Consider the following 144,179-nt stretch of genomic DNA (forward strand, 5'->3'; position numbering starts at 1 on the left):
GTTTCACTTACTCAAACATCTTTTGAGGGCAGAAAGAAATGTGATTGGCACAGGCAAACATCCAATCAAAATGGAGACGAAGCAGTGCCCATGAACATTTCAAGCTGGATTGAAAGAGCAAGTGGCTTGTCGTCTTCCTACAGTACATGCTGGTGCAATCAATTCTCCAGGTAAAAGGCGCACGCGTACATGTCCGTCCATATGATGTAAAAGAAAACAGGAGTCATTGGACCAGACAACCTTCTTCAACTGAGACAAGATCCAGTTCTGATGTTCGTGTGCCCATTGTAGGCACTTTCGATGGTGGACAGAGGTCATCATGGACACTGACTGGTCTGCGGCTATGCAGCCCCATACACAGCAGATGTGTGTGGTGTTACATATTCCTCCCGTAACCCTCATTAAAATTGTCTGTGACTTGTGGCACAGTAGACCTTCTGTCAGATCAGATCAGACCAGACAGGCTATCCTTGGTTGCCCTCATGCATCGATGAACATTGTGCGTCCAACACCCCGTCACTGGTTTTTGGTTGGTCCTTCCTCAGGCCACTGTCGGTAGGTACTCACCCCTGCTGAGCATGCCACAAGCATTACTGATTCAGAGATCTATCCCAGTTGTCTGCCCATAACAATTTGGCTCTTGTCAATGTCGCTCAGGTTTTTACTCCTGCCCATTTTCTCCTGTATCCAACATGTTGACTACGAGAACTGATTGTTTGTTTACCATCTAATCTACCCAGACCTTGACATGTTCAACGTTATTTGCTTAATCTGTGTGTGGTCATAATGTTTTGGCTCATCAGTGTATATATGAGGTGACACATGTAATTCTCCCTAATTCTATATCTACCAATTTAGGATATTTCAGAGAACACACAAAATGAGACAAAAGTTTGTTGACTTTCATAAATTTGGCATTGGCTGTAGAACAATTGCTACAGACCTAAAGAAAATCTCCACTAGGTCAATGATGAAGACATTTTAGCTGTAAAGCCTGGACCCAATGGAGGATAGTATCTTTAATCCAATAATCTATGCATCAAAGATAAAGAATAGCATAAGTTGGTCGGATCTTGGGGTGATCAAGTAAGCACCTGGAGTTTGCTAAACATCACTGGAACTTAAATTGTCACATGATAAAAAATAGAAAATAACCTACTTCCCACTCTGTACTATGGCGCATATGTGATGATCTGCTGCAGTTTTGCTTCCAAAGACACAGGGAATGTTTTTAGGATACACAGCACCAGGAGATTTTAGACCAAAACCTCCCTCTACCAGAAGGGTAAACTGTGTTGTTGTTGGATCTTCCAGCAGAACAGTCATCCAAAGCATTTCTTCAGATCCACATAAAAATGTCTCATTGACCACAGACTCATGCTTTTGAAATGGCCTTCACAATTCCCTGAGCTGAACCTTAATGAAAACCTGTGGAGTGAGCTTTTTGATTATCTTTACCAAGGAGGGCAATCATTTTGAGGGCACTAAATGTGTAGCCTACTTTGGAAGTACATCCCTTAAAGGAATCCCTTTGCTCTTTCTGTGTTCAAGTTGTTAGCTTACTAGCTAGCATGACTAATATCAGCTAAACAGTGTTGTACTTGTTTTTATTAAAGCAAATAAATAGTAGCTCCTGAGTAGATTGTACTCAGGAGTAATTTAAACATTATAAAATTAAAGGAATATGCTTAAGAAAAAAAAAAAAGTCTGGTAGTAGGCCTATGTTCAGTGTGGAGAATAAGTGGCAACACATTTTATGTCATCACATTTGTTCCCACCAATAAACATGTCATTGACACAATAACCAATATAAGTTGATGGGTAATATGCTAACTTTGACAGCCCTTACAAAGAGACAACATAAATGTTAGCAATGACAGAATGTTCTCCAATCCTCCAGGTCCAGCCATATAACTCAACTAGTGGATGAACTATAGGACCAGTGTAGAACTGTGTCCACACCAAAGCACAATTGTACACTCAGATATTTCCCTGGTTACTGTCCCTTCGACTGTATATCTGCAGTGTTCAGAGAAGGGATTTGGCTCCTTTCATCATGACCCTAGTGCATGTGGACAGGAAAACCAGGGCCATCTGGTAAAAGAGTTGTTCTCATGAGAGTAAACTCCAAAGCCTGAGCCATTGAAATACAGTACAGTACAGTTTGGCCAACGGTCCACTATTTAGGCTCCAAGCGATAGTGAATCTAAAATTCAACATGGTTGGTCTTTGAACTGTGGTTGATGCCAGTTTATCTAAGGTCAGCAGACCAAAATATTTCAGTGTAGGCTAGTATAGTCATGTTTATTTTAACATATATTTTCCAGACACAAAAGTGTGCATACACACACACACACACACATACACACATACACACTTCAAAGAGAGCAGAAATTATAGCCTATGTTCTAACTGGGGCCTGGCATACGTGCACTTTCACTGGCCATTTTTCTCTGGAAACAAATAGACTCTGACTGAAATACAAAACAGGCAGACAAAGCAGATTCATAGAAACACATGGATAAGTTTTAAGGCACAAACCTGTTGCTTATTTTCTTGGTTTGGAATGAAATTTTGTGCAGGCGAGACCAGCGCTGTTTGTCAATCCTTTTACTAATTGGTATTTCACAATTATCTACACAATTATGGTTATGTTATGTATATTTTTGCTATTATTTTTGCTTTATATATTTCTTAGTGCGTACTGTGTAGATGTCCTTGCCATGTCACAAGAATTTCACTGTTTAGAATGACGCTATGTTATTCAGTTAATTTGACAAATTAAAGACTTTGACTTGAAGAGCAGAAAACAACACAATGAATGAAGTGTTTAATGCCTAATACAACATAAAATAATACTGTTTTATAGCAATGCAATCACTCAAATAAAATATTTTTACTAATATATAACAAAATATCTTATAATATTATAATGTATATTATTTCAAAATCATTGGCGTGTCTAAAGATTGTTAAGAATACAATAAAATGAAATTAAACTGCTTTGAGTTGACTTCTACTTTTTGTATCTTAATCTGAAATAACTGCATTGTTGCCTTCTATGTCACCGGGGTATAAAATGAAGGTAACACGTATTTAACATGCATTTGTCCATATAGGGAACGGCTAACAACTCACTAATGAAAAGAGACAAATGGTTCTTGTTCTTGATATATCAAACAATGTGTAGAAAAAAGCTACAACCAAAATATACCCCTGGAAGAGTGGTAAACATGCCTTGTATTGGACGCAAGTGCTTCTTTCCACACACACAGTGAAAAAGAGTTTAGGGAGACAATAAAGAACTCAAGGACCACAGTTGGAGAGTTACAGAACTTGGATGCATCTTGAGGTCACCGATTCTCCAAATCTACAATTAGACCAACCTCCATGTCCTTATCCTATTTGAAAGAAATGCCAGAACAAAGCTTTTATTAATAATAACCAATAAATATAAGCGCCTGAAGTTTGATAAAGTGCTATGGTCAGATTAAACAATATTTGAGCACTTTGGCCACACACACCAGCTTTGGGTTTGGGTCATAAGAAACTTTTGTATGCAGAAAAGAAGCTCATATCTACAGGTCCTGGGGCTGTTGTAAAACCCTTACAAATATATCATCACACAAGCTTGATTGAATTAGGCCACATCATGTGAAGTAGGTCACGTTTGTGCTAGCTACACCATTTTGCATTCACTGTGATTGGCAGAATCTTGTGAAAACCATTAAGGTAAATGATAAGCCATTAAGGTAAATTAATTACAATAATGCTTACTTGATAGCTGCCATTTTCTGCTCAGACACACTGTTTTGGCTGAATCCATCCAGAGTCCTCACTGAGTTATGTTTTCACATAGACAATCCCCATGACCAAATGGTTGGAGCTACAATATCTTACGTAACTCCATTTGAATCAGTAGAGTCACTCGAACATGTGGATGTGTTTACTTTTGTTGTAAGATGTCCACAAGCTCTGCTATCAACTAATAGCTAAGCTAATATTCAGTTGTCTCTGGAACAAGGATGTGGTTTTGCTCTTGGACACTCACTGGCTGATCTACAATGGTACAGGAAAGCAAAAGTAAAAAAAAAAAAGTTTGCCAAATAATACAATAAAAAAGTGAATACAAAAGTATCTCATCCACAAAGGCCAAGATAATTGTGTTAACCATCCCCAACCATTCCTTAATGCCAATTATGATAATATTTACCAGAAGGTTTAAGATATCAACTCTCACTAAGGCCTAAAATAAAGTTTAACCTTTATGGATACTCCCATCATACAAATATATATAAAATGTTATCTTAAAATGATTACACAATGTCCGCTAGATTTTAAGAAGTAAGAACAATTACAGAAAACTGTACAATGGTCTTGCCTATGCTAACTAACAAAAGACAAATTCCTTGTAATTATGAAATGCTTAATCTCTGTACTGACAGAAATAAATTCTGGCATGGTCACATGCCCTATTAAGTTTTGGGTCTATACGTGTTGAGAGAAGAGACATCGCAAAGAACTAGTCTCTTTTTTTCCCTTGCCCTTGATACTGCAAACCCATGTAGCATTGTGATTTGTTTGTTATTTCCCTCACCCAGTTGTATCAGTAACATACTGTATGTATGCATGGGTGCTCGCTTACACACACATTATTAACTTCAGGATTAAATGAACTAATGTTTTGATAGGGATATGACCCCAGTACCCCAGAACCCCAGTGACATGTACCCCAGAACAGGATTGTAATTGTTAACCCAGATTAACATTGCACTTCACAGCAATTCCACGTTATGTGGACAAGGTAGCAATCTGGGAGATTTCTGAGAAGTCATATTGCAACCTGTCTGCATTTGTTTCACAGTTTCTCCCCGCTATGCATACCCACTAACCACTCATTATCTCACTCTGGCTCTAAGCAAGGCAGTGGAAAGGTTTCAGCTCTTTAGGCATGGTAAAGTAATACACAATCCAAATAGGGCCATCATATTTCTAGGCATCTTCACAATATATTTCTTTCAGAAGGGAACTTCAAACAAAGCCATTCCTGAGATTCCAAGACTGTGAGCGTTATCTTCTGTTTGTACCACAGTCCTACAGAAGAGGCAGGGTGTAATGTGTGAGCATTGGAATAAAATCTTTCTCAGTGTACGCATTTTCCACAACAAGCTCTCACAGTTTGATATCCATCATTTGTCTATAAACCATTCTGTGTTTACCAAGTTTGGATGGTTGATTTTAAGCTACAAACAAATGATCGTTTCAACAACTTTCAAGTTCATTAGGATTTTCATAGAAATGTTCAAAAACTACTTTGAAGACACCCTTCCCTTAAAGGAGAAATTGGTAAAAGATTGCATTCTAATGTGTAAAAAAGCAAATGCCATAAAATGTGTTTTTATGACTCTAGATAGCCTTACCAAAATAACTTGATAACAGCTAGATGGGCAATAATACAAAGTGTGTTTCAAAATTCCCATTTTTATAGCCTATTCTGCCAGTTGGGTAACTAAACAAGTATGTTAGTATATGTTGGTGTATGTTGTATACGTTTTCTACCTCAGTGGTACGAGAAAGGGGCAGCTTCTTAGGTACTAGATAACAGCTAGCTAGCTGGGCATTCTAGCTAATGTTACAAAATATGTAAACTTTTTATAGCCTATCCTGCCCATAACCGAGTGAAGAAACTATAACCATGTGAAACCTTAATGGTGTAGATGTCCTAGGTAAATGTCGCCAGATAACAATGTATGGGTAGCTCATACAGTATGTTTAACTCAATAGAGAAATTCAAGCATTTTTCTGCTTTTGCACGGTTGAACTCATGCAAATGGATCCTTTATTTTCAAACATAACTTGATTACCGTGCTCTCAGAAAATAAAAGAATAATGTTCTAGACACATTTTATTGGACGTTGCAAGAACATTAATGTGTTCATCAATATTTTAGGTGAATTTAACTCTGGTTCCTGCGTTAGGTATAAATGTGAAGCTCCTTCCTCTTCCTCCACTGTCAGGTTGCGAGAGTGGCTCACACCAGTGGTCTTATTTGCAACACACTGGACCACCCTCCTCAAAAATGTTTGAATGGGTTGAGCCATCCAAAATATACAGTGGATATAAAAAGTCTACACACCCATGTTAAAATGACAGGTAAATGACATGCAAAAGAATGAGACAAAGATAAATCATGTCAGAACCTTTTTCGCTTTTAATCTGACCTATAATGTGTACAATTCAATTGAAAAACAAACTGAAATCTTCAAGGGAAAAATAAAAACCTTACAATAACCTAGTTGCATGAGTGTGCACACCCTCTTATAACTGAGGATGTGGCTGTGTTCAGAATTAACCAATCAAATTCAAACTCATTTTAAACAGAAGTCATTACACACCTGCCATCATTTAAAGTGACTCTGATTAATCTCAAATAAAGTTCAGCTGTTCCTGCCATTTTCTTAGTTGCATCTCAGAGCAAAAGCCATGGTCCGCAGAGAGCTTCCAAAGCATCAGAGGGATCTCATTGTTGAACGATATCAGTCAGGAGAAGGGTATCAATCAAGTACTGGCTGTGTGCCAGATGTGACAACAATCTCCAGTATTCTTCATATGAATGGGCTATGGGGTAGGGTGGCAAGAGGGAAGCCTTTTCTTACAAAGAAAAACATCCAAGTTTGCAAAAATAAACATCAAGTTCCCCAAAAGAACATGGGAAAATGTGTTATGGTCTGATGAAACCTTTTGGCCATAATTCCAAAAGGAATGTTTGGCGCAAAAACAACACTCCACATCACCCAAAGAGTACCATACCCACAGTGAAGCATGGTGGTGGCAGCATCATGCTTTGGGGCTGTTATTCTTCAGCTAGAACTGGGGCCTTGGTCAGGGTGGAGTTCCAAATACCAGGCAAGTTTGGCACAAAACCTTCAGGCACCCGTTAGAAAGCTGAAGATGAAGAGGAAGTTTACCTTTCAGCATGACAACGACCCAAAGCACACATCCAAATCCACAAAAGCATGGCTTCACCAGAAGACAATTAAAGTTTTGGAATGGCCCAGCCAGAGCCCAGACCTGAATCCAATTGAACATCTGTGGGGTGATCTGAAGAGGACTGTGCACAGGAGATGTCCTCGCAATCTGATAGATTTGGAGCGCTTTTGCAAAGAAGAGTGGGCAAATATTGCCATGTCAAGATGTGCCATGCTAATGGACTCCTACCTTAAAAGACTGAGTACTGTAATAAAATCAAAAGGTGCTTCAACAAAGTATTAGTTTAAGGGTGTGCACAGTGCAACCAGATTATTGTGAGTTTTTTATTTCAGATTTTTCCCCCCTCAAAGATTTCAGTTGGTTTTTCAATTGAATTGTTCACGTTATAGGTCACATTAAAGGTGGAAAATGTTCTGACATGATTTATCTTTGTCTCATTCTTTTACATCACAAGAACCTGGCATTTTATAAGGGTTGTGTAGACTTTTCATATCCACTGTATATACTGGATTAGTCCATCAGCAACACTTCAGGCTATCCGTGGAGGGAGTTAACTGCACATTCTTAAATAATGTTACATAATGTATGCAATCTTTAAAACAGAAGCCATTCTATTGTGGAGGTTTATGTCAGGCGTCAAGCATGTTCTGCTTTACACACCCTTTAGCCAGTAAATGGTCAGTTTGGGACAAAGAAATATATTTAAAGCTGATAAATAAGATCAATGGACAAATTGTCCGAGGCTACTTATCATACATGGAAAAATAGTATAATACATTTTTTTTTTTTGCTATGGAATGTTTTTCATATGGATACGTTCAAGGTGTCTTCATCAATAATGTCACTGCTAATGGTAGTGACAGGAAATAACTACAGGAAATAACCACAAAGACATTGCTGTAACAACTGACATTTTTGTGCCAAAAAGTGTACAATTCTTGACTGTCCAAGTCGATCTCCATAATTAAATCCAATTGCGCATCTTTCATCTGCTGAGGATGGGGTTTAAGGCAAGAGACCTCAAATTTTTTTTGGACATTATATTAATCTGTCCCAATATTTTTGGTGCCCTGAGAAAAGCATGAAACGTGTTGTCATTTCTAAATCGTAAAACTAAATAAGTTCAAATGAATGCAGATAATCGGTACTTAAACCTAATCGGTACTTTAATCATATTTTCTTTCGATTAAAAATCTAAATCTTTCCAGCTAATTTTGCAAACACAGATTAAGTCTAGTCCAGGACAACAAAAATAGTTCAATACTTGATTTTTTAAATCCTGGACTAGGCCTAATCTTTGTCCACAAAACCGGCCCATGGTGTTTGAAGTAAAAAGTAGAAAAAAATATTCACTGTATTTCCCATTATGGCTAAGTAAACAGGCAGCAGTGGATTACATTAAATTACTGAAAAACCTTAATGGCTACGTCCATGGTAGAAAATTGGCCACTAAAGGCCACCTATTGTAATTTATGGTAACACCAGTGTGATATGTTATAATTAGGAATTCAAACATTTGTATAATGTTCCTGACTATGCTCAACAGTGCAGTATAAGTTATATGAATTATATGTTTACCCCAGTATGAGTGTAATATGCCACCTCATGGTGAACCATTGGTACTTTTACAATCAACTACAACACAACTACCAAAGAACATGTATTGTCTGTACATGACCATCTCATTTTTAAATAAATGAGATGGTCATTTATTTAAATGACCATTTAAATAAATGGTCATTTAAATGACCATTGTGTATAAAACACGCTGTTTTATACACTCCTCAAAAATATTCAGGGAACACATAATCATCACAGTATAACACCAATTCAATTAAACTTCAGGGATATACATCTGTCAAGTTAAGGAGGATAAGTGATTGTGAATAAATGTCACCTGTTTTGGTGCAAATGAAAGTGACAGGTGCACTAGAGAGGCAAAAGTAAAACAACCCCCCATAAAAGAATGGTTTTGCAGCTGATGGCCACAGACAATTGGTTTCTCCTTATCCTTCCTGACTGATTCTTCTCTAGTTTAGCATTTTTGCTAATGTCCTTGAAACTACTGGTCGCATGAGGCAGTACCTGCAGCCTATTCAGGTTGCACAGATAGTCCAGCTCCTCCAGGATAACACATCCTTACTTGTTGTTGCAAGTCCATGCGTGTCGTTTGCTGCATCTCCCAGTACAGTCTTAAGAGCATGGAGAAGATGACAGGAGTCGGGCTGTTACACGAGGGGAGCTGGACAGGGCCATAGAAGGGCATCAACCCAGCAGCAGGACCGGTATTTGCTCCTTTGTGCAAGTAGGAACAGGATGAGCACTGCCAGAGCCCTACAAAATGACCTCCAGCGGGCTATTGGTGTGCAAGTTTCCGACCAAACTGTCAGAAAAAGACTCTGCCCGATGTCCTCTTGTGGAATCTGTGCTCACAGCCCAGCACTGTGAAGCCTGATTGACATTTGCCAGTGAACACTAGATTTCGCAGGCCCGCCATTGGCGCCCCGTTCTCTTCACAGATGAGAGCAGGTTCACACTGAACACATGTGACAGACATGAAAGAGTCTGGAGACGCTGTGGTGAACGTTATGCTACCTGCAACATCATCCAGCATGACTGGTTTGGTTGTGGGTCAGTGATGGTCTGGGGAGGCACATACTTGGAGGGTCGCAGAGACTTCCACGTGCTAGCCAACGATGATGAAACACTCTTGGTTTAAGAAAACAAAAATATACCTTCTTCAAAGGTGTTACGTCTCTGCTCTCCTTATTTTAAGCCATCCCACTTTTTTTGGTTTTTGTTAGTGACTGCATTACCATTCCATGACAGTACATTTTACAAAATATGAACATGTAGACATTGCTGACAGACCAATATAAGCAGGTACAAAAAATGACTAAACACAAAAGTAATTTGTGTGTTTATGCAATGGGTTTTACTATCCTGGTGGGAACCACAAGTCCCTGAGAGGATAGTAGAAGACTGAACTTTTGACAGTTCCCATCAAGAAAATGTTTATTTTTAGTTAAAGCATTATGTTTGGTGTAAAAGTTATAATTGGGATCAGGGGTTAGGATCTGAGGTTACATTTAAGAGTTAGGGCTAAGTTAAGTTAAGTAATAAAGGTTAGGCGGCTGAGGCTAAGTTTAGGTACCCCATAAGGATACTAAAACATATGTTTGTCATCATAGTTTTGCCATATAGTTTATTTTTACAGATTTTAAATTTAGTGGGAGTTACTTGAGGTGGAAGAGTATTCCATGATTTCATGGCCCTTGTAACAGGGAGAGACAGAGGGAACAAACACATACGATGTGTCTAGGGCCCCGGTGGGCATTTCCAAGTGTGAGGGGATGGAGAAATTACCAACAGGAAACAAACTCCTGTGATGGTGTGGCTATGTTATCTCTGGGGCGGCCTCCCTGTGGCGGTTTGGGAGGTCAACTCTGCAGCCAGTCCACCATTCTGTCTTTCTCCCTCCACGGCTCCTGTGTGACTTGGGCCTAGCTACGGTTAGGGTAGCAGGGTATGGAGCTGCCCTTCTTCTGCCTTCTGGTGACTCCTCTTCCTCCTCTCCAATTCCCTGATTTTCACCAAATGCAACCGGCTCTGCTTCTGTTCCGTCAATTCCCCCAGCCTGCTCCATGGAAGCCCCTTTAAGCCTCCCCAGACGAGGTTCCAATGGGATGCAGCTGTGTATGGGTGGAACCTGCCAACCTTGTTTCTTGGGCACGTTGGTGCAACGCTGATGTAGCAGATGGGGGCGCATAAACGTGTGTTTACTTGCTTCTGTTCCATGCCTGGGGACTGAAGAGACTCCTGCTGGCATTTTGCGTGCTTGGGTAAAGATGGGAGTCTGATTTGTATGCTATCTGACTGTAGAGACAATTCAGATTTAGAGTAACAATAATATTTATCATAAAACCAAGAAGTTATGAAGCCAGTGTTTGTTCCACATGTATTGGTAAACCAAAGTCATGCTGCTGTTCTGAGGCTGCTGCAGCTTTGGTAAGCCTTTCTTCATTGCGTTTGACTAGACTATTAGACACTAACAAAGATAGGCCAGAGCCTGAATAACTAGTAAAACTAGTAGTTGATCTTTTAGTCAAATGTGCAGAACATAACAGACAAATGTGCTTAAATATTTATTGTAAATACAAATTTTAGCCTTGATAATTGCCCATCCAATGTTAGTCCTTGGACTTTCGCCTCCGAGGGGTTTTGCTGAATCATCCCACCCTTCATGCACAACTCCAGTTGAGGTTTAGTTCTTATAGAATGTTTGAACCCCCCCCAACACACACACAGCTGGCAGAGGGAGGCCCACCCCACAGCCTGATCTTGTTAGCAGTGTGGCTGTGAGTGCAGCCACACCTCAGAAAGAATGAAAGAGAAGATGGGAAGAGCAAGCGCTCCGCTGTGGACCTCACTCCTCACACGTTATCCTGAGGCTCCGTGGAGGCTCTGGGGCTGGTTAACTGGCCTGCAGCTTGGGGCCTGATCGAGGCCCCATCCCCATCTGATCACGGTCACGACAGACGCATTCACACTTCCATGCACACATGTAGCCTAATACTCAATTACACACACAGTTCAGTACACATTTATATCCTATTATATCCATAGAAGTGATAGGGAAAATGTACATATATACACATATACAGACACATACAAACATACCCATACATATGCACATACATACATAACTTACACAAGCACAGTGGAGTGGAGTAGCATTCATATGTCTGGGGTCTGGGAGGGGGGCAGGGGAGGTTAGTGGGGAGGGGGGACTGAGATCACAGCTGGGAGAGTGGTGTGTGTGAACGTTGCCAAAGCTCAAGCACATGATTCCCCTCCACTTGTCAAATCACCATGTGTGCAATAATGTGATTACAGCCTGGTTACTATTATGATTTAAAACAACTTCAGTGTGTGTGTGTGTGTGTGTGTGTGTGTGCATTTGGGTGGTTGTGTGTCTGTATTTGTGTAGTTAAAGGGGCAGGAGGGGTTTGTGATGGTGCGGAAAAGGGGGGTAAGGGAGAGGTTTGGATTTCTGCCCCAGCCGCCCCCCTCCCACTTGCTCCCCCTGTACTCCGTGGGGAGAAGCTGGGTGGAGGTTTCGAGGTGACTGTCTGGGTCTTGTCATGAATTTACAGGTTGGGGGAACTCAGTCGCCCTCCACCCCAGCCTCAGCCCCCCAACCCAGACTTAACCCCAGCCCAAACCTCTGCCCCCCACACCCCACCCCAGCCCTCCCATTCAACATTACACAATCACTAGGCTGCGCACAAGAGGTTGTCATCACAGGTGCAGCCGAGATTCGCCAGGATAAAGCTTCAGCACAAGATGTTTTTTCCTCTTTTCTTTTTTTTTTCCAGTCAGGCAAGGCAGGAAGGCAAGACAGCAGGCAGGACATTCAGTGCTGAAGGGAACAGCAGGTTCACATCAGTCCCATAAAGCACAACGATGCCCAGTTTATTAAACAAGGATTCTGAAATTGTAAATCACGCCATGCCGACCAAAGACCCATTTAATACTCCTTTAATGCTCCTGGTCTCTGCCAGTCTGTCAATAAACAACCCTGCCTTTTTGCTTATCTGCTGTCGTATTTGTTCATCTTGCTGTTTTCTTTGCATGTCGCATGTCTGCTTCTTTGCATGTCTACCTGCACTATGGCACATTCCTAAACTGTGTAGGACAGCCAAAAGAACAGATTAGGCTGTATGTTAGTCAATTCGCCAAAGATCTCTTCACATGTGCCCATGATTACACAAGAAGGCATATAAACCACCATCCTACATAGCATGTACCTTTGCTTGCTCAGGCTGTACAACCTATGCAGCAGGTTAAGGTGGAGATGGAGCTGTAGCTGTTTTTCTCAGCTCGTTAGAGGCTGGATCCTGTCCAAACAATGCCAGTCGGGCATGAAGACTAGCGCTAACAATTTCCTCCTGGGCATCTGGAAGTAAAGAGCAAAGGCCTATCCCAGAATACCACCCATCGTGGGCCCAGCTAAGAGAAACAAATGCTGGCGGTCACAGAGGGGATTTCCGGTTGGATTCATCAAATGCCTCCCAGGGATTTCAACGTTTCCTGAATCCTGAGTGGAAGAGGCTGGGCCACTGTAAGCTGCTCAGGAGTGCTGTAATACCACTGTATGTTCCACCTTTCCACATTTCAGTCTGTCAGCTTAGTTCTGGGTTTCAGTGTACTCCACCCCTTTTATTGCTTTTGTTACCTCACATGAAGGTAACAAGAGTAGATTTCAGCAGACAGGACTGGAAAGATCAAGTCAATTAACGTAATAAACTAATCGGTCAAATCCTCCATTTGGCTTGAAAAAAACGTGCCTATTTTAATGTATTTCTACCACAGTTGCTTCCAATGTGTAAAGTGGAGACAAGGCTGTCTGTCACTGTAAGTCTAACTAACTCAGTGTCCTGGGGCAGGAGATAAGGCTGTGGTTTAAGGCCATTTGGCTCTGTTCCACATTTCTTGGTCCTAAGACTGGGACTGTGGTGTGAAACAGGTTGAGCAACAAGATTTAAGCCCTTAGACCCAGTTAGAGCCAATGACAGCAGTCTGGTTTGATGGCTAAGACCAGAGGAGACTGGTTGATGAAGTCTGTGCTCGTAAGAGAAATAGGTTGGTAACCGATTATTATAGGCCTGTACACAATTATTTCACCAAGTCCTTTGCAATGCGAATTTTATTTATTTTATGCGGATACAATGCAAACTCCTCATAGAAATAACTTACGGAACTCCCTACTGGCTTTTTAGAAAGTACATTTGTCAGGTCATGTTTCTAAGCTTCGAACTAATTGCTTTCAGGAGCTCCGTTGTTTTATTTTTGTTGCTAAAACGTATGTGAGCTTTTACAGACAGACCCGTGGTGTTGTTCAGAGCATGTCTCGTTTGCTGGGTGTGGCCCAGGCGGTTTTCATCCTCCTTGGTGTCTGTGCTATGTTTTCAGCAGGATGCTATATGTCCTGTGAGCACTCAAACCTCTCTGGTTTCTCTAAGTCAAAGCCGTTTATGTGCTCTGGGGTCTCTGTGAAGAGGCAGCTGTGCGGGAGTGTGTGTGTGTTAGTGTCAGAGTGTTTGTGTTTGAAGGTACATGCATGCGTTGTGTGTGTGTTGCGTGTGTATTGCTGGATCCCATATGACCCCTGGCCCTGGCGTCGCAGGACGGTGTGAATTAGCGAGGTCACCGCTTACCATGGCCTGGTGGGAGTTGAGGCATTTGTCTTGCTCATGATGAATAGCAAGCACCTGCACTGCTCACGAGAACCAGAGGAAGAAAGAGAGGGAGAAAGAGAGATCTACTGAGGGAGAGTAAAAGAGTACATCCAGTTTTAAATCTACAAGACCTCACCTGTTAAGAGATGAAGCAATAAAACATACATACTAGTCTGACTCTAGTGGTCCTGGCATCCAAACCTTCTGCTTTCCTGCAAGGTCCATTCGTCCTTTCCATCAACACCCCCTCCTCTCTCCTTCATCCAAAATGTTTGTCTTGCTAATGTGGGGGACCTCTGGGAGAATCATGCATAATACAAGGAGACCGCTCGCTTCGCCACTTGGGGGTCTTAATAATGGCTAACCGCTTGTTGGGTTGATGCCGAAGCCGAGCTGGGGTCTAGTGGGAGGGAACGGGAGGGGGGGTTGGTGTGTGGGGTAGAGAGAGTCTGAGATGTTGGGGGATTGTTTTACAAACAGAATTCCTTTAATTAATCATTATGTTTAAACAGCTGGCCTACTCAAGACAGGCTGTAATGGGATCCCTCCATGGAAGTACGGATTACAGACACAGATTTCAGCAGAAATATATTAACTGTCAAGCACTATAGTGCCCGGAGTGGTGGAGAAGAAGGGAGCGGAGACAGCCAAAGGGGTGTGCGGGGGGTGCTAACATTTATCCTCAAAAAGCTGGATAGGTCAGCCTAGGGATGAGTGAAGGGTGACACCTGCGGCTAGAGTGAGGTTGTGAGGGAGACCCCGAGCATGCACTAATGGGCACATCCGGACAAGTGGGCAAATGCACACCTTCGATAGCCAACAACATGCAGGAGAAGTGTGCACTTTGCAAATGTATTCCGGTTTCAACTGTAACAAAGTGTAACCAAGTAATTATTTGAAATTAATCAGTTCAGTGTCATTGACACTTAGAAGAAATGAGCCAAGTTGAATAAAACAGCAAGAGATGAACAGTTAAAACCATTAACTTGGAAGCAGATTCCTTGGAGCTAATTATTTGATGCAATGCAGTAGGACTGTCATCCCATGATCTGTTTGGTCAGTGTGCTGTGTATGGATGTACTCATGTTGCCATTGCATTTGGACCGTGCACACAGGAACTATAGTGGCGTCGTTAGGGATGGGCGTCCGGGGCTATAGCCCCAGATCTTTTATGAATAGCCCTCAAATTAACCAAAATAAACTATAAAAAAAAGCCTCTGATCTATGCATCTATAATTCCGATCACGCAATATGACAACATAGACCTTTGGCCGCTAGCATGTCCATCGAATTTTTCCTCATGTACATTCAAAACCCTGTACTTTCTGCCCTGGAGGTGGGTTGGGGGCTAAGCCCCGAATATGTTGTGGTCCTAGCAATGCCTCCGCCATCTGCTCACTGCTCAGACAGAGGGCCTACTCATGAAGGTCTCTACTGTTATAGGTCCAAACACACATTTTGTATGGAACATGCTATGCAATATTATTTAGACATTTTAAATGAGAGGAAGGCAGGCTTACTTCTACCTCTTGGAACACGAATGGTCGCAAAAAAACAAATAAGAGAGGCAAGGTTATAGCCCATTTGAGGTCTCTCAAATATTTTTTTCTTTAAAATTGCTATGTTTGACAACCTTTTAAATTTTAATAATGAGTTTCAATAAGTATGGGCCAATGAAAATAAGTATTATTTTTAAAGTAATATAACTTTAAAGTAATATAACCACATGAAAACTGTTTTGCAAAATGCAAGATCCCATACTTCTTTCTTTAATGCCAAGTGTGCTTTAAAACATAAACCTCTACTGGACATCCTATTTTCCAATGTAGGTAAATAGTTTTCAGTATTTGAAATTTAGGGTGAAACTCCACCATCTATTCTTGTTAACATATTCCATTACAAGGAATCTATTCTATGATACTACTGTCATCATTAATCAAAACCTGAATATTAATGCAGTTCGAAAAAATTTGTTATCTCACCAGATCATGGCTAGCTGGAAGGTTTCTGGTAAGCTTTCTGTATTTTTCTGTAATTAAACTAACTAGGCAAGTAATGCAAAATCCTCTAAATTAACGTTGTTATTGACACATAAGCCAACTGGGCTACAGGTTTTCTTAGGCAACTGACTTCAACATACTGTCATGAAACAGAGTTATTCCAAACTACAAATGTTTTTCTCCATTGTGTATGGACCGGAAAAGTAAGCCCGCAGTAGTAACTTAGGACAAATAACAAAACCTTTTTTTTGTGGTTACATTTGTTTTTGATAGTACCAAACACCTTTGCACAGTCTCCACGGTTTCTTATTTTCTATATTGAAACACAATTATGTGTTTTTCATCCTGCAACAGCCGCTCTCTTACCATAGTCAAATTACCTCGACCTAATTTTGTTTTCATTGATTGCATCTTTTTCTATTTTATTGCAATCATCTTCCAATAGAATTTCTTCAGTTTCTTAAATTTCTTCAGGTATAGTCTTCAAAATCTCAGTTGTCTTGAGAATACCCAGAATGTCTATGACCTTGTATCAATGGGGAACCTTGGATTTGACCCTGTTTCTCTCGACACGTTCACTACATTAATAATGAGTTCTAAACCAAAAATTGTCAACTAGACCCAATTCCAACAAAACTACTTAAGGAGCTACTTCCTGTGCTAGGTTTGACAGTTTTGAACGTAATTGATTGCTCCCTATCCTCCGGACGTGTACCAAACTCATTAAAAATAGCAGCAATAAAGCCTCTTCTGAAAAGATTAAATCTGGATCCAGATATATCACAGAATTATAGGCCAATATCAAACCTCCCGTTCCTCTCAAAAATCTTAGAAAAAGGTGTTTCCTAACAACTGAATGCCTTCCTGAAGACAAATAACATTTAATAAATGTTCCAGTCAGGTTTTAGACTCCATCATAGCACTGAGACACACTTGTAAAGGTAACAAATGACCTTCTAATTGCCTCAGACAAAGGTTGCTGCATCTGTTGCTTCTTGATCTTTGTGCTGCTTTTGACACTATTGATCACTCTTAGAGAGACTGGAAACCCATATTGGTCTACATAGACACATTCTAGCCTGGTTTAAATTGTATTTATCTGAAAAATATCAGTTCGTATTTGTGGATTGCACGGCTTCTGACAAATCAAATGTATGTTTGGGTGTTCCTCAAGGCTCGGTTTTTGGTCCATTATTGTTTTCACTATGCTGCCTCTGGGTGATGTAATCCGGAATCACAATGTCAATTTTCATTGTTATGCATGGAGAAGCCCCAAAATCAGCTACTTAGGAAGCAAGTGTTCCAGATATTAAGAAGTGGATGATGGAGGACTTGCTTTTAAACTCAAGAAAAACTGAAATGCTTGTTTTAGGTCCCATGAAACAAAGAGTTCTGTTAGCAGACCTTACAGTGAACCTCGATGGTTGTATGGTCATATCCCAAAAAACTGTGAGAAACCTTGGCGTTACCCTAATCCCTGACCTCTCCTTTGATAAACATATAAAATATATCTCAAGAGCTGATTTTTTCCATCTTTGGAACATTGCACAATTCTGAAACTTTTTATCAAAAACTGATGCAGAAAAATAAATCCATGCTTTTGTCACTTCTAGATTAGATTACTGCAATACTCTTCTCTCCGATTACCCTGATAAATCAAACTTCAATTAGGGCTGCTAGAATCCTGACTAGAAATACAAATGTGAACACATTACTCCGGTACTAGCCTCTTTACACTGGCTGCCTGTTATGGCTAGGGCTGATTTTAAGGTTGAATTCTTAACCTATAAAGCAATACAGGACTTGCTCCTCCTTACGTCGCTGAAATGATCCAGCCATACATACCTACATGTAACCTAATGTAATGTAACCTAATTTGACCTAGAATTTCTAAACAAACAGCTGGAGGCAGGGCTCTCACAGAACTCCACTACTCTGGAATGATCTGCCAATTAAGGTTAGAAATGCAGACTCAGTGCACTTTCAGGTGTCTACTAAAGAATCATCTCTACAGCATGGTCTATGATTAAGTGCAGTCTGGCCCAGGGGTGTGAAGGTGAATGGAAAGGCTTGATACTGTCCACCCTTGCGGTCTTGTCAGGTGGACTCTCATCACCACTGGGATGCCCTCTCTCCAATGCCATTCAGGGACAGAATCACTGGCTTGTTGTTGTTTCTCCGTTGCTCCCATTGTGCAACTGGGGTGAACTCTGCTGACACTCTGCCCTCATTTTAGGGTGGTTGCGGTTGGTTTGATGCTTGGCAATGTGGGTGGATTGACTTCCTGCCTGTTGGGCACTGTCTGGGTCTAGGTTTTATAGACTCTGGACACAGCCCAAATGCATGTATTAATTATTACAACTTGTACTTTTAAAATGTTCACCCAGCACAGCCAGAAGAAGCCTGATCAGCCCTTCCTCTCTAGGTTTCTTCCTAAATTTCAGCCTGTCTTAGGGTGTTATTCCTAGCCACGGTGCTTCAACATTGTTGTTGTTTGCTTTTTGGGGTTTCAGGCTGGGTGTTTTGTAAAAGTTGGGTTGCAATGGCACAGTTAACCTGCAAAGCAGTGCACCAATTGAGAGGCCCAAATGTAATCACACCGGGAACAAAAACAGCAGGCCTGTGGCATCGTAGGAAATCCTGGTTCTTTTCCCAAGCTGCTGCACAAAGCTGTTCTTCCTTACCCACCACCCACGCCTCCACCACCCACTACGGGTTAGGAAGACTTGATTCTTCACAGAAAGAAACAAAAGAACAAAACCATCTGTAATGACCTATGGACAGACATCACACTGGATTCATGGAAATAGTCTGTTCTTGCAATTCTTTGGAGGGGGGTTCAGTCTGTTTTTAAAATATTTGTGTGAAATAATGTGCAGATGTACGTTTGTGTGTGTGTGTGTTCTGTGACCCCGGTGGTCTGGTAAGAGTTCTATGTCCATACATCATCCTATTCAACACTCAGCTCACTCCTCTCCTTACTTTGAACTGAGCACAGTTCACTGAGCTAACTACTATAGCTGGGGATACACACATAAACCCCCACAATCATCCCAAACTATGAGAAACAGAAATATTATTGGGGCTTTCAGTGGAAAACTCAACAGATGTTCAAGGGAGGGTCTTTCTTTTTTGTACTTCCTACCTACCGTCCTTTAGTGAGTTTTCCTGTGCTCCACTGTATATTTGAGTCTTTTGTTTTACAGCTGAATATCTGATCACTTCAACAGCTTTACTCTTTTAGTGGCCTACATTGCCAAACAAGACTGTGGCTGAAATGAAAATCCGTAGAGTATCAAGAGAGTCTTAGTTTTGAAAATCATGCTGTTAATCTCTTTGGCTGGTGAGTACACTCCAACATTCTCAATGACTAATTATGTGTTTGAAAAATTCCATCAGCAGGCAAATGTTACCCTCACTCAATTACTTTAGCTCAGATCCTCCTAAAAGATAACAGTTTCACCACCAACATGCTGCACTGTTATGAGTGGAAAGCATGTTGGTGCTTTCCAAACTGTTCAAAAGTTTGGGGTCACATGAAAACATACATGAAACGAGTTTGAATAAGACATATAGCAAAATGAATAGGAAATATAGTCATTGACAAGGTTTAAATATTTTTTCTTTTCTTACATACTATATGGTCAACCTCCACAACAGCTCAATAGGGTTGAGATCCGGTGACTTTGTTGACCACTCCATTATAAACAGAATTCCAGCTTACTGCTTCTTCCCTAAATAGTTTTTTGGGACATTGTCATAGGATGAAATTGTCTTCCTTCATCAAGATCCCTTTTACCCTGTACAAATCTCCCGCTTTACCATATTGCCTCCACCATGTTTAAGAAATGGCATGAAACAAATGCACTTCGTTGTGATCTAAACACCTCAAACATAGATTTGTCTGTCCATGACACTTTTTTTCCAATCTTCCCCTGTCCAGTGTCTTTTCTTTTAATTCACCAGTCTGAGATATGACTCTCTCTTTGCAACTCTGTCTAGAAGGCCAGCACCCCGGAGTCACCTCTTCACTGTTGATCTTGAGACTGGGGTTTTTGCGGGTACTATTTAATGAAGCTGCCAGTTGAGGATCTGTGAAGCCTCTATTTCTCAAACTGGACACTCTAATGTTAATGTCTGCTCGCTCAGTTGTGCACCAGGGCCTCAAAAGACCCAGTTTTTGCGGTTATGTGAAAGGAGTATTACACAGTGTTGTAGGAGATCTTCAGTTTCTTGGCAATTTCTTCCATGGAAGAAATTGTCATTTCTCAGAACAATAGACTGACTGGTTTCAGAAGAACATTATTTGTTTCTGGCCATTTTGAGCCTGTAATCGGACCCACAATAGACTCTGTGCACCAGCGTAGTGACGAACTTCCGCTTTTGTCTAGAAGTCTGCATTGCAGTTTCCGGTTTACTTACTAATACTCATCCGCATTAGTAAACACTTAAACTCACAACAAGATGAGTGATGCTGGAAAAAAAAAGAAATATAATGTAAGTGACTCATTTAAGTTTCAAGGTACAAGTGGGGCATCATTATAATCAGGAGAATGTCTTCTTTTTAATAAAATATGGCTTGCGCCATTCAATGACTTCAAACGCTAGACTTGAAATAGTCAGAATAGGCGATTTTTTTATATACTTCCACGTAACGCAGGTTTAAGCGCAATTAATACCATATAGGACCAGATGTTTACTTCCTATGCCAGTTGTTATTTTTCAGTTTTGTTGTGAAATGAGGTTACAGTAGTAAAATAAAAGAGGAGACCTGTTTTGGTGCTTTTTTGAGGCTATGGAATTTTAAGCTTCATTCAGGTTAGAAGAGGCTGAACGAAGGTTTGTTTCAATTCACTTGCTATGGGGACGCGCTAGCGTTCCAGCTCAGCCAGCGTTCCAGCTCAGCCAGCGTTCTTTTGCCGTTTTTGAGGCTAGGGTGAATTTCTATGCGTTCCATTGTCCTGCCTAATACTACACTAAAAAGGAACCTGTCGCTAACTAGCTTAGCCGATAGCCGGCTGGCACACCACAGTAATACTACTTACCCTCGTAGTTGTGCAGATAACTCGATACATAGAGTTTGAATCCCTTGTTCCGCTTGCTTGTTGGAGCAGGAGACCAGGCATCAACAATTCGATGGACATCACTAATGCTTATTTTAGGCAGGTCTTAGAGACATCTACTAAAAACTGAAATTTTGGGTGACGCGGGTGATCGCCTTAAGTAAACCGGAAAATGATATGCCGACATCTGGCTAAGTCTGAAGTTCGTCCATACGCTTGTGCACAGAGCCTATTGCTGAACAAGGCCAGTTTTAGTCTAAACAAGGCCAGTTTTATTGCTTCTTTAATCAGCACAACAGCTGTTTCAGCTGTGCTAACCTAATTGTTAAAGGGTTTTGTAATCATCAATAAGCCTTTTAAAATAATAAATGGATTAGCAAAAACAACGTGCCATTGGAACACAGGAGTGATGGCTGCTGATAATGGGCCTCAGTACAATTATGTAGATATTCCATTGAAATCATTCATTTCAAGCTACAACAGTGATTTACAACATTAACACTACACTGTATATCTGTTTAATTTGCTATTATTTTATTCTATTATTTTTTTCCAACACAAGGACATTTCTAAATGATTCAAAACTAGTGTAGCTCTGACAAAGCCAGGAGGTGTGTTTTGGGTCATAATCTTGCTGAAGGATGAACCCCTGACCAACTAGATGTACACCAGTGGGTATTGCATGGCACTGCAAAATGCTGTAGTAGCCATTTTGGATCAGGGTACCACTCACTCTGTGGAAGTCGCTGACTCTGGATCCAGCAAAAGAGCCTCACACTATCACACTTCCTCCTCCATGTTTGACAGTTAGTGTCGCACTCTGAGGAACCATCCTTTCGCCTACTCCACAGCACACAAAAACCATGTGTGATGAACTGAAAATTCAATAAATTTTCATCTGGATTCATCGGCCCATAAGACCTTCTTCCAGTGCCTCATGGCTCAGCCAAGCCCCTTTTTCATATTTTGCCATCTTGGCAATGGCTTTCTTACTGCCACTTGACCACCCAAATCTGCAGCTCAAAGTCTTCCCTTCACAGTTGAAACTGGGACTTGCTTACTTCGTATTAAGCTGTGCTTGAATCTGTTGTCCTGTGAGCCATCTAACATGCCCAATCTGTTGACTCTCAGAAACTTCTTATTCGTCCAGTCAGAGCTTCCTCCAGTCTCCATGTGCATTTTGATGGTGTAGGAAACAGTATCTACTGACACCTTGGGTTTCTTTGCAATTTCTGGTAATGGAAGACCTACACTTTTAAGGGATATAATGGTCTGTCTGTCCTCCTTCGTTAGTTGCCTATTTCTTACCATTATGATAGCAATACACTACTTCCTGCAGTACGATACTGTCCAAATAATGCTTAAGAGATTGTAATAACACAGTCTGTTCCATCCTTGCTTTTATACAGACAGAGTAAGTAATCAGCATAAGTTGGGACACCTGTAGGTGGCCTTTTTAATCGTTCTGAAATGTACATTATTTTTAAATTAAACTTATTTTAACCTCTGTCAGTTTACCTCCAACCTTTATACCATTTCAGATTTCATGACTTGAACTGCTTAAACTTCAATAAAAATGGAGGTGTTCTACTTTTGACCGGTAGTGAATGTACAAAAATGTTTTTGACTAGCTCCACAGACAGCAATGAGAATTTATCTTCTTTGATTAGGGGGAACCTTCAGATTTTGTGGGGCCTTGTCCTCTGTCGGAGTCTGTCAAGGCAAACACACAAACAGACTTTTTGGTTTTGAGCTTAGCCCTCGTCATTAGTGTTGATAAGAGGTAGTTGTTGAGAGGTGAGGTAGGCCCTGCTGGCTGCCTCTACAAAGTTCCAGAATCTTCCAGCTTTCCCCTGGTGCGCATTCTCCCTGATCCAGAACATTGTTGCTTTTCCCCCAGAACGCTCTCCATGGTCCTGAACATCCACTTTCCTCCTGTGGGAGCAAGATGATGACAGGACGGGCGTGCCAATTTTTACATTGATGGCTATCAGCCCATGAGTAAAATACCAGCTTGATGTAATTCTGTATCATTGTGTAGCTTCGTTATAGGTTTCTAATCTCTCAGGTGCTCTGCTGCAAAACCACTGGGACAATAACAAAACAATTGCTTCAAAGGTCAACTAATAAAATAAGCACTACTTCATTTTTAATACTTGCTGAAATGTTATCCTCCATCAATATACTGATTTGCTTTCCCACACCTATAGGATGGCCACTAAATACAATACTGCACAACTGAAACTTTGCACGCACTACGAAAGTGTAATCTCTCATTGCACACATTTAGATTAGATTACATTCAACTTTATTGTCATTGAATAGTACAAATACAACAAAATGCAGTTAGCATCTAACCGTAAGTGCAAATAGAGGTGGGCAGGCCATTTACAAGTATTAAGTAAAGTGTATGTAACAAGTGGAATGTATACACTCACCTAAAGGATTATTAGGAACACCTGTTCAATTTCTCATTAATGCAATTATCTAGTCAACCAATCACATGGCAGTTGCTTCAATGCATTTAGGGGTGTGGTCCTAGTCAAGACAATCTCCTGAACTCCAAACTGAATGTCAGAATAGGAAATTTTGAGCGTGGCATGTTTTGAGCGTGCAATTTTGAGCGTGTCATGGTTGTTGGTGCCAGACGGGCTGAACTGAGTATTTCACAATCTGCTCAGTTACTGGGATTTTCACGCACAACCATTTCTAGGGTTTACAAAGAATGGTTTGAAAAGGTAAAAAAAATAAAGTAAGCGGCAGTACTGTGGGCGAAAATGCCTTGTTGATGCTAGAGGTCAGAGGAGAATGGGCCGACTGATTCAAGCTGATAGAAGAGCAACTTTGACTGAAATAACCACTCGTTACAACCTGAGGTATGCAGCAAAGCATTTGTGAAGCCACAACACGCACAACCTTGAGGCAGATGGGCTACAACAGCAGAAGACCCCAGCGGGTACCACTCATCTCCACTACAAATAGGAAAAAGAGGCTACAATTTGCACGAGCTCACCAAAATTGGACAGTTGAAGACTGGAAGAATGTTGCCTGGTCTGATGAGTCTCGATTTCTGTTGAGACATTCAGATGGTAGAGTCAGAATTTGGCGTAAACAGAATGAGAACATGGATCCATCATGCCTTGTTACCACTGTGCAAGCTGGTGGTGTAATGGTGTAGGGGATGTTTTCTTGGCACACTTTAGGCCCCTTAGTGCCAATTGGGCATCGTTTAAATGCCACAGCCTACCTGAGCATTGTTTCTGACCATGTCCATCCCTTTATGACCACCATGTACCCATCCTCTGATGGCTACTTCAAATAGGATAATGCACCATATGACAAAGCTCGAATCATTTCAAATTGGTTTCTTGAACATGACAATGAGTTCACTGTGCTGAAATGGCCCCCACAGTCACCAGATCTCAACCCAATAGTGCATCTTTGGGATGTGGTGGAACGGGAGCTTCGTGCCCTGGATATGCATCCCACAAATCTCCATCAACTGCAAGATGCTATCCTATCAATATGGGCCAACATTTCTAAAGAATGCTTTCAGCACCTTGTTGAATCAATGCCACGTAGAATTAAGGCAGTTCTGAAGGCGAAAGGGGGTCAAACACAGTATTAGTATGGTGTTCCTAATAATCCCTTAGGTGAGTGTAGATGTGGAATGAAGGCAAATACAGTGCAACATGGCAATTCTAGATGAGCAATGAAGGCAAACAGGGGAGGGCAGATAATTTACAAATTTACAAGTATTAATATATGTATACCGATCAGTCATAACATTATGACCACCTGCTTAATATCGTGTAGGTCCACCTTTTCTGCCAAAACAGCCCTGACCCGTCAAGGCATGGACTCCACTAGACCTCTGAAGGTGTGCTGTGGTATCTGGCACCAAGACGTTAGCAGCAGATCCTTTAAGTCCAGTAAGTTGCGAGGTGGGGCCTCTATGGATCAGACATACTTGTCCAGCACATCCCACAGATGCTTGTTTGGATTGAGATCAGGAGAATTTGGAGGCCATGTCCACACATTGATCTCGTTGTTGTGTTCCTCAAACTGTTCCTGAACCATTTTTGCTTTGTGGCAGGGCGCATTATCCTGATGAAAGAGGCCAACGCCATCAGGGAATAACGTTATGATCAAAGGGTGCACATGGTCTGCAACAATGCTCAGGTAGGTGATGCATGTTAAAGTAACATCCACATGAACGGCAGGACCCAAGGTGCCTCCGATGGCTTTCCTCCTTCCCATAGTACATCCTGGTGCCATGTGTTCTCCTGGTAAGCGACACACACACACCCGGCCATCCACTTGATGTAAAAGGAAACGTGATTCATCCAACGAGGCCACCTTCTTCCATTGCTCCGTGGTCCAGTTCTGATGCTTACATGCCCATTGTAGGCGCTTTCGGCAGTGGACGGGTCAGCATGGGCACCCTGACTGGTCTGGGTGCAGCCCCATATGCAACAAACTGCGACGCACTGTGTGTTCTGACACCTTTTTATCAGTACCAGCATTACATTTTTCAGCAATTTGAGCTACAGAAGTTCGTCTGTTGGATCGGACCACACAGGTCACCCACAGGTTCACTGCTTTTCCTTCCTTGGACCAATTTTGATAGGTACTGACCACTGCAGACCGGGAACACCCCACAAGGCTGCCGTTTTGGAGATGCTCTGACCCAGTCGTCTAGCCATCACAATTTGTCCTTTGTCCAAGTCGCTCAGATCCTTACGCTTTCCCATTTGTCCTGCTTCTAACACATGAACATTGAGGACAGAATGTTCACTTGTTGCTTAAAATATCCCACCCACTGACAGGAGCCTTGATAATGAGATTATCATTTTGATTCACGTGGGAATGAATAGTTGTGTAATGAGGCAAATGTAAGTACAAATGGCAATACAAAATGTGCAATGCAGACAAATTGAAGGTGCAAGGTGGCATATGCAACTGAAATGCAGGGAAAGCAGCACTGAGGTTCCCGATGTAGACAGGTAGTACAAGGGAGTAGTGCAATTCCCTGAGAGGCAGTATTAAGCGGTGGGTGGGTTGGTATGGTTAGTGATAGGATAGGTCACAGAGTTCATCAGGGTTACAGATGGAAAGAAGTTGTTCCTGAGCCAGCTGGTGCGTGAACGGAGAGACCTGTACCGCCTGCCTGATGGTAGAGGGCAAACAGTTTGTGGCATGGATGTGATTGTTCTCTGATGATGCTGCGTGCCCTGCTCAGATATCGCTTGCGCTGAAGGTCCACGATGGCTGGGAGCTGGGGGATGGATGTGCTGGGTGGTTTTCACCACCTATTGTAGGGCCTTCCGGTTGGCCATGGAGCATTCGCAGAGCCACACTGTGGCACATTTAGTCAAAATGCTCATTATTGTGCAGTGGTAGAAGTTCACAAGGATCTGGGAAGACAAGCATGCATTTTTCAGCCTCCTCCAAAAGTACAGGCGCTGCTGTACTTTTTTGACCAAGGTTGAGGTTTTGAGGGTCCAGGAGAGGTCCTTGGAGATGTGGACACCTAGGATTTTGAAATTGGTCACACGCTCCACCCCAGTGCCATCAATGAGAACTGGGGCGTGACTGCAGCCTTTAGACTTTCTGTAATCCACAATGAGCTCCTTGGTCTACTTTGTGTTGAGGGCCAGGCACCGGTAAATCGAGAGCTTTGTGTTCAGCACACCACACCGCCAGGCACTTGACCTCCTCCCAGAAAGCCGACTCATCATTATTAACATTAAAACTGTGTCCATGTCAGCTTACATAATCTTAACTTTTTAGAATTGGATGAAAAGACCTGGGGCTATTTAAAAGGACCTGAGGCTGATGCCCCGCAAGCCTCGGGATGCCACTGACTGACCAGTAAGTTGCTTTCTCCATGATATCACATATCTAGAAAAAGAGACATTGGACCAGATAAACAGTACATCTGCATCAAAGAATTTGCAGCATCAAATTACAGAGGAAAGCAATATGCTTAGAAAATGGGAAAATATACTTACTGAAATGGAAAAAGGCTGTTTGGCTGTAATACTTTGCAAAGATAAGCTAAGTATTAGCAAAGCTGTTAGCCAAAACTAACATAACATACAACTAGACTGGGCAGGAAAATTGTTTAAACTAATTGACAATCAAAGTCTTTTAAACTGGCACTTAGATGACGAAAGCGGAGGTAAAAAGCAGGACATGAAGAAAGCAGAAATATAAAGGAGCTAAAAAAAGGAAGAGGTTAAGAAAAATGTGGTGATGAAAAAGTTATTGTATAAAAAATGCATGTATAAGCATGTAAAAGAATACTGAGCGGACCCAGTTGACCTTGATTTCAGATCAAGATGACAAAAGGAAAGGATCTAAGACCTTGAAAGTGGGTTTATTATTGGATCTCTTCCATGATGACAATGCCCCCATCCACATGGCCCAAGAGGTCACTAATTGGTTTGATCAGTATGAGATCTACGTGAATCATATGTTATGGCCTTTGCAGTCACCAGACACCTTTGAGCAATTATGGGCCGACATGTTAGACAGCACTCTCCTCCAACATCAAAACACAAAATGACAGAATATCTTTCTTTTGGAAGAATGGTGTTCCATTCTTCAGTTCCATAGACTTGTAGAATCTATGCCAAGGCACACTGAAGCGGATCTGGCAGCTTGTGGTTGGCCAACCCTTTAGTAAAACACTTTATGTTGGCTTTTCCTTTCATTTGTCACCCATATAACATTGATAACAAGGTGTCTCATCAGTTTACAATTTCCTTATTATATGACATTGACAAAATTAACATACATTTTTCTTTTACTGTTTGCCTACATGTTTATTGGTACCCTTACAAATTCTGATTAACACAATCTAAAGAACTTCCCAATGATGTATGTTTTTCAAGTTCATCTAAGTCATTAGGAACTTTTACATAGTCATCCATTACTTGTGGATATATACAAGGGTATAAATATGAGGTGGAACACATGCTATACTCCCTTAGTCACCTATTAGTATAGGAGAGGTCCATCCATCCATCTTCTTCTGCTTATCCGGGGCCGGGTCGCGGGGGCAGCAGTCTAAGCAGAGATGCCCAGACTTCCCTCTCCCTAGACACTTCCTCTAGCTCTTCCGGGGGGACAACGAGGCGTTCCCAGGCCAGCCGGGAGACATAGTCCCTCCAGCGTGTCCTAGGTCTTCCTCCTGGTGGGACGGGCCCGGAATATCTTCCCGGGAAGGCGTTCAAGAGGCATCCGGAACAGATGCCCAAGCCACCTCAGCTGACCCCTCTCGATGTGGAGGAGCAGCGGCTCTACTCTGAGCTCCTCCCGGGTGACCGAGCTTCTCACCCTATCTCTAAGGGATCGCCCAGCCACCCTGCGGAGAAAGCTCATTTCGGCCTCCTGTATCCGGGATCTTGTCCTTTCGGTCATAACCCAAAGCTCATGACCATAGGTGAGAGTAGGAACGTAGATTGACCGGTAAATCGAGAGCTTCGCCTTGCGGCTCAGCTCTTTCTTCACCACGACAGACGATACATCGACCGCATTACTGCAGAAGCTGCACCGATCCATCTGTCAATCTCCCGTTCCATCCTTCCCTCACTCGTGAACAAGACCCCTAGATACTTAAACTCCTCCACTTGAGGCAAGAATTCTCCACCAACCTGAAGTGGGCAAGCCACCCTTTTCCGACTGAGGACCATGGATTCGGATTTGGAGGAACAAATTTTCATCCCGACCGCTTCACATTCGGCTGCAAACCGTCCCAGTGCATGCTGAAGGTCCTGGTTTGAAGGGGCCAACATGACAACATAATCTGCAAAGAGCAGAGACGAAACTGTGTGGTCCCCAAACCTGACACCCTCCGGCCCCTGGCTGCACCTAGAAATTCTGTCTATAAAAATTACAAACAGAACCGGCGACAAAGGGCAGCCCTGCCGGAGTCCAACATGCACAGGGAACAAGTCTGACTTACTGCCGGTACTGCGAACCAAGCTCCTGCTTCGGTCGTACAGGGACCTGACAGCCCTTAGCAAAGGACCCAGGACCCCATACTCCCGAAGCACCCTCCACAGGATGCTGCGAGGGACACAGTTGAATGCCTTCTCCAAATCCACAAAACACTTGTGGATTGGTTGGGCAAACTCCCATGAACCCTCCATCACCCTGTAGAGGGTATAGAGCTGGTCCAGTGTTCCACGGCCCGGATGAAAACCACACTGTTCCTCCTGAATCCGAGGTTCTACTATCGGCCGTATTCTCCTCTCCAGTACCCTGGCATAGACTTTACAAGGGAGGCTGAGAAGTGTGATCCCCCTGTAGTTGGAACACACCCTCCGGTCCCCCTTCTTAAAAAGAGGGACCACCACCCCGGTCTGCCATCCCAGAGGCACTGTCCCCGACCGCCACGCTACAGAGGCGTGTCAACCAAGACAGCGCCACAACATCCAAAGACTTGAGGTACTCAGGGCGGATCTCATCCACCCCCAGTGCCTTGCCACCTCTGAGTTTCTTGACTACCTCAGTGACCTCAGCCTGGGTGATGGACGAGTCGACCTCTGAGCCCTCAGCCTCTGCTTCCTCAATGGAAGACGTGACGACGGGATTGAGGAGATCCTTGAAGTACTCCTTCCACCGCCCGACGACATCCCCAGTTGAGGTCAACAGCTGCCCACCTCCACTGTAAACAGCGTTGGTGGGGCACTGTTTCCCTCTCCTGAGGCGCCAAACGGTTTGCCAGAATTTCTTCGAGGCCAGCCGATAGTCTTTCTCCATGGCCTGACCAAACTCCTCCCAGGCCCGAGTTTTTGTCGGTACCCGTCAGCTGCCTCAGGAGTCCCACAAGCCAACCATGCCTGATAGGACTCCTTCTTCAGCTTGACGGCATCCCTTACTTCCGGTTTGCCTTCTGTTTTGTGGTTCATTGTATGCTGTTTTGCTACAGTTCACGTTTGTGGCGCTTCTTTATTATTTTGTAATCAATTGAAATAATAAATGAGGTTTCCATGTATGCTCTGCTCCAAGCGTCGTGCCTTCCCTGAAATATGACAATGTAAGACGTTGAAATCAACTATAGCAGCTATGAACCTGCCGGAAGGAGGACCAGGGGTTGAAATTAAGGTTTTGGGCTGGTAGATGAAAACATTAGCAATTAATTGGATTGGAATGTCATTAAGATGACACCTACTTTCACAATTACAGCACCCCTCTTTCTAACACACACACTCACACACACACACCCACAAGTCTACCAGAGCCCAGATTGACATTTGACTGGGTAGGTATCATGCTAAATTAAGCAAAAGAAGAACTAATGTCTAATTTATTTAAAACGTCCCGGGAAATTTATTATGTAAATACATACTGTAGACAGTTGCAGCGATAATGTGCAGAAGTGGCTTTTTCTATGAATATTTATACAGCTGTGTGATCAGCTACTACAGTGTGCTGTAATGTAATTACATAAAATGTGTGCAAATTCATGGCATTGGATTTGACTACACACACGCAGTTGAGGGAAGCTGTGCTATTTTTCTTCTGGCAATTAGGAGCAGCACAACAGTTAAGCTTACAACGCTGGCCTGCATTCAATGTTCTTTCAGGTGAATGTTCTATCAGGTGAATCAGGTGAATTAAGCAGACACATCTTTTTCAAATACTGCATGTGCAAATCGAACATGGTCTGGGGGGAGATTAGAGTCATTCAATGATTTTGTGGTGTGCACTACAATGTTCTTTTGTGATTTCAAAAAGTTGTGTTCTTGTACACTCAATGGCTAACCACTTAAATGGTTGGTAAGATTGACAGATTTACCCTCCACTAGCACAATGTACCCACATTTGGCACATGTGAATTTCATTCCCAGAAGAAGACAGGTTTATTTTACTTGCACACACTGTGAGAAAGATGATTTGAGAATTAACAAATTCTCCTGGGATCACAGCTGGAGAATTGCAGAAGTTGGTTGAATCTTTGTGTCAACAAAACTCCAATTAGATGCCACCTTCATGCCAACAAGATGTTTGAAAGTGTTGCCAGAATAAATCCTCTACTGTAATTAAGACCCTAAACATCCGCGCCTGGAGTTTGCTAAACATCAGTGAAACTTTGATTAGAGCCGCGTTCTAGTCAGAAGAGACAAAAACCACATGCACTAGAATTTAGTTTGGTTTAAAAGAGGAATGGTCATGCAGAAAAAAAAAATATCCTCAGTGTGAATTATCGTGGTGGATATTTGATGTTCTGTGGCTGTTTTGTTTCCAAAGGCCCTGGGAATCTGGTTAGGAGACATGATATCATGGACTCTGTCACATACCAGGATATTTTAGACCGAATTTTGGCTGCCTTTACCAGGAGGTTAAACTGGGTCGTTATTGGATCTTCCAGCAGGACAATGAGCCGCAGCATTCCTCCAGATCCACACAAAAATGGCTCACTAACCACAGACTCAAGTTTCTGCAATCTTGGCATCGGAATGGTGCACAAAGTCCTAAATCCAGTGGTGCCAATAATCATGCTGCACATGTTTTTGAGAAAAATGTTTACTTCTTAAAAAATAACTTTTTTCTTTGAACAATTTTAGCTTTGACTTCTTGCATTTTTTAGTTTAAGATCTAGCTGATAAACAGCAATGACATTTTAGTGATTATGACTTCATGAAGCAACTCCTCAGAAGGCTAGGGACAGTTGAAGATCTGGAATAGTAGCTTTACATTTGTCTGAATGAACAATGATGCCCTCTGGTCCATATATATCGTAGACACATCAGGAAGCAATTTGGGAGTTTGTTTACTTGACTACAGTGCTGCTAAAGGCAGTTGATGCCTGAGTGTAGTGAGTTTTAGTGACAGTAAAATTGTAAACCACTTCTCAGACATTAGGACACTCAATGAGCGAAGCACAGCCCCAAAGCAATGGCAGTGGCTAAAGGCTTGTTGCATGGCTGGAAAACCAGTTATTATTCCGCTATAGTAGTCTATATGGTGAAAATAATTGCTAGGTGAATTGTCTATGGTTTTAAATCAGTAATATTGAAAGTCCTTAGCTAATGTTCTCTCCAGTCCACCCTCTCTTTCTTGTATAATCTCTGAAGAAAACTTATTCAAATGATTTGCAGAATTCCTTATTATTACTGGCCTAAAAAGATAAACAATCCAGGATATATTTTTTCGGACGGTATGCCTACAGTACTATTTCAATGTCCAAGTAATGACGGATTGTCATTTTTCTTTGCTTATTTGAGCTGGTCTAGTCCTAATATGGAGTACTAGAGTACAGACATAAAGATGGTCTTCTGTATCCCAACCCTACCTTATCAAAATACAAATAATTGGCTCAAACGCATTAAAAAGGAAAGAAAGGCAGGTGCATCTGTTCAGTTTCTGTTTTGCCAGTTATCGTCTCATCAACAGCCACTGAAAAAAAGGTATTTAATAAATATTGTTATCATTATTTTTGTGGACACATCATTTTTATAATATTTAATTGTTTCAACAGTTTGGCTGCCTTTTGTAAAGCTTTTTATACTTTCATGTTTTAGGGATAAGAGAGAAGCTCAACTAATACCACCTTATCTCCAGCTGTCTTCCTGACTCCAAGGGAGATGATGCTGGTGGAGAGGGTTAGGTAGGGCTAAGGGTCTCTAATTTGGTGCTAGCTAACTGGCACGGACAGTAATGAGTTAAGCCTCGGTACAGTACATGCCAGGTTTTAGGGATGGGCACAGTTAGATGAGTATTCAAGTATGTGTGTGTATTTATTTTTGGCCACAACATTGTTTAACATTCATATTTTTTTTTTATATGAAATAAATGGTCATGGACATGATTTTTCTTCATACTATTAAAAGTCCAATCTAGATTCTTTACAAACGACAATACATCTTAACATTAAAAAAACTTCTCTAGACAACTTTTCCAAAGTTTTTTGGCATGCACTCCACATGTTTTTTTGTTGTTTACGTTTGTTAATCAAAGCCGTACTGGTGTGGTGGCCCAATCAGTCAAAATGACACAATGTATACTGTATTCTGTTAGCAAGTGAATGAATGTGGCCTTATTCAAGGGAAGAAGGAATATATTTAGAGAATTAATTCTTACTTACGAACGTGATTAGGCAAGAAATATTACAGTATCTCACAAAAGTGAGTACACCCCTCAGATTATTGTAAATATTTGATTATATCTTTTCATGTGACAACACTGAAAAAATGACACTTTGCTACAAAGTAAAGTAGTGAGTGTACAGCTTGTATAACAGTGTAAATTTGCTGTCCCCTCAAAATTACACAACACACAGCCATTAATGTCAAAACCGCTGGCAACAAATGTGAGTACACCCCAAAGTGAAAATGTCCAAATTGGGCCCAAAGTGTCAATATTTTGTGTGGCCACCATTATTTTCCAGCACTGCCTTAAGCCTTTTGGGCATGGAGTTCACCAGAGCTTCACAGGTTACCACTGGAGTCCTTTTCCATTCCTCCATGACGACATCACGGAGCAGGTGCATGTTAGAGACCTTGTGCTCCTTCACCTTCCGTTTGAGGATGCCCCATAGATGCTCAATATGGTTTAGGTCTGGAGACATGCTTGGCCTGTCCATCACCTTTACCCTCAGCTTCTTTAGCAAGGCAGTGGTTGTCTTGGAGGTGTGTTTGGGGTCGTTATCATGTTGGAATACTGCCCTGCGACCCACTCTCTGAACCATGCTGTGCTTCAGTATGTCACAGTACATGTTGGCATTCATGGTTGACTCAATGAACTGTAGCTCCCCAGTGCCAGCAGCACTCATGCAGCCCCAGACCATGACACTCCCACCATCATGCTTGACAGTATGCAAGACACACTTGTCTTTCTACTCCTCACCTGGTTGCCGCCACACATGCTTGACACCATCTGAACCAAATAAGTTTATCTTGGTCTCATCAGACCACAGGACATGGTTCCAGTAATCCATGTCCTTAGTCTGCTTGTCTTCAGCAAACTGTTTGCAGGCTTTCTTGTGCATCATCTTTAGAAGAGGCTTCCTTCTGGGATGACAGCCATGTAGACCAATCTGATGCAGTGTGCGGTGTACGGTCTGAGTACTGACAGGCTGACCCCCCACCCCTTCAACTTCTGCAGCAATGCTGGCAGCACTCATACGTCTATTTCCCAAAGACAACATCTGGATATGACGCTGAGCATGTGCACTCAACTTCTTTGGTTGACCATGGCGAGGCCTGTTCAGAGTGGAACCTGTCCTGTTTACCTGTCGCTGTATGGTCTTGGCCACCGTGCTGCAGCTCAGTTTCAGGGTCTTGGCAATCTTCTTATATCCTAGGCCATCTTCATGTAGAGCAACAATTATTTTTTTCAGATCCTCAGAGAGTTCTTTGTCATGAGGTGCCATGTTGAACTTCCAGTTACCAGTATGAGGGAGTGTGAGAGCAATAACACCAAATATAACAATTTGGACATTCTACTCACTTTTGTTGCCAGTGGTTTAGACATTAATGGCTGTGTGTGGTGTAATTTTGAGGGGACAGCTGTACACTCACTACTTTACATTGCAGCAAAGTGTAATTTCTTCAGTATTGTCACATGAAAAGGTATAATCCAATATTTACAATAATCTGAGGGGTGTACTCACTTTTGTGAGATACTGTACGTAAATGTAGGCTGTGGAATCATATATTAAATTAATGTAGTTCTAAAGTATTTTCTCACATTTGTGCTTTATGCTTGTTTGTTCCTTTATTATATCTTTTTCCTAGTAAAAAACAGGCACATTGGTATTGCCTTTCTCTCCTCATCATCCCCCTCCTCGTTCTCCTCATCCTCCACCTCATCCTCCACCTCATCCTCCACCTCATTCTCCACTGAAGATGAGAGAGAAAAAACTAAACATGGACAAAAAAGAAAAAGAAGAGAATAAAGGGAAAGAAGGCAAATTAAGAACATAAGGGAACATTATGCCAATGAGGAAAATTAAAACCCCTTGAATGTAAGTACCCCATATCTGGGGTACCTCTGTTACATAATTCAATTCAGTCTTATATGAAAAGGATAGGCCTTATCTGGGTAACCAGGGTGTCTACTGAAAGCTGAGAGTCTTGCCTTTCAAGCGGTGCCTTACAGTCTTTGGTGTTTTTCACTAGTATAGAAATCTGCCATTTTGTTTTACACACAACCAACCTCTTACAGATTTAATTGGGGTTATTGTGGGTATACCTCTGAATCATTAAAATTGTAGAGCAAACTCCCAAACCACAGACATATTCATTCAATGTGTTGTAGTTTAAAGGTCTGTCATTAGGGTTCCAGGCAGCAAAGCTGCAGAAAACCTATTGTTTTTGTGCTGTTTTTTATTATTATTATTATCCATTTTAAATGCTTAGAACAATTGCTCTGTTTCATCAAAACTCACCAAAATGTGTTCACAGGTAGGTATGGTGGCTAATTGAAATACATAACTTGATGGGATGGATCTGCTGCATGGTTGCCTAGCAAAAGCCTGTTGAAACGTTTGAACACAGCCCACTATCCCCAATATCACCCAGAATGTTGAAACTTCTCATGAAGGTCCCTTTCCTCATGGGGAACAGTTTTGCCTCTGGGACCCATAAAGTTTGCCATTTTAGATTTTCCGCCACTTTTGAATTTTGCGGAAAACCTTTTTTAAATCTTCTCATGAACCGTTGGTTCGATTAACTTGTAAGTTGGTATACTTGTACTTTCTAGCCTCTAGGTAAACCTAGAAGGAAAAGTTGATTGGTTGAAAAATTGGGAAATGGCATTCCCATAAATTATGGTAATTTTGGTTCAACAGTTGTGGCCACTGTTACACAAACAGCTCTCAATCCCTCTCCTGTCCAACTCCTGTCCTGAAGATGTCATGCCGCACGCCACCTCAAATGGCACCGCACCTTACTGTCCTGTGTAATGTGCCATTGTTTAGTTTTTTCTAGCTTTGCTGATTCACTGCTTGCTGCTGCATAGCCTGAAATCAGCAAATCGCTGCTTGCATTCTTTTATTTTGTGACTGTTTGGTAACATTGTCACCTATGTTGGCGGGCGTCAGGAGTGAATGAAGAGACCACAGTAGAGCTGCTATAGACGGTTTCTATTGTAAAGGAAAAATAAACAACCATACAAGAAACAGGCACAAGGGCGCACCTCGGCCCAGTTGTCTGCTCAAGACACTGTTAAACTATACTTTCCAATATCTTCTTGTCATCGTCCCTCCGATGAGTTATTCGCGTCCATCCTGCTGTCGCCGTCTGCCTCCTGAAGCGTTTCACCTCCTTACTCTCACGTGTGGCCGGCTACCTGCTTATAAAAAAATATAGACATAATGTAAAGTGTTGGTATCAAATGTCATGTTCCCAGAAATGTTCCATACATAAAACTTTTTTATTTTCCTCAAATTCATAGATTAGGGCCTAATTTAAATATATTCTCATATTTCATATTGAAACAAAGTACAATATGAAATACATTTCAACTGTAGTAAAATTTGTGAATTCATAGTGTTTAAAATGTGTTTATATCTTTCTGACTTAAAGGACACTTCCAACAGTTGTCTCCACTATTTTCCCACAAATTGGTTCTAGCAACTGTAATCCCAACTGACCGAGAAAATATCAATTTGTTAAACCAGAAAGTAATTTGTTTGACTTTACCTCAAGAGATGACCACAACTTCAGTAGTTATCTGCAGTTGTCAGGCAGTTATGGAGACGGGTGTAATACAGACCAAGCCAATGAGCAGCAATTTGTAAATAAGACTTTATTAAGTTTTGAAGCCACAAGCCATTCTGTAAATGGTTCATTGGGCTGCAGACAAGCAACAATCTTTCACTCGCAACCACTACACAAATAATTTTTGTCAAGGTAATTTTAAGTAGGCTACCTAATGGTAAATATAGGGTGACCAGACACCCCCCCCCAAAACATTATGGCGGGTTGAACAAAGTGCTTGCGGTGAGGGCAGCAATTTACCCCTGACGTCCAATAGGATACAACTCGACTCTTTGAGAATTATGTTTGTTTTCTGGATTTGGTGCAGACGCAACACGCAGCACTTGAAAAAGGGATTCAACAATTGCTATCACATCGTTCCTTAGTCAATTTTAAGTTCAGCACTGTGACCACACATGGATTGAGCATGGTAGTCCATGGCTATTTAAGGCAGTCATCAAGCGAACTAAGAAATGTCTCTCCATCCTCCGATATATTGTAGAATATGATTGAAAAACTTAGAAGACAAAAAAAAACATTTGAAATTCCAACATTAATCTTGCACATGTGGTGTGATGTGCCAGCCCAATGAGCAATCATTGGAGGCCCGCCGGCGTTTTGCTGCTGGCGGGCCGCAGGAGGCTATAATGTTCTACAGCCAGCGGGCCACCAGCGTTTGCCGTTTTTCTCCTGATCTCAGTTTACATAAACTAATTTGCATCTCAAGCTGCTTTCCACCAGCGGCCCAACTGCTTTACGCTGGTAGCTAGCCACCGAAGAAGGGCGTGCGCTGTGATCTGCTGGATCTGCTTGTGTTGCCATTTTCATCCAGCAGAGATGCTATTGTACCCCTTTTATACTTATGCTGATTATTTATATTAACTTTATTTTCATATTGTTAAATCTTAGTGTACAGAATTTTGGTCAACATTGGTAGTTTATAAATAACCTAGATTTTGACTTTTGCACTATTGCTTTACACAAGGACCTTTGTGTGGACATGTACAGTAAACACATAGAAACAGCCGTCTCTCGCCATTGCTTACCATAATTTTTTTCCCAAACTAATGGCCATTTTCCACTGCATGGTACCGGCTAAACTACTCCCCTATAGCCTTGACCTTAATCGCTTCATGGGGGACAGTTTTCTACGGTGTTTAAACACAGCCGTGTCCGTAGATGGCGCTGTAGCAAATGTGAATTGCAACTAAGGCAAGACAATCGCCATCTTGCAAGCTAGGAATCCCATGTTCTAGTAATGTGAAAACTGGATCATATTAGTGACTTGGTTCATTAAGTCTCGTTCAGGAAAAGGAACAACTCTGTTTCAAAGGGTGTAAGGTATAAGTTATAAAACAAACAAAAAACAAAGTATGAGTTATTAGCTCTGAATTGGCCAATACAACATGTGGATTATGACATTGTTTTTCTACAATTTGATGAACTCCCGAAACATACAAAGATTAAGATTTCTTTGGACATTGGACTGAAAATGTATAAACGCCAAATCACCTACATAGGTATGGTGAGTTCTATTCTGCATTGTTATAGACTGAACAAAATTATAAATGCAACACTTGTTTTTGCCCTCCTTTATCATGAACTGAATTCAAAGATCTAAGACTTTCTCGATATACATAAAAGGCCTATTTCTCTCAAATATTGTCCACAAATCTGTCTAAATCTGTGTTAGTGAACACTTCTCCTTTGCCGAGATAATCCATCCACCTCACAGGTGTGGCATACCAAGATGCTGATTAGACAGCATGATTATTGCACAGGTTTGCCTTAGGCTGGCCACAATAAAAGGCCCCTCTAAAATCTGTAGTTTCACTGTATTGGGGGAGGTCCGGGGGGGTCCGAAAACCAGTCAGTATCTGGTATGACCAACATTTGCCTCACGCAGTGCAACATCTTCGCATGAAGTTGATCAGGTTGTTGGTTGTGGCCTCCTCTTCAATGGCTTTGCGAAGTTGCTGGATATTGGCAGGACCTGGAACACGCTGTCGTATACGTCAATCCATATTGCCAGGATCTGCAAAATGATTTTGAAGTGTTTTGGGGTATGGAGTTTAACTATATAAGGATGATTAAAATGTCCCCAAAATGTGGTTGAATCAGAAAAAGTTGAGAATGTGTTTGTGTATATTTGTCTGGCTGACAGGCTGTCTCTCTCTTTCTCTCTAACTTGTTTTTGTGCCTGCTCTGAGTGAGTACTGCTCTATAAGTGATGAGAGAGGAAGAGAGACAGAGAACGTGAGAGAAAAAGACCATCAGAATGAGTGAGGAAAAAGAGGCCCATAGCCTAAGCCTGATCGTTGATACAAGGCTACTCGTTGCTCCTATGTCCCTGTGGTGGGAGAGAGGAAACGGACGAAGGATTTATGGTTGGGTCTTGACTTGTACACATTCCTGGTGTTGTTTTTCTCCCCTTGGCCCCCTTGGCCATACCAAAGGCCTCTAAAACAACAGCCTGTCAGGTTGTGACAGCTGGCTTCAAATAGCTTCTGCTGCACAGCAGCAACCCAAACCCTTGTTCCCATGCTTACAGGAGCCCCACACTGATGGTTGAATGTACGTCACTGTGTATCGTTGTGTGTGTTTGTACAGCATGTGTTTCTGTAGCGTGATGGAAGGATGGTGTTTCTGTGTGTCTGTATATCAGTGTACAGTACCAGTCAAAGGTTTGGACACACCCATACACTTGTTTTACGTCTGTGTAATTTTTGGACTGACACAAGGAGTCCCAGAAGTAACATGATGAAAAAAACTATTGACAGCCTAAGAATACTATTGATTATAAGGGAATAAAATAAATATCTTAAGTTTCAAGATGATTTTGGGGGATTTCCGAAGGATATTTAATCACTGACATCCAGGTAGTTATCACCATTAGTATTGTTTACTACCAGTAATTTATCCAGTAGGCTTTTATTCTATTTAAAGAATTGACCAAAAAAGTTGTCCATGTTAGCTTCCGCTGGCGAAATGTAATACTTCTGCTGTAGATTTTTTTTTGGATGCCCCGTGGGAAGCAACTCATTGAGGGTAAGCACCTCAAAGCAGCACCAGTACTAATTCACACCAGCATTGATGAATCCCAGGGGTATTAACTGTAGCTAAGTGGCATGTAACATGATGTATTACTCAACTATCTAAATAATCATAACTATATAGACATGCTTTTGTATTATTTTCTGCCAGGTTAAAAAGTGCATGAAAAAGGTTACGTTAACAGTATCAGTGATATTGCCAAAAAACATTTCCTTACAGCAGCATTGCATTGGTGGTAACTACCTGAATATCAGTGAAACAGTACAATCTACCCTGGACCCGGTCCTTCCCTCCTGCTTGCTGTACCAATGCGACTGTCCGCAGTATATGAGGGAAGGAGCCAGTATCATGGTGACTGCTAAATCACTTCACATGATTGTGTTTTTCACAGAAACAATGATTAGATTCAACTTTTTTGTTGAATCTAATCAACAAAAAAGTACAATGAAATAGAAGTATAAGTATTTGATACACTGCCGATTTAGCAGGTTTTCCCACGTACAAAGCATGTATCTGTAATTTTGCAACTCTTCAACTGTGAGTGACGGAATCTAAAACAAATATCCAGAAAATCACATTGTATGATTTTTAAGTAATTAATTTGCATTTTATTGCATGACAAGTATTTGATACATCAGAAAAGCAGAACTTAATATTTGGTACAGAAACCTTTGTTTGCAATTACAGAGATCATAATTTTCCTGTAGTTCTTGACCAGGTTTACACACACTGCAGCATGGATTTTGGCCCACTCCTCCATACAGACCTTCTCCAGATCCTTCAGGTTTCGGGGCTGTTGCTGGGCAATACGGACTTTCAGCTCCCTCCAAAGATTTTCTATTGGATTCAGGTCTGGAGACTGGCTAGGCCACTCCAGGACCTTGAGATGCTTCTTACGAAGACACTCCTTAGTTGCCCTGGCTGTGTGTTTCGGGTCGTTGTCATGCTGGAAGACCCAGCCACGACCCATCTTCAATGCTCTTACTGAAGGAAGGAGGTTGTTTGACAAGATCTCGCGATACATGGCCCCATCCATCCTCCCCTCAATACGGTGCAGACGTCCTGTCCCCTTTGCAGAAAAGCACCCACAAAGAATGATGTTTCCACCTCCATGCTTCACGTTTGGGATGGTGTTCTTGGGGTTGTACTCATCCTTCTTCTTCCTCCAAACACAGCGAGTGGAGTTTAGACCAAAAAGATCAATTTTTGTCTCATCAGACCACATGACCTTCTCCCATTCCTCCTCTGGATCATCCAGATGGTCATTGGCAAACTTCAGACGGGCCTGGACATGCGCTGGCTTGAGCAGGGGGACCTTGCGTGCGCTTCAGGATTATAATCCAAGACGGCGTAGTGTGTTCCTAATGGTTTTCTTTGAGACTGTGGTCCCAACTCTCTTCAGGTCATTGACCAGGTCCTGTTGTGTAGTTCTGGGATGATCCCTTACCTTCCTCATGATCATTGATGCCCCACGAGGTGAGATCTTGCATGGAGCCCCAGACCGAGGGAGATTGAACGTCATCTTGAACTTCTTCCATTTTCTAATAATTGCGCCAACAGTTGTTGCCTTCTCACCAAGCTGCTTGCCTATTGTCCTGTAGCCCATCCCAGCCTTGTGCAGGTCTACAATTTTATCCCTGATGTCCTTACACAGCTCTCTGGTCTTGGCCATTGTGGAGAGGTTGGAGTCTGTTTGATTGTGTGGACAGGTGTGGACTTTTATACAGGTAACGAGTTCAAAAGGGTGCAGTTAATACAGGTAATGAGTGGAGAACAGGAGGGCTTCTTAAAAAACGAACTGGTTTGTGGGAGCCGGAATTCTTACTGGTTGGTAGGTGATCAAATACTTATGTCATGCAATAAAATGCTAATAAATTATTTAAAAATCATACAATGTGATTTTCTGGATTTTTAGTTTCCGTCTCTCACAGTTGAAGTGTACCTATGATAAAAATGACAGACTTCTACATGCTTTGTAAGTAGGAAAATCTGCAAAAACCGCAGTGTATTAAATACCTGTTCTCCCCACTGTATATTGATAGACACTGTATCAATGTCATTCAAGAATGGCAAATTAACTGTTAAAACGGGACGGCAACAACAGTCAATACTTTTTATTGCGGGCCAGCTGAACTAGGCTTGCCTGGTTTCTTGTTTTCTCAGAATGTACCAAACTGTTGATTTGGTCACTCCTAATGTTTCTGCTACCTCTCTGATGGATATTTCTGTTTTGCAGCCTAAGGATGGCCTGTTTCACTTGCTTTGACCACATATTGTGGGTTCACAGCAACAGCATCCAAATGCCAAACCTGGAATCAACTACCGACCTTTCACCAGTTTAATTGATGAAGAAAGAAGGAAGGAATAGCCCACACCTGTCCTTTTGTTCCCTTGAAAAAGTGGAGGCTACATTTTAAAGAGCTGTAATTCCTGAACCATTCCACCAATTTGGATGTGAAATTGGAAATTAAAGCTGAAAGACTGCACTTTAAACCCATATTCATTATTTAATTGTAACTGGAATATATATTAGTAAACAGCCAAAGTAACAAAACATGTGTCAGCATCCAATTATTTCCGGACCTAACTGTATGTGATTCTGCTGCGATCATTTTACCATTGCACCCCACCAATGGCAATATTTTTCCTGTCACGTCAACAAAAAAGTAAATAAATAATAAAGATTATTATAATTTTTTATAATCCAATTATTTATCCCATATTTATTGATCTACTTTTTAAACAGACCTTTTTTTTTTTTACAGAAACTGTACATATACTTTTTCTATTAATTACTTTGATTATCCTGCATTTTATACTTAATGTATTTTATGTGTCATTTTATGTTGTCTTTGCACTATTATGGTTTTTCTTGGCCAGGTCGGCATTGCAAAGATAATTTGCTCTCAATCGGCCAACCTGGTAAAATAATGATGAAATAAAAAATAAATACATTTGCCAGGGTACAACACTGTTCTTAAGGGTATGTGCCACCAACACACTCTATGCAGATGAACTGCACGAGAACCACAGACATCTTCACCACTTTCAAAACAGCAGTCAGTCTCCCTGTGAGCACCGTGCGAAACAACTGTTGTTCTCCCCACATGCAAAACTAATTATTTAGTTTATGCCTCTTCAGCAGGCAAGAGATAGCCTTTTAGAATCCATAGTGCGCATGTAATTTAGAAGGACAGCTATTTAATAATAGATGTAACTGTATTCCCAAGGATGCTGTCATTAATAAGACACCACAAAAAGGGTATACTATTATTTGACTTTTTCATTTTTTATTATTTCTGTAGTCAAAATGGTAGTGCCCAAGCAGCCAATACTTTTTAAGTTAGAAGAGACTGTTTCTGTGTTGCTTGATAAGCAATAATGATGTCGAGGTGAGTGACAAATAAACTGCAGATATATGTTTTGTCTTGTCCATATTGGATGCTGTGAAATCTTGGTAATATCTTTTAGATGGCAATAGCATACCTGTCACCAGGGACGTCACTAGAAATCCATAAATAGGGGGGCTAAGCCTCTTTTACAGGGGTCTGGGCATACTCCCCCAGGATTTTTTTAAAGCCCCCAAAATATATTTTCATCATGTATTTATAGCGTAACAACATGTGTAAAATCTAAATAAAGTTGTCTCATAGTTTGTTAGACATTGATGTAATATGAGTTTCTTAAATTCTATCCAAAAAAAGTAATTGAGGTCCACTCTGTCCCGATCCAACACCAACAAAAGGCACAAAAATGGCTGTACTGTGTAGCCAAAATACCTGTATGGGTTTTATTTTGAGAGAGAGAAAAAGACATGAGAAGACATGCAGGTCATATTATTCCCATAGAAAAAAAATATTTGAGTTGAGTTTCACCCTATTATTAATTGTTGCTCAAAATCAACCCACAAATATACAGTATCATCCACAATGGGGCAAAGCTAAATTCAAGTAATGAGCTAAATAAAATTAAAATACTGAAAAATTATTAGGAATAAAATCTGATGAAAAAAGTAAGATCCCAAACAGTGCACTAAAGGATCTTTCACAGGAGCAGCTGCTCTCAGACCAACAGACAATCAAAAATAGCAGTTCAAGTGTCCAGGACTGCATTTATGGACCACTGCTGGCATTCCCAGTGAGTGTTTGAGAGCTGTGCAAGTTCAGCTGATGCTATTCTGAGTTTGGACGAAGCTTCTTTGAACCTGTGGTGGTTAAATAGGGATGTACTGAAAAACGAATACACATTCTCCAATACACTGAAAAAGTCAGCATCCTTCAGAATAGCCCTGTAAATATGACACAACACCAAATTAAGCTCATCAGCATAGCAATGTACATAAATTGCCTCCGGATGCAGCACTCTGAAATGGGCTTGCACACCTCCTTTGGACCCATTCATGCTTCTTTAGGCCTGCTAACCCTTTAATTTACAGCTGCTATTGCAACTAATTTGAAATCGACTGGGTATCAAAGGACTTGAAATCTGCTAATGCTACCGTAGTATACGCTCCTTAACTGTCCCCTCTGTCACATACCTGACACACAGAGCCAATTGTTCAGACTGCCCATCCCTTGCCTCATCCACCATAATGGCATACATTCCAAACTACGACAGAGACTTTGGTGTCTGTAATCTCTTGAGATTCTGGAGAGAGATACGTTGCATTTGATGGAGTATTGTACCTTTGCAAGAAAGGGTCAAACTCTTTCAAAAGCTCCATACATTCAAAAAAGTTCCCTCTGTGCTTTCACAAGATTCAAAACTGGCACAGAAATACAGACCCTGTCTTCCTAACATTGAGGTGACTGCAACAAATCTCCTCAGATTCTCCCTTCTCTCTGCAATATCACTAGCATGGGCAGATGTTAAAATCTGAGCTATGTTCCCATGGTTGCTAGTTGCCTGGTAGCTTTGCCATGCCACAAAACTGTCTCTGTGTGTTTGTGCCATCTCATGTTTACCAAAGATAAACAAAGCTTTTTTTTCAAATTTTGCAGCAATTACTAACAAAAGAATCAAGTGTAAAGTTTTTGCCAAAATTATGGAAAGCAGAAAGCTGCATTTTGTGGACAGAGTACTCAAACCAGCAGTGCTTGAAATGCCCTTTTCTGTGTACCAAAGCTTTCATGTGGGTAGCTATTCAGCTTCACTTGCCTGAGCCCAGTGTCTTTGTCACCAAAATTGCTCTCATTTCTGGAAGAAGTGGCTGCAGCAACTTTTTTTCTCTGGATTTGTTTGCTGTCCCTGTCTCTCGGGATCTGTTTCTTGTCCCCTGCCCTCTGGATCTGTTTGTGGTCCCTGTCTCTTTGGATCTGTTTGATCTCCCTCTTGCTCAGGATCTGTTTCTTGTCTCCATCTCTGGGCATGCTTGCCAGGGTTCAACATTAACAATTGCCCGCTGGCCCGGGCCAGTAGACAAAGACAGTCACTGGCCCAAACAACAGTCAATGGCCTAAACTTCCCCTTTAACATTCCTAGTATTGTATCAAAATGTTTGCCTTTCAACTTTGTCACTCATCCCCCATCGATTTTCGCTTGTTCTCGCATTAAAATGCGCCTGTGGCGCTTTTTCTCACCCCTGGGTGTGTTACTGTACTGGTGTCCTCTTTTTAACCAATAATAATCAATGTCTCGTCTGTTTTGACCAATCATAGTTCATAGTGCATTCTAGACCAGGAGATAAATATGACATCATATTAGGCAAAGCAAATGTGATCATTTGTCGTTGAAAGAACCGGTTCCATTGGTCGAAAACGATAATGGCAAATTAAACATACTGTACTGCTGTTCATTTTGTGCGGTCCCAACGAAAGCCAAGGCAGGGTCGTTTATTATGGAAATGAACAACTACCATAAACCTGCTCTTCCCTGCAACATGTCGCGTGTATTTCGGATGAACGGGCTGTTGACAACCCGGGTCCCAAATTAACACCTGCCAAATTTCAAATACGGGTAGATATTATGTTTGGCAAGTAAATTTCAGAAGGCTATCCGCCACACTTTTGGGTAAATGTTTGTACCCAACATTTCCCTCTAATTATAATCAGAGCAGTGGATGGTGGCGCAGTTTTAATGCGGAGCAACAGAAAAACAGATTATTTTATGACATACGACTTCTTTTTACCAAGCTTAGCTCATTTTACTTTACTTTTACTTAGAGCATTTTCCATCGTGCGCAGTTTACTATAGCACAGTTTACTATTGCAGGAGCATAAGAGCAGAGCAACAACGTTCTGAGTATTATGCTAGCGACTGAGGTCTGAGAAAAGTAACTGGCTGTGTCTGTGCATGCGCACGTTCATGATGAACTATAAGTAAGTGGCTGTCACACTGACATAAAGATCGGTATGGCCTAAGCCATCGTCTTAGCGTCAACCCAAGGTAAGTTGTTAACTGTCACAACTCGATAGATACAATGGTTTAACGTCATGCAGGAAACATTAGAGATTTGGCAGCAACAAAAAAAATTGTATTTCGCTTTAAAAATTTAAGTATGCGATGTGTAGTGTATATTGTGTACACTTTGAAAGGATAAACTACCTGGGATAAAATATAAATTAAACAGATTACTTTTCAAATAATACTATATAAGGTAAAGACACATGGAGCACATTGAAAAACGGTTAGAGCATGTAGAGAACCTTTCTAATATAAAAATAATATAAATCTGGATGGCAATTCATGAACAGTTTTAGAGAATGGTTTATTGAGAGGGAGTCCTTAGGTTTTTAGGGAATGTTAAGTATTGTCAAATTATTTGAAAAAGTTGACAAGGAAGAGAAACAGGTGTAAAGGGAAGACGTTATTGCAGTACATAAAAAACATTTTTGTAACTTAACAGAAAAATTATGCTTTGTAAGAATTGGAGGTTTGGAGATAAAGGACTTTAAAATACAGAAGTAAAACTTTGTATTCAGCATAATACCTTATTATCTCAACAAAAAGGCAATTTATTATTTTGTCCGGTAAAAAAATTTGCTTGACCAGTGTATTTTTTCATCTACCAGCCCCCTTGGATGGCCAAAAAGTTAGTTTCGCACAATGTTGACAACCCTGCGGCAACAGCAATGAATGTCTGCCTGCTCCGAATGAATGAGGTGACGCGTAGCCAAATTGACTGCCTGCCTGTCATGTTGCAACGAGGTAGAAACCATCCACGGACTAGAGAAACTATACAGACATGGCTTGTCGAAAGTTAACTACACCTGCCTAAGCGCTTGCTAGCAGTGACGCACATGAAGCCAGTCAACCAACTAGTGCTGGTACTCTATAGGCTCTGTGCACAAGCGTATGGACGAACATCCGCTTTAGCCAGATGTCGGCATATCATTTTCCGGTTTACTTAAGGCGATCACCCGCGTTTTTAGTAGATGTCTCCAAGACCTGCCTAAAATAAGCATTAGTGATGTCCATCGAATTGTTGATGCCTGGTCTCCTGCTCCAACAAGCAAGCAGAACAAGGGATTCAAACTCTGCGTATCGAGTTATCTGCACAGCTACGAGGGTAAGTAGTTTACTGTGGTGTGCAGGCCAGCTATCGGCTAAGCTAGTTAGCGACATGTTCCTTTTTAGTGTAGTATTAGACGCTAGCGCGTCCCCATAGCAAGTGAATTGAACTGAACCTTCGTTCAGCCTCCTCTAACCTGAATGAAGCTTAAAATTCCATAGCCTCAAAAAAGCACCAAAACAGGTCTCCTCTTTTCACAACAAACCTCATTTCACAACAAAACTGAAAAATAACAACTGGCATAGGAAGTAAATATCTGGTCCTATATGGTATTAATTGCGCTTAAACCTGTGTTACGTGGAAGTATATAAAAAAATCACCGTTTCTGACTATTTCAAGTCTAGCGTTTGAAGTCATTGAATGGCGCAAGCCATATTTTATTAAAAAGAGGACATTCTCCTGATTAAAATGATGCCCCACTTGTACCTTGAAACTTAAATGAGTCACTTACAATATATTTCTTTTTTTTTCCATACAACAGCATCACTCATCTTGTTGTGAGTTTAGGTGTTTACTAATGCGGATGAGTATTAGTAAGTAAACCGGAAACTGCAATGCAGACTTCTAGACAAAAGCGGAAGTTTGTCACTACGATGGAGCACAGAGTCTATTGGAACCATGTGTATGTTACCCAAAATATATTAACTATTATTTTATATTAACGCTTTTGTCACATCAAATAAGCAAGCATCTTCATGAAAAAATGATAATGGTATTTATAGTAGCTGATATTTTGATTTAGCTACTATATATTTATTACAAAGTAAGTGGTGAACCCCTCAGGGCTGAGGGAGCTTTGATGAAGCTTAGTGATAAAAAAGCAAGTAGATGTTTAAGCTTTCAGTTAAATTTGTATTTGTACAGTGTAGTGAACCCCTCCCCATCCTCACTTCTGACAGACCCATCCTCTCTGGAATGATCTTTTAATACCCAATCATGTGACTGACCTGTTGCCAGTTGACCTAATTATTTGTGTGATATTCCACCATGTTTAGTTTTGTACTACTAAACAACTTCTCCAGTCTTTTGTTGAATTTTTTAATAAACAATAAAATGTCTCAGTTTCAACTTGTGATATGTTGTCTTTGTACTATTTTCTATTGAATATAGGGTTTAAATTATTTACACATCATTGCATTCGGTTTTTATTTACATTTTACACACCATCCCAACGTTTTTGGGTTGTAAGTAATCAATTTTAAAATCTGCAACACTAAATGTAGAGAAAATGAAGGAGTTTGAATACTTTTGAAGGCACAGTAGATATTTATATTGTCCTGGTGAGAAGTGGCAATGTAGAATGCCATCAGGATTGCTTGATCTGTGGATCTGTTGGGATTTTAATTGAATGTAAACTGAAATGGGTCTGGGATGATGGCACTGATGTGAGCCATGACTGACCAGGTGGTTTGCTTGAAACCGCTTCCTTTTATGGACTGGGTCAGGAAGAGGTTGAAGATGTCTGTGAAGACCCCTGCCTGCTCATCTGAGTATGTACTGAGGTAAGACTCTGTTATTTCATCTGGAACTTTATAAAAATCGTATGCCTTCTACAAAGATCGAAGGCCCATAGTTATCCAGAACGTGTGCTTGTAATTGTGTATACACTCTTGTGTGTGTCTCAAATATATCTCCCCCTCTTTCCCCCTTCTCCCAGGTGGCAGTGTGGCTTTGAAGCATGACTCACCTCCCTCCTTGTGATTCCCCTCTATTCTGGCTGTCCAGGTGTGTATGGGCTGCACCCACATTTCTGAGAGAAAAATGTCCTTTTTGTCTGAGCTCTGTCAACCAGCTCTGTCACACCATTGATCTCTCTGCCTCTCCCTCTTCCCTTTAGAGTGCTACCACACCTCTTAAATACTCCTTAGTCTTAGATGTTGGACTTGGGAGAAACCAAAGCCTATTTGGTGGGGGGGGGGGGGGGGGTAAAGGTATAGAAAGAGGGGCTATTCTCTTGCCACTAATAGGATAATTGTTTGCACTCTACAGGTGCTCGCCACTCAAATGAGCTCACAGCTCAAGTGTGGCTGTTCAGAGGGAGTGGAGGATTAGAATTTTTAGGAGTGCAGGGTAAAGACATGTGAAACATACAAACACACTGTCAGAGAAAAGACATGGATACACACACATTAGGCCGTCAGTGGAAGTAGGCTACTGAAAAATCATTAATGTGGCCTAAAAGTACCCACATATGCTTGTGTGACCTCTAAGGGGTCATGACTCATATCCAAAATTCAACATTGCCATCTGTCATCTGAGGCCAAACACACCTCTCTTTATGGTTCAGAGGAAAACACAACAACACATGGATGAGTCACCTTGCAAGGTGTATCCTTTGATCTGTGCACATGCTGATAAATACTTGCTTTTGCTTTAGATCTGCTGTTCAGCCCTCTACTTCTGTCCCACGAACAAGAATGAAAAGAACAGAACATTTTTGGTTTGAGAGATCCCATATGTCTGAAGAGAAAGGAAGGGGGTGTTAGAGATAAAAAATAAAAGACAGACAAAGTGAAACATAATCACACAAGAGACAGAGACAGAGGCATTTAAAGAGGAAGCATATGAGAAAGAAAGATGATCAGCCTTGAATAAAATACATTTTAATTTTTTATTGTCTTTGATCACTTTGTCAGCTGGATAGTTGAGGATTTAGGCTGCACTCTGTTTGACGCTTGGAGCACCAAGGCCTCTGGCTAAACTTTAGCCCAGATGAGAAATGGTGAGAAGGGAAGATGTCAGACGATTACATGGTGATAAGAAGCCTTGTGACGAATGGCCATGAACATCTGACAAAGCCTGCCTGCCTCAGGCCCACACACACACACATACACACAGGACAGATACAGTACCACTACTGTCCATTGTCCGCTTTGTTGGGGGGATATGCAGGTATTTTGCAACTGACATTTCCTGTGCTATTCTCCACAATTGAATGTACCGCCTTTCACAAATCTTTTTGATGTTTTCCCCCTATCTCTACCGGTATTTTCATTGAAAACTAATTTACTGTTCTTTTTCTCAGAAAATTCTGAAGCCATAAAAAGTGGTCAGAACTGCAGTTAAATACCCACAGTTTTGTAGAAGTCAGGATTTTGTTGTTTTTCTAAGGTAAAACCTATTTTTACAAACCCGATTCCAAAAAAGTTGGGACACTGTACAAATTGTGAGTAAAAAAGGAATGGAATAATTTACAAATCTCATACACTTATATTTAATTCACAATAGAATATAGATAACATATCGAATGTTGAAAGTGAGACATATTGTAATGTCATGCCAAATATTGGCTCATTTTTGATTTCATGAGAGCTACACATTCCAAAATGTACAGATAAGGAACAGCTGGAGAACATGATTGGGTATAAAAAGAGCCTCTCAGAGTGGCAGTGTCTCTCAGAAGTCAAGATGGGCAGAGGATCACCAATTCAACAACATATGCTCCCATCCAGACGTCGTCTCTTTCAGGGAAGACCTTGCATTTTCCAACATGACAATGCCAGACCACATACTGCATCAATTACAATGTCATGGCTGCATAGAAGAAGGATCCGGGTACTGAAATGGCCAGCCTGCAGTCCAGATCTTTCACCCATAGAAAACATTAGGTGCATCATAAAGAGGAAGGTGCAACAAAGAAGACCTAAGACAGTTGAACAACTAGAAGCCTGTATTAGACAAGAATGGGGCAACATTCCTATTTATAGAATGAGGGTATGCCACACAGTGGCAGTGGTAAACATGACCTTGTCCCAACTTTTTTGAGATGTGTTGATGCCATGAAATTTGAAATCAACTTATCTTTCCCTTGAAGTGATACATTTTCTCAGTTTAAACATTTGATATGTCATCTATGTTGTATTCTGAATAAAATATTGACATTTGAAACTTCCACATCATTGCATTCTGTTTTTATTCACAATTGTACAGTGTATCAACTTCTTTGGAATCGGGTTTGTACTTGGCTCTTGGCTGGAAGACATACCCAGGTCCCTCAGTGAGGAAATGCACTTCATCAGGTCAGATATGGAAAGCTGTGGACAGAACAACAAACTGTCATTATTACTGTATGCTCTTCTATAGGGAGTTTGTGGCTAGTTGAATGAATGTGCCATATCGAGAAAACCTGGGACTATTATGCCGCATTTCCACTTACGCTTTACCGCGGCACCAGGGCTACACCTGTAATTTATGCTAATGTTGGCTCTAAACTTTCCAGTTTTTACTATACTTTTGGTCCCAAGGACTTAAGGAGGGGCTCAGGTGGGGAGGGAAGAGTAAACTATCAATGCGATTTGGTTTTCTTGTTATGAATAATAAATTACCATAATTTATTGGTAATAAAATAAATAATAACACTGATAGTTTGCTTATAATGTGGCATTTGAACTTGAGTAATAAAACAAATTTCTTCCTCAAACACTGTGACCGGCTCCTTCTCCAGCGACACCTGTGACACTGCAACTGTAAGCCAGTGTATTCATTAATTAGTTGAATAAGTATTTTGTAAAAACTATCTACATTTAATAGAAGGAATTGGGAAAATTCTGAGGTAATTTTGTATTGTTATAGGCTCTGCCGGCAACATCTCGGTCTCAGCGCTCCTTTTTCTATTGAGTCAATGGCATTCTACCACCTTCGGTCGTTCCAACTCTTTCCGTTGTGAATCTTTGTTCCCTGTACTGTTGCTTTATTTTCTTTATTTTATCAGGGATCTGTTTGTTAGATCGGATGGAAGACTAAGCTCCTAAGACTAAGCAAATGATACACATCGCTATTAGAATAGCACAACATGCAGCAATTTTGCACCACGTAATGCGACAGAGGACATAATCTTACCTTCCAATGGTAACCAACCCCACAAAGGATCCAAAATGGAGACTGCACACTAAATAAATTATACCAACCTATCTCTCAGGAGTCAAAATGGACAATCTAAGTGGATGATGCCAACTCCACACTCAGGAGCCTATATTGGCACTAACTGCAGGTGAGTGATGTTCCCAAATAAAATTAAGTCAACCTCTTGGATAAATGATACTTCTAAATCCCCAATGTCTGTAATGCACTAATATTTAAGTGCATATGCCCATATAATAAATGCAAATACAATTGCAAAGTACTATATTAAAATGTTATCTGAGTGACATTGCCCAAACAGTGAGAGGTAGATAGAAATATATACAGCATATACACTCACCTAAAGGATTATTAGGAACACCTGTTCAATTTCTCATTAATGCAATTATCTAATCAACCAATCACATGGCAGTTGCTTCAATGCATTCAGGGGTGTGGTCCTGGTTAAGACAATCTCCTGAACTTCAAACTGAATGTCAGAATGGGAAAGAAAGGGGATTTAAGCAATTTTGAGCGTGGCATGATTGTTGGTGCCAGACGGGCCGGTCTGAGTATTTCACAATCTGCTCAGTTACTGGGATTTTCATGCACAACCATTTCTAGGGTATACAAAGAATTGTGTGAAAAGGGAAAAACATCCAGTATGCGGCAGTCCTGTGGGCGAAAATGCCTTGCTGATGCTAGAGGTCAGAGGAGAATGGGCCGACTGATTCAATTCACTTTGACTGAAATAACCACTTGTTACAACCGAGATATGCAGCAAAGCATTTGTGAAACCACAACACGCACAACCTTGAGGCGGATGGGCTACAACAGCAGAAGGCCCCACCGGGTACCACTCATCTCCACTACAAATAGGAAAAGAGGCTACAATTTGCACAAGCTCACCAAAATTGGACAGTTGAAGACTGGAAGAATGTTGCCTGGTCTGATGAGTCTCGATATCTGTTGAGACATTCAGATGGTAGAGTCAGAATTTGGCGTAAACAGAATGAGAACATGGATCCATCATGCCTTGTTACCACTGTGCAGGATGCTGGTGGTGGTGTAATGGTGTGGGGGATGTTTTCTTGGCACACTTTAGGCCCCTTAGTGCCAATTGGGCATCGTTTAAATGCCACGGCCTACCTGAACATTGTTTCTGACCATGTCCATCCCTTTATGACCACCATGTACCCATCCTCTGATGGCTACTTCTAGCAGGATAATGCACCATGTCACAAAGCTCGAATCATTTCAAATTGGTTTCTTGAACATGACAACGAGTTCACTGTACTGAAATGGCCCCCACAGTCACCAGATCTCAACCCAATAGAGCATCTTTGGGATGTGGTGGAACGGGAGCTTCGTGCCCTGGATGTGCATCCCACAAATCTCCATCAACTGCAAGATGCTATCCTATCAATATGGGCCAACATTTCTAAAGAACGCTTTCAGCACCTTGTTGAATCAATGCCACATAGAATTAAGGCAGTTCTGAAGGCGAAAGGGGGTCAAACACAGTATTAGTATGGTGTTCCTAATAATCCTTTAGGTGAGTGTATGTTAGAGTTATAAGTACCTCACCCGAGCAGGAAAGGATCAAAAGTGAAAGAGAAACTGATAAAAAAATATTTCAAAAACATCTGAGCTGTTTGGAGTTTGGACCAAAAACACACTGACAAATAAACTGCCAATCTGATCCCAACAGCACCTCTGCTCAACAAAAGTGTGAGGATAGGGGAGAAAGCAACACGACATTCCAGAGACATCAACAAAAGAATCATTGCATAAAGTTGATAAGAGACATTTCATTTGCAGGCCTGAGTAGGCTTGAGCAGTAAAAAACATCAAATCAAATGTTGTCACATGTTGTTAACAACAGGTTTTTTTTCTAACAGTAGCATGCTGAACAAGCTCTTTTCCAAAAATACAGATTCATTTAATTTTAAATGCACTGCTGGTTTTGCAGGTGGTGACCAAAAACATGGAGGAGATAACATTCTTGTCACAGATGGGACCAGGTTCACACTGACCAGGTTCACATGTGAACGTTATGCTGCCTGCAACCTCATCCAGCATGACTGCTTTTGTTGTGAGTCATTGAAGGTATGGGGAGGCATATTCTTAGAGGGTCACACAGACCACCATGTGCTGGCCAATGGTACCCTGACTGCTGTTAGGTACCTGGGATGAAATCCTCAGACCCATCGTCAGACCTTACGCTTATGCGTACTGGGTTCCTCCTGGTTTAGCACAATGCCCGGCCTCTTGTGGCCAGAGTGTGTAGGCAGTTGGCATTGGTGCCATTGAATGGCCCTCACATTCCCCAGACCTGAAATCAATTGAGACCCTCATATTACAAGTTGCCATGATGAAATTCACGTTGATACAGCCTATGATTTCATTTGTTTACGTTGAGTTTGAATCAAGATGTCAGTGCCTGGCTGGGGTGCCTTTAGGCATCTCTATGTGCCTGGAGGCCACAGTCAGAGCCTGACTGCAGAGGTGCCTCTAGGCATCTCTGCACTTATGTTTAATTATCCCCAATCAGAGGCAACTGCTCCATATTGCTTCTGGTTGGGGATCCTATTTAAGTTGCTTCAATTTAGCTGTCACGTCCTGGCTGTGCCCCTAGCCATCTCTGCGCTGGGCTCGGGGCATAGCCAGGACAGGACAGGAGGTGGCCTTTAGCGCCCCCCGCTGCCCGGGAGCCGCAGCCGGCTCCCGACCCTCCGCCGGTTTCCCCGTCTCCTGCTCCTCCGCTGGCTCCTACTCCTCCGCCGGCTCTTCCGCCGACTCCTAGCCTTCCGCCGGTATCCCCGTCTCCGTCTCCTCCGCCGGCTGCTGGCCCTCCACCAGCTCCCCCGGCTCCTGCTCCTCCGCCGGTTGTCGACCCTCTGCCGGCCCCCCCGGCTCCTGCTCCTCCACCGGCTGTCGACCCGCCGCTGGCTCTCCTGCCAGCTCCTGTCCCTCCGCCGGCTGTCCCGTCTCCTGGCCCTCTGCCTCCCCGGCCTGTCCCTGCAGCTCCGCCTCCCCGGCCTGTGCCGGCAGCTCCGGGCGCTGAGCCTCCGCCGGTCCGGGTGTGGTCGTCCCGGTCTTGCGGTCGGGAGCCCGCGCCTTTGGCGGGGGGTACTGTCACGTCCTTTCTGTGCCCCTAGCCATCTCTGCGCTGGGCTCGGAGCATAGCCAGGACAGGACAGGAGGTGGCCTTTAGCCACCTCTACTCCTTTTTGGTTTCCCCAATTGGAGGCAGGTGTTAGTCATTGCCTCCAATTGGGGACCCTATTTAAGTTTAGTTTGTAGGCCCCGGGGCGTGGTTCATTTTGGTTTTGTTATCCTGTGTAAGGAATACCCACGTCACTGGTTGCTGCCTTTTGTTTTTGTTGGAGTCCTTCTTTCATTTGTATTAAACATGGATTACCCTTGTGACCTTCAGTCTGCGCCTGTGTCCTTCAACCACCACAGCCGTGACATTAGCTTTCATTTGTTGGTCATTGTTTGTGTCTGCGCTGTATGCCACATTGGTTCACGGTTGTTGTTTTTGTGTAAGAAGTTTATTAAAAAAGTAATGGACATCCCTAACCGCTCTACGCCTTACATCCTTCACCTCAACCGTGACACAAGCCCTCAATCTGTGAAGTCATCTTGTTTTCAACAATGTACAGTAAAGACTTTGATCTTTAATATATTTCTTTCATCGATATTTCCGATTTGTGATTAAAGTGTTCCCTTAATTTTTTTTAGTAAGTGTATACACCACCAGTCAGAAATTGACTAAATCTACTCATTCAAAAGTATTTCTTTATTTTTACTATTTTCCACATTGTATTACAATAGTGAATATATCAAAATTATGAAATAACACTTATGAAATCATGTAGTAACCAAGTGTTATTTACTTTGTTGTTTAAATTACACTATAGGGGGAATTTCTAAAATAGGCAAATTTGTGTAATGCCACATTACAATGATAATTTAATCAAAAATAATTGCTAGCAGTCAGTAAAAAATTGCTAACAATGGTAATGTTAGCAGTAAACGAGTTTCAACAGCAGGAAGGGAGAGGAAGATAGGACCAAACTTTGGCAATTTTTTATCTCATTATTCCAAATGTGGAATAATGAGATCTGTTTTATATGTTGATTGAAGGAGAGGGTGGAATCCATGATGACACTCTGACTGCATGCTTGTGGAGATGGAGAGACAGTGGTGTCACTGAGGGTGAGGTTACCAACCTTGGCAAGGGGGGATTTGGTCCCTATGAGGAGGAATTCAGTTTTATCACTGTTGAGCTTGAGGACATTTAAATGCATTCATGTTTTTATTGCAGAAAGGCAGGATTTGATGTGGGTCAATGGTGGGTTGCGGATGGACTTGGTGCTGAGGTAGATCTTTGTGTCACTGGCATAACAGTAGAAGTCAATATTGACGTGACGCAGAATCTGACCAAAGGGTAAGATGTAGACGCCAAACAGTAGAAGTCGTAGCACTGAGCCCTGGGGGACACCCTGTGTGACAACAGCTGATTCAGAGCATATCTCTTTGAGGGAGATGTAATAAGTAGGATTTGTGAGATCAGAATGTAACAAGGAGAGTGCAGTGCCCTCAATACCCAAAGCTCCAAGCCTGATAAGGAGGATTTTGTGGCTCACAGTGTAAAAGGCAGCACTCAGGTTGAGGAGAATGAGGATATTGAGGACACCAGCAGCAGCAGAGTTGAGGAAGTCATTGATGACTTTAAGTAGTGCAGTCTCTACTGTGAAAGGGGTGGAACCCAGACTGGAGGGGCTTAAATAAATGTTTTGTTAGAAGATGGGATTGTAATTGGGAATCAACAGTAATTTCCAGGATATTAGCAAGAAAGGGGAGGTTGGAGATTGGGCAGAAATTACTGAGGATACTGGTGTCAAGTTCAAGCTTTTTTTAGGATGGGTGTAACTGCTGCAGTTTTGTAGCTGGTCGTGACAGTTCTATGGGTGAGGGAGAGGTTTAAAATGTGTTTGATGTATAGACAGAGGGCTGGCAGGCTTTTATGAGAACCATAGGGACTGGATCCAGAAAGTCAGTGGGGGTAAATGTAGAGAGCTGGGTTTCGGGGGTACAGGGAAAGAGGATGACGGGGAAACGCTGTTGAGGAAGATTGATCAGACAGATAAATGGACAAACTGAAGGAAGGTGTTGACAAATTGAGTGGGGGTAGAGAAGGTGTTATTTTGGGGATTGAGCAGTTTACTGACAATGGAAAACAGAGTTCAGGAGTTTGAATTGGACCAGTTGATTATGTTGGAGAAGTAGGCAGACCTGGTATCACTGAGAGTACAGGTGCTGGTCATAATATTAGAATATCATCAAAAAGTTGATTTATTTCAGTAATTACATTAAAAAAGTGAAACTTGTATAATGTATACATTCATTCCACACAGACTGATATATTTCAAGTGTTTATTTCTTTTAATTCTGATGATAATCTCAGAAAATTTGAATATTGTGAAAAGGTTCAATATTGAAGACACCTGGTGCCACACTCTAATCAGCTAATTAACTCAAAACACCTGCAAAGGCCTTTAAATGGTCTCTAGTTCTGTAGGCAACACAATCATGGGGAAGACTGCAGACTTGACAGCTGTCCAAAAGATGACCATTGACACCTTGCACAAGGAGGGCAAGACACAAACGGTAATTACTAAAGAGGCTGGCTGTTCACAGAGCTCTGTGTCCAAGCACATTAATAGAGAGGTGAAGGGAAGGAAACGATGTGTTAGAAAAAAAGTGTACAAGCAATGGGGATAACCGCTCCCTGGAGAGGATTGTGAATCACAACCTATTTAAAAATGTGGGGGAGATTCACAAAGAATGGACTGCAGCTGGAGTCAGTGCTTCAAGAACCACCACACAGAGACATATGCAAGACATGGGTGTCAGCTGTCACATTCCTTGTGTCAAGCCACTCTTGAATAAGACACAGCGTCAAAAGCGTCTCGCCTGGGCTAAAGACAAAAAGGACTGGACTGCTGCTGAATTATGTTCTCTGATGAAAGTTAATTTAGCATTTCCTTTGGAAATCAAGGTCCCAGAGTCTGGAGGAAGAGAGGAGAGGCACAGAATCCACGTTGCTTGAAGTCCAATGTAAAGTTTCCACACTCAGTGATGGTTTGGTGTGCCATGTCATCTACTGGTGTTGGTCCACTGTGTTTTCTGAGGTCCAAGGTCAACGCAGCCGTCTACCAGGATGTTTTAGAGCACTTCATGCTTCCTGCTGCTGACCAACTTTATGGAGATGCAGATTTCATTTTCCAACAGGACTTGGCACCTGCACACAGTGCCAAAGCTACCATTACCTGGTTTAAGGACCATGGTATCCCTGTTCTTAATTGGCCAGCAAACTCGCCTGACCTTAACCCTATAGAAAATCTATGGGGGTATTGTGAAGAGGAAGATGCGATACGCCAGACCCAACAATGCAGAAGAGCTGAAGGCCACTATCAGAGCAACCTGGACTCTCATAACACCTGAGCAGTGCCACAGACTGATCGACTCCATGCCACGCTGCATTGCTGCAGTACTTCAGGCAAAAGGAGCCCCAACTAAGTATTGAGTGCTGTACATGGTCATACTTTTCATGTTCATTCTTATCAGTTGGCCAACATTTCTAAATATATCAGTATTTGTGTAATGAATGAATATACAAGTTTCACTTTTTGAATGGAATAACTGGAATAAATAAACTTTTTGATGATAGCCTAATATGATGACCAGCACCTGTATCTCTGTAGGTGGAGAGGTGAAGTTTGTAGGCCTCTGTGTGGAAGGTGAACCCAGACTTCCAGTTGGCGATGGTCAATTTGTTTTAGGACATGGAGCTCAGGAGTAAACCATTGTGGAGGAGGAGAAGGAAACAGGTTTAGTTTGGAGTGGGGCCAATTCAACACTGCTTTATCAGGGAAACTGATAAAGCAGTGTTGAATTTGGCAGCTAGTTCCTCAGGTAAGTTCAGGGCATTTTCAAGGGGCAAAGCAGATGGCATTGGACATTTTAATTGGATATTGCATAATGAAATTAGTTGTTTGTTAGTGTTGTGAGTAACAAACCTAATAAGAACACCCTTTATGTAGACAATTTGTAAACAACTTTGTTAAATAATGACGGGAAGTTGTTAACTCTTAAACCTTTCCAGCCTGAGCAGAATGTTCCATCTCTTTATTGCTCAAGAGCTGCTGTTGTATAAATGAGTATGTAAGTGCATGTGAAAACATGATCTAAAGAAACAGCCCTTTAAAATCATGTGACATACTATAGGAACCCAGTCAATTGGTGATTGAACTGGTGATCAATTAAGAAATAATGGAAATATTTTGGACAAAATCTATTATTCTTTTCCCAAACATCTGCCACTTACACAACTTTCTAATGAAGATGGATAAAAAGTGAAGAGTTCTTTAACAATAATATTTGTGTAAATATCACAAAATCAAACTCTGTGTTGTTGTTTGTTGTGAGAAACAACACTGCGGATATATGTTTGGTGTTGTCTATACAGCCCTGGAAATAAATTAAGAGACCACTGCACCTTTTTCTTTCCTTTCCAAAAAAGTTGAAAAGGAAAGTTTTGAGTGAGGAACAGTGTTCAATTTGCAGTGGTTACTTTTTACCCTTCTGTTCCTCACTCAAAACCTTCCAATTTCTTTCCGGAGCTGTATTTGATGCTGTTAAATGTTGGTAATATTTTTTAGTTGGCAACTAGCTCAGTCTTGTAATTGAACACATAGCATTTAGCTGTGTAGTCAGCTAACTTTGAATGTTTTATCGCATTTCATCAGATTTCATTCATATATTCAAACTGCAATAGTTAAATAGACAACTAATTGTCTAGTTCACTTCGTAAGTTAGACTATAGATAGGTTGTCTGGCCGCAAATGTGTTTCACTTTTGAGGCGTTGAGCTGTCACTTAGCCAAGATTGGAGCCAGTAATCTTGTGCTTTGCTGACAACGGCAGTAGTAAATGTAGGGTATAATGTGTCACTTTGGTGGGTGGGGCTTCCAGATTGATTTGACAGGTGGGCGGGACGTCTGGTTTGCTGGGTGGGACTTCTGGTGTGACATATGGAATTCCTGTATGACGTGTGTTAGGGCGGAACTCCTGGAATGGCATATGCATGTCCGATTACTTTTTAATTTATGGTTGCATTGATGTGTTCATGTTTGATGTTTTACAACGACTGATAAGCCCCCCGGACGAGTTTTATAACAGGTGCGATATGTTTGATGTTTAACAATGGGGGTCTTAGGGTTCCGGAATGTTAAATTCCCAGGTAGTAAATAAGTGTTATATCAGCGGCAAGATGCTTGGTGTTTAACAAAAGGGTGCCAGGGTTCAGCAATTCTATAACCCCCACAAGCACAGAATTAAATGTGAGAAAGGGGTCGGGACTTACGATTTTAACAAGAGATGGGCCTTAAGATCAGATCTGCCCATAGTAATGGTCCCTAAATAACCATTAGTACAAACTGTAGTTTTTGCCGGTTGGGAAAAACATCCTGTGTTTCACACAAGGTTTTTAGTCCAACAAAGCACTACAGTAATCAAAGTGACCACACATTATGACTAGGTTGATTGTATCGTGGTTTGGTTTAAAATATTGTTAAAAATAAAAACATGAGGAATAGTGATTTTTGTAAAAAAAAAAAATTTAAGTCGCCAATATCTTTTGCATTATATGGCAAAACGTTAGAAATGTACCCGGAAAGTAGCGTATACATTTGCATGAACAATGGTGAATCAAGATATGTTATTTCAGGTAAACAAAACTTTTGTACAATGAAATTGTACAACGATCAACGCGAGATTGTTTTCTTCACATGGGTAGAAATGTTTAACAGGCAACGATGGTTACAAACTGTAGTATTTGCGAGTTTGAGAATACCTGTCTGTGTTAGTGTGGACAGATGCTGGGACTTCCGTGTAAGATATGCTGCATTCTCGTAAAGACTTGCAGCAACTTGTGAAATCAGATTTTTGATTGATGTATTATAGACTTTGTTTGAATGTTGAAGAGATTAATGGCGATATGGTGACAATAGCCAGCGTTTACAGCGGGGAGAACAAGTATTTGATACACTGCCGATTTTGCAGGTTTTCCTACTTACAAAGCATGTAGAGATCTGTACCCTTCAACTGTGAAAGACGGAATCTAAAACAAAAATCCAGAAAATCACATTGTATGATTTTTTTAATAATGAATTTGCATTTTATTGCATGACATAAGTATTTGATCACCTACCAACCAGTAAGAATTCCGGCTCTCTCAGAACTGTTAGTTTTTCTTTAAAAAGCCCTCCTGTTCTCCACTCATTACCTGTATTAATTGCACCTGTTTGAACTCGTTACCTGTATAAAAGACACCTGTCCACACACTCAATCAAACATACTCCAACCTCTCCACAATGGCCAAGACCAGAGAGCTGTGTAAGGACATCAGGGATAAAATGGTACACCTGCACAAATCTGGGATGGGCTACAGGACAATAGGCAAGCAGCTTGGTGAGAAGGCAACAACTGTTGGCGCAATTATTAGAAAATGGAAGAATTTCAAGATGACAGGCAATCTCCCTTGGTCTGGGGCTCCATGCAAGATCTCACCTCGTGGGGCATCAATGATCATGAGGAAGGTGAGGGATCAGCCCAGAATTACACGGCAGGGCCTGGTCAATGACCTGAAGAGAGCTGGGACCACAGTCTCAAAGAAAACCATTAGTAACACACTACACCGTCATGGATTAAAATCCTGAAGCGCACGCGAGGTCCCCCTGCTCAAGCCAGCGCATGTCCAGGCCCATCTGAAGTTTGCCAATGACCATCTGGATGATCCAAAGGAGGAATGGGAGAAGGTCATGTGGTCTGATGAGACAAACATAGAGCTTTTTGATCTAAACTCCACTCGCTGTGTTTGGAAGAAGAAGAAGGATGAGTACAACCCCAAGAATACCATCCCAACCGTGAAGCATGGAGGTGGAAACATCTTTCTTTGGGGATGCTTTCCTGCAAAGGGGACAGGATGACTGCACTGTATTGAGGGGAGGATGGATGGAGCCATGTATCGCGAGATCTTGGCCAACAACCTCCTTCCCTCAGTAATGGATGGGGCCATGTATCGCGAGATCTTGGCCAACAACCTCCTTCCCTCAGTAAGAGCATTGAAGATGGGTCGTGGCTAGGTCTTCCGGCATGACAACGACCTGAAACACACAGCCAGGGTAACTAAGGAGTGGCTCCGTAAGAAGCATCTCAAGGTCCTGGAGTGGCCTAGCCTGTCTCCAGACCTGAACCCAAAAGAAAATCTTTGGAGGGAGCTGAAAGTCCGTATTGCCCAGCGAAAGCCCCGCAACCTGAAGGATATGGAGAAGGTCTGTATGGAGGAGTGGGCAAAAATCCCTGCTGCAGTGTGTGCAAACCTGGTCAATAACTACAGGAAACGTATGATCTCTGTAATTGCAAACAAAGGTTTCTGTACCAAATATTAAGTTCTGCTTTTCTGATATATCAAATACTTATGTCATGCAATAAAATGCTAATTAATTACTTAATCATACAATGTGATTTTCTGGATTTTTGTTTTAGATTTCGTCACTCACAGTTGAAGAGTACCTATGATAAAAATTACGGACTTCAAAACATACTTTGTAAGTGGGAAAACCTACAAAATGTAAGTGGATATGTTTTTTTGACTTTTGTTATAAACAGCATAAACGCTTGAAGCACCACAAAGGTGTGGGTCGTTGCGTTAGCAGGTGTGACCCAGAAGAAATACTGTGTCGATTGCGGCCGTCATTACAACGTTAGTATTATCAACTATAAAGCGCAAAAGTGCACGGCTAACATGTGTCCCAATTGTAACGTGGATCTGGCAGTTGAAATGAATCATCAGTGTTTCATAAAAAACTCTAATCATGAGGACCCCAGTGAGCGCTACATATTTTATGATTTTGAGACAAATGCCATTCCGGTGAACGGTGTCTCATCTCATCTTCATCCGCTTATCCGGTATCGGGTCGCGGGGGCAGCAGCTCCAGCAGGGGACCCCAAACTTCCTTTCCCGAGCCACATTTGCCAGCTCTGACTGGGGGATCCTGAGGCGTTCCCAGGCCAGTGAACGGTGTACACACAGCAAATTTAGTGTGTGCAATAAGCTTTGATAATGAGACGCGGTGTTCAGCCAGAGATGGTTGTGTTGCTGCTTTTTTTCAAAATGTTTAGGCAACCGAAATATAATTACTATACATTTATAGCACACAACTCTAAAGGTTTCGGTGTTTACATCTTGCTGCAGTACCTTGCTAACAATGTTATTGGCACTATACGTATTGCTAATGGTAGCAAGATCATGACTTTTACAGAGAGCACATTCAATCAGAGATACATTGATAGTCATTTGGGTTTTAAGGATTCGAAAAAAGGTTACTTTCCTTACAAGTTTAACATCAAGGAGAATGAGAACTATGTTGGCCCCCATCCGGGAACCGCATTACTACGGTGTGAATACCATGATGGCTAAAGAAAAATAAGATTTTTTGTAATGGTATGCAACTGTTTCCGCAGACCCCTTAGTCATGCAGGATGAAATAAAGGCTTACTGCGTGAATGATGTAGTCATCTTAAGAGAGGGTTGAATGTGCTACAGACTCGAGTTCCAGGAGTGTGGTGGTGTTGACCCATTCCGGTCAATTACGATTGCTTCGGCTTGCATGAAAGTCTTTTGCAACAGATTCCTCACCAAGGACACCATTGCATTGGTCCCCTCAGACAACTACAATTGTTGTCAGAAGACATTCTCAAACAGCTTAATCAAATGGCTTGAATATGTGGCCTCTGATTAGAATATATCAATACTGCACGCCCTGAAAAGGGTTGAAATGAAAATCGGTGCCTACTATGTTGATGGATATGCTGAACATGATGGGGTGTGCACAGTATGAATTGCTAGGCTGTTTCTGGCACGGTCACCCAAAGTGCCATTGTTCAGCAAGCACCAATCCGGTGATGAAGATTCTGTACGGGTTGATGCACCAACAATGGCTGACTAAACTTGAGGCTTTAAAAGAACAACACAACAGACAACACAATACATATGGGAGTGTGAGTGGAATCCGTCTAGGCCGGAACAGAAGGGACCCTAATCCACAGCCACGGCCAGCCCAGGGACAGGCTGACCATAACGAATGGAGGCCTGAGGTCAGCATCCAAAAGACTTGGAGACAGGATGAACTGAAGGACATCATACAACATCAGGCGTTCCAGGATGAAACTATGCTGGGCAGACATCCAGGAGGGGTTCAATGAGGACCTTCTCTGATCCGCAGAGGGGGCATACCAAACTCAACTTAGTCTTCTGGAGAGAAAAAAGACTGTCTACCCCACCGTGACTGATTGGGCTGCGATCCACAGTTGTGTACAGGGTCATAAAGAATCCCTGGAAGACTACAGAGATACGTTGAAGAAGTGTTTCAGGTAATACAGTGCCCTGTCCAGCTCTGAGAACTATAATAGCCTGCTAAAGGCTGCCCTGGTGCATGGCCTCCAACCTGCTATGAGCAAAACTGTGAAACTCACTTGCATTGGGTGGGACACAGTACCTCTGCAGACTGTGACTGAACATTGTAAAAATGTGGAATAGCAGCAGCAGTTTGCTGATAACAAGGCTACATCCAAACAAGAAAAGGAAAACACCAACTCCAGGCTGCTCAGCTCATGTATTATCAGGTACAAGGTCAGCAATTCGGTGGAAAGCAGGGAGGAACTGGTGGTTTTCGAGAAGAGTGGAAGAAATCAAAAGGGAGGATGAGGCCGTGGGAGAGGTTGACAGGGACGGAGCGGGGACCAGACAAGTCATGTTACAATTGCGGTAAATATGGTCACTTTTATAGAGAGTGCCCTGAACCGGAGAGACAGGAAGTGTTGGGCAGTGGATGGCAGACAGGACCACCACACCATGTCACACTCAATAAACCTAAGGATGTGAGCTGACAGATTTTCACAGAAGCAGTTCCTTAAGAGATTTACCAAGTCCAAAGATACCCCTTGTGTTACCCTTCTGATCGAAGGTGAGCCCTTAAGTTTTCTAGTAGATACTGGTACTGCAATGTCTGTTATCATGCATAATTCCATGTTGAATTTTCCCATGTCAAATGAAACTGTGCGCACTGTAGGTGCTTCTGGTGTAGAGATGATTGAGTCCTTAACTATGCCTTTATCTGTAGATGGTATTCCATTTTGGCACCATATCATTTTACATGTTGCCTCTGCAATTTGGCTGGTAGAGACCTCATGTGCAAATTGGGCATTAAAGTTACCTGTGAACCGGATGGTTTTGTGATTACACAGCCACAGATATTGATGCTGTCTGACATTCAGACAGGTCCAGATTGGCATTATGCATGGGATTTACCACCAGATGCAGACCTTATGCGCCTTGGTGAAATCTACTCCATTGTGTGCTCTTTCTGGAAGCAAAATGGTTCGGTCATGCCTGAAGCATGATTGCATTGCACTTCTCATTTATCCTTATTGGTTAGGGACTTAAACAACGAGAAGAAACGACTAGTCAAACCAGGGTCTGAGACTGTGATATGCAGGAATGTGTATATAGGACCAGACCACTGTGTATTAGCGGTCCAATTGACAAGCAAACAAAAATCATTGTTTGGCTTTACTGAAAGGATACCCCACATTTCATTAGCAAAGACAGATCAGGTTAACTGGAAGGATGCTGGCCCCTGGCTGGAAACTGTCCTGGACGTGAATGATTGGATTACCATGAAAGATGGTTCTAAATTCTCCCCCACATTGCATGTTTGGTGTGATCCATTCTATTGGGCTGTCCCAGCCCAGCGGGGTGTTGATGGTGTTGACAGATCTATGCCTCTGTTGCAGATGGTCTCGTTGCCAGTTGTTGATTCCCCACTGCTTCAGGGCCTTCCTGATACACTGTGGGCTAAAGATAAGTATGATATTGGACAAATGAAGGGCGTTCAGCCTCTCATGGCCCAGTAGGGCCCAGTAACCTCTTAGTAAGGAAGCTGAAGAAGGAATTGCTATTGTTCATGATTCCCTGGTAGGGAGGGGGGCCATAATACTCTGCCCTGATTCTCCATGTAACACTGCCATTCTTCCTGTTCGTAAAGCTAATGGGGATTGGCGATTTGTTGAAGATCTTAGACCTGTTAATTAAGTAATACATGCTCGCTGTCGTTCCTAACCCTTTCACTGTCTTATCTGATGTTCCACCGCAAATTGGTTTTCAGTTATTGATCTGGCTAACGCATTTTTCAGTATTCCTGTGGCATTCCTGAAGAATCTCAATATGTTTTTGCTTTTATGTTCCGTGGGAAGCAATGGACCTGGTTCGTCCTCCCTCAAGGGTACGCGGAGTCTCCGGCTGTCTTCTCTGCAGCGCTTGCTCCAAATTTGGAAGGGTCATTTACTCTGATTTATGGGTTATTTGATACCCAGTTTATTATTATTATTATTTTAAACAAGGTTTGTTGCTGCACTTGACATGCAGGCTCTGCTTGCGCATGACGAAATGATGAGCGAGGAACATGCAAAAAAGACATAAATTGAGAATTTGGTTGCAAAAAGAAAAACAGGTACTTTGTTGAGAGGGCCTTGCAATTGTCGTCACAACACAACCAATTTGTTAGATCATTTAAGGCAGCACAACAAATCTTTATATGACAAGTGCAAAGCATCTCAATGCCCTCCAAAGCAGAAATCTAATTCGGATGCATTTGCTGGTATTACACCATACGAGAAAGGTTCCAAACGGCAGAGAGATATCACAGATTCAATAACATTTCATGTCGCCAAAGACATGGTACCAATTAACATGGTTACCAAAGAGGGCTTTAAAAACATGATATGGTCGCTTGACAAGCAGTATGTAATGCCATCATGCAACTATTTTTCTCAAGTTGCCATCCCAGAGCTCTACGAGTAATGCAAGGCACAAGTTGAAACAGCTGTCACAATTGGAATATTATACAGCAACAACAGACTTGAGGTCCAGTCGGAAAACGGAGCCCTACATAAGTTTGACTGTACACTTTTTATTAATGAGGACTTCCACCTGAAAGGTCGCTGTTTGCAAACTGCATTTTCCCAGAGGATCATACAAGTGAGAACATCGCAACAGGGATGAGAGAAGTGGACCAGATTGCAGTGCTTTGGCCACAGACTACATCTTGCAATTGGTAAGTTATCCCCAATTGCGCATTCTATTTTACTACTGTTGCTATTACTATTACATATTATTACCTGGCAACCTGTTCTGAAATATACATTTTAATTGTAGAGGATGGGGCTGGGGAAGAATGAAGGATACATACTGTCAGGTTGATAGTCAAAGCTGTTTCTGAAGACATCCTGTATTTTTCATATCGCAATATATATCGCAGGAAAAACAAAATATCGCAATGTCAGTTATTCCCAATATCGTGCAACCCTAGTTCGTACCTCCAGCTGGAAGTAAGCTCATACTATATGTTGATGATTCACTGTTATGGTCTGAGACTCTCCAAACTGATACCAGAGCGTTGTTGGAATTCATAGCTGAGAATTGCCACAAAGTTTCCAAAACGAAATTGCTACTTGTCCAAGTTGGACAAGTAGCAATTTAATTTTGGAAACTTTGTGGCAATTCTCAGCTATGAATCTGTTAGGTACCTAGGCCATGACATCACGCCTAACGGTAGATTGTTGGGTCCAGAACGTGTTAAAGCAGTGCTGGAACTCCCCAAACCAATAACCAAAGCCCAAATGATTAGCCTTTTGGGTGTGGCCGGCTGCTGCAGAGCCTGGCTTCCAGACTTTGAAATCACACAGCCTTTGTCTGATCTCATTCATTCATCTCATTCATTCATTTCCACAGACGTCTGACTTCCCTGGATCGTCTCAAACACTCCCTGTATACCTCTTCCTGTTTAGTTTTACCAGACCATGCGAAGCTGTTTAACCTCTTCATCTGTAAAAAAATGGGTTCATGTCTTCTGTTTTGACACAGGAGAACGGTGAGAAGCAGCTGCCAGTGGCGTACTACTCTAGGATCTAGTCTCTCAGGCTCTGGTCTGCTGCCTACGGGCAGTTGCTGCATCTACTGAGGCTGTTCTGGCTTGTGCAGACATTGTTGCCATGTGCCCTCTCTCTCTTCATGTTCCACATACTGTTCATTCTGTCATCTCACAGGCTAAGACAGCACATTTGCACCCTGCTAGGTTACTGCACTACCAAAACATTCTCCTAACAATGTTTCCTGTTACGTTAAGAGATGCACTGTTCTGAACCCTGCTACTCTTTTGCCTACAGATGATGATGGTGACCGTCACGACTGTGCTGCCATAGTGGAAGAAGTCAGTAAGCCATGACACAACCTCTCAGACACACCGATTGGTAATGCAGATTTTGAGTTTTTTGAGGATGGCTCAGCCAAAGGGGGAAGCATATGCCGTCACTTCTGCATTAGAAGTTGTTGAAAGTGCTCAGGCACCTATCTGCTCAGGCAGTTGAACTGTTTGCACTCACTAGAGCCTGTATTCTAGCCCAGTAGATATTCCTATGAGGTCGTGCATGATTTTGGTACTCTGTGGCGCCAGCATGGGTTCCTAACAGCATCTGGTAAAACAATCTGTCACTCTAGGTTAGTTGCTAATCTACTGGACTCTATCTTACTACCGGACTCCATCTCTGTGTGCAAATTTCAGGCTCATACTAACGCCTCTGATCCCGCCTCTAAAGGTAATGCTGTAGCTGACACGGCTGCTAAAGCTGCTGCCACGTCCCTCATTTTGCAGATGGTTTCTCTGCCTCCAACTGATGTTTTCTCTTGTAATGTCGTTTCTGAATTGCAATCAGGCGCTGATACTGTGGAGGCCTCTCGTTGGAAGCATTTGAAATGCTACTTTGACCAGAAGCTGAAGCTTTGGGTTGGTCCTAATGACCTCCCTGTCCTTCCTCGCTTCTGTTACCCCTATGTTGCTAAGTTGGCACAGCCAAGACCATGTTTCCAAGGGTGGGGTTGTGAATATTGTACAAAACTTTTGGTTTGCACCAGGATTTTCCCTATATGCTGAAAATGTCTGTGCAAAATGTGTGATTTGTATGACAAACAATGTGGGTAGAGGCACACTGAAGCCTATGTACACCCACCCAAGGCCTGAGGGGCCGTTTGAGCACTTAATGATGGATTTCATTGAGTTGACTCCATACCAGGGATACAAATATTGCCTGGTAATGGTGGATGCATTCTCCAAGTGGGTAGAAGCATTTCCATGCAAACATGCCACACCCATCGCTGTCGCAAAGAATTTGATGCGGGAAATTATTCCCAGATGGGGCCTACCATCAAAACTGACATCAGAAAATGGTTCTCATTTTGTAAATAGTGTGATTGAATGCATCTCCACTAGTCTGAAGTTAAATCTGTGCACATATTGTTGCTATAATCCAGCCAGTGGTGGCTTGGTTCAGAGAGCTAATTAGACTCTAAAAACCAAATTGACCAAATTGATGGCTGAGACAGAGTTGTTATGGGTAACAGTGATGTCACTTGCCTTAATGTACATGCGAGGCAGAGAGCATCGCACTAAGGGGTCTTTCTCCTCATGAGGTGCTTACAGGCTGACCTATGAGGATGATCACCACTCCTTTCCCACAGGATAGACTGACGTTGCAAGGCTGCGACGACGAGATGGTGAGTTATTGCATCGCACCTAACAATGTGTTGAAGTCTATTTTTCCTAGGGTGAAAGCAGCCCTGCCTGGGCCAAAAGGGTTGTCGTGAGGGACCTCCGTAGGAAGTACTGGCATTAGCATAGGTGGTTGGGACCATACCAGGTGCTACTAATCACCCAGACAGTCGTGAAGGTTGCTGAGAGTGCTATGTGGTTCCACGCCAGCCATTGCAGGAGGGTGCCGTACGACACTGATGACGATGTATCAGCTGATGCCAGGACAACGACCACCACAATGGCCATGGAGTAGCGAGGAGAGCTTACTGAAGGTCATTGCCTTCGTCATTGGTGTTTCTGCCATTATCTGGACCATAGAGGCAGGGTGGAACAACGGAGAACCTCAAGGGACCAACAGCAGCGGAATAGTCCAATGGCAGGACTTAAATAAAAGCAGTCTCATCGCGAGCCCCGGCAGGCTCAAGACTGGAGTCTAGCAAATAACAGCCGCCCCAGCCGTTACAGGAGGACCAACGAACCGCATGACTGGGCAACAGCCCACGGGAAACGCTGATGTGGATGCTGATGAGTCACAAGCTGTTCTCTCACTTAACCTCACTTACACTGACACTGATCTATACAACATGCAAATGAATGTTATGCGGTTGTACAGGAGATCAGTGTGAAGGACATGGATGACAACTGTAACGAAACCAAGTAAATATGACTATTTTTATAATCAATGCTTGCTGAAATAATGTTTGTGACTGTAACATGAATAATAATGTATTTGTCACATTCCATTCCTTAGGTTATGGGAAGAAATGTTTATGCATTATTAAAAGATTGTTGATTGTTTTGCATCTACTCAATATTAGTTTAATGATGATTAATGGTAGGAGATTGATTTTTTTGGATACTAATCTGTTGCTCTTGCTGGAATGTATGTTGTACTTTCTAATGTTTTGTTTTTCATTGGTTGTACAGTTTTTAGACTAAGTTTCAAAAGGAGGGAATGTGGTAGAAATGTACTTATTCCATAGTACAAAAATATCATATTGCTTATTCTAAGTATAATCCAGTCATTTAGTAAGGCCATTATGTGTTTCGGCTCTGATCACTTGTACAGGATGTGCCTACAACAGATAGCTCTAGTTTTGGCTAAACTTCTCAAGGGCTGTAAACAACTTGTTATCTTTCCAAGCCAAAGTTTGAAGAGAAGCTGGTGAGACATGTAGAGTAACCATGCATAGGAGGGAGACACTGTGGGCTGTACTGATTGTATATAGACCTCTAACCATGCATAGGAGGGAGACACTGTGGGCTGTACTGATTGTATATAGACCTCTAACCATGCATAGGAGGGAGACACTGTGGGCTGTACTGATTGTATATAGACCTCTAACCATGCATAGGAGGGAGACACTGTGGGCTGTACTGATTGTATATAGGCCTGAGCTGAACCTTCAACGGAGAGCTTTTGACCTGACTCTGCTGATTGTTAACTGCTCCAGGTTTGCAAATCTTGAATAAAGCTTTACTTTTGAAAATAATCTAGAGTCTCTGTGCCTTTCCCATTTAGTGATTTCCACAACAAGATGTTGAGAGGTTGTTGTCCTGGCACCATGTAGCCAGGTTCTTTACCTCCTCTCTGTAATCATAGTTGGAGATGAGAACCAGGATGGTTGTGTCGTCTGCGAATTTAAGGATGTTGTTAAAGCTGTGTGTGGCCACGCAGTCGTGTGAAAAGGGAGTACAGAAGGGGACTGAATACGCAGCCCTGGGGAGCTCCGGTGCTTAAGGTCAGTGCAGAGGAGGTGAGGTTGCTCATTCTCACCACCTGGGATCTGCCTGTAAGGAAGTCCAGGATCCAATTGCAAAGGGAGGTGTTGAGTCCCAGGGTCCTGAGCTGTAGTCCACGAACAGCATCCTCACTTATGTGTTGCCTTTTTCAAGGTGGAAGAAGGCGGTGTGTTTCGTCAGGGTGATGGCATTGTATGTAGATCTATTGGGGCTGTACTACATTTTTTTTTTACTGTAGTTCTGTTTAATATCTAATATAAACATTTACTTTGAGATTGAACAGCTGCGCAAAATAATATATGGGTATATTATGGTGTTCTGGCACTGTTCTTGGAGCTTAAGTGAAAGGGATTACGGTTCTGAGTTAACTAACTACATACAGCTCCGGAAAAAAATTAAGAGACCACTGCACTTTGAAAAGGAAAGTTTTGAGTGAGGAACAGAAGCGTTCAATTTGCTGTGGTCTCTTAATTTTAACCCTTCTGTCCCTCACTCAAAACATTCCTTTTCGACTTTTTTGGAAAGGAAAGAAAAAGGTGCAGTGGTCTCTTAATTGTTTCAGGAGTATTTTATTATTCACTATGCCTTAGTAGTTTTTTTAAACAAATGTGATTCTTTCAGCAAAATGGACGTCAATTAAATTTTCGCTGCCGACCCTCCGCCCTCGTTTAGGATCAAGAGTTCCCTCAACTTCCAAATTCCAATGTCACCCCTGAGAGCAAATAGCTAAGGTTAACTTATGCTTTACAGTGAGGGAAAAAACTATTTGATCCCCTGCTGATTTGGATGTTTGCCCACTGACAAAGAAATGATCAGTCTATCATTTTAATGGTAGGTTTATTTGAACAGTGAGAGAAAGAATAACAACAAAAAACAAAAAAAACGCTTGTCAAAAATGTTATGAATTGATTTGCATTTTAATGAGTGGAATAAGTATTCAACCCCTCTGAAAAACATGACTTAGTACTTGGAGGCAAAACCCTTGTTGGCAAAGACAGAGATCAGACGTTTCTTGTAGTTGGCCACCTGGTTTGCACACATCTCGGGGGATTTTGTCCCACTCCTCTTTGCAGATCTTCTCCAAATCATTAAGGTTTCAAGGCTGACGTTTGGCAACTCGAACCTTCAGCTCCGTATACAGATTTTCTATGGGATTAAGGTCTGGAGACTGGCTAGGCCACTCCAGGAACTTAATGTGCTTCTTCTTGAGCCACTCCTTTGTTGCATTTGCTGTGTGTTTTGGGTCATTGTCATGCCATCCATGACCATTTTCAATGCCCTGGCTGGGGAAATGGTGCGATGAATTTGCCCTGTCCCCTTAGCAGAAAAACAACCCCAAAGCATAATGTTTCCACCTCCATGTTTGACGGTGGGTATGGTGTTCTTGGGGTCATAGGGAGCATTCCTCCTCCTCAAAACATGGCAAGTTCAGTTGATGCCAAAGAGCTTGATTTTGGTCTCATCTGACCACAACACTTTGATCAAGTTCTCCTCTGAATCATTGTGCCCCAGACCGAGGGAGATTGACAGTTCTTTTGTGTTTCTTACATTTGCAAATAATCGCACCAACTGTTGTCACCTTCTCACCAAGCTGCTTGGCGATGGTCTTGTAGCCCATTCCAGCCTTGTGCAGGTCTACAATCTTGTCCCTGACATCCTTGGACAGCTATTTGGTATTGGCCATGGTGGAGTGTTTGGAATCTGATTGATTGATTGCTTCTTTAGACAGGTGTCTTTTATACACATGATGTAAAAGAAAATGTGACTCATCAGACCAGGCGAACTTCCTCCATTGCTCAAAGGTCCAGTTCTGATGGTCCCGTGGCCATTGTAGGTGCTTTCAACGGTTGACAGGGGTAATTTTGGCACTGATTGGTCTGCGGCTACGCAGCCCCATATGCAGCATGGTGTGATGCCCTGTGCGTTGTGACTCATTCCTTCATCATTAACATTTTCTGCAACTTGTGCCACAGTAGACCTTCTGTCGGTTCGGGCCAGGCAGGATAGCCTTCATTGCCCTTGCGCATCGATTTGCTTTGGGCGCCCAACACCCTGTCGCCGGTTTGTGGTTTGTCCCTTTTCTGACCACTGTCAGTAGGTACTCACCACTGCTGACCGGGAACATTCCAGAAGCCTTGCCATTTCAGGGACGCCCTTACCCAGACGTCTGGCCAAAACAATTTGGCCCTTGTCAAAGTCGATGAGGTCTTTACTCTTACCTATTTCTCCTGCATTCATATGTTGACTGCAAGAACTGATTACTCTAGGAGATGATCAATGTAATTTGTGTCCCCTGTGAGTGGTCATAATGTGTTCTCTCATCAGTATATGTTGTAACATAAAGTAACTGAGTGATGCTCTGATTCTGTGATCATTTGAAATGATTAAAGCATTAGCACAGACATTTTAGTTCAATAAACAATGATCCTGAAGTGTCATGACGTTGTCACGTCGTCTTTCACTTCGATCACATGGCCATGTGGCAGTGGGGGGATAAGCAAATCGGTATCATGTCATTGAAATACTAAAACCTTTACAATCTCGTCAGGCAGGCTACAGGAATAGGCAACTTTGATTCAGACTCAGGTCACATAATTGGATTTTCAGATAAGGCTCTGAAGACATAGCAATGATATCAGTTTTTCACACTTTGGTGATACTGCCTTAGTTCAAATCTTGATTAAATTCACAATGTTAAAGTTTGATGTTTTATAGTATTTATTCCCCACTGGGGGCCTAGATCCAATTGCCACAGTTCGCCACTGTGCTACAGTTTATAACTACTAAGTGCTTTTAACACGTGTGAACCCAAATTGTAGAGCAGCATATGCTTAAATGGTATGCTGGTTGTCCAGTGTGACATACAGACACAGGGGACAGGGCCAACATAGCTGAGAGGCTACTGACGCTAGGATGTAGCCAGACCTGTGTGGATAAAGAGAGTCTGGCATTCACCTAGCAAATATCCAAGCAGCCCCAAATAAACAATAGACCCTGTTCAGGAAGAGCCAAACCAACCCCATTTGTATGAGCCGAACTAAGAAACCCGCCGAATGAACAAACGTTGAACACTGCTCTGTGTGAGGGAAGTAACTGTGCTTTTGACACACGCACCCTGTTCACCAGAATTATGACAACATCTGGAGGAAGTCATCCGATGCACAAACGTTTCCTGGAGTGCACCGGAGCAGTCATCGGAAGGGCTTCAAAAGCATGTACACATACACCCCTGGTCACCGAGGACAGGCGAGATGAGACGTTTGGAGGGGGGGGGACAAAGAGTGTCTCATGGTACACCTCACAGGAGGCACTAAAGGTTAAGTCTCTTAACACAAGGGCCGTCTTTTCTCTTCTCTGAACATAGGTCATGTAATATAGTGCCTGGCCTGGACTCATGAGGACACACAAAGAGCCATGGGGCGTGGAGAGCTTGTTGTGAATCAATTCCAGCATTTCAGGGTCAGGTCGTCTGGCCCAGTGGGGAGGGGGGGGGGGGGGAGAAAAGACAACTCCAACATACAGTAAATGCATATCTGCAAACACGACAAAGGGTTAGCTAAAGAGAATGAGGCAGAGCGAGAGAGAGAGAAAGGTGGATGATGTAAACCATCAGTTTGCTTTGGCTTTTCTAAAAGGTGAGAAAAGACATGGGGAAAGTAAACATTAACACAGACAGACACACAGACTTATTGTCTGAGTTTGTATCAAAGCTACTGTACAGAACTAAATGGAAAGAGATCACGATTTCATCAGCTGAGTGTGCTATTCGGTGCCAGATGAGGAGCATCTAGTATAGGCATATCTATCTTCTGCCATTGAGAAAATGCACGCCACACCCACGGATCTATCTTAGTGTATCTCTAAGATTACTGTTCTGCATCTCCTGCACATGTGCAACAGTGTGAAATGGCTAGTCAATTTGTGCCGCGGTCGGCGCTGATAGAATTTCAATCGGTTACAACCCTTGTTCTCAAACCTTGAGGTAGTAACAGTAAGGACAGCATTTTTTGTGGGGCAACAATAACAATGCTTTGTGGGGGAGAGCAGTCATTATGTTGAGAGGATTGATGATTTGAGCTCTGTGTTGAGCGGTCGGAGCAAAACTGTGAACACATACATACAGAAATACATACAGAAATATAAATTTAGTGCTGATCATCTATTGTATTATAGAAAATACATTACAAAATGTATTTTGAAGCCCTTATTAAAATGCTTTTTTCAGATCCTGTGAAAGTAAAAAGATGAAATGTAATTACTGACGTATTGATTATAACACATTTTATAGAAATACATTACCAAAATACATATCATCTTATAGTCACAAATAGTCTAACGTACTAAGGCAAAATTGGTAAGACCACTACTTGCCTCATTGACAAATGTAATCCTGTTTGGTGTAGTGGTTAGAGTGTCTCACTGTGGAAAATAAAGGTGTAGGTTTGAAACACCACCTGGCTGATGCTGCATTATATTTAGACAATATAGACTTTGAATACATTTTTTATAAATATATTTAAGCGGCCAATTTCAAACATTTAGAAATATATTTACCAAATGTATTCAGGAATACATTTAAAATACATTTATTTTCCGTATGAGGCTATCACATGCCTAATTACAGAATTGAGAATTGTCTGTTTGGTACCTCCGGCCTCTGCCTCTTCTTCCAGTTTATTTTGTGGACAAGGAAGGTTTCTAAAACTGCCCAGTTGATAAGAGCTTGAAAGTCAATGCCATCTGCCGATTCAGCCATATCCGTGGACGCATCAAGGTTCTCGATTGGCATTAGGTAGCAATAAATCCCAATTTCTTTTTCAGGAAAACATACGGAGACCTATATCAATTCTGTATACCCTGGCCTTTCAATTTTGGAAAACCGAAAGTATCATATATTTTCGAAAGCGATATCGGTTGCCCTGTTCACTTCCATTCTAAACAGGAGAGCGACTTCCTTTGAAAAAATATTTAAACTCACAACTGTAATAATTCACAGAATAAATGCATCTACACGTTCAGAAATAGTGAACTTTTCCTTTAATACATCAGTGCGTTCTGAGACAATTAATTAAATAACCCATCATCACAGGAAATAATGAACATGTAACTATTTTGTAAAACGTGATTCCGTTAAATTAGTTAAATAGACTGTCTGTTTCTTAAGACTTTGAGAGTGGGGATGGTGGGTGGACACTTCTGCAAGCCAGTTTCAGTATGATGGTTGCGAGTTCGATTCCACTGACAGGCAAGCATTTTTTGATGGGCAGTTGTGTTGTTTGAACAAACCTTTTTCAGTTTTATTAACCTTACCCTTAACCTTCTTCCTAACCCTAACAGTATTGCCTAACCTTAATCATAACGTAATTCTAACCTTAAGTTAACCTTAACTGTGAATTATATGTTTTAAAATACATTGTTCAATTTGTATTGATTATGTTAAGGACCAACATAAAAGCAAAACGTTAAGGAGCAACTGTAACAGTGCGAGGGCCAAGCGTGCATAAAAATGAGGCAGTGGAAAAAAGAAACAAAACTTAAACGGGGACAGTTTAAATCTTTACATATAATAGATGACGATGAGCAATACAAGGTACAAACCTCCCATTCCAAGGAACAATAATCCATGCTGTCCTGTGACTAACAAACATGTACTAAACTAATGACTAAGTGAAAACCGGTGCGTCCTCGGAGGGCGCTGCTGCCATCACACTCCTGCCGGTGGTCAGTACACCGTACAGGAAGAGGAGCTGCGGGGCCACGCATAGCAGATGTTACAGTACCCCCACTTCTAAGCATGGCTCCAGACGCTGCCACCTGCCTGAGGGAAGGAGATCTCATGATACATGGCCCCATCCATCCTCCCCTCAATAAGGTGCAGTCGTCCTGTCCCCTTTGCAGAAAAGCATCCTCAAAGAATGATGTTTCCACCTCCATGCTTCACGGTTGGGATGGTGTTCTTGGGGCTGTACTCATCCTTCTTCTTCTTTTTAAAGGTCTTTTTAAAGAAAAACTAACAGGTCTCTGAGAGCTGGAATTCTTACTGGTTGGTAGGTGATCAAATACTTATGTCATGCAATAAAATGCAAATTCATTATTTAAAAATCATACAATGTGATTTTCTGGATTCTTGTTTTAGATTCCATCTCTCATAGTTGAAGTGTCCCTATGATAAAAATTGCAGACCTCTACATGCTTTGTAAGTAGGAAAACCTGCAAAATCGGCAGTGTATCAAATACTTGTTCTCCCCACTGTACCTCCACTGGGGGTGGAGGTGCCCCTGAAGAGCTAGATCACCCCCCAGCAGACCAGGAACCACCGACTTGAGGAGAGAGACATGGAAAGTGGGAGAGATGTTATTGTATGGGAGTGTGAGCTGCAAGGTGTATGACATTTCGTTTACCTTCCGAAAGACACAGAACGGCCCCACATACTGGGGCCCAAGCTTACGGCAGGGCAGATGGAGGGGAAGATGCCTCATGGATAACCACACCTTGGTGCCCCACCACCTGCTTTTTCTGACGTTGGATGGCCTTCTGCAGGCGGACGTGGGCGGTGGACCCGACCTCGTCAGACTTCCTGAACCACTCCACCACAGCCTGGATGTCACTGGAGCCCCCCCACCCAGGGGCACAGCGTAGGCTGGAATCCATACACCATCTGGAAGGGGGTCAGACCTGTGGAGGAATGGCACAGGGAGTTTTGATCACACTCCGTCCAGGGGAGAAAGCGTGTCCACTCACCTGGACAGTCCATGCAGTAGGACCGGAGGAACCTTCCCAGTTCTTGATTGGTGCGCTCCGCCTTCGGGTGAAACCCGGATGTGAGGCTTACCGCATCCCCCAGCCTGGACATGAAGGCTTTCCAGACCTGAGATGTAAACTAGGGGTCATGTTTTGTCACGCTGTCCTCCAGAAGTCCAAACAGCAGGAAAACCCGACATGACGTAATGCCGCACAGTCCTCCCCATTCCAGGCCACCAATACTTCGCCCTGGACCTCGAACAGTGCAACAACAACCATAGTGCAGTAACCAGGGACTGGTCTATGAAGCTCCCCACGGCACCCTGAAACACAAGGGCATATTCCAAGGCCGTGTTGTTACCCTGCCTCAGTCGCAGAAGTCACTCGTCCCCATCCCTGCCCTCTGTGGGATGGTCAAACATGGCACGAAACTGAGCTATGAACCGGGAAAACACTCTCAGTTCCTTGGAACTGCTGTCCCACAATGCCGTAGCCCATTTGAGGGCACGCCAAATGAGAAGGGAGTTTATTGCGGTTACCTTCTTATAGTAAATACTTCTCAGGCAAAGCTCTCCGGAGATCCCTCTCCTGAGCATGACTAGAGGAGGCGCCACCACACCGGCAGGCTCAATAGGGCTCTCCTCCCTCGATCGTGTTGGCAGGTAAGACATCATCTCACCAAACGCTGTTACTAACCCGCCGATCTGTCCCTCCATGGCGCAGAGTCTATCCTCAAGCTCCAGTGCTCGCCCTGAAGGACCGGCCTCCCCATCGTGCCCACCCTGGCTCATCCCAGGATGAGTGTAGTAAAAGAAAAAAGGATCAAAACTAAGCGAAAAAAGAAAAAGCGTATTTATTTCCTTTATTTTAAAGCTTAAACAATTACAAGAAATTACTTGCAGATAAGGTGAAAACCTATTCACTGAAGATTGTATTGCTGCACTACAGAATCAATAAATATTGGGGAGAGTGCCTCTTTGTGTTCATTGCATTTTTCCAGTAAGGTAAACAAAAAAAAAGAAAAAAAAGATGATCTAATAACTAGGACAGGTAAAATGTAGTATATTTAAACATGCATTTCACAGTCACACATATTTCTATCTTAATTTCTCACTTTTACATTGGGGATTTCTAATTTGGGGGGTTACAAGCATTTTGAATGTAGAGCAGTTTGAATCCAAATAAGCAGGCTCTTTCAGGTGAGCGGAACCAGAAGTGCTGGCTCACCAAAAAGACTAGAAATGCCACTAACAGAAAGGTGATGGCTAGAGATGACATGCAGGAGCTTGCATGGTTTTGTAGACTTAAATTATGTGTATGTTGAGGCAAAGCTGTAAATACTGAAGTTTTCTCAGTTAACAAAACATTGTGTCAATGTAAGCTTACAAGACAACCATGCCTTAAAAGTGTTTTTAAAATTCCCAATGAGAAACAAATATATGTTGAAAAATCTATTGGAATCACTGTGTGCTTGACCGCTAAGTTTTATGACCCTCCCCCTGCCACACAAACATTCACATCTTCTACCCAACCAGGCTCACGATGAAACAAAAAAGAACAAGCTTTTACTCATTAGTGGATGAACTTTGACCTCAAGCCACATTTTAGTCAAGAGGCTCTACTTGACTCCTGACATTCCTGTCAGCAACCAAAACATGTGGGTTTAGAGTAGGCAGTCAAGGTGTGTGTGTTTGTGGGGGGGGGGGGGGGGGGTCATGATACCTCCTTATTGGTTGAGCCCACATGCCAGGCTCCAGGGATGCGAACCCAGGGTGGGGAGAGGTGGTGTGGGGTTAGCAGAAGCAGGCAAGTTTGTTACAGAGATGCACATCATTTGTGAAGGAAATTCTGATTACACTAAAGCTTCTTAAATTATTGAAATAAGTTAACTTCAGTGTTCACTGGGAACAGGCCACCAAAACACATCTGAAGTTCTTTCCTTCTTAATGCATATGTTGTGACAAGGTAGGGTTGGTATACGAAAAACCATCATTATGTCTGTACAGTAGTCCACATTATGACAAGAACAGTGCAAATAAATAAAAAGAAACAACGGTCCATCATTACTTCAAGACATGAAGGTCATTCAATCATGAAAATATCCGGAACTTGGAATCTTGAAAGTTTCTTCAAGTGCACTCGCATAAACGACATAAACCGTCAGACACAGACTTACACTTCATTCTATCGTTGTGATTTCTCATGCAGTGCCCGTCTGTCCTTCATCTAAAGCTTTCAATTAACGTTCTTTACATTGTTTGTTTCTTTTAATTTGACGCCCTTTCCGAGTCCTTGAAAAGCACTACATTTCAAGTTCAATTAGTTAATAGGAATTTGAATAGTCCAAGTAGAATTAGAATAATCATAATATTATGATCTTGCGGTATGGAGCTCTGAGGCCTAGGTTATATGAAAGCCTAGAGAACAGTTGCAGTGCCTCGAGTGAACCAGTTAAAGCCTCTCTGTGCAGGTGAAGGCCCTTTAATGAGGAAATTGACAGGATCCTCCCTAAGGCGCAGTGCTACTACTGTAGTAATAGCCCTTCAATGCTGACAGATTCATACGCAATGTCTGTTTCATGTGGTTCTCCCACTCCGCTCCCACTTTGATTTCTCTTTTGGCAGGATAACATGTTCTTCAGAGAGGAAAGGAATTTTAAAGGATGGCAAGCGGCAATTAACGTCTTTCTCCTTGTTTAACAGGCTGCTAATGTTGCACAGCGTTCCTTTAACGGTTTGGCTGATCTGTTTCTCTGCTTAACTTTGGCCAACGTTCGCTATGAATAGGTCTTTTGCTATTGTTTTTGTCGTTTTACAGATATTCCCATGAAAGTGCAATCCTGGCTTTATCAAAGAAACTAAACTTTTTTAGCTGTGTGTGTGCTTGTGTCAAAGGGGTTATATGCTGCTGGGGCGAAGGGCTTCAGGAGAGAATACTACACTACAGGCAGTCTAATTGAGCTAAAGCTGAGGGATGTGGAGGTTTGGCTGGGGGGTGTTTTGGGGCTGAGGCTTGGGCCTGTCCTCACCACAGCACCACCCAGCCCCTGTGTTTGGAGAGGGTTTATTTTCAGCCTCTCCCTGGATGTTTAGCATGAAACCTTATCCTGCAATAACCACGCAATGAGAAAAAGGGACATGTGGCCACCAGACTCCCTCAGCCTCCCACCCCTCCTCGCTCCTTCTCTCTATTTTTCTGCTTCCCCCTCATTGCTCCCGCTCCCGTTCCTCAGAAAACAGTGCGTCCTGAAGCATGAGCAAACATGTTCCTTTGTCATTCAGTGAAACTGTAGAATGGCAGGTCTTCCCTTCTCTTTGATGCACTCCCATATTACAACACTGCTCCTGTGTGGCTCAGCTGATTGACCATGGCTTTTCCAATACCAGGGTTATGGGCTCAATTCCCCCAGGTAAGCCAATATGAAAAAGTAATACAATTTAAAAAAAGAATGCTTTCTAAAGGAATAAAATGTAAATGTAAACACAATCACCTCTGTTGCTGAGATCTGGTGGGAGAACAACTCTGTGAGATTATTCTGGCCTGTTTTTCACATTCTAATGGCTGTATCTATTCTGAAAAAAAGGTGGGTAGTGCTCTGGGGTGGTCAAGATACACCACATCTTGCTTGAAGACACTGACCTCTAGTGGGGCACCGATGAAGCCCCCACACCTAGTGGCTGGAAGCAGCCGAACAGTCTAATGTTATCGTTTCCATTCTTTCCTTTTCCTTTGCATTTATTCAGAAAAGAGCTGACCTGAACTCCACCTCACTTTAATTGTTTTCTGGCTAAAGGGTAGTCTTTTCTTTCATCCTCTCACTGTATACAAAGCTGTATCCAGGATGATTGCAGGTCAAACACAGTTTATTGAAGAAATCCAAGAAAGCTGCCTTCAAGGACTAAGAAGCCATTGTCAGATAGTGCTGTCTATTAAAAGATCACTCCTTTGCCCTGTGCCTCTGTGTTGATGTGGAGCTGTTGTGCAGAGGTCTCTGTGATGCAGGGGTCAGGTGAAACCCAACGTCAGGGGTCAGGAGTTATCCAAAACATCAACATATAGTCAAGAAAGAGAGAAAAAAAAACAAGAGAGTAAGAGAGCTGGACTGAATGAAATAACTTTTGAATTGGTGTGTGAAAGAGACAGAAAACAAACCTAGTTAGCACCAGCATACACAGCTGCATGGACCACCAGACTGCTGCAAGAGTGAGTTGCCAGAGAATCATCTAACAAATAAAGTACGTATTAAATGACCAAGGATCCATGGCAGGGAGATGAAAGGGGTGCGAGATCAGCAAACACCTGCTTGTTTTGGCCCTATTTGTTGTCTGTTGGAGTGTGCAAGCAGAGCCTCAAGCACACTGGGAATGAGAAAGTCTCCCAAAGCAATGCTGGCCAGTTCTGCAGTAACTGTAAATTAATTCTGGAGAATATTTGAGACATCGCCAGAGGCTTAAAATTTGTGTCCATTTGAGAAAAAAGAAGGAGGTGCGTGTACCTTAATGTTTTGTGTGTGTGTGTGTCTGTTCACACAGGCACATGTTAACTATGTCAGGGGTCTTCACCATGGCATTAAGTCATAGAGTAAGAACGGTATTGGGTCTAGCCCACACTGCTCCCGATAACCAAAGACACGTGTTTTCTCATTTTCCCATGACTGAGAAACAGTTGTGTTGTACATTACCAGTACATTTTTTGGACACCTCAGTTTTTCCAGTTTTTATTGAAATTCACACCTTTTAATGTCTTAATGTACTCTGAAAATAAAGCATAGAGCAAATAATTGGAGACAAACAATCATGGAATTGTTTTGTTTAACATTTAATCAAAATGTTCCACTAAGTAGCCACCTTTTGCACAGCCTAACACTTTTGTAGCTTACATTGGAAATCAAATATTGTTTGTAAAGTTCCTTCCAAAACTGCTGCAGAAGTTCCTACAAATGTGTTACACTTGTAGGTTGTCAGTTCAACCCAAAACAGCTCCATGGGTTTGGTGACTGTGCTGGCCATTCCTTGGTTTGAAGCCTACCATCTTGTTCATTTATTCTGAGGTAGTTCTGACATATCTATTAAGGTATGTTTTGGGTCATAATCTTGCTGCAGGATGAACCCCTGACCAACTAGATGTACACCAGAGGGTGTTGCATGGCACTGCAAAATGCTGTGGTAGCCATTTTGGTTCAGGGTGCCACTCACTCTGTGCCAACTCTGGATCCAGCAAAAGATCCCCAGACCATGTTTTACAGTTGGTGTCACACACTGAGGAGCCATCCTTTTGCCTACTCAACGGCGTACAAAAACCCAGCTTGATGAACCGAAGAATTAAAGATTTGACTAATCTGTCCATAAGACCTTCTTCCAGTCTTCAGTACTACAGTGGCGGTGCTTCATGGCCCAGGCAATCCTCTTTCTCTTATTTTGCTGTCTTAGGAATGTCTTTCTTATTGCCATTTGACTTGTCAAAACTGCAGCACTAAGTGTTCTCTTCGCAGGTAAAACTTGTGAAGAGAAGAGACTTGCTTACTTCGACCAACGTTATGCTGTGCTTGACTCTTAGAAATGTGTAATATGATTCGATTGTGACTTTGGTTCTGCCAGACCTCTTCCTGTCAAAGTTTACTCCAGTTTCCAAGTGCCTTTTGATGGTGCAGGAAACTGTATTCCTTGACCTTGGCTTTCTTTGCAATTTCTCTAATAGAAAGACTTACACTTCTAAGGGTTATAATGGTCTGTCCGTCTTCCTTTCTTAATTCCCCTTTTCTAGTCATTATGATAGCAATATACAGCTAAGGAAAAAATTAAGGGACCACTGCACCTTTTTCTTTCCTTTCCAAAAAAGTCAAAAAGGAAGGTTTTGAGTGAGGAACAGAAGGGTTAAAATTAAGAGACCACTGCAAATTGAACGCTTCTGTTCCTCACTCAAAACTTTCCTTTTCAACATTTTTGGAAAGGAAAGAAAAAGTGCAGTGGTCTCTTTTTCCGGAGCTGTACTACTTCCTGAGGTACAATACTGTCAAAATAATGCTTAAGAGGGTGTGGTAACACAGTTGGTTCCAACACCGCTTTTATACAGACAGAGGGTTTGTAAATAATCAACAAAAGTTGGGACACCTGTAGGAATTGTTGGCATCAACTTTACAGTCTTAATGTACTCCATTTGCCGCAGAAAAGCTGTAATTTGTTAACCCATTACTTGTTCCCTGAAAAATGATGTTTTTTTTAACTCCGAAATGAACAGTATTTTTCAGTTTTTGCTAACCAAAACTTGCAGTTTACCACTTACCTTTGTATCATTTGTACCACTGGACTAAAACTGCTTAAATTTAAATAAAACCTGTAATTTTCTTGCACAGAGTCCAAAACACATGTGAAAAACTAGTGTTAGCAGGTCTGACATTAGTGTTGAGATTTTGTTAGAGTTTTATTTAGAGTTTCTGTTTGAGTTTTGTGTGATGTTTTTGAGAGCCTTGGTCCAGGGTGGTTCAATTGTTGTTGTGACCTCCACTGCTCTTTAGAAAAACTGTCTCCACTAAAAAATATGAATGTAAATCAAATGACATTCTGACAATGACATAGTTGTCAGTTAGGTCCCACAACATGAAAAAGCTGCCTAGCTGCATGCTGATATGGTTACTGTGAGGAAGACGCTCCTTTCTCCTCCTTCCCATGCAGATATCTTTACTGCCAAGCAGGCATATGGACATGGGAATGGTTCTAAACATTAGATAAATTAATAATTTACACAGACTTTTTTTTATATATATCACCTTTCATGAAATTGAGCAATAATGAATGCTTATATTTTGGGCTGAAACATGAATGGGAGGCAGAAACTGTTACTTCAACACAATTTCTCAACATCAAACATTATACTGAGTAGTATGATTTTTTTCAGCAAAAGAAATATTTCCACCCTGAAAAAGTTTCAAAAGTATTTCCACTGAAGAATATTTAAAATAAAACCAAACAAAGTGGCATCTGGCCTCAGTGTCCAAGAACTGTATTAATGCCTTTCATCTATTCCTGTTTCCCTGGGGTATAAATATAAGGTTGCACGCATGTACAATCCCCATGTCAACTAAAACTAATGGCAGTTGAAATGAGGCAGATGGTTGTTTGTAAGGTAAGTAAATGTAAGTTAATGTAAATTTTAGCCAAAAACCTTATTGGCTCTGCCAGGATTTGGCTGAGGGTGGACCTTTCAATAAAACAATGACCTCACAAATAAATCTAAATCAACACAGAAATGGTTGTAAGACCACAAAATCAATGTTTCACAATGGGTATCTCCAGTGCCGTTCACAGACCTTTCAAGGTGCCTGTGCTGAAAGCAAAAAAAGGGCAGAGTGATTTGTTGGTTCACACAAACGTACAACGTACCAGAGTGAGTGATGTGGGTAACCCAGGATAAAAAGGGCTCTACATCTGACGTGCGCGTTCCTCTGCACAGGTTGAGCCCTACTGGTTGAGCCCTACTGGTTGAGCCCTACAGGTTGAGCCCTACCGGTTGAGCCCTACCGGTTGAGCCCTACCGGTTGAGCCCTACAGGTTGAGCCCTACAGGTTGAGCCCTACCAGTCTAGCCCTACAAGTGCAGATGCCTGGCCATCTCAGTCTCCAGACTTGTGCCCTGACCAACATAATGAACAACAAAAGAGCTAGACTCAAAGGAGCTGAACATAATTAAATGCTCACATGGGTAACACAGAGAATTAAATAGTGTACTTGAGCGCCCTCAGCAGGTTGATGTCTGCTGAAGTTTGTATCCGTATGTTTTTTGGACTCTGGTCTGGTTTGTTTGGGGAGATGGGGCTACACTGTGTATTATGATATGCCAGAAATGTTGTGTGTGTGTGTGTATAGTGCTATACTTGCGGGTTCCGGAATTCCTCAAAAGTCCTCACTTTTAGTCAGGCTTTGTTTGGTTTATGGGTGATAATTAAGGTTAGAACAATTGTGGAGACAGTTAATGTTAGCAGTTAGGTGTAATGTAAGGGTAAGGGGTCAGAGGTTAAGGAAAATAGGTTTGCAAATTTAAATACATCCTTACTCCCCATAAAAGTCCTAAAAAGTGTAGCGCTGCAAGTAAATGTGCGGTTGTGTGTGTGAACATGTGTGTGATTGTTTGTTTGTGTGTGGCGGGGGGGGGGGGGGGGGTGGGAATGTGAGGGTTAAGGAGCTTGACTAAACCCAGCGTTTGTACATAAATTGACATGTGCAATTAGGGAGATGTACACAGTCTCCCTGGTCTGTTTAAGATCCGGAATACTTTCCTAACAGTTTCAAGATGCCCAGCTCTGGCTTGGGCTCCACGTTTAAATTGGGTTTAAACTTGTTGATGATGCTGGTAAAGTGCTTTCTGCTCTCCTTGGCTGCTAGCCAACCTTATAGTGCAATATGCAAGTTTCTTAGTTACGTAAAAAAATTTACATCCTTTTACAAGGTAGATGTTTACTGGGCCCCTTGAACTTGTTGGATTGAATACGGTGCTGGGCTTCAGCTCTCTACAATGGATTTTGCAATTTTGCCATGTTATAAACATGTTTGGCTTATGTTAACTGTTTACAGTATATGGTTTGGGGAAGTGGAGAGGACATAAAAACAGGACAGCTGGAGATTAACCACCCCCACCCGCTGGGGCTACTTTGGTCTTAGTGCTAATGGCACTGGCATCTCTTAGAGCTCTGGCTTTCTTTAACTATATCTCCCACCATCACTCTCTAACAGACATTCACAGATCAAAATCACAGTATTAATCAAGCTTAATGAGGACACTTTCTGCAAAGGTCCTCAAAGATTTCCTTTCTCCTTCTGTGGCTCATTTGTTCACACCCTCATAAAATTATCAACTATTCAACCATTGAGTTCAATAAAGGACAATTTCACTGTTTAAAAATAGTTGATGTTTATAATGCATTTTTAAAGAACCATGGATTGTAGTTTCACCAGGTCCATACACTATTTTCACTTTGACGGAACCAGCTGAAATCAATCAGTAACATTTGGAAATTCTCCTTTAATAAAACACAGTGCTCAGGTATGGCACCCAAGGGGTTAAATACAGCTGCCAACATCTATAGCTGTGGCATGGCTTGTAATTGTGAGGCCCAGCGAGCAGGCGGCATTTAGAAAAGAGGGGTGGGCAAGGCCCATATTTCTGCTAAGTGTTCACAGACTGCATTTCCGGCCTGCCATGTGGACTCAATGATCGTGTCCAGAGGCGTGCTGCGTTCCTATGAAATATTAAATATGCTGCCTACCCCCAAGCATGGATAGACCACCTGCAAACAAGCAAGAGGGGATTGGATGTCCCACAGTAAAATGGACAACACATACACAGCTGCACACTGACGGAAAATGCCTAAAAAGTATCCAAGCACAGATACATGAACATAGGCTTACAAAACTTGAAAAGCATGTAGCCTAGTTGAAACGATACTCCTGCTGCATCATTGTGACCATGGTTCAAATTCTGGTTGCAGCATACTGACAATGGCCGACAGGTCAGCAGAGGGTTGTCCAAATTGTCACAGCATTGTCTGGGGTGGGCGGGATATCTTAGAACCCTAATGTTAATGAATCATCTACATTTTAATTGCGGATGAACAGTTTTTTCACTATTTTCACCCCCATTTGTTGGATTTCCCGTCCAATTTGCGTTTGCAGCAGCACATCCAACATACTCTCAAACGTCCCTTCTCCCTCTCACATAGAACAATCTTCTTCCTTTCATCCATGGATTCATCCTTGGAGTCAACAATCTACAAAGATCCAGTAATAAAAAAGAAATTAAAACAAATTCAATGGCAAAAGAATAAGAACGGCTTGACAAGATGTGCTTGGAGGAAATACATCTACAGGTGCTGGTCATATAATTTGAATATCATCAAAAAGTTGATTTATTTCAGTAATTCCATTCAAAAAGTGAAAGTGTATAATGTTTTTCATCAGAGGATGGGTACATGGTGGTCATAAAGGGATGGACATGGTCAGAAACAATGCTCAGGTAGGCTGTGGCATTTAAACGATGCCCAATTGACACTAAGGGGCCTAAAGTGTGCCAAGAAAACATCCCCCACACCATTACACCACCACCACCAGCCTGCACAGTGGTAACAAGGCATGACGGATCCATGTTCTCATTCTGTTTACGCCAAATTCTGACTCTACCATCTGAATGTCTCAACAGAAATTGAGACTCATCAGACCAGGCAACATTCTTCCAGTCTTCAACTGTCCAATTTTGGTGAGCTTGTGCAAATTGTAGCCTCTTTTTCCTATTTGTAGTGGAGATGAGTGGTACCCGGTGGGGTCTTCTGCTGTTGTAGCCCATCTGCCTCAAGGTTGTGCATGTTGTGGCTTCACAAATGCTTTACTGCATACCTCGGTTGTAATGAGTGTTTATTTCAGTCAAAGTTGCTCTTCTATCAGCTTGAATCAGTCGGCCCATTCTCCTCTGACCTCTAGCATCAACAAGGCATTTTCGCCCACAGGACTGCCGCATACTGGATGTTTTTCCCTTTTCACACCATTCTTTGTAAACCCTAGAAATGGTTGTGCGTGAAAATCCCAGTAACTGAGCAGATTGTGAAATACTCAGACCGGCCCGTCTGGCACCAACAACCATGCCACGCTCAAAATTGCTTAAATCACCTTTCTTTCCCATTCTGACATTCAGTTTAGAGTTCAGGAGATTGTCTTGACCAGGACCACACCCCTAAATGCATTGAAGCAACTGCCATGTGATTGGTTGATTAGATAATTGCATTAATGACAAATTGAACAGGTGTTCCTAATAATCCTTTAGGTGAGTGTAGATCTGGGGAAGGTTAAGAAGTATTGTTAAATCATTGAGTTTCTCAGAGCACAGTGAGCTCCATCATTGTTACATGGTAGAAGTTTGGAACCATCAAGACTCTTCCTAGAGCTGGCCATCTGGCCAAACTAAATAAATGGACAATAAGTGCCAAGGTCAGGGAGGTGACCAAGAAACCAACGGCCACTCAAACAGAGCTTCAGAGTGTTTGTTTTTTGCGGAGATGGGAGAACATGCCAGAAGGACAACCATCTCTGCAGTACCACATCAATCAGGCCCTTATGGAAGAGTAGCTACACTGAAGACACACCTGAGTAAAAAGCATATGAAAAGCTACCTGATGGACTGAGATCTGAAAGAAAAAGATTCTCTTGTCTGATGAGAGCAAAATCAAACTATTAGAACTGAATACCAACTATTGAAAACAAGGTACTGCTCATCACCTGCCTAATACCATCCCTATGGTGAGGTATGGTGGTGGGAGTATCATGCTAATTATAATTGCGGCCTGCATTTACAGCAATGACAATGCATTCCAGTTGTTGGTACCAAGTGGTTCATCTATATTGAAAGATAAAGGTTTAGTTTCCTTACATTTCTCAAGGTACACTACTTTGACAGATTTCTGTGCAGCCAAACATAGCTGCAATTCCTGTAGCATCATCCCTCTGCCATACAGTTTTTCAAATCCACATTAATCAGTGGGGATTTGGTCATTCTAACACAGCATTGTAAAAAGGGAAAGCTTACACTAGGCGGATGAAGCAATTTCATGCTTCAAGTGCAGCATCAGGTTCACATACAACAGACCAGCAAATGTTTTTTACATTCTTCAAATAGGAAGCATTGGAGAATTTCTTGTATGATGGTGTATAAAGTGCCAATCAAAAGGCTACACCCCTTTGAACTTCCAAGCCTTTTATGATTACTGCTGTGTCCTGTTCTCCACTGAATGGTTAAACTAATATGTGGCGTTTTCTGTCTGAATAACCTTTTTTCCATTAAGCCACTTTACTGTAATTTAGGTTATATGCTGCAGGTCCTGGTCATGCTAACGAAACACATTTGATCCCAGAGGGCTGCAGGTTTTAATAAAAGCTATTTTGCAACATTGCTTCATATTCCTCTTCTATCCTGACAATGAGAAACAGACTGCTAACATGATACAGCCACAAGTAGGGATGACGTTCTTAGCAGGGTGTTTTGGGTTTTTGCCAAACAGTGCTCAAACAACTCCATTTTATTGGAATTCTCAAGGCCTTGGACATATTTTCATACCTATCCAAATATGTATTTTTTATTAGTTTTTTTGACATCTCCTTAGTATTCTTGGTTGTGCGTTTGCTTTGCAATTCACTACCCAAAGGAGGGAACCTACAGAAAGTGTTGAATTCATCTTGAAATCATGTGATCACAACAAAATACCAAGGTGGAGGTCAATTATCTTGGTATGTGATGTTTGAAGGGGATTGTTATCATTTGAGCTAATTTAGGATTGCTTGTAGAGAGAGGCTGATCCTATTATGACAGTTCATATTTCTATTTGATTGATTATCCACAAATAAATGTTTTTCATTACAAACACTCCAACTGAGAGTGTTTGTATTAAGAAATGATGAAATGTGCTTTGAACATATTAGTGCTCTTTCTCAAAACAAATAATAATTGGTAGCATACATAGTGCTTTATCTAGAGAGTTGAATGACAACTTTGGAAATATTATAAACATTCAGATACGTAGTTGGTAGCCTACAGAAATAAGAAGGCATGTGTCTATGATGAGGGATGTTCTATGATGAGCCTCAGATTGTAGGCTCAAAGAAGCCTATATCACTCCCAGACTGACTGTTGAAAAACAGCAGCAACTGGTCCTCCTTATTTATGGGGACATTTTGTGATTATGTTTATCCATCCTTATAACAAGTTTTTTTTGCCGTAAGCATAGCCAGCCAAAAAGATCGAATGTCACTGAGTGAGTGACCCATTGTTAAATAGCATAGTGATTAGAGACACATTCTACTGCACAAGAGACCTGGTATCAAATCTGGCCAGGGATTAGTTGAGGATAAACTACAACTTCACTGTCTATAAGCTTCAGTAGCTACATAGAGTAAGCCAAAGGTAAAACAGTTTATGGTTATGTTGTGACGGACGAACTGCAACTGGCATGTTTGACATCATAAATCCCTTCAAGTGTTGAGTGAGGGTAACTAAATATATTGCTCTCTCCCAAGTAACGTGTTTGAAAGATTTTTGCGAAGAAATACATCAATTGAATGAAAAACTAACAACAAAAATATATTATGTTGATTGAAAAACAAGCAGAATACATATTTTTCCCACCATCAATGTTCTTAGAGTTGTACACAGACAATTCGTCTTTTCGTTTCTGTTCCTCTTCTGTCTACAAGTGAATATAGTTACCTGAAGCCAAATCATTATGAAAACCAAAAATAACTAGTCGACGGTCACTGTTTTTATAGGTACTGTAAACTGTAAGATACTAGCCTTTAATACATATGGTGGTTACTTTAGTAAGAACATACTCGGTTCGAAAATCATGGGAGAAAAAGAAGCTTTTATTATTAAAGGGCACTGCAGCAAAGTTGTCATGTATACAGACCAGACGCATTACCAGACTCAAAACACTCGGGGCTCAGATAAGATGACCCAGGGCTGGGCTGCATGTGTGTAATTACATTGGCTATAATTCTGTGAGGTATTACTTTATTTGTTTTAACTGCGCAAACGAAATGAAGTGCATGTTTCTGATGACGTACGTTATCAGAGTCAAGTCCAGTACAAAAAAAACGTGATTTTTTTTTTTCAAACATGACTGGAATGAATATGCTTCCACAAAGCACTATAGCAGTGTCAAGTTAACAATAAGTTACAGCTAAACACTGACGTTCTGTGCAAAACCTTAATAATGGACTATGGAACGGGATGAATCAAGTTTTGCAATAGGCTAATGTACAGAACATAGGTATCTGTCCCGCTTATACCTGAGGTTCTGTTTTGTTCCAGCTGGGGGCATTAGTTTTTTGCTGTTCTTGAATGTAGCCTGTTCTGTTTAGATTTTGTCCTTTGTTTTTTAATGTAGCTTTTCCTGTATTATCGTTTACACCTGTGTTTTGTCAGTTTCATTGTCAGGTATTGTTTGTATGTTACGACTTTACCAAGCCTGATTACTAAGTTACTTTGAGAATCCTTTTGATAGTCCTTCTGTGTACTGAGTTTTCTAGCCTGGTTTCCCTACCTACGATATTTACTCTCATCCTTGCCTGTAATTTTGCCTGCTCTGCCGTTCTGTTATTGACCTTGCCTGTTTCTGACCAAGTTCTGCCTGTCCATTCGATTAAACCCAGGCACTCTGCACTTGGAACCACATTACCTGCCTGTGTCGTGTTCTTACAGAATACCTCACCACCACAGATTGATCCAGGGGAGCTGCAAGCACGTCTTATGGAACAAGAGGAAAGGATTGAGGAGCTTTGCCACCTTCTGCCCCAGTCTCTCCCTACTTCTTCTCTGTCAGGTAGTTCAAGGCATTCACATGCTCCACCATTCATTTCCATGCTCAACAAGTACGACGGTGCCCCTAAGAAGTATAAAGGGTTCCTAATGTATGTTCCCTGTACATTGATCACCACCCCAGCCAATTCCGAAGTAAGAGAGACTCTTACTCACAGGTAAGCCTTTGGATTGGGCCACGGCCCTATGGTCTGCAGGTTACCCTGAAAAATCCTCTGAATCTCAGTTCTGTGCGCAGTTAAAAAAGGTGTTTGACCACCCCGCATCAGGCTGGAGTACTGGATACCAGCTGTGCGAGCTGAGACAAGCAAGGCGCTCTGCAGCAGATTATGCCCTTCAATTTTGCACTCTTGCCGTTGTTAGCGGATGGAGTGAGGCTGCGCTGAATACCATCTACAAGTGTGGCCTCTCCAGAGACCTCCAAGCAGGGCTGGCATGCCAGAGCAACCTAACCAACATGCATGAATACATGAACAAGTCTATTTCACTTGACCACCTCTTGGCAGACCCGACAGGTCCAGGTGCTCAGACCCAAGGGGCTGCCTACACCCAAATCACCAGTCACCGATGAATGGAAGACGGCCTTCATCACCAACAGGGGGAACTATGAGTAACTCGTCATGCCCTACGCCATCTTCCAATCGTTCATGAATGAGATATTCTGGGATATGGTCGATCAGTTCTTCATCCTCTACACTGACGACATGCTCTTCTATTCTCAATCTCTCTCTGAACATATCACCCATGTCAAATGGGTTCTGCGCTGCTTACAAGAACACCAGCTGTATGTTTAGGCGGAAAAGAGCACCTTCCACATCACCAGTCACTTTCTTGGGTTCCGTGGATGACTCAAGTCACAGATGTGCGTCAACGGCCACAACCCAACACAGTCAAGGAACTACCAAGATTCCTCAGCTTCGCCAACAATTACCAGTGATTTGTTAGCGGTTTCAGTGCTACTGCTGCTCCTCTCACCGCCCTAATTAGCCTAAAGTCAAGAAGCCTGCTCTGATCTGATGCTGACCTCGTCACTTTTGACAACCTCAAGCGCCTGTTCACATCTGCACCCGTCCTCTATCCACCAGACCCCTCTCCACTATTCACAATGGAAGTTGATGTCTCAGAGGTGGGTGTGGGGGCAGTACTATCACAGCGGTTTGGCACACTGCCAAAGTTACATCTCTGTGCGTTCTTCTCAAAGAAGCTCTCTGCAGCCGTGAATTATGATGTGGGGAATAGGGAGCTGTTGCTTGTTAAACTGGCGCTGGAGGAGTGGCGTCACTGGCTTGAGGGAGCCCAGCATCCTTTCATCGTCCTCACTGACCTCAGGAATTTGGAGTATATAAGGAGTGCCAAAAGACTAAACGCGCACCAAGATCGCTGGTCCTTATTCTTTAACTGCTATCAGTTAACTGTGTCTTACATTTCAGGAACAATGAATACCAAAGCAGACTCCCTCTTACGCCAGTTCGATCCTCCTACCATTACATCCGCCCCAAGCCTATCCGACCTGCCTCCTGTACGGTAGGCCCTGTGCAATGAGAGATACAATCCATCATACAGGAAGCCCTCCGTACTGAACCAGTACCGCCGGAGACTCTGCTTGGTAAGATGTACGTCCCTGCCTCAGTCCATCCTCGGCTCCTCCGTGGCACCTGGGCGTTACACAGACCACTAAATTACTTATCTGCCGCTATTGGTAGTCCTCCCTCATGGACAATGTTCGTGACTGCGTCGTATCCTGTACGCAAGCAAAGAGCCCCCGACAACTTCCTGCTGGTAAGATGCTGCCTCTCCCTATACCGCACAGGTCTTGGTCACACACAGCTATGGATTTCATTTCTGATTTACCTGACTCATCTGGTTACACCACAATTTCTTGTGATAGTCGATTGCTTCTCCAAAATGTGCCGCCTAATACCCCTGTCTCGATCAGCCTCTCCTCCAGGTACCATCCCCAATCCAATGGAGAGGCTCAACCAGGAGATTGGGGAGGTACCTCCGCCAGCAGAGCGTAAAAACACCCCACAACCCCGGGTAGAAGATGCACAGAAATCCCTAATTCATTACTCTCACAAACTCACCCCTTTTCAGTGTGTCTTCGGATATCAGTCTCCGCTATTCCCGTGGGACATGGAGCCCGGAACAGTGCCCACGGTCGATGAGTGGTTTCGGTGCAGTGAGCGAGTTTGGGAAATTGCTCTCAGACACTTACAGTAAGCCTCTCACGCACAGAAAGAGCATGCGGACTGGTGCCGAAAACCCACTCTGTTATACCATCCAGGACAACGCGTGTGGCTTTAGACCAGGTTTCGTCTCCCATGTAAGAAACTCTCCTATATACATTGGTCCTTCGTGCATCAAATTAACCCTGTCACCTATCGCCTGCAGTTACCCCGGCAATGCAAAATTGCTTCATCATTCTATGTCTCACTCCTCAAGCCTGTGCACTATACCCGTCCATCCGCCCATGTCCCAACAACCCCCTCCTCCATTGGACATCGGGGAGGAACTGACCTACGCCATCAGGGCCTCCCGGATTCTCACCGACAGGGGGGTCAGATACAGGATCTGGTCGACTGGGAGGGTTGCGGGCCAGAGGAACGGTCCTGAGTTCCCGCACACAACATCCTCGACCCTGCTTTGGTCCAGGCAATCCAGCACGACCACCCGAACCACCCTGCCCCTTTTCCAAGGCGTAGACCACCCAACCGTTCTAACCAACCTATTCATCATGGCAGGTCGTTGAGCCAGCTGGCTCGAGTCACCATCCCTCGTCCTCGGGGTAGACCTCTGAGCCAAACAGTTCGACCGAGCATCCCGCCTGCCCGACCTCTTCCTCGGGGTGCTCTTTCTGGTGCTCCTTTCCTTTGCCTGGGTCGTTGGGAGCCTCCCATGGGGAGTGGGGGGGGGGGTACTGTGAGGTTTTGTTTTTTGAAAGTATCCTGTTCTGTTCTGTTTGGTTTTTGTCTTTTGTTTTTGAATGTAGCTTTTCCTGTATTATCGTTTACACCTCTGTCTTGTTAGCACCTTATTTATTCCGTTCGTTTTGTCACTTTCATTGTGAGGTATTGTTTGTATGCTAGAACTTTACTAAGCCTGATTATTGTTACTTTGTAAATCCATTTGATAGTCCTTCCTTGTACTGAGTTTTCTAGCCTATTTTTTCTTACCAACGATATTTAGTCTCATCCTTGCATGTACTTTAGTCTGCTCTGCCGTTCTGTTTTGGACCATGGGTTCTGCCTGTTCTTTTGATTATACCGCGCTTGGGACCACACCACCTGCCTGTGTTGTGTTCTTACAATACCACAGAGTATGCAAACAACAATCCTTTACTAGTAGTAATTACTGTTTGCGTTTATTTCACATGCTTTATTAATTCATTTAGGCTTTTTCATGGTTATGTTGGTACAGACGCGACTCATGAGTCGTTAAGTCTATTTGACATCAAGGTAATAATTAATTTATAAAGAATGAAAAAATGAATAAAAACAATTTGAGCTAGCATGTGTTTACGTTGTTATTCATGGGCATCTGCGCTGTAAGCAGGATAAACGTCTACATATTTCTAAATATAGTTGATTTGCGGCCTTTTACATATTAGATCCCGTATATCAGAAATGTATGTCCATTCTACTGTCCCGATATCAGAAGTCAACATGCATTCTAGAACTCATTCTAGCTAATCAGAAAGAAAAATTCTAAATAATCCAGAAGAAGGAAATATAACCGGCAATATGTTTCGCCTTGCCCGCAATATAACATCTGTTTATTGGGAATTGAGACTGCCAAACCTTGGATTATTTTGGAACTGTTATAATTTACTTTTACTATAGAATTGTATTACTTAACGTGGTGAAATACAGAGCTCCAGCAGTTCAAATATGCGTTGTGTTAGCAAGTACTACTACAGTACAGCCACAGCAGTTCGCTGATTAGAAGGTGGCAATTTCAAAAAGAACTTCAAATATATTTTTATAAATTAATGAAAAAACATTTTCCTAAATTTTATTAATATAAGGTATGCGGGAGTTCAAGTATTTGGATCCTTTCTCAGTTTTTCAACGTGCGCAACGGGTAACCATGTGTAACGAAAGGTGCATGTTCCCTAAACAGTGGGTGGAGTTTGTAAACGTGTGGGTGCGCTCAACGCTTCGATCACCTCTAAATAAATGCAGACAGTTTGACTTTTCGGGCATTACTATTCAATTACACGTGCAAAGAAGATGTGCTATAGACATTCATCATGAAGAAGGAAAGGGTAAGCCTAGTAATGATATGCTTTTAGAAGTAGAAGAAGCCTAATGCAGCAGTGGTCCTGGTAATGGCAGGGGTCAATGCACAGGGTCAATTATGTCATTACCTTCTTTCCTAAATGACTTAGCTCCTTATCTCATTCCATTTATTTATTTTTCATATTTCCTTTTGTACTTTCCTAGCTTCAAGTTTCAGTAACATGTCATGCTACAGCTGGATATCACAAGAAAAGGCATGGCACCCTTCTACACAAATTCATAGTATGAATAATTTTGTATGAACTTGAATCCTGAATGCTGATTGGCTGATGCTGGGGTATATGAGATGGTATACCACGGGTATGCCATTATATGACTGCTTAATGCTAAAGTTGTATTGGTAAATGGTTTATAAGTGCAATCAGGCACCTCATGGTTTGTGATATATTGCCAATATACCATGGGTAATACCATGGTGACTAAGAACAGCTCTTAGCCGTGGTATATTGGCCATGTACCACACCCCCTCGTGCCTTACTGATTACATAACCTACCTATTGGACTAAATAATCAATTAATAAAGAGGGCCCCTCCCCTCTTTATTCAAGATTCAAATATTCTACACGTTAGGGCCCTATATACTTACTACCACTTTTCCCCCTGGTCTGATGCTATTGTATATGTTTAATCCAAACTGTGACCTGATCCAAAGTAAAATCAGTGGTTTGAACCCATGGCTTCATTCTGAATGATCTGTCATTGACTGTATTGCAGCATAGAACCATACAGTACATACTGCTGGCTGGCTGCTGACGCTACTAAGCCTGGTTAGTGTTGTTTGGCCCAAGGATGGGATACCTGATGCTGTGGGAGGACCAGCTGGGGGCATTCATTTTCAAAATAAAGCAAAGAAGGATCTCCTGCCTCAGACTGAGCAGGAGTCTGATGAGAGAAAGAATGTCAAGGTGAGAAAATAGATTGGGAGTGATGTGGATACTTCAGTTTCTATAAATTCTCTCTCCTAAAAGGGCTGTACTGAAATTAGTGATGGCCATTCGAGGTTTCATTACCATTCTTCTAGCAGCAGGATATTATACTAGCAGCGCTAACTCAGATATTATTTTTCTAAATAAAGCCATATTTTGTTAACTATAGATTAACTATTATTGCCTTATACCTTTCAATTAGGGCTTTATTGTGATGAAGAAAATTTGAGTGCTGCCAGCATAATATTCAAAATTAAACTCTCCTTCAACTACAGGTACAGTGAGGGAAGAACATATTTGATTCCCTGCAGATTTTGTACGTTTGCCCACTGACAAAGAAATGATCAGTCTATAATTTTAGTGGTAGGTTTATTTGAACAGTGAGAGAAAAGAAATCCAGAAAAATGCATGTTAAATATGTTAGAAATTGATTTGAATGTTAATGAGTGAAATAAGTATTCGACATCCTCTCAATCAAAAAGATTTTTGGCTCCCAGGTGTCTTCTATACTCCTAATCTCAGTTTGTTACTTGTATAAAAGACACCTGTCCACCGAAGCAACCAATCAATCAGATTCCAAACTCTCCACCTATGCCAAGAGCAAAGAGCTGTCCAAGGATGTCAGGGAAAAGATTGCAGACCTACACAAGGCTGGAATGGGCTACAAGACCATTGCCAAGCAGCTTGGTGAGAAGATGACAACAGCTGGTGCGATTATTCGCAAATAGAAGAAACACAAAAGAACTGTCAATCTCCCTCAACCTGGGGCTCCATGCAAGATCTCACTTTGTGGAGTTGCAATGATCATGAGAACGGATCTTGTCAATGATCTCAAGGCAGCTGGGACCATAGTCACCAAGAAAACAATTGGTAACACAATCCTGCAGTGCCCGCAAGGTCCCCCTGCTAAAGAAAGCACATGTGCAGGCCCGTCTGAACATCTGAATGATTCAGAGGAGAACTGGGTGAAAGTGTTGTGGTCAGATGAGACCAAAATCGAGCTCTTTGGCAACTCGCCTTGTTTGGAATGCTGCATATGACCCCAAGAACACCATCCCCACCGGAGGTGGAAACAATATGCTTTGGGGGTGTTTTTCTGCTAAGGGGACAGGACAAATTCATCGCACCAAAGGTACGATGGACGGGGCCATATACCGTCAGATCTTGGTAGAGAAACTCCTTCCCCCAGCCAGGGCATTGAAAATGGGTCATGGATGGGTATTCCAGCATGACAATGACCCAAGACACACGGCCAAGGCAACAAAGGAGTGGCTCAAGAAGAAGCACACTAAGGTCCTGGAGTGGCCTAGCCAGTCTCCAGACCTCAATCCCATAGAAAATCTGGAGGGAGCTGAAGGTTCGAGTTGGCAAACGTCAGCCTCGAAACCTTAATGACTTGGAGAAGATCTGCAAAGAGGAGTGGGACAAAATCCCTTCTGAGATGTGTGCAAACCTGGTGGCCAACTAGAAATGTATGAGAAACGTCTGACCTCTGTGATCGCTAACAAGGGTTTTACCACCAAGTACTAAGTCATGTTTTGCAGAGGGGTCGAATACTTATTTCACTCATTAAAATGCAAATCAATTTCTAATATTTTTGTCATTTGTTTTTCTGTATTGTTTGGTTGTTATTCTGTCTCTCACTGTTCAAATAAACCTACCATTAAAATTATAGACTGATCATTTCTTTGTCAGTGGGCAAACATACAAAATCAGCAGGGGATAAAATACTTTTTTCCCTCACTGTAAACCATTTGCATTTAAATGGAGAGATATGATTTGAGCAGAGGCTTACTATTAGCGGTCATGCTATTCTTTTATTAGTCGCATAAAATGACAGCGCTCAATGTTGGCACATACTGGCTTCAGGTCACATGATTATAACATATTTACCTTAGTGTTGCTATTTTGCACACAGGCCCCTCCACATCTACAGAATCCCTTGGGATGGGGGCATCTCAACAGGTACAATCTAATGGGAATGTCCAGAGTGAGAAAGTCTCCAAGACCTGTCAGACCACCAGGGCTCATGACCTCCCAGCAATCAATCCAGAGTCATATCATGCAGTTTCTCGAAAAACTAACTAAAGATGCAAAGTAATGCTGATGTTCTGCATGTTTTGTTTTCTTATTCATGTTTGTGCTAAAATATATTATCTTCTGAAGGCAATGGAAGCAGTTAAGAGTCGGCTGTACTGTATGGACACTGTAGGTTTTTTAACCTTTTAACCTTATGTTGCATATCAATACAGTTTTCAATAAAATGAGATACAAGCCCTTGATTTACAAATCATCCACATTATCCTTAGGGTAGCAGGGTAGCTAAGGCAGTAAAAAGGAATTGCTCCTAAATCATTTATAAAGGAGATTGTGCTCAGTCATACTTACCTGGTAAAATGAAAATTACAATGATTAACTTAACAGAAAAAAAGTTCCACCAGCAGCTTTTATGCAGCAGTAGTATCAGTAGTATCAGATCAACCCAGCATAAGCATTAATCCAGGTCAAACAATTTATTTTCCAAGAAAACAAAATGTAAGGGCATAAGGGTGTTTCCACCAACAAAACAGGAAACATACATCTCAAGCTGTTGTTTGATCAGATGTTTTAAGGACCCAGGGTCAGACCAGGTCCTTGGGGTAGTGAAACGACTCGCGGTCAGTCTCAAAAATACCTAACCCTCACCCAGAAGCCTTTGCTGTATTCTAATTTGTATACACATCAGCCATAGGTCGACAAATCGATGGGGTGTGTGTGTGAGTGTGTGTGTGTGTGTGTGTGTGTATGAACATGCTGGTTGGTTGAGGAGTCGTTCGGAATAATGTGTGAAGTTGTTGAATACGATGCTGTTGTGCGTGTGTCTGTGTGTGGGTGTGTGGAGTCAAATAGGGACGTGTGTTAAGTTGTGATATATTGTGATACATAATTAATATTGTATTATATTGTTTATAACAAGGATAGAATGTTCAATTTGAAACCAAACATGGTCTGGTTTAGATTCAAGCAACCTTGCTTTCGCCATAATAGGGGTCCTAGACACAGCTGAATTAATTGACAGGGTGGGTTCTGATTCAGGTGTAAGGCAATGAAAAATATTCAGGGTTAAGATGTGTTTTTGTGAGGGTCTCTTGTATATCGACCAATAAGTATCTCTTATTCTGTAAAAAGCCGTTTTGGGGGGCGTATGTAAATGATCCAGGGTTAAATAGGTGACTAATGACTAATGAGTTACCGGATGGTGACAGCATCGCTCAATTTGTTAGGGGCGGGCCAAATACATACAATTACAAAACCGTTAACGGTCTGACCTGTCTCAAAGCAAAAGGCATTACGCTCAAAAGCTACAACACAACCGTTGTTAACTTGTAGACGCTGACACGACTGGTTGATAACGTTGTACGGGGCGAGGGTGGTGATGATGATCATGTCCTTGCTAATGCAGACAATTGCTAGAGATAAAATAACATTCAAATTGAAAAACTGAGTAGTGTCTAAGCGTTTCAGAATTGTGTATAACAAGTGGCCTTACGGGTACTAAACCACATTCTAGGATGGATAGCGGTTTTGACCCACGACTTCAACACCCGTTCAGCTGTGTCATTAGTACCCCCAGTAACTCAGGTAAAAGATCTTTTGTGAAGATGTTGTTGGATAATGCTGACATTGTTTTCGCCAAAGAAATTCTAAATATCATCTGGGTTCATTCATGTTGGCAACCGCTGTATGACGAAATTTTGAAGGTGAGGGAGATTACTTTTATAGGTCTACCAATATTGCTGTATGATGACAATCTGCTACTGATTCAGAAAAAACACCTTTTAGTTATTGATGATTTAATGAAAAGTGCATTAGAGAGTTTGGAGATGGAGAGAGTTTTCACACAATATTCACACCACCGTAACCTGAGTAAAATATACCTTGTCCAAAACATGTTTGTTATAGGCAAATCTAGTAGAACAATTAACTTGAAGACAAACTACCTCATCTTGTTTAAAACCCCCCGCGACAATCAGCAGATTAGCATTTTAGGCAGACAGATATACCCCGGTCTTTCTCAATTCTTCATGGAGAGTTTTAAAGATGCAACACATCCGCCTTTTGGGTATTTACTTTGACTTTAAAGCTACAACACCAGAAGACTACCGCCTGAGAACGGGGTTATTTTCAGGGGACTGGCCTGTCGTGTACGTTCCTAAGAAAGTTTGACCATGTCTAAACACATTTGTAGAAATTTACCATTTTGAAGAAGATATTTAAGGCACCGGCAAGTCAATGAAAAGTTATTTTAGAATCAGCCTCGCAACGATGCAAGACAATCTGTTGATAATGATTTGGACTCATCGATTTGCAATATACTGTTGAAGCCTGATATGGATTTACATGAGAAAGCTAAAAGATACTTTGCCATTTTACAAAGTTTTTTACTGTTGTGTGACAGGGGGAGCTTGATACAAATACACTGACTTTAACTCTACCCGGGTCTGAGATTGGGGCTGATGTAGTAAACATGACTGAGACTAAGCAAACTGTTGACCGAAATGTTAACCTTGTTGATTACATTTTGGATAATGTGCCTGCAAGACGTAGGAAGAATGTTGAATATATTCTTAATAGGATGCACAGGTCTAAAGATTTGACTTCATGGAATTAAAATGGTGAATTAATTTTTAAAGTAGAGATAATCAAGGGCTCGCACCTGTTGGATCTGGTTAAAAGTGTGACAGCAACCAATAAAATTGCTGAAGATAGAAGGCCATTGGAGTGGGGGGTGTTTTTAGAGGCTTGTAAGGCATAAAATCAATTTGTATAAACAAACGTCTGGGCGACACAATGGATGATTTAGCCACTCCCCCAGCAACTGGTTTTCAACCAACCAAACCCCTACCACGGACCCCACAAAATGACTCCCATTTTAATGTGTTTTTATTTTATGCTTATTTTTTTATCAGTTGTGATTCATTGTCAAAGTGTTTGTTTTACCTTGAATAAATGTTGTATGAAAAATACTATGTAAATATTGATGTGGTTTTACAAATGGTTTTATTTTTGAATAAAGTTGACATACACATGATTCGCTTTTCTATTTCTTCAACAACCATGACACAAATTAAACGATTCACAAGATTGAGCATGTTGTATGCAATTAAACATTTGCTTATCACGCTTACTCTTGTACATCTTAGCTACAAACTTTGAGATTAGGGCATAATTTTTTTGTAAATATCAACATAAAAAGACATAGCATCTTTATAACTCAGACCTTTTGTCATTTGATAGAGAAAGAACACACAATATTGTCCACACGTGGTTGAAACCATGTCCTGTACTTGTTTTGAGCTGTATTCCACATTCTCACAGGTTTTCAGAAAGGCATTGATTGACTTGGGAAAATATGTAAAATCCGTGTTTTTTTCCAAAACTGTCATAAAACCTTCCAATGCCATCGTCCGTTATGTAAATAGCCAGCCAGTGCTCCCCGGGGTGTGTATTAACAATCATTATTGATGCATCATCTCAGACTGGTCCCCAAAGGTAGTTGGTCGCTTGCCAGCACACCATAGAAATGGATCCTAGATGAAAATTAGTTTTCCCCCAGCTGGAAAACCTAATGTCTTCATACACACGCTTTCAATTGGGTACTTGGCATTGGTTGAGAGTAGCGCTTGAGCGTGTCCAAGTTTCACGGCTAGCGAAACCGACACTTTCTTGACAAATAGTGACGCAGATTATATATGCAAACAATAACGCACATCTCCGGCCCCCATAAGGTAGAACTCATCTTTACCGCGGACCATCCTAACCTTTATGTCAACGCCGTTTAACATAATGCTATGAACAGGGCCAATCATTTGAAATGCAGTACTATCCGCTGAACTATCGTTCGTCACTGTGACAACTTCATTCTTTTTCCCTGCAGTATGTACAGTTCTCAACAGCGGGACATGACTGTCACCAACACGTTGATAATCAATAACAGTGGGGAGAACAAGTATTTGATACACTGCCGGTTTTGCAGGTTATCCCACTTACAAAGCTTGTAGAAGTCTGTAATTTTTATCATAGGTACTCTTCAACAAAAATCCCAAAAATCACATTGTATAATTTTTAAGTAATTAATTTGCATTTTATTGCATGACATAAGTGTTTGTTACATCAGAAAAGCAGAACTTAATATTTGGTACAGAAACCTTTTTTGCAATTACAGAGATCATATGTTTCCTGTAGTTCTTGACCAGGTTTGCACACATTGCAGCAGGGATTTAGGCCTACTCCTCCATACAGACCTTCTCCAGATCCTTCAGGTTTTGGGCCTGTCGCTGGGCAATACGGACATTCAGCTCCCTCCAAAGATTTTCTATTGGGTTCAGGCCTGGAGACTGGCTAGGCCACTCCAGGACCTTGATATGCTTCTTATGGAGCCACTCCTTAGTTGCCCTGGTTGTTTGTTTCGGGTCGTTGTCATGCTGGAAGACCCAGCCACGACCCATCTTCAATGCTCTTACTGAGGGAAGGAGGTTGTTGGCCAAGATCTTGCGATACATGGCCCCATCCATCCTCCCCTCAATACGGTGCAGTCGTCCTGTCCCCTTTGCAGAAAAGTATCCCCAAAGAATGATGTTTCCTCCTCCATGCTTCACGGTTGGGATGGTGTTCTTGGGGTTGTACTCATCCTTCTTCTTCCTCCAAACAAGGCGACTGGAGTTTAGACCAAAAAGCTCTATTTTTGTCTGATCAGACCACATTCCTCCTCTGGATCATCCAGATGGTCATTGGCAAAATTCAGACGGGCCTGGACATGCGCTGGCTTGAACAGGGGGACCTTGCGTGCGCTGCAGGGTTTAAATCCATGACGGTGTAGTGTGTTACAAATGGTTTTCTTTGAGACTGTGGTCCCAGCTCTCTTCAGGTCATTGACCAGGTCCTGACGTGTAGTTCTGGGCTGAACCCTCACCTTCCTCATGATCATTGATGCCCCACGAGGTGAGATCTTGCATGGAGCCCCAGACCGAGGCAGATTGACCGTCATCTTCAACTTCTTCCATTTTCTAATTATTGCGCCAACAGTTGTTTCCTTCTCACCAAGCTGCTTGCCTATTGTCCGGTAGCCCATCCCAGGTCTACAATTTTATCCCAGATGTCCTTACACAGCTCTCTGGTCTTGGCCATTGTGGAGAGGTTGGAGTCTGTTTGATTGAGTGTGTGGACAGGTGTCTTTTATACAGGTAACAAATTCAAACAGGTGCAGTTAATACAGGTATTGAGTGGAGAACAGGAAGGCTTCTTAAAGAAAAACTAACAGGTCTGTGAGAGCCGGAATTCTTACTGGTTGGTAGGTGATCAAATACTGATGTCATGCAATAAAATGCAAATTAATTATAAAAAATATATATGTTCAAAAACCCCTTAATGATGGAAAAGATTTTGTGTCCTGTGACGTCGCCCGGCATGGCGCAGCCGGGGCCCCACCCTGGAGCCAGGCCCGGGGTTGGGGCTCGTTCGCGAGCGCCTGGTGGCCGGGCCTTTCCCCATGGGGCCCGGCCGGGCCCAGCCCGAACGAGCGACATGGGGCCGCAGTCGAAGGCGGGGGCCTAGACAACCCGATCCCTGGACACGGAAACTAGCTCTAGGGACGTGGAATGTCACCTCGCTGGCGGGGAAGGAGCCTGAGATCGTGCGTGAGGTTGAGAGGTTCCGACTAGAGGTAGTCGGGATCACCTCTACGCACGGCTTGGGCTCCGGAACCACACTCCTTGAGAGAGGATGGACTCTTCACCACTCTGGAGTTGCCCATGGTGAGAGGCGGCGGGCTGGTGTGGGTTTGCTTATAGCTCCCCAGCTCTGCCGCCATGTGTTGGAGTTTACCCCGGTGAACGAGAGGGTCGTTTCCCTGCGCCTACGGGTTGGGGATAGGTCTCTCACTGTTGTTTATGCCTACGAGATTGACAGACGGATCGGTGCAGCTTCTGCAGTAATGCGGTTGATGTATCGGTCTGTCGTGGTGAAGAAAGAGCTGAGCCGCAAGGCGAAGCTCTCGATTTACCGGTCAATCTACGTTCCTACTCTCACCTATGGTCATGAGCTTTGGGTCATGACCGAAAGGACAAGATCCCGGATACAGGCGGCCGAAATGAGCTTTCTCCGCAGGGTGGCTGGGCGATCCCTTAGAGATAGGGTGAGAAGCTCGGTCACCCGGGAGGAGCTCAGAGTAGAGCCGCTGCTCCTCCACATCGAGAGGGGTCAGCTGAGGTGGCTTGGGCATCTGTTTCGGATGCCTCCGGAACGCCTTCCTGGGAAGGTGTTCCGGTCCCGTCCCACCGGGAGGAGACCCCGGGGAAGACCTAGGACACGCTGGAGGGACTATGTCTCCCGGCTGGCCTGGGAACGCCTCGGTGTCCCCCCGGAAGAGCTGGAGGAAGTGTCTGGGGAGAGGGAAGTCTGGGCATCCCTGCTTAGACTGCTGCCCCCGCGACCCGGCCCCGGATAAGCGGAAGAAGATGGTATGGTATGGTATGGTAATTATAAAAAATCATACAATGTGATTTTCTGGATTTTTTGACTTTTTTTTTTTTTGGGATTCTGTCTCTCACAGTTTAAGTGTACCTATGATAGAAATTACAGACCTCTACATGCTTTGTAAGTAGGAAAACCTGCAAAATCGGCAGTGTATTAAATACTTGTTCTCCCCACTGTATATCTGTGTAGATTAAACACCCCATTAAATATTCAGTTATTCATTAATAAATGTTCACATATCGATTTCTAATCTTGTATTATTCATCTCTGGAAAAGAAAGTGATCTAATTGCAGGTAAACAGCAAAAAATAACATTGTTTTACTCATTAATCAAAATACCCTACCCCCTAATACTTAGTGTTACCCCCTTTGGCTAAAATAACTTCAGTGAGACGCTTCTTGTAACCCTCTACCAGTCTCTGACATCGGTCTGAGGAAAGTTTGCCCCACTCCTCAATGCAAAATCCTTTAAACTGTGTGATGTTTGAGGGGTTTCTTGCATGTACAGCCCATTTCAGGTCACTGGGATTAAGATCTGGGCTTTGACTGGGCCATTCCAGGACTCTCCATTTATTAGTTTTCACCCAGTCCTTGGTGGATTTACTGGTATGTTTAGGGTCATTGTCATGTTGCAGGGTCCGGTTCCGCTTCAGCTTTAATTTTCTTACAGATGGTCTCACATGTTGATCAAGCACCCTCTGATACACTAGAATTCCTGATGGATTCTATGATGGTGAGCTGGCCAGGTCCTGCTGCAGCAAAGCATCCCCAAACCATGACACTTCCACATCCATGCTTCACAGTTGGTATGAGGTTATTTTCTTGGAACGCTGTATTTGGTGTGCGCCAAACTTGTCCTCTGTTCTGATGTCCAAATAATTCAAATTTAGACTCATCTGTCCAAAGAACATTATTCCAGAAGTCCTGTTCTTTGTCTACATTAAAGGTTTACTCCTTGCACACCTCCCGTGAAGATTAAACTTGTGCAGTTTCTTTCTGATTGTAGAGACATGCACTTTCACATCAACAGTCGCCATAGCCTGCTGTAGGTCCCGTGATGAAATTTTAGGGGTTTTGGAGACTTCTTTTAGCATCTTGCGGTCTGCTCTCGGGGTGAAAATGCTTGGATGGCCAGACCTGGGCATGTTGGCAGTTGTTTTGAATGTCCTCCACTTGTACACAATTTTCCGTACAGTGGAATGACTGATTTCAAACTCTTTTGAGATATTTTTAAATCCCTTACCAGCTGCAACAATCTTCTTTCTGAAGGCCTCAGACAGTTCTTTCGATCTCACCATGGAGTTCAATCTCACGTCAATAGTCAGGAGCACACCAAACTGAATGTCTGAGGTTTAAAAAGGCAAAGCCTCCTTCAAACAATTTAACTATGTTCTAATCATGTGCACCTGATGTGATTCACCTATGTATGATTTCAGCCATATTAAGTTGGACAAAATGTGGGGGTGTCCTAATTTATTCCACACCAGAAATTGCATGTTTATTTTATTACATTTTACAGAAAGTTTTTAAAAGTATTTGCTTCAGTTTTACTTGTTTAGTTATATTACTTGAATCTCTCAGTATTGTTAAAATGTATATTAAATATCCATATGTCTAAATATGTTAAAAAAACAAATTTTCATAGGGTGTCCTAATTTCTTCACTGTATGACTGTATGACTGTATAGGGTGTTAAACCCAGCCAAAATATCTGTGGGGAATGTTCCATACCATGGGGTGTACCACCGCTCGCCTGGTTTTAAGCCCAATATCTTTTCCAGTTTTGTACTAAATTTCTAACTAAAATGGGGCTCACCTTTTAGAAACATTATATTTTTAAATTCATCATACCCCGCCCATACACCATGTGGTTTTATATAACTGTTGAGCTCTGCCACTAGTTTTACTATGCCACTGTGATAACAGGTGTTGAGTTAATATTTCCAAGTTTTGTCATTATTCGAGTCATGTAGTTCAAATGCGTTTTCACCCCATGTAAAAGTCTTCCACGTATGCAGGTATTGGAATTCTATCAAAGATACTTCCCAATCACCTTTCAAATCTATACCTTTGGCAAATTTTGTGGTATAGCTCGACCTTGTATTGCTTGGATAGACATGTCTCGTTGAGTTACTGGGCAGCGTTATATAGAAGCCACCGTCACCCATGCTGATCGCAGTCAATGTAAATGACATGATGCTGAAAGTCCTTGAGTTTTATCCAGTTTCTAGGTCAAGCACTTATTCCGATGGTATCCAGTTGTTGAATTTCTCAGGCCAACCAAGCCATTTCACAAGACTCTTTTTCTTCCCTTTCTGTACATTCTCATCCAAAACTGCTTCCACTTTAAAAGTTTTATCCTTAGCCATCATTATTTTCAGTAATTCCTGTTCATTAAAGGTCCCAACTATTACATCACCATCTTTTATTCTACATACAGGAGGTACCCGAGGATTGTATTCTGTTATTGTAAAATATTCATCTGTGTACCCTTTTTCATAGCCTTTTGTAAACACACCTCTCAGCTTTGAGTCTCACAGTATCCCAAACCTGGAACTTGTAGCTTTGATGACCATTTCTCATTATTGTTGTACCAAACAGGTTTTTGAGAACTTGTCTAACATTTTCTTCACAAACATCAGCCGGCTTCATCTTAATAGACCGATGGTAGCTATGGTTGTATCCATGAACTAAATCTTGAATAACCTCAACAAAGCGATGAGTGTTGGCAGCTGTGAGATACCTCCACATTCGTGATTTAATTGTTTTATTAAATCTCTCAACGATACTCGCTTTGGCATAATTTCCTGTAGCAAAATGTTTTATGTTGTACTTCTTCATTAACATTTCAAAATGTGAATTCAAAAACTCCTTCGCCTTGTCCGTTTGGACTTTTTGTGGTGTTCTTCCTTCTTTTAACATTTCTTCAAATGCTCACTTTACCTTGATATATTGCTTTTATTTCTCAGCACGCAAATCCATGCGTATTTGCTTAATATATCTATGCATGTTAACATCAATTTCATGTTATCGTTTTCCACACTGTAAGCACTCATGTCAACCAAATCCAGCTGAAATTGTGAATATCATGAACAATAACTCTATTTCTTTGAAAATGTTTAGCTACAGGCCTGTGTAGCGTGTATGTATCCTGGGCAAGCAGCCAGTCATCGGCCACGCCATTTCAGAGGTTTTCTCCAAGTACTCTCTTTTCAAACTCTCTCTACCCACATAAGCATCAGGGTTTGCCGGGTCGTAGTAAATACTTTTCATAACCTGTTCAGACATCGTAGAGCATTCAAGCAATAATGAGAAGTAATACATTTTTAACATCGTTTTATTTGAGTTTTCGAAATTACACACCCAATATTTTCAGAAAAGTTACACAAACTTTCAGATTTCTCATATTGTTTGTTTATATACATGTTAACAGGAGAACTGAAGTTACCCGGCCTTAGACAACAGACTCTTTGCTTTCGTCACACCATGACGCTACTGCGTCGCATACAGCATCCTCATAAAATGTTTCCATGTATTCATCCCTGTTCTCACTCAGTCTCTGTGTGATGTTCAGCTCCAACTTGAGCTCATGCAGAAAGTTTTCAGCAGCTGCGTAAACATCAGTCATCGGTGCGTGAAAGCCTTGACCAACACATGTTTCAGTTTCGGTGTTAAAACTGTCTCCACAATATCATCATAATGGGTCTCAAAAATATTATCAGGCGGATCGAGACAAGATCTGGCACGGGTGGTCCACTTCACATCTGATGCATGCTTTGTGTAGAATAGCCCCAACAACGTTTTCCAGTCAATCCAGTGGTAGTTTCTTGCTGGGTATGCCGGTGGAATCGAGCTATCAGGGTCAGGGGTTCCGTAGAAGGCTTCAGCGTTGTCATCCCAGGCGTCACACAGCCAGTTCTTCAATCACTGCTTGGTTGTAATCTTGAGACATGTTTCGTAAATTCTTCCAACTGCTTGATAGTCACAGGCGGTCTGTCTGTTTTTATGCTGTGTTGAGGACGGTGTTAACGTAATGCGGGGCTTCAGGGTCTTACGTCAGTAGAACAGTCCTCAGTCACAATCTACCCCGCTGACATTTTCCGGAAATAGTTCCAATCTAACAACTTTAAACAGTACATCTACCGTATTATGTGGGCCTTGTTTTGGCCCCAAATAAAACACTTTTCGAAAGGTGCCCCATAATCTGGCATTAAAAACCATTTGATCAGTCACACCAGCCTTAAACTCATGGCCTTCAGGTAATTCATAAAATGCCACCTCCGTTAGCTCTGGGTTGAAGATGTATCCACCGATCCTACCATTGTCCAATTTCCATTCATGTGCCAGCAAATCCTGGTGTAGTTGATGGATTCGGGTTAAACTCTGCATCGGTTTCTTCTGGGCTGGCATGTTGATTGCATCTCTGCGGTCCATTTGTAATTTCTTACCAAATCGTTGAGCTGCGTTTAAGACGTTAGCTTTCAACAGTGTTTCACCCAAAACATTGATCGCCGCACAATCCTCTATGTTTTGTATTGTGTAGGTAAGTTTGCTCAGGCAAACTGAATGACCATCACCGATGTCTGCGTGGTTTGAAAACACCCTACAAACCGCCCTACAAACCGGATGTCACGCCCACCTGTCACATCAATCTGGAAGTCCCGCCCTCCAGGGCCATAAATCACCATTCTGACACAATACACCCTACATTTACTACTTGCGGCCTACTGATTTTCATGCAGTAGTATGACACTCTAAGCAATTCACATAACATTGTTAGATTGTCTTTGTGGTGCCTGGCTGTAGAGACCAGCTTTGGGTGACCTACATTATCTTTGTTCCACAGGTGATGAAGACAACTTGTGGGGATTATGTCAGAGAGTGTACAATTTGTGTCTGAGTCCATCCTGGAGGTCACCATGCCTGCAGTTGATTGTTTTGTCAGAATACACAGGCCTGTGACTCCATTAGTAATGTTCAGTTCTGCAAGAGGGTCAAAAACAAAGTTATTTTCAAGACCCTCATCAAGCACCTCTTCTAATGGGTAAGTTCATTATGTAACCTGAGTATATTTCTCCTAATTATTCTGAAGCAAATCTGGTGGAAATATATTTTGATATCTGGATAACGTAATGACACACTTTACTGATTGATTGCTGAATGATCTATTAATGTGACTAAAGTGTCTTTTGCAAAAACAAACTGATTGCCATATTGTCTGCTTTGTATTCTTTAAGGTCTCAGACAGGGTTACCAAAGACTCTGGGAAACACTGAGTTTAAGTCATTTGAGCCACTCAATTAACTTTTTGGAATCACTGCCGACAGTCTCCTTAGTGGTGTTACGGAGAACCTCAGAGAGTGGCTAAGCAATTTCCTTAGCATCCAAAGAGAAGTCCAGTTAGACACACAAACTCTATTCCGAGCAATTGTTGGCGATGTGTCCTAGAAAGTCAATTCCATAATCTCGAAAAATGTATTCTCCAGCAACAACCAGTTCTAGTCAATGTTGCTGAAGTTGCCAAACATGATGATGTTGAGAAGGATATATCACAAACAACAGGTCACAACAGCCCTTAATGACACTGCTTTGATCTGCAGCAACAGAGAGAGGAAGAAGGAATGGGAGAAGGACAACTCTCAGAAAACCAATTTGCAACATAATGTGTTGATTCTGACAATATAAAAGTATTAGCATCTTGTCAAAGTTCTCAAAAAAAGCTAAAACATGGACAGACTAACCTTGGTGTCAAAGATGAAGTATCTAGCATTAGTCTGTCAACACAGAATATGGACAGGTTACTCACTGAGGATTGTCCGACAAAGGCCACTGGCTCGATCAGGGCCATTATAAGAAGATTCTGCTATTATTTTACTTGTTTTTGTATACCTATGTAATCTATGTCAACACCTAGCTGAATCGAGATTGGAAACTTTTGTGAAAGCAACTCTGCTGTAATAGACACTGATGCCAGGGAGTCCATCAGATCATCCAGCTCTCCAGCACAGAGAAACCAAGTCCTCATTGACACCGCTAAAAAGATTGTCAACAAGGTTCTGGCCTGGTCTAAGTCTGAGGTGATGAAGGACGGCTTATTTTCTGTTGAAGGCAGTCACTCTGAAGTGTCTTTTGTAGTTTCTAAAATTGAACAACCTGCCAATGTTGCTGAAGTTGCCAAACAACATGAATCTATTAGCAGAATACCTACTCCCATAAATATGTCAGGCACTGAACATGAACCCAGCCAGACCAGCGTGGAAAGTTATTCCAAAGCCTTTGTTAGTCAAATTCTGATGTCTATCCAGAGTAAAATGACCATGACAGAGGAGTTTTGGACCTCAGCAGAGGGCCTATTAACTTGCTGTATTGTGAGCTCCATGTTGAAGGAAGTTGATGGGATGAGTAGGGACAGTAATGTTGGCTTAGAAACACGTCGGGCATCTTCTTCAAAGTCCTTCCGCTCCATTACCTCTGCCAAATCCAGAGCTTCCCAGAGTGATGATTTTAGAAATTCTTCACCAGGCACACCGATCCCAAATGAGGAGTTCTGTCACTGATATGGGTAAGTCCTCAACTTATTCGTGTCACCAAACGAAACAATACAAACCATCACTGCCATAGTAGACACTGTTATGGAGATCATTCAAAAAGAAGAAAATTATCACAATTCTCTTACAAGAAGACTTCACAACTTTTCTCATGAGCTCACTGACAAAGTTTATGAGCTCATTAAGAGTCACAATGCACCCCAGGAAATGTTTTTGCCTGCCAGAAAGGCTGTGTCAGATTTAACACTTTTCAAGCTAAAGACCAGATTGGAGACTCCTTAACAGTAATCTGAGATTCCATCTGAGCTGGTTTACTCCTTTACTAATGTCACGGTACGGTGAGCAGCAGCGCCAATGTGCCGTGTACCTTCAGTACCCATCACATACGAACGCATCCCGGACTTGTTTCATGTCACGTCTTTCACACCAGGTCCCTATCATCTCGGTTGTATGTGTTTAAATGTTTCCCTTCTGCTCCCCACATTTGTGGATCATTGTTGTTCTATTTTGTCGTGTGTGTTGCCGTCAGCTGTATGTTACAAATATAACTGACAAATGCATCCGTTTTGCTGCGAAGTCAGCCCCTTTCTTTTCGTTGTTTGGTTGTGCTCAGTATTTGTTTATTAAAAAGTCGAAATCGACCGCCTTCTGCCTGTGCTTGGTTCCTTACTCCTGCATACCCATGACAGAACCTGTGACAACTAAGAAGTCTGTAAAACATCTGTAACAGGATTTTATCTTCTGGCTTCCTCCACAATCTCAAGTATCAGATTTCTGCCAAACTATTGCCTCTGATGATTCTCTGCACGACAGAAGGGTGCTTATCCACAGAAGTTATTCCACCTCCACTAGTTCCTCCCAGGTTTATCATGACGCGCAGAACCTGTTTGCCAATGTAATGGTTCTGGATAACTTGTGTGACCTCTGAAGAAACTCAAGTCTACCGCTAGAATCTGAAAATCCAAATGATTATCAAGACCGTCTACAAAGATTCTGTAATAATTTGGATAAAAAAGATGGTCCAGGTGGCAAAGAAGTCACAGGATATGCATATGACAATGCCTTGGTGAAATCAATAACCAGGGAACTATTAAGCAAATTAAACAATACTGGCCCACGTTGTACTCAAACAATGCGCTTCCAAGGGCTAGTAAAAAGGAAAAGAAGAGATCAGCTTTCTGGTATCAGTTTTGACTTTTCTCAAAGGTACATCTGTCACAGACAATACTAATTATAAAGATTGTTTTGATTAATTACAGTGGGGAGAACAAGTATTTGATACACTGCCGATTTTGCAGGTTTTCCTACTTACAAAGCATGTAGTGGTCTGTCATTTTTATCATAGGTACACTTCAACTGTGAGAGACGGACAAACAAAAATCCAGAAAATCACATTGTATGATTTTTAAATAATTCATTTGCATTTTATTGCATGACATACATATTTGATCACCTACCAACCAGGAAGAATTCCGGCTCTCACAGACCTGTTAGTTTGTCTTTAAGAAGCCCTCCTGTTCTCCACTTATTACCTGTATTAAATACACCTGTTTGAACTCGTTACCTGTATAAAAGACACCTGTCCACACACTCAATCAAACAGACTCCAACCTCTCCACAATGGCCAAGACCAGAAAGCTGTGTAAGGACATCAGGGATAAAATTGTAGACCTTCACAAGGCTGGGATGGGCTACAGGACAATAGGCAAGCAACTTGGTGAGAAGGATACAACTGTTGACGCAATTATTATAAAATGGAAGAAGTTCAAGATGACGGTCAATCTCCCTCGGTCTGGGGCTCCATGCAAGATCTCACCTCGTGGGGCATCAATGATCATGAGGAAGGTGAGGGATCAGCCCAGAACTACATGGTAGGACCTGGTCAATGACCTGAAGAGAGCTGGGACCACAGTCTCAAAGAAAACCATTAGTAACACACTAAGCCGTCATGGATTAAAATCCTGCAGCGCAAGCAAGGTCACCCTGCTCAAGCCAGTGCATGTCCAGGCCCATCTGAATTTTGCCAATGACCATCTGGATGATCCAGAGAAGGAATGGGAGAAGGTCATGTGGTCTGAAATAGAGCTTTTTGGCCTAAACTCCACTCGCCGCGTTTGGAGAAAGAAGGATGAGTACAACCCCAAGAACACCATCCCAACTGTGAAGCATGGAGGTGGAAACATCATTCTTTGGGGATACTTTTCTGCAAAGGGGACAGGACGACTGCACCGTATTGAGGGGAGAATGGATGGGGCCATGTATCGCAAGATCTTGGCTAACAACTTCCTTCCCTCAGTAAGAGCATTGAAGATGGGTCGTGGCTGGGTCTTCCAGCATGACAACGACCCGAAACACACAGCCAGGGCAACTAAGCACTGGCTCTGTAAGAAGCATCTCATGGTCCTGGAGTGGCCTAGCCAGTCCCCAGACCTGAACCCAATAGAAAGTCTTTGGAGGGAGCTGAAAGTCTGTATTGCCCAGCGACAGCCCCGAAACCTGAAGGATCTGGAGAAGATCTGTATGGAGGAGTGGGCCAAAATCCCTGCTGCAGTGTGTGCAAACCTGGTCAAGAACTACAGGAAATGTATGATCTCTGTAATAGCAAACAAAGGTTTCTGTACCAAATATTAAGTTCTGCTTTTCTGATGTATCAAATACTTATGGCATGCAATAAAATGCAAATTAACTACTTAAAAATCATACAATGTGATTTTCTGGATTTTGTTTTTTGATTCCGTCACTCACAGTTGAAGTGTACCTATGATAAAAATGACAGACTTCTACATGCTTTGTAAGTGGGAAAACCTGCAAAATCGACAGTGTATCAAATACTTGTTCTCCCCACTGTACATATGAGCGTAATATAAGTAAAGGAATATTCTAATGTCCATTAAAAGTATCTGAAAGGACATCAGAGCATCTGGAAAGTTTGTGTGTGGTCAGTATGATCATGGATCAGTGTTGCCAGTTGCGGAGCTTTATGGCCTGAGGGGGAAAAAAATCTGTAAGTGTGTTCACTGATGCTCCGGTAGTGTCTACCAGATGGTAGCTGTGTGAACAGACCATAGACTGGATGGCTGTAATCTTTGATGGTGTTCCGTGCTATCCTCAGGCATCGTGTACGGCAGCCAATGATGCGCTCCGCAGAATTAACCACCCTCTGGAGGGACTTGCGGTCTGCAGCAGAGCAGTTGCCGTACCAGGAAGTAATGCAGCTGAATGGATGCTTTCAATGGTGCACCTGTAGAAGGTGGTCAGAGAGATGTTGTCCTGGCACCATGTATCCATGTTCTTTACCTCCTTTCTGTAAGCGGTCTCATCGTTTTTGGAGATCCCGGGATGGTAGTGTTGTGTGCGAATTTGAGGATGATGTTGGAGCTGTGTGTGGCCACGCAGTCATGCTTTCAACACCTGGTTGAAAACATGCGGGAGTGTTTGAAACCCTGGGGTAAGCGCGTGTATCTATACTGCTTCCCACCATAAGTGAAAGCAAACAGGTGTATACACTATTCTGCTAAGGGGATACTGAAAAAGGCGCCACACAAATATATCACTGTAAAGTACGTGGCGTCGATTGGGATGTTTGTCAGCAGCATGTGTGGGTTTGGTTCCTCCGCCTGGCAATCCTGCACAATTTCATTTATTGGTCGTAAATCATGGACTAGCCTCCACTTCTTCTCATCTGCTTTCAGGATGGGGTAAATTGGGATATTACAGTTACTGTCTCTTCCAACACATTGGCTTCCACCAGGCCCTCAATGGTTGGCTTAATTCCTGCTTCTGCTTCTGGCTTCATATAATACTGTCTTTTCCACACAGGCTTAGATCCAGGTTTTACCTGCTGATTTAACATCTGCGTGATGTTGTGACCATACCTGCTCCGAAATCACCTGTTCCATCTCTTTCATCAATGTCCCTTGCTTATCAATAGTTTCCCCTACTTGCATTTGCTGGCCTGAAGTGATCTCCACTTCCTGTGGTTCTCCAATCATTTCTGCAAAACAGAGAACCTTGATTAAATCTTTTTCAGGAGAGCAAAGGATGAGAGGGTTATCCGTTTTCTTTCACTGTTCCTGCTTTGCTCATTTCATCATTGGACCCAGATCTTTAGCTTTGAAATGTTTATTTACCAATAGAGTGGCGTGCGGGTCTGACCCAGGCACATCAAACCATTTGGCTATCAATTCTGATCACTGTGTATCACATACTTACATTGCTGTCCCTTGTTTCCCTATCACATAATACTGTGACATAATAGGAGCTTGCTTCCCATTTACGTTCATCAGCCACAGCTGTTCCAGAAATATTTCTTGGTATGGGTCATATCTTAATGTACAATTGTAATCCATTGAGGGCCTTCTAGCCTCTGGCATCTGTGCCTCAATATACTTCCCCCATTTGGAAGTAACCTTTCTAACTCCCTCCTCTATGTCTCCTATCCAGTAAATATTTGCTAAGGATCCCTGTTGCATCATCATCTGTCTTTTGATCCCTGTTTCCTCTATTATTATTCCATCCGGTGAGCATTGAATCTGTAGTCCCAATTAACACAGTGGGTCTCTTCTCAATAAGTTAATTGGGGTATGTGCTGAAACCAAAATGGGAAGTTTAGCTGGGCGTCCGCTCGTGGCTAGGTGTACTGGAGCAGTCATGGGTATGAGCTGCGTTTGTCCCGAGAATCCTACTGTCTTAGCATTTTTCCTGACATAGGGAGATGTTAGGCATAATTTGGACAAACGCTAAAGTATCTATCATCATTGGTGTGCCTCTATTGTTTACCTGAACCTGCAGCATTGGTTCCTTATAAGTTTGTTCCATTATTGCTGTAAACTGACCCTCCCCTTGAGGATTCTCTGGGCACCCTCAATATCTCTGATTTGTTCCCGCCCATGGGTTTACAGGACCCTGAGGGGGTTGAGACTGTGGCTGCTGCCATGCTCTATACCAATTATTTGGGCCTTGGTTTGGCCCAGTTCTATCAGGCCATGGGTTTGTGGGACAACTTCCTCTGTTGTGCCCTGCCTAGTTACATCCCCAGCACACGTCTACTGGGCCCCTCTGCCCTCTAAACTGATTTCTTGGCCCATTTCCTCGTCCCCTTTCTTGATCTGGGGGCTGTGTAAATACATTCACTACTGGTTTGGTGGGTGACCGTGAGGCCTGCAGCTGTTGTGGTGGTTGTTGACCTACCTGGAGGACTGGTGCCAGGGTGCATTTTTCCTCTGTGCCCTTTTTTGTCAGCTCATCCAGTTGCAGTTGGGTAAGCTTTCTTTCCCCTGCTCAGCCATTTTCTTTTCATTTATTCTGTACTGCGTGGATGAATTAGTCTCTAAATTCCTTGTGTGGCTTAGATTTCATCAATGCCACTTCGTCCTCCAAGTTCATCTTTACTGGTATGGGCAGCGCTTCCATCAGTGCCTTCTTGAACATGAAGGACACTAAATCATCTGTCTCTGGGTTTTTCTCAGTCTCCAGCGTCCACCTCTCCAGCGGCTTCTGCAAATATACAGCCTTAAGGCCCTCCACAGCTGTTGTCAGAATGGGTCAAAAGACTTTACATCCCCTACGACCATCCCTATCATTTGTGCCAGACCGCCATCTCAAAGCACCGCCTCCATTTTGGTCGCCCCCATCACTCTGGCCATCAAGGCCTTCAGGTCCCCCACCGCTAGCAGTTTTCCCATGATCTGTTCCTCCAGCATTCTTATCCATTTCCCAGCACCATTATGAAGGTTGGGTAATTTAGCAACCAACCCTTCCAGGTCCTGTGTAGCCCAAAGCAAATACTGTGGGTTCAATCAATCAATCAATAAAGAAAAATTATAAAGCCCTTTTTACAACAACAGTTGTCACAAAGTGCTTTTACAGAAACACCCGGCCTTAAACCCCAAGAAGCAAACAACAGAAGTGTTGAATTTCAGTGGCTAGGAAAAACTCCCTAAATCTAAATTTTGGAAGAAACCTAGAGAGGACCCAGGCTCAGAGGGGTGACCACTCCTCTTCTGGCTGTGCCAGGTGAGATATTAAGAGTCCAATTGGAATAATTAATAAATGCATGTGGGCTAAATCCAGAGTCTATTTAAATTTAGACTAGGTCAGAAGTATGACCAGATGGACAAGGACAGGGACAGCAACGGGCCCCCCAAACCAGGTACTCTGAAGGTGTGGACTAGGAACTCATGTCCCGCTAAAGTTTAAAAGGGGAGGAGACATGGAAAATGTATATCAACAACGATTTATAGTGGAGAAGGAGAACTTAGTGGGGAAGGAGAACTGACCCAATCGCCCAGCACAGTAGTATAGCAGCGTAACACCTTGGAACTGAGACGGGTGGGTCCGGCGACACTGTGGCCCTACCCGGGGGAAGCCCCGGACAGGGCCCAACAGGCAGGAAATCAATCCACCCACATTGCCAGGCATCAACCAAAGGGACACCCACCAACCGCAACCCCCCTGAATGAGGGCCGAGTATTTCCAGCAGTGTACAGGCCAATTGCACAAGTGCGCAACAGAGAGTCAACAACAAGCCAGTGACTCTTCCCCCGAAAGGCATTGGAGGGAGGGCATCCCAGTGGCGACGAGAGCCCACCTGGCAAGACAGCAAGGGTGGACAGTAACAAGCCTACTGGTCACCTTCACGCCCCCAGGTCAGGCTACACCTAATTATAAACCGTGCTGTAGAGATGAGTTTTTAGTAGACACTTGAAAGTTTGCACTGAGTTTGCATTTCTAACCTTAATTGGCAGATCATTCCACAGTAGTGGAGCTCTATGAGAAAAGGCCCTGCCGCCAGTTATTTGTTTAGAAATTCTAGGTACAATAACAAAAAAAGCCTGCATCTTGCAATCGTAGGTTACATGTAGGTATGTATGGCAGTAAAAGCTGAAAATCAGCCCTAACCCTAACAGGCAGTCAGTGTAAGGACGCTAGGACAGGAATAATGTGTTCAAATTATTTTATTCTAGTTAGGATTCTAGCAACCGTGTGCAGCACTAAATGAAGTTTATTTATTAATTTGTCTGGATAACCAGAGAGAAGAGCATTGCAGTAATCTAGTCTAGAAGTAACGAAAGCATAGTATATCTTTAGCATACTAAGTGTTTTTAATCAAACTTGACAGCCCCATCACTGGCCTACAGATTTCTCTTAAGCTATGACCAGGCAAACGCACAACAATTATCAACTGAAATTTCATTTATTTTACTTTTGCCACATTGCAATGAACAAACTCAGTATAACACTCTCCTCGCCAATCTTCTCCTTTCAGAACCATACACACTCTCTTGGTCTTTGCATTTTCCTAGTGAGTTGTTCATCTAGGTTTGGGTGACTGGACCATACTTGCCTATCCCGCCACGACAACCACAACAACCAAATCACCTTTTGATCTTGTAAGCCTGTGACTACTCTCCTTGCTATCACTTCACCTGTGTCCTAATACTGTTGTTCATACACCTCTTCTTTATTTATTCTTGTCATAAACAGAGTAACCGAAAAATCTTCTCTCCAAGTCTGGTACATTGTTTGAAACCATCTATCTTGGAGCCTCCTCCTGTCCAACACCTTTCTATATGTGTATGGTCTGATCATGTATTTTCCCAAAGTTAATTAAAACCACACTTCCTCTCCTGACCTCTGTCTTTGTCTAATTATGGGTACATCTAGTTCTGGATTACTGGACCAAATTCTTCCACCTGCTACTTCAATCCATGTGACGTTTGTCTATCGTGTGTGCAGACTGTAACCTAACCAATATATCTGCAGTGTCTGGATCACGACAGATAGCCTCCGTCTAGTTATAAGCGTATCCAAACTCGGATAGCTAGACCACATTCTAATCTCTCTCACCTCAATCCAAACAACCTCCACTTTTGTTATCCAGGCTGTTTTATACCTTTGTAACTCTTTTTTCCCTTTCCCTCAATATGGTCACATCAAACGTTGTGATAGTGACGTTCCCTATACGAATCGTGTATATCCTTGGGGCCAGACGCCCATATATCCTCAATGTATCTTTCTTATCGTGCCTTGTCCTCTTTTCACGTGTCCTAACAGAAACCACTCATTCCCCACACATTCACTAATCATATACTTCAGGGTGCCTTGCAGCCTTCAACTCACACACTCCTCACAACCATGGGTGATTTTCCAACAACTGTCCACACTCACTCTGCATTCATCAGCAGACCAACTCATACACTCACATATAGTCTGTTGACCCCGTCTTTTCCTGGTCTGCAGGTAGTCATCACTCCCCTGGTTTGCAGCTAGCCGTCATCAAACACTCCCAAACTGCATCCAAACGCTCAGCAGCCCTTAACTCATGCTGGGTTACAGAGTGTTAGTAAACATACACGTTACTTTGAATTCAAAAACTCCATTCTTTCAAAAAACCTAGTAAATTTGGAGAGGCCTTAGGTGTGTCTGCCCCGCCTGGAAGGTGAAGTCTCACCAACCAATACATTTAGAGCAAGAACATGCTCTTAGCGTGGCCAAACGTTGTTTGTCTAAGCCGACCCTCAGCGTCTCTGGCAGCCGTCAGACCTGGCCCCGTGCCCAATCTCAGCAGTGCCTCCAAGAATATGTTGTGGAAAAATGTATCTTCTTGCCAAAAAGGATGCCACAACTCAAAAAGATGCAATAACTCAGAAGTTTGTGGATTCAAATTCGACTTTTAATGAGCAATCAAAAGAGCAGAGTTGACCTGCAGGAACAACTGTCTTGCCAACTCCGGACACACATTTATACAGTGTTATCTTGCATAACCTTTCTGGCCATCTCCTTATGCTAATTCTTGGGTGGATCTTCCTCACCATCCGCCACCATTGTTTCACAACCTTCCAAATTCCGTTCCTTGTTAAATATTGGTGGCACAGGCTTTAGAGATTTGTATAAAAATAATAGAGCCATTAGGGCCCTTTGCACTCATTGTTACTTGATCATACCCAGACATCATTATACTTTTCCATATGTTACTTGATTAATTGTATTCTCAGATGCACATTGATTACATTCACAAAGGGTGATAGTTCAGAAATACTCCTATGTCAAACCTCTTGATATGTCAACCTATAATAGAGCCATTATACACTCACCTAAAGGATTATTAGGAACACCTGTTAAATTTCTCATTAATGCAATTATCTAATCAACCAATCACATGGCAGTTGCTTCAATGCATTTAGGGGTGTGGTCCTGGTCAAGACAATCTCCTGAACTCCAAACTGAATGTCAGAATGGGAAAGAAAGGTGATTTAAGCAATTTTGAGCGTGGCATGGTTGTTGGTGCCAGACGGGCCGGTCTGAGTATTTCACAATCTGCTCAGTTACTGGGATTTTCACGCACAACCATTTCTAGGGTTTACAAAGAATGGTGTGAAAAGGGAAAAACATCCAGTATGCGGCAGTCCTGTGGGCGAAAATGCCTTGTTGATGCTAGAGGTCAGAGGAGAATGGGCCGACTGATTCAAGCTAATAGAAGAGCAACTTTGACTGAAATAACCACTCGTTACAACCGAGGTATGCAGCAAAGCATTTGTGAAGCCACAATACGCACAACCTTGAGGCGGATGGGCTACAACAGCAGAAGACCCCACCGGGCACCACCCATCACCACTACAAATAGGAAAAAGAGGCTACTATTTGCACAAGCTCACCAAAATTGGACAGTTGAAGACTGGAAGAATGTTGCCTGGTCTGATGAGTCTCGAATTCTGTTGAGACATTCAGATGGTAGAGTCGGAATTTGGCGTAAACAGAATGAGAACATGGATCCATCATGCCTTGTTACCACTGTGCAGGCTGGTGGTGGTGGTGTAATGGTGTGGGGGATGTTTTCTTGGCACACTTTAGGCCCCTTAGTGCCAATTGGGCATCGTTTAAATACCACGGCCTACCTGAGCATTGTTTCTGACCATGTCCATCCCTTTATGACCACCATGTACCCATCCTCTGATAAAGAGCAGGATAATGCACCATGTCACAAAGCTCGAATCATTTCAAATTGGTTTCTTGAACATGACAATGAGTTCACTGTACTGAAATGGCCCCCACAGTCACCAGATCTCAACCCAATAGAGCATCTTTGGGATGTGGTGGAACGGGAGCTTCGTGCCCTGGATGTGCATCCCACAAATCTCCAACAACTGCAAGATGCTATCACATCAATATGGGCCAACATTTCTAAAGAATGCTTTCAGCACCTTGTTGAATCAATGCCACATAGAATTAAGGCAGTTCTGAAGGCGAAAGGGGGTCAAACACAGTATTAGTATGGTGTTCCTAATAATCCTTTAGGTGAGTGTATATTCTATTCTATACTCATAAGGCAATATGTTCCCTTCAGATTATTATTTTTAAACTAACTGATCTACTTTACTGAAAGGGGCAGCAATGCAAATGTCTTTGGAAATGGTATTTCCATTCAACAAGAAACAAAGAAGGTATGTTCAAAATGTTGCCATTATGGCGTCAACAAAGAAAAGAAGGTAAAACATTTATGATTTTGGAGCCTCCTTTTATTTTGGAGCCTCAACCAGTCCCCAAATCCCCAAAGTGCACTTGTCTTTCCTGAGTTTGTCATAAAAAGCTGTGCACTTTACTGCAAATTTTACTCTAACAATCAACATTGCCTTCAAGGAAGGTTTTAATAGCGAGGTGGGATTTCAGCTTGGCAGCTCGTGAGAACTAAAATGTGATTGGATCATAGTTCGTAAATTATAAGGAACTTTAAGACTGACAGTGGTGGCAAATCATGACAATCTGTCACATTCAAATGGGCAGTAGGTCGGACCAATCGTTAGTCAGTTTAACGACTGGTGCCATGGCCATGGCGTTATCGTTAAAGACAGTGCCTCTCACGTGGAAGGCTCAAGTTTGAATCTATTGTGAACAACAACATTTATTTATTTTATTTCCTTGATTCTCTAGTCGTTTCACTTGAAAAAGTTAGTTATTGTCACCTTTCTTGATAGTTCTTGTATCAATGTCATTCATGAATGAAAGAAAAAAGTATGTTGTTATGCCATGAAAGAAAAAAACATGTTCTTATGCCATGAAAGGAAATAGCTTTGGTAGACTCGCTAGCAATTGCTCAATTCCTATGACTATTCCAGTAAGTTAGTAGATACTGGTAATGCCTATTACTGACAAATATGCTGTTCAAACGGCCAGTGGCAAACGTACGTTGTAGACCGTAGAGCTCTGTGGTGTAGTGGTTAGTCTTTCACGTGGGCAACCCGGGTTTGAATCTCAAGAGGGCAATACTTTCTATTGCGGTCCGGCTGAACTAGGCTTGCCTGGTTTCTTGTTTATAAACATAAATGAGGGGACATATCTAATTCAAATACCATTTGCAGTGTTTAAGGGGAAATAAAACTGGGGGGGCACAGATTCTATCTGGAGGGGCAATGCCCCCTTTTGTTCAAGTATCGTCATATTTTGCTCCTTGAAACAACCACACTGTCTTTTTCCAGAGCAGCCTGTATTTCTCCTAAGGTTACCTGTGGGTTTTTCTTTGTATCCTGAACAATTCTTCTGGCAGTTTTGGCTGAAATCTTTCTTGGTCTACCTGACCTCGGCTTGGTATCAAGAGATCCCCAAATTGTCCACTTCTTAATAAGTGATTGAACAGTCCTGACTGGCACTTGCAAGGCTTTGGATATATTTTTATATACTTTTCCATCTTTATAATGTTCCATTACCTTGTTACGCAGCTCTTATTACAGTTATTTTCTGCTCCCCATGGCTCAGTATCTAGTATCTAGGTGTGGGAAATGCACCTTTAATTGCCATTTTCACCTGTGTGTGTTACCTTGTGTGTCTGTAACAAGGCCAAACATTCAAGGGTATGTAAACCTTTTGACCTTTTTGGGTGATTTCTGTTATCATTATGATTTAAAAAGGAGCCAAAGAACTGTGTGATCATAAATGGCTTCATATGATCACTATCCTTAAATAAAATCGTTTTTTTTCATGATCAGTAGGCTTGGAATTTTGTCATCTTCAGTTTCACAAAAATGTTTACGGTATTAAGGACACATGCCAGGACACAAAGGCCATTGAGTGAAATAAGAGCATTTGGAGCTTAAAAATAAACAACTTGAATTGCTGATAAGAAAAAAAACATGCATGGCTTAATAAAAACATACATTATTCACTTTTTTATATCATATTTTGAATATTAACTTATTATAACTGGTGTTTTTTTCAAATAAAAAGTTGAATTGTCATTACATCTACTCCTCCCTCAACATTTTTATAGATTCTGGGATCTGTTTCATTTCAGGAGTTTTATTTGGGAGCGTTCACATGATGACAACAAACAGGCTACGGTATTGACAGTTAAGTAACGTTAAGGCTAGCTAGCCAAAGACATTACCTCAGTTACCCAAAAGTAAACAGCAAAGTATCCTTTAACATCACAATTAACTGCGCTAATGAGTAGGACCTAAATAAACAAATATAGTTTTTTGTGCGCGGTAGAAAACACGACGTATGAGTTTAACCATTTATTAGATAACTTATGTACAGCCCTGTACATGCAAGTCTGGGCATTAGGTTCTGCTCCTTTAGGGTCACTCATCGTCATCACATGATCATGTATACGATACTACCACAATAACATACCTATGTTATTATTTATGCAGTTCTCATGGCAATGAGCAAGGTACGCAGTACCGATCCCCCAAATCTGCAAAACCACTGCTAGACACTACGTTGTACAGTGGAGCGCCATCTGATACCCGGCCGATACTGGCTCTGGCCGATACATGCGTTCCACTGGGTATTTGTTCCCACATAACACATTGCAAGGTGCCTCACAGGAGCAAGATGGACCAACCACCTTTTTAGGAGAGAATAAACCTACTCAGAGGTGCATCACCCATACAGCGCCCTCAGACTGAGTATTTATTCCCACCAAACACACCATATGGTGCCTCATAGGAGCAAGATGGACCGTCTATTTTGTCAAGTGAGAATAAACCTACTTAGCAGTGCATCACCCATACAAGCGCTCTCACAATGAGTATTCATTCTCAAATAACACACCGCAAGGTGCCTCGCAGAAGCAAGATGGACCATCTTGTTAGGTGAGAATATACCTACTCAGCGGCACGTCACCCATACATTGCCCTAAGAAGTCACTCCCACCTGATGCCACCAGGTTAGAGCTGGAGCAATATGCACCAGCCATCTTGATGGAATACCCCACTTGATGACCCCAACTGAAGTTGGTCCCCCAACACCCGACAACCCCACAGGTTTTCATGCGACCAGTTGCCACAAGTAACACACAACCCTCTAAATCAATACACCCCCACCACCCAACTGTAGACATAGAATGATACACACCATAAGGGACACAACAATACAAACAGCACTTAGATACAGTGGGCCCAGCATCAGAGATCACAAAGCAATTGATCCACAGGTCTCTGGAATCAGCAGTTGCCACGATTTAAACATACACTTAGCCAGAACCCCAAAGAGCGATCAACAACAAATATGATGCACAGTACCCAGGAAAACACCCTAGTAAGTTCAAACCTAGGAAGAACTTAGAGAGGAGCCGGACTCCAAGGGGTGGCTAGCCATCCTCTAGCTGTGCTAGGGAGAAGAGTACAGATTATGCAGCCTTTGGCCACAGCAACAGGTAGCATAGACAGATGACCAGCAGGTCGATACATGCAAACAACATGTCTAGTGTCTTTAGCAGGAATCCAGATTGACCGCACCGCCAGCAGACAAGGACTGGGATAACCAGTTGTGTCGAAGCGACTCAGGAATCGAGCAGCAACCAGAGGCAATGGGAGTCATACGTGGAGTATGAACTTGGAGACAACACTTGACATCAGCTCAGCAAGGAAGACCTGGGACGACAAACAAGAATGTGTCATGGGCTCGCCGCCACCAAAGCAGAACAGCGGATCCCGGCTACCAGCAGTCGCCATCACAGTGCAACAACAAACGAGAATTGCAGAAATGAGAATGACATGCAGAGCAAGAACAGACAACAATACGGCAGTAACGTCAATGTGGACAACCACACAGACACTAAGCTAACCCGATAATAGAAAGATCTTGATGCAAATGTGCATTTGCAAGGTATACGGATGGAAGCAGGGAGGAGATTATTTTTGCACCCTCCAGAGAACCTGCTCTATACAACCAAAGTGCATATTGCTACCGGGACATCAACTCCAAAAATTCTGCCTCGAGCAGGATTGCTACTAGTTATATCTGCACAGTTGAATGAGAGCCTGCTATAATTGTGGAAAACAGGTGCTGATGATTCAGCTAAGAGCAGAATGGTTTACATTGTACAGTAGTTTGATTCAATGCTAACTAACAACAGTCAGCTATGTACCTAATTCGTTTTTGAGTTAGTTAGGTAGGCTACTGTAGCCACTTGAATTATTTTATTTAGCAAATGATAACATTTTGGTTGAACAATGTAGATTTGACATTGTAAATAATATAACATTTGACAAACCTGCCATTTTCTATTAGTTGGCTAGGGTCATGCTATGTGCCACTGGTTGCCACATATTCCTTTCATTGGGAATTAGAAATTCCGTCAAACCATCGCAACAGTAAAACCACCCACAGGTTGGTTTAATAAAACAATTATTTTTATTACAAAGTCTATAAAATAAAGGAAGCTAAAATTGTCCATCCATCATCGTCACTGCTAGAGGTAAGTCCCAAGTGTAAAATCCCTGGTCTCCTTTGCCAGCAACTCTAGTCTCTCACCTAGGCACAAAGCACAGCAAGCCAGTATACGGGCAAATGTACAGACTAGGCGTAACTTGAAACAAGAGGGCAGTATGGCAGGACCTAAAACCCAGCAGCTAGCAGCTAGCACCATATCCCGGAGTTCTCTTCTCCCCCAGTGCACAACATATGGCCCGTACTCACAATTAGCCCAGGCCATAGATAGTCCTGCTACGGGCCCAGTGCTTAGAGAGGTTTGCCTTGTACTCAAATTACATGTGACCATATTGCTTGCACTGTAGTCTTTGCTGTCTGGACCTGAGTAGAGACAGCCCATGCATAACGGGTGAACATGTCCGTCATTACAAGGATATTTTGATATTCGTCTACAGGCCTACCAAGACGGAGGAAATCGAGAGCAACCACCTCAAGATGGTAAGATACTGTAATTACGTTCAAGGGGGCCATAGTCTCTTTTTTATCCTTCATGCTACAAACGACACACCCCGAATGAAACCCTTGTACCTCTTCTTCCATATTAGGCCAGTAAAAACAACGTTGAATATTGATCAAGCTCCTCACAACTCCCTGGTGTCCATCTGCCTCATTGTATTTCTGCCAGACCTCTCGACACTTAGATGCTGGGCAAACAACCTGAGAACGTAGTTCATAAGTGTTAGAGTCAATTTCCTCACAACACAGCACCTGGTTCAGGATAAACAATCCCTTTCAATGTTGTAGAATCCTTCTAGTCCGCATAAGGCGCTGAAAGGTAGCAGGGGCATTACAAAGGACAAATGGCATCCTATCGAACTCGTACAGCCCCAATGGTGTTATAAAGGCGGTCTTTCCTCTATCTTGTGAGTTGATCTCCATCTGCCAGTACCCACTCGCCAGGTTTAATGTTGAAAACCACTCTGCCCTATTGAGGGTGGTTAGATTCTAGGAATGGGAAATGCATCCTTATGCGTTACAGGAGTTCCATTTCCTGTAATCGACACAAAACCTCTAACTTCCATCCTTTTTCCTTACCATCACAATAGGTGAAGCCCACAGGCTAGAGCTCTTTTAAATTACATGCTTGGTTAACATACCTGCTAAGAGTCTTCATGTCTCAGTAAAACGTTTGAGGTAATGGCCGAAACCTGTAATCGAATAGGGGTAGCATCACCTGTGGGTATTCTGTTTTGTACAATGTCAGTCTGAACCAAATCATCATCTTTAGTGGACAAAACATTACTCCACTTCTTCAACAGAACAGAAAGGTCAATATGTTGCTGCTCACTTAAATCAGGCCGGTCAACTAGATTGCTGACCGCACAGTCCAGGTTTACATCTTCTGGGATCCCGCCAGCCTTCACGAGGCCAACATGGACTATGCCCTCCCAGTCTTGTGTCAAGCTCAGCTGTTCCTTTCTGTATAAATCCACTTCATTCACATGGTTAATAGTCCTCAGCTTTTGATAGCGGCCTACGGATAAACTGTAGGGATGAGGGTTGCAGATACGAACAGGAAGTCTTCTTTTTCTTACCATTATCAAGGTTCTTGCTGTTCCAACGGAATCTGGGAGGGCCTCCACTAGTCCACAATAGTAAGTCCCCTTTGGGCCCATACGAGCACGCCCCCAGATGACCAATTCACTGAAGCCTGGAATGTTTATCTTCTGTCGAGTTGTCTCCCACAGAGGCAGTGATCCACTGACATGTAGCAAAGGCTTGGCTCCAGGTCTTCTGAGCCTAAGGGCTCCTACAAGACAAGAATGCAGACCTCCCAACCTTCTGGAACAAAGTCTCCCAGCAAGTGCTGATAACATTAATGCCCAAAATCAAGGGATTTGTTGAACAGTCATCTTTCACATTGAAAACATCCCGGTTTGGTATCTCAATGTTTCCCACTTCAAAGTCCATCACTGCATAACCTACATATGGAATATTCAGGCCGCTTTAAGAGTCAATACAGCCGGGGTCCCCCCCACCCCCAACTTACAATCAGGAAAAGGTCGTTCCAGTACTTGTTGTTGCATCAAGGTTATCTGAGAGCCGGTATCCAATAACCCTGGGAGTTGATCTCTTTACTATTGAACAATTTCCTACCAAAGCTGGGGTGGCTCCTAAATCTTTGACTATACTATCTGACCCTACCACTTGGACCTCAGCAGCAGGGTTAACTAGTTAAAAGCCGGCCCTGTTTCCCGAAAAAACCCTACAAAACCTAGCCACATGTCCTGGCTGTTTACAGCGGCGTCAAATGGGCCTACTTTTATCATCCCAGGTATTAGAAGAATCTGATGTAGCTCGTTGCCGCTCAGACATGGGGGGAGCATAATTAAAATGGTTAGGTTGCATGGATTCTAGAAGAGGTCTCAATTCTTTAATGATCTCCTGCATCAGTCCTCTCATCTGGCCTGCCACTTCTGTAACCTATTTTTTAAAGGCCTGTTTCCAGTCAGGTTCCTGTATCAAGGGCCTTGATGCCTGCGATTTCCTGTACAGCAGAACATTCCACCTCAGCCCGTCTTTCGCCCCTGTGCTCTTCGTCCAACAGCATAGCTTCCTGGCGTAGATCATCAAAGCTCTGGCCCGGATTACGGCGGGCGAAGGTCTTGAGGTCCTGGGCTAGGGCACCTTCTTCCAAGCCCAGCAGGAATTGTTCGCGCAGGTTGCCTTCTCTGGGGTCAGCCTGCAATATAGCCTTCGTAAACGTAACAGATAAGCCTTCACAGTTTCTTTAGGCTTTTGGTTACATGTATAAAACTGGGCCCGTAACGATGGAATAGAGACTTGTTCCCCGTAAACTGCATCTAAACAGGTAAATATTTCAGCAACTCTATCACGCTCTCCCTCAACCAAAACATGAACTTGTTGTTTTGCTTCCCCACCTAAGGCTCCCAGCTAAATCTTCACTTTCTTTGTATCAGAAAACTCCTGAATACCTAGAAGTCTCTGAATCTTTTCTTTCCAATCCCCATATTGTAAACCAATGCAAAGACCTGTAAATCTGGGCACCCAAGGTGCACCAGCATATAATGGCATCACCATCATAGCTAAATTAAAAACAATCCTTTAGGCAACTGTTCACTGCTCCCAAAAGTCCACATGTTTTACTCAGAGGCCGAGTGAATTAAAATGTTGCCAGAGAGTTACAGCATAAGGCGCCATACCACAAAGTGATCAGTTGTTTTTCCGGGGGGTACATGTACGGTTAGGTAGGTGGTGGTTAATAAAAGTGTTTTATGGTTATGTTCTTCTAAGTTAGTCTTGAGATGAAAGATGGAGAGGAGCAGAGCAAGGGGGTGGGGGTTGAGCAGAATTTTCCGGGGCTTCATTCTCTGGGAAAAGAGGGTGTGCAACTGGTGATGTAGGGTTTTTTGAGATGCAAGGGGGGTGTTGTGGGGGTTGAGCAGCAGTTACCTTTGGTTCATTCTCTGAGAGTTACCAATAAATATGAGCTAGACTTCTCCTGGTTTGCAGTAGAAATTGTTTTTTACTCTGTATAAGAATCAAGATGGCGTCTGTGCTTGATGATACACCCGCGACAACCCAGACTTACGGAATAGGTATGCACCAAAGAAGCATTTTCTTAATGTTTATAGAACTCAGATTAAGCAGCTGATGGATCAGCATGACATTGCGGATGGAAAAATTATTATCTGGCTTTTAATGTGAAGTTGTACATTTTAGCTATGGGAGCTTAATATACAATTGACCCCTGTGGCATGGAGTACCAAAGCACTGACTGGGAAGTATTATGCCATGTGGTGTGTCATGAAATGAAGTCAGACATGAGAGGTTACATTATTGACACTGGTTTGGAGATTGATTGTGAAGGTGTACTGAGGTCCACAGAGACAATGCATCACACAATAAAAATCTGAAGGAAAAATGTACTTCCATCTGGTTTTGTTGACCTTTCTTCCCTCACGAGGAACATAAGCGATGGAAAAATTGTTAAAATGTCACAGGTAAGGATACCGGTTAGCATCTGGTGTGATCTGGAAAATGGCATGTTTTGACAAATTGATGAGCTATACAAAGTCATCAATGGCAGAGTGTTGTTAAACTCAGGAGATGTCTTGTTGCAGACACAAGTTACGAACATGATCCAGCTAAAGTCAAGATGTATGTGGAAGCAGGAATGATATGTATTGGTTAAAAAGCCACGCCCTCCGGGCAAAGGATCTATGCAGCAACAAAAGGGTTGGGTTAAAGTAGACTGTTCAAAAGAACCATGGCTTCCTTGATGCCAGAGGACTCTGCTGGGAGACCTATACCCCCCATTATATCACAACGTCGGAAAATACCTTTCTTCTATCGGCCTAATACGAGCAGTCCTAAAACATATTTTCATTTCCTGAAACCCTTAATTGCTATAATGGGTAACTGTTTATGTAGGTTATTTGAGGGAAAAACTCTAACATTTCTTTTGAGAAATGTTACAGATCTTATCATGCAGATTATTGAAAGGAAAGGAAATGATTCTTCACTCTACACATCCCAAACTTTTGTTAATGCTGAACGTGTGCAACGAATGGAGGAAATCTTGGATTGTGTCCGTATGACTCAAAAATTGTTACACTTGATATCGTTAGAAGTAGATGGCCCTTTAAAAAAATATTTGTCTAAAGTTTTACGTAGTTACTTTGAACTACCGATGACATTTGAATCATCTAATTTGTTTGTATGCATATATAATCGATGTGTGTGTTTTAAAAATACAGAGCAATAAGCCTATACATGTAATCAAAGTATTCAAAGTCATGAATTATTATGTAACTGAGAAAACTGATTTTAAACTCTTGATTGATATTGTAAGCATGACCCTTGGTAGCTTACTATGGGGCTTTCGGCCGGATTTAGCTACTGGGACATTTTGGGTCCTAGATTCATTTCTGTAACAGATACAACCTATTATGATGTATCCTGGTAATAGCAACCCCTCTGGCTATAATAAAAACACATAAAAACAGACTTCTGGGTCACTATTTATAAAACTCATCTGTTTGAAAGGCAAAAAAATTGTTTTCAGAAAACATTTCTGCCATTCAGCATCAAGATTTTTTTTTTAAAGCATTATGAGATTTTGTGTCAATGGTATTTACTCATACTTTCATGCCTTTAATATCAAATTACACTGTAATTGGGTTGAAAATAATGAAAAATTATGTAATAGAAGGTAAAAAATATAGGCACCCCCAAAAAATGTGGTTCTTCAACCTAGAAATGAAACACTATAAAATGAAAGACCAAAAACCTATATAACGGTTTTTAGGTGTAATGACACAAAACGGCCAGCAGATGACAGCACTAGATCGCTAGTTACGTTTGGACTTATATATTTTATAAACTCAGAAAAATTACCAACTTCTTCCCAAAAACTCAAGAACATCCCCATACTATTTTGACTAATAATACATTTTTATATCTTATATAATACAAACGATGTATTATGGTTCAAAACATCATATATAGTGATGTACACGCTTGTAATATTTATTCTGATGTACAAATGAGCCTTTCTAAGATGAATAGGCAATGTCGTTGCCTGGTGAAAAGTTCTCATAGCAACCCAAACTATACAACTATACAACCCATATTATACACGGAAAACCCCAATTATACACGGAACGCTTCAGGAAAGTGGCTACAAATAATATACCATTGGAATCGGACGATTATGGCGAATCTATTTTTCGAAATATTTATGCAAATGAGCACTGTCCGCGGTATCGCGGATGTCGACTTAAACCCTTGATTGATATTGTAAGCATGTAAACTATTGATTGATATTGTGAATAAATTCTCCTCAGCCTTTTTTATAAGTGTCTGATGCATACTTTTGGAATAACCATAATAACGAAAATTAGGAGGATGGAGCAGCAAATTAAAAATATATATTTTAATCCCGCTCACCCGGGGTCTTTCGGAGGAAAGGAGCGACTTCAGAGAGCTGTTGCACATGAAACAGGAAGTAGTATAAGTGACAGACCTGTAACTGATAGGCTGTCCGGCCTGGACGCTTATACTCTTCATAATCCAGTGAGAAAAAGCTTTTGCTGATAAAAATTATGGAAATCGCTACATGTTAACGGTAATAGAAAATTTTTCAAAAGTAGCTTTTGTGAGAGTGTTAAAAAATAAGAGCGGGGCTGAAGTGACATGGGCTTTTGCATATATTTTGAAAGAGAGTGGAATTCCCAAGAAAGTCCAAACGGACTCTGGAAAGGAGTTCTTTAATCGTACATTTAAAAAATGTATAAACAAGCACAATATTATCCATTTTGATACGGGTTCAGATTATTCGATTATGATGGAGTCTATCGAGGGTACCTTTTATGAACAAGAGAAAATAACTAAAGACAACGTTTTTCACGTTGATTAAATTTTTAAACGAAAAAAAGTTAAAGGAGAAACATGTATTTGTCAGGTGGAAAAACTGTCCGGAAAAGTTAAACAGCTGGGTCCAAGAGTCGGGAGCATTGGACACAACAGGAAAAAAATAACTACCCCTTGTGTGTGTTGTTCACAACTGATTTCAACCATCATGGAAACCTCAGGTTTCTATCTGTCTCTCCTCAGCAATGCCTCAGCCGAAATATATCCAAACAACAAAAGCCAAACCGATCGAGCTACAGGAGAACTGGGAGATAGGTCTCGTGGAGATTATATACCCGTTATTTAGAGTTTTTCTACAAAATAGACTCTAAACCCCCTGAAGCTATCAGACTCAAAACCGGTTACTATGAAAACATAAACACAATATCAATCCCACATCTATGGGATGAACCAGGTCTTAAATGAGAAGATTAAGAAGGTGTTTTTAGGTTATGACAATATTCAAAAGCGAGTAAAAACTGTGAGTGAGGAAACCCAGTCAGCTATCAAGACAATAGGCAGTTTAGCCTACATTTTATGGATGCGTTTGGAAACAAAAGATCATTTGAGCCCACTGCCTGTAGACATACATGCAGGATTTTATAACATGTTTGTGTACACGGATATCATATATTTTTAAAGGGTCTGAGACATTTTTGTGTCACTTCTACAGACAGTTCATATAGACGGAACAGACTGAGATATTATCACAATTAATTTTAAGCGGCCACACTATGTACCTGTAACCAAGGACTATATTGAAAACATACAGATTGAGATTAAGACGGATCAGAATAAAAATATAGTGTTCAATTGGGGTAAAGTGATTGTTAAACTCCACTTTTGACCGGTACAGTCTTCTTTACATATTTAAAGATGTTATACAATCCACAACTTGACCCTAACTGGTACATATTTTATTATGTTGATCAAGTAGGGAACGGACTCCCTGGTTATTATGGCAGCCCTACTATGTATAGTTCAGGGGTTGGTGGTATATATCTGTTTAGAATGGTTTTACCACTAATGAAGAGAGGCTTCTGAAACATGCGGCGAAAAATATGAAGTTAAATCGAACACTATGAGTAAACATAAAGCATCAGATCCTGAAAAACAAAGAGGATCCGGTGGACTCATGATGTTGGTTCGCATAACCAAAAAGAGACCCCCTGGTGTGCGGATGCCTCCCCCTAAAAATCCAAGGACAGCGGTTAAAACAGAATCAGTAAGTCAGAAGCGGCGCAAAGGCAGGAGGTCTGCAAAAGAAATAGGAGAAAGTATTTTCAAAAAAATTGCTCTTTGACATAGAATGTCAGCTGAAGCAATAAAAACGGAGCTCAACCTTTTTACGGCCCCCACGACAACATTTTCTATAGATAGTGCAAATTATGTCGAGATCATGCCGATCTCGGCCCTTACAGAGGACAATTTGCAGCCAGCTTGTTTAACAAAGATACAGGTGGCGGTATGGAGTCCGTCGGCCATGCAGCCGCTCCACCGGCTGCAAATAAAGGGTTGATTGCTCGATCCGGTTACACTAGAAATTCCCAAAGGGTGGATCTTTTGGGAGTAATACATCACAAGATTTTCTTTCAAGAGCGTTTACTCCTAAATGCCGTTGATTTAAGAATCAAGTTTTTAAGAGCAAAATATGAATTTTGTCTGATGGCTGCAGCAGATGGAGATTTTAGCTTAAAAGTGCTGAGTGTCTTGCTGTTTGTGAAAAATTTTTCTGTATCTCCGGACGTTCGTTTAGGCCATTTTCAAGCCTTAATAATGAAAGGAAATGCCCTTTACCCCATTCAAAGATTTACCATGAAAACATTTAGCATACCTACAGGCTCTAGTTAGGACAACCTATTTTTGGGATCGCTACGCAACATTGTTATAGGACTGGTTGATCATGAAGCCTGCACCGGCAGTTTTGATTAAAAAAAACTTCAATTTTCGCCATTTCAACACAGAGTATGTAGTCCTCTGTCAGGACGGACGTCAAATTCCCACTAAGGCGTTCCAACCAAATTTCAACAACGGTCTATGCGTTAGAGCATTTTATAATCTATACCTGGCTATGGGGAGACATTAAAAGCACTTTTGGAAAAACAAATATAGAAAGTACACTTTCATAGCTCATAATTCAAGAGGTTATGACTCCTTCATTCTTTTAAACCCCTTGGTATTGCAAGGCGTAACTCCCATTCTTATAACACATGGAAGCAAGGTGTTGTGTTTTACAGATCACACATTTGATCAATGATATATTGACAGTCTTAGCTTTCTTCCCATGAAACTCTCTCAAATGCCCGAAGCTCTTGGTTTTGAAACAGCTGTTGAAGGTTGGTTTCCGCATTTTTTCAGCTCTGAAAATAATCTCAATTACATCGGTCCTTACCCTGGTCCTGAAATGTATGGAGTTGATCAAATGACAGTCAAAGAGAGATTGAAGTTTATGACATGGTATAAGACAGTCCGGCATGAAACCTTTGATTTTCATAAAGAGATCATTGTCTCAATACATTTCTATCTTGTGTGAAGGTTGTCTTAAGTTCAGAGAGGAAGTAATCAATGACACAGGCGTTGATCCCTTGAGTTGTATAACTATTGCATCGGCTTGTATAAAAACCTATCATACTCATTTTATGACAGAGGAATCCAATCTCTCACCTGGTAACTATAGAAGGCAGTATTCTAGTGGTTCCATCCAATGTTTGGAGTACCTGGCTGAGACAAAAAACATCTTTATTCAGCATGCCTTGAAGTGGGGTGAAAAAAGGTTTGGCCCTTATTATGCAGATGGTTATGAAGTGTGTCAAGACAGCTTTTGAGTACAACGGCTGTTTCTTTCACAGATGTACATCATGCTTTTTGCCACAGGATATGTGTGCTTTAACCCAAAATAGTATGTATCTAGAGTTCCAAGACAAACAGAAATCCTTACAGGTTGATAATGGCATGAAAGTGAGGGTTTTGTGGGAGCACGAGTGGGCTCACTTGAAAAGGTCTGACTCTCAGGTTCAAGCTTTTATGGATAATTTTGGCATGCCAGAACCCCTGGATCCCAGTGATGCATTATTTGGTGGTTGCACCAATGCTTTGACTTTAAGGCATTTAGCCAAAGAGGATGAAACAATAGAGTACAGTGACTTTACATCCCTTTATCCTCATGAGCAAATACTACTTTCCTCTGGGCCATCCTGAAATCATTCATAGTGACTTGCCCCAAAACTATTTAGATCTGATTAAGGCAACGGTTTATCCTCCTCTGGGTTTGTTTCTTCCAGTGTTACCAACCTATGGTCCTAATAGGAAGCTTTTCTTTTCTCTTTGTCGCACATGCAGTGACAACAATAATCAGCTACATCCCTGTGATCATTCTGATGAAGAGAGAGCTCTGACAGGTGTATGGGTTACTGAGGAGTTTAATAAGGCTCTAGAGAAAGATTACATTGTGGCTAAAATCTAAGAAGTGTGGAACTTTGCCAGAAAATCAGATAGTCTTTTTAAAGAGTATATCAAGACTTTCTTGAGAGGCAAAGCCACTCACTTTCTTGACTGGCTTTGGGTTATCCTGGATCAGCCACCGATCAAGAGAGCAAATACAGGTACATTCAGGATTATTATGACAAAGAGGCCATACGTTTGGAGTCAATAAGGCTAAAAAAAATTTGAGTCAATAAGGCATACTTTCCCCACAAATTTTGAACAATTTGTGGGTAAAGTATGCTCAGAAAAGCAATATGCTGACAACATCCATTGTTAGAGAAGCCCAGCAATTGACAGGGTTCATTTTTTAAAACCATTTTGAAATTTCTTATTTTTCATTTTTGAATCAGGAGGTTGCTCTGGTACAGTGGCGGCATAAAATAAATTACCTTAGATGTCCCGGAAATGTCAATTTAATCATTGAAGCTTTCACAACAGCTTACGGCTGTCTTGAATTGTACAATCTCATGGAACAGCTACAGAGGAGAGTTCTATACCATGACACAGATTCTGTGGTTTATGTGAGCAAGCGGGGTGACTGGAAGCCCCCTCTGAGCTATTATTTGGGAGGTTTAACAAATGAACTTGAAGATGGTGATCATATCACAGAATGGTCATCGGGTGGTCCCAAAAGGTATGGGTTAAGCACTAAAAACAATCGCATAGTCTTGAAGGTCAAAGGCATCACAAAAACTATGAAAATGCCCCAAAGGTAAACCTGGAATCACTCAAGGTTTGGTCAAGGATTTCATCAAAGACAAAACTAGTGAGGAAATCTTTACATCTTACAAAATAATTGTCAGGGATGCATCACTCATCAAAACGTTCAGGGTGGTGTATGACAAGAGAGTACTTCTAGCAGACGATACCACTTTACCATTTGGCATCTGATTAGATAAGACAAGTTTGTAGGTCTTGATTCAAAATTGCATTTACCTTTCTCAGCTCTGGTTGTTGGGCCATCCGGCAGTGAAAATACTTGTTTTGTAAAAAATGTTTTAGAAAATCCTGAACATGTATTAACTCAGAACTTTGACAATATAGTATGGTGCTACAGTTGCTATCAACCCATGTATGATGAAATTTTGAAGAAAATAAAAATAAACTTAGTTGAAGGAATCCCTGAATCATTGAATGATGATCAACTCTTTCCTCCTAACAGAAATAATCTTATAGTTTTGGATGATATGCTGTTTGCAGGTAGTGAACATCCTGAAATTGCCAGAGATTTTACTCAATATACTAAAAGTATCTGTGCTCTATTTGGTACAGAATGTGTTTCACCAGGGTAAAAATAGCCATACCATTAGCTTGAACTCCAATTACATGGTTTTGTTTAAAAATCCTAGAGACAAACTGCAGATTAACACTTTGGCTCAGCAAATGTATCCGGGGAGACAAGCATTTTTCACAGAAAGTTACGAAGACACAACAAAAGAAGCATTTTCTTATTACTGGTAGACCTTAAAGCTTCTACACCAGAACATTTAAGACTCAGAACAGGTTTGTTCCCGTGGGAGTGGCCAACAACCCAAAGAAAAAGTAAATATGTCTGCACATTTAAAAAGACACTTGCCCTTCTTGAGAGCCCTAGTCGTAGCCAGCCCTAAAGAACGCAAGCCTGCCTTGGTCCATTGTTCTTCAGATCTTATTTTGGCCCTCTACGGAATTGCTTTGAATGTCCTCAAAAGGTGCATACCACTCAGCCAAGAACAATTAAAAAAACTAAAGAGTCAAAAGGCAGTCATCAAGCTATTTGCAGATAAAAGGACCAGTATTAAACATTTTCTGATAGCTAAGGATGGCTTCACCTACTTCAGCCGCTGGAGCGGCTTCTTCTGAGCACCCCGGATTCTGACTTCCTTGTCAGCCTGACGGTGTGGCGAGTTGGACCCGGCGATGGACGCGCACACATTGTGCTGTGCGTGTCTAAGACCGCTGCACGTTCATGACGGTGCCACCGAGGAGCCCGTATGCACTGCCTGCGCCGTCCTCCCTTTGCCGGTGAGGATGGAGTGGCTTGCGTACTTCGCCGAGGAGGTCCCCCTCACCGACGTCCTCTCTCTCCTCTCTGAGGAGGACTCATTCGGAGTCGGGGTCGGAGGCTGAGGAGACCGACCCGGTTTTGGCACCGCCCGCCTCGAGAACTGTTCTCCCCGGCTCAGCTGAGTGGGTGCGGAGTCGTTCCAGCTCCTCCTCTTCGGAGGAGGAGGAGGAGGCTGTCGCAACCCCCAAGGACAGGGGTGTCGACCCCCCGGCAGTAAAGGAGGACTTCTTTGCTGCCATCTCTGCCGCTGCCCTGCACATCCCCATGCCGGTGCCTGCGCCAGAGGACATGGATGATTTGTTTGAGGTGGCCAGCTGGACGCCGACCCGCGGGACCGTCAAGTCCCATCTCGCCTTCACTACTGTGGAGGGAAGGTTGGAAACGCTGAGCAGGGGCATCCCGCCGTTTAAGAAGTGGCATACCTGACTCTTTGGGGGGGGGAGTGACCCTGTGTGCGTTTGGTGGGGAGCTCCTCTGTTTCGGTAAATAAAGTTGTGTGTTCACCTTATTTACCTGGGAGTGAGCCTTCATTTCAAACGGCCACTGTAGGCCTGGGTATGTTTAGTGAGCGGGCTCCCTGTCCTCAGTTTCTGCCTGAGGTCAGAGGTGTCCGACTCCATAAGTCGGACACCCCTGAGGTGGCTGGCCGGGAAGGGGGTCTGGGCAGTTTTCCATTGGGCGGGGCAGGCTTCTCTGCTCGCCCCTCTGCGGTGTCAGGTCTACTGTGCTCGGCTGCGCCCCCTGCTGGAGCCTCTGTCTCCTTGGTTACGGCTGTAACCGGTGGGGAGACGGACGGCTCGGCCCAGGTGGCGCATGCGTCGTCCTCTCCCTTTCGGGTTGGCCCTCTCCTTGAGCGGGTTGGCTGTTCGCAGACGGCCCTCCCGCGGAGGTCGGGGCCGAGGATGTGTACAATCAGTGGCTGACCACAGCCCCTCAGCTGCGTGCTCGCCCGCTCTCTCTGTTCTACTCATAGTGGTATAGGCTATGCACTCTGCCGGGGTGGCTAGACAAGACACTGAGGAAGGGGTACGCGGTGCACCCCCCCCCCCCCCCCCCCCCCCGTTCTTGGGGGTCGTAGAGACCATCATGACGTCTCCTTTGAAGGTCGCTGCCCTACAGGGGGAGATTGCGGTGTCCCTGGTCCCGTTGGGGCAGAAGGAGAAGGGGCTGTACTCCCCTTACTTCCTGGTGCCCAAGAAGACGGGAGGCATGAGGCCCATCCTAGACCTGCGCATTTTGAACAAATGCGTGTCAAAGAGGCCGTTTCGCATGCTCATGACGAAACGTCTCCTGGAGTGCGTGCACCCCGGGGATTTTTGAGTCAGCGTCGATCTGAAGGATGCCTAATTCCATGTTCCTGTTCTGCCGCGCCACAGGAAGTTCCTGCGGTTTGCGTTTCAGGGTCAGGCATACGAGTACACAAGGATTCCGTTCGGGTACGCGTTGCCCCCTCGCACTTTCACCAAGTGTGTAGAGGCTGCGTTGAGACCAGCGTTTGTGTCCGGTCCGCGCTTTGGCACAGTACGTGCAGCGCACGGCCGTGGTGCGGACCACGCCCCAGCTCTTTGTGTGTCACGGTGGCCCCAAGATGGGGCAGATGGCCATGAGAGGTGCGATTTGCATATTTACATTTTCAGTGCCTGCCTATTGGAAGAGGGGTAAACCAATAGGAGCAAAGCCCCTATGGGCGATGCTCCACTCATATAACTGGGGTTTACGAAAGTAACCATCGAATCTGTAATTTAAAAAAAATGTACGCTAAATGAATCATACATAAAATAATGATTTATTTTTTATAGAATTCTTACCATAAGTAGCAACTTCTTGCAGATATCCTGGATTAGACCAAGAGCTTGCTGATTAACTTCGATACACTTGCACTGGAATCTGTAGAAGGAGAAATAGTTGGAGCGTAGAGTTCCTGGGAATTGTCATGAAAATTGGGATTCGGAGTGTCAGCTATAAAAACAACATTAACTTTTTAAAAACAATTAATTATATTGAAATTAAATCAATAAATGAATTAAATCTCACCTATAACATACATACATTAGCATCATATCTTACCTTTTAACGTGTTGAGAGAGCAAAATCCTATTTGAATTGGCAAGAGAGACGTTTGCTTGAGTTCTTCAATGAATGACTGAACGGTAAAGAGAGAATAATGAAACTCTTATAACTGTTTTTGGAGAACAGTTTACCAACCTATTTTATTACTTTTTTGACATTGGGTCAAGAGATGTCTGGTCAGTTTTTAGAGAGATGTACGCTGGTGTCAAGCTTTACATTTTAAATATCCCAACGTTTTTAAATAAACTAATCTGTTATTCATATGGCCCAAGTGTTTTAAATTCTCTCTTTGGCTAAAAAAGTTGTGAAAATTGTAACGCATAAGAGAAATAACGGCCCAGTCGTCCACGAGGAAGCTAAATATGTCTATAAAATAATTCACTTTGTTTGCTACATCACCATAAACCGGACAACCAACTATAATCGAAGCATTAGCAACTTTGTAAACCGTACAACCATATACGGAGATCTAAACCTTAGTATCCTGACTTTGAGATGCCACTCTTATAGCTCTCAGCACTTTGCCGTGTACTTCAAACTCCGTAGCAAAGTCTGGATCTCTGTTGACTATGCTAAACACATTTTTACTCAAATTACACCACTCAAATAAACTGAGCAGGGGTTTAAATGCACCCTGTTCTAAAGTGCTACCGCCTTGAGAATCTGTATGTAGGGGTTCTTTCTTGATAAGAAGGAAGACAACGCCCCTTGGGATTTATTTATTTACGATCTCAGGAACTTTCACTGATCAAAACTGATCACTACACATGACACAGGATACTCTCACACCCCCCATTGAGATGTATGTATTTGTGATATACAAGACTACTGTTGATGTAACATCTGTTTAAAGATATCTGAATGCTACATGCTGGAAAGAGAGTGGTGCCAAAGTATTATTTATTTACAAACTCAGGAACTAACACTGATCACTCAACCTGGTCTCAGAATGATGACGTAGACTTTTCTACGTACATTTTAGGGTAGGGGATTTCGTAAGATATATTACGTGCAGTAAAATAACGGTGGAGTCGGAATGGAAAAAAAAAGTAGTAACCATGGTTAAAACCGGAAGCCTTCTGCATCTAACAAAGGCGTGCTACCCACTGCTCCACTGGGGAACCTGTAACCAGGTCTGGCGAGTGGTGTTGTCACAACATAAGTTTGAAGTGATTTTCTTTGTAATCCTAAACCAAATCCAAACCATAACCCTAACCTTAACCCCAGTGCTGTGATAGCTAACCTCAACCCAAACCCTAACCTGAACCCCAGAGCTGTGAGACGTAACCTTAAACTAACCTTTTTTATTTCTTAACCGTGGCCCAAACCTTAACCCTAACCTTAACCCCGGTGCTGTGAGATCTAACCTTAACCCTAACCCCAGTGCTTTGATACCTAAAATCAACATAACGTTGACGATAAAATGCTTTTATAACATATACTAGCAACCTTGCTATTGCTGTTACTCATCCCAAATCCCCATGCCTAGTGTGGGGCAGTGGGTAAGGTGACTGCCTTGTAATCTAAACATTGCTGGTTTGAAACACAGGTCTAGCGTTTTGTCAAAAAATAGCGGTCGTAAGATATGTTACGTTTGAATAATTTCGTAATGTATCATACGTTTTGGGGGCATATTTTAATGTAACGTAACATCACATATCATACGAAATCGGGTGCCATTGATTTTCGTAAAATAGTCTACGTAGATTCCTGAAGGTTGGATCACTACACATGACAGAGGATACTTTCACAACACCTTGAGATTTATGCGTTTGTGACATAAATTGTATGGGACCATTGTTGATGTAACATCTGTTTAAAGACATCCCTGAATGCTAAACCCTGGGAAGACAACGCCCTTTGGTATTTATTTACAAACTCTGGAACTTCCACTGATCAAAACTGATCACTACACATGACACAGGATACTCTCACACCCCCATTGAGATTTAAGTATTTGCGACATACAATGTATGGGACCATTGTAGAGGTTCACGCCACAGGTGTCGTTTGTATATTCAGCTACAATGGCTAAAATGTACAACTTCACTTTAGAAGCCGGATAATCATTTTTCCATCCACAATGTCATGCTGATCCATCAGCTGCTTAAACTGCGGTATCTGAGTTCTATAAACATTAAGAAAATGCTTCTTTGGCGCATCGTATATTTCTGGAACATATC

This window comes from Esox lucius, chromosome 15, assembly GCF_011004845.1.
Source record: "Esox lucius isolate fEsoLuc1 chromosome 15, fEsoLuc1.pri, whole genome shotgun sequence".
Taxonomy (NCBI): domain Eukaryota; kingdom Metazoa; phylum Chordata; class Actinopteri; order Esociformes; family Esocidae; genus Esox; species Esox lucius.